Below are 144,179 nucleotides of genomic sequence, written 5' to 3' on the forward strand. Positions count from 1 at the left end.
TGGTTTTTACAAAAGCTGTAAAGTTAAGGTTTGTTTGTTATGTATACTGCATTTTTGTCACAGCTGATGGGGATAGCAAGGGGATGGAACCTGTAAAGGGGACAGGGAGTCCGATTAGGGAAAAGGATTCCCAGAAAATTATGCTGCCTCAGGAAAGAGGCGGCAACTTGTGCTGAGCCAACCTGGCTGGGTGGGTCAAGGGGCTCGATGAGTTGGGTGACCTGGGGTGGGCCTAGGGAAGCTTACACCTCCTCAGGCACCACAGGCATCCACTCACTGGGCTTGAAACCCCCGCAGCAAGGAGACCTGCTGGTCCAGTAGGATACTGGGTGGGTTCTCCGGGGTGCTATGAGAGGCCTAGGATACTTAAGGTCTATGGACTGGGTTAAGGCTCCCTCTCCCCTTGCTGGCCAACACAGTGTTTGGAATTGTAGAGTTAATAAAGCTATGGCCTGTTTTGCCAAGAAGTTATTAGAGTATGAATGTCTCCTTTCAGCCCAGAAATGCCCACCTGCAAGTCAAATTGTGGTTGCAATGCTGTACTCCCTTACTTGAGATTAAGCCCCAAGCAGTAGGCACTGCACTAGGAATGGGTCTTTATGTCACAGGTATGCCTTGAAAGAGCCACAATGGACAAAAGAATGGGTGACAAGTTCTGAATAACAGCAGGCTGTAGGCTAAAGCACTCTGCACGTGGTGTGTGTTATACATTCTTGAAGTTGATTCTCCTTCCTTTATTATACCTCTCCTGCTTCCCATTCAAAGTTCCCACTTTGTACAATTCATTAGTGATGTAGTCATTGGATCAATACTTATCCATTCTCTGTACAGAATTGCACCAGAATCTGGTGTGCAGTTTCTATTTGGGCTGCTCTACAGGGACTGTGATCCTGCAAGGCAAGCAGCATCAATAGAATCTGGCCTGTAGCAGGAGTAATGGTTGCAATGACTGGTAATCACCCAGAAATGTGCTTGTGTGTTTTGTTTTCTCCACTTGCATGTAGGGCACAGTTGCCAGACACTCCCCTTCCGGGTGAAGGCAGGGGGTGGGGGGGGGGGAAGCTTACCTGTAGAAAAAGAAAGGCTCAGGCCACATTACTGGTGTTGCACAGGCAATTAAGTTGTCATGCCAGTGACTTTCAGTTTGGGCATATGTGACAGTTTGGGCATATGCCAGTGACTTTCATTTGGGCATATGTGGTCAAAGCTGTTTTTACCATAGAGTTTTTGCCCAAATAACAGAATGTTGCCCCAGAAGTCTCTGGCATGATGATGTTACTTCTGGTCTGATGCCAATACTGTGGCTTGGGCATTTCTCCTGGTATGTCCCCTTCATCCCCTGCCAGTTGCTATCTGGTCACCCTAACCGTCATGCCAATATAGTGGTGGTATTCTTCCAGGTTCTCCCCATAATATTTCCTCTGTACATCATTACACTCTGCCCCTTATGTGGGAGACACTGCTAGCAATTATTGAGGAAAGAATTGTTGAACCAATACATGTAGGTATATGTTGCAGCATCAGTGGTGGACACATACATAAAAGTCAAAGTTTTGAGATTGGGATCCCTTCTTCTTCTTCTTACTTTTGACCAGAGGTGGGTTACGTAAACGGGATAGGTTCTGAACAGCACAGTGTTAATGCTGTGGTAACTAATTTTTCTGCTCTAATTTGTACAAAGTGCCCTCTTTTATGCAAAGTAATTTCTAGAGTTCTTCCACATGTATTTAAGTGTGCCTGATGTAGTCTCATGCTGAATGTCTTATCATCTGAGACATGGTGTCTTGGCTGTGGTTTATATAATTCTCGGAATAGTACTTGGCTGCAGTTTGCTTGGGAGTCAAGCAGCACCATGACTATGTAGGTGTGACACGAGTTAGCTGACGGGTTCTCTCCCATGAAGTTTGGTGGGTACTGACACTAATGTCAGACCTTTTGCCCCTGTAACATTATGAGGAAGAGGGGTTAATATACCAACCAGCCTCCAAGGAGATTTCCCAACTATAGCAATGAGTTCCTCTGGAGAAAATAGCTGTTTCAAAGGTGGACGCTATGACGTCTCAGAGCTCCCTCTCCTCCCCAAATGCCACAGTCACAGGCTCTACCTCCAAATCTCCAGGTGTCTCCAGATGTACCAGTGGAACTCTGTGTTACATCAGCATGGGGATTAGTTGCTACAAAAGCAGTTTACAAACTGGCCTTACCATTGTGCCCTCAGTTAGCCAATTGCTTAAAGGTTTTCCTTTCCCTTTTTGTTTTACACTACTTCATATGTGACCATTGCTTATTATCACTTCAAAAACACATACCGAAGATAAAGCCTACACAATTGCATGAACTGAGTACAGACATCTCTGGCAAGAAAATAAAAGTTAACACTATTAGCCATTGGGCCACAATGATATTATTAAAATTCAACTTCAGTTTAATAGAGAAGGATAGGGCCTAAACATGTATCAATGATCATCTCTGTATTGGATCTTAGCTTAGCAACAATTGCTGAATTAAGCAAGATTGTATCCAGTACATATATTCTGGGTGAAATATTGGCATTGCTCCTAATATTAATTGTTCTTTAATTACATTTTGTCTGTAATTGACAGCTTAATGCCATGTTTCCTTCTTGAAGTTACTGTCAAGGTATGTCAATTACATTCTGAAACACTACTCTATTGTCTCATAAGTCTCCCGTTGCCAACTTAAGCATGGTGGGTTATGTGTGACTGATCAGATACTATACTTCAGACTTCAACTTTAGTGGAGACCAGAGATTTAACTTGTCCAGACAATTATTTGAAAAAAGGTTAATTTAATCCTTGCAACGTCTGTGAACAATCATAAAGTATTAGAAACTTTTTCAAAAAGACATTGAGTGCTAAACAGTCTGTATCTGACAAAGTGTGCGTGTACGTGAAACCTGACTAAAACTTTATTGGTTTTAAAGGTGCCACTGGACTGAAACTTTGTTCAAGTGCTGAACAATGACTTTTGTGTTATTCTGAGTCAAACCATTTTGTGGTGCAAAGAAAATGTAATTCAAATCTTTATGGCTTATAGATAAAACATATAGTTTGTTGTTGAGTAAAACAAGTATTTAAAAAAATGCTTAAGTTTTCAAACAATATATTGTAATATGCAAATGGCTTCTCAATCCTCACCATATTTGCAGCTTGATCCTATCTGGTGCCCTGGTTGGGGAAATACTTGGAGATTCTGGGGGTGGAGACTGAGGAGGACAGGATTTGGAGTGAGGAGGGACGATGCCATTGAGTTCACCAAAGCAGCCATTTTCTGCAGGGGAATTGATCTCTGTCATCTGGAGATCAATTGTATTAGCAGGAAGTCTCTAGACCTCACATGGAAGATGGCTACCCAGTTGCACTGGGTATTCACAGACCACTGAAGGACAGAGATGACAGGTATGGAAACAAGAGAACAGATACTGGCTTATACCCAGCTACACAGTCCCAAAGACTTAAAGGGTGGTGATTTAGACAGAGAGAGAGAGAGAGAGAAAGAGAGAGAGAGAGAGAGAGAGAGAGAGAGAGAGAGAGAGAGAGAGAGAGAATCCTTCACTTCTGGTGCCTCAGTGGGGTATAGCAGAAGGGGTGAAATAAGCAGACCTCCCCCCCTGTCCCCCAACTCCTTAATTCTTGAGATCTGATGGGCTGGATGCCTCTGCATCAGTATCTTTGGAACTTGTATATAAGATCTTAAAACACAGTAATAGCAATGTCATTTCCCTTGTGATAGGTAGCCCTTACACATACCGTCTCCACCTCCCACAAGTTCTGGTGATACAAATATCAAAAATAATACAAAAAGTACAGGCCTCCTCACTCAGAAACAACTCTCAACAAAGCCTGCAAATATACAGTACCCTCTCATGAGTTTTCACCTCATGCATTCTTTCATTGCCAGGATTAAGAAAACATGAGGCGGGAAAGTTAACAACACTTTACTGTAGCTGCATCGAAGGTAGGTAAACAAGTAGGATATGAAATTGTCTCCAGGGCAAAGCAAACAGGATGAAGGCCAATATAAGTCACTTTGCATAAGTGGCAGAGGCAACCATTTACATGGAGCATAGGTTTGCTTTACTATCATCACAACAACCACATAAGAGACATAAATGGTAAAATTAAAAGTGAGAGGTAGCAACTTGTGCTAGGTTTCTGAGAAAGGTCCACTTCACACATTGGAACAATCTCTTTGTTAAGGAAAAACTGCATGCAACATTTTGCATACACACATATGGAAATCTTTAGGCCCTGTGTATCTACAAATGTGTATATATTACTACAAAATACACTAGAAGACCATTGCCCGATTACTACCTCGTAATGTTTCTATTCAAATTTGTGGGTAATGTCTTATTATCAAGACCTTACATATTTTCAATATCCACCCAAGTTTGTGGTATTACTATTATTTTTTTCAAAGGGTTGAGTGACAAGCACATTGATATAGAGGAATCATCATACTGCAGGCAAGAACTTTTATCAGATAGGTTTTCAAGTAGATTTATACATTGGAGAGTTCATCTGTCATAGCTGATTAGTCCGTAAAAGATAACATATTTGTTCTAGTAATGGGAGATTGAACTTCATAGTTTGGACTTATGCAAAAAGTAAATAATATGCTGACAAGTTAATTTTGTGCTGTTTTATAATCATATACATTGAAATAAATTCTGTTTAGGATAGTAATGTCATTATAGTAATTAATAACTTGTTTTATTATCTGATTACAAAATAAATATACAGATTTGCTTATCGGTTCCTCTTGACCCAGCCAGAGCCCTTGCAATATTTCTTCCTTTGGGAAAGTTCATTTGGATTCAGTAAGCACAAGGGCTTTTTTCATGTGTGTTTAAAATATTAACACTGGTAAGCTCCAAGTTGGGGTGTTCTCCTCTGTTCACCCCCACAATGAGCAGGACACAATGAAGGATGGGAGAACCACACATGCTGCTCCTGAGTTCTTTATTGGGTAACTGTCAGAAAGGGCTGAGAACTGAACAAAATAAAGGCTAGATTATTGTGAGTATGTGTAGTGGATCGAAAGCAACTGATTTACAAAAGCCCCCCCCCCCCATTTATTTAATCATGTGCAAGAGTACATTTTCTCCCAAAGGATACCATAAAAGGGAGGTGGTGATGTCTCTTCTCCATTCACAGAGTGCCTACCACCTACTACAACCTCTCAGGGACTTAAAAAAATATATACACTCCTGCAGGTACTTATCAAATTTCCTCCTAAAAGCATCCAATGAAGGAGAGTCCACCACTATCTGAGGCAGTATATTCCATCTATGAACAGCCGTCACCATCAGAAAATGATTTCCAACTTGTCAGTATCTTTCTTGAACTGTGGCGCTCTGAAATGGACAAGATATTCCAAATGCGGTCTAACCAATGCGCAATGCAGTGGCTTTCTAACTTCTCTTGCTCTAGAATCAATGCTCCTAGCAATGCAGTCTACTATCGCATTAGCTTTCTTAGCTTCCATATCACACTGTTGGCTCATATTCAACTTATTGTCTACCAGAACTCCTAAGTCCCTTTCACATGTACTACTATCAAGTCATGTCTTCCCCATCTTATATTTGTGCATCAGTTTTATTACCCAAATATAATACTTTATACTTATCCCTATTAAAATTCATTTTGTTTTCTTTGGTCCAATTTTCTAATCCACCTAAATCTCTTTGAATAGTAGTCCTTTCGTCTGGGGTATTAGCCAGCTTACCCAATGTAGTGTTATCTGCAAATTTCATTAATGTACCCTCTATTGCCTTATCCAAATCATTAAAATATTAAATAATACTAGCCCCAATGCAGAACCCTGCAGTATACTGCCGATCACCTCTCTCCAAGATGAAGATGAAACATTGAGAGCATCCTTTGGTTCTATCAACCAGCCAGTTACAAATCCATTTGACCTTATCCATTCCTGTTTTACTAATTTTCTCACAGGAATATTGTGGGGAACCTTATCAAAAGCCTTACTTAAAAATATACTATATAATTTAGTAGATGCAGGATATAGTATATCCATATACTAGTTACGCCATCAAAAAAGAAATAAGATTAATCTTATCCCTGAGAAATCCATCTTGACTTTTATTAAGCATGATGACATACAGCATCACATGGACTGCCAATATGCCCTCCAGAGGGGTCTTTAGGTCTGGTTGAACGCTACCTGTGGTCACTATGTCAATAAAAGCGGGGTCAGAGAAATCCAGGCTGTTCCCTCTTGGCTCCCAGACTTTAGCTAGCTAAGAAAAATATTTCTTGTGATACTTTGAATTTGTATAACAGGGGCTAGATCTGTGGGTTCAGAGGTGGACACAGACATCGGTAAGGATTTGAGCCCCAGCATAGTGCAAGTAGAACTGAGAACTGAATCAACAACCCCCCCAAAAACTCAACATATATACACAAGCAACACAATAGAGCTTCCCACCAGTGCACTCAATTGGTCAGTTTCCATTTAAACTGACTGGATCTGGCAGATAGGATCTCGCTGCACATTAGTCAATTAAGTGCTGGTGAGGATCCTGCCTTGGACCTCAAGTTCAGCCCTTGGTAGGGCTACAAACACAACAGGTGTTATAGTTTGCTGTTGTATCCAGTGCCTCCCTCTGTTGCCTTAAAGCTTTGATGCCTAAAAAAGTGCCTACGCCTAGAGCCAAACAAATGATGCTTAGGATGAACACTTTTAAACCGGCACTAAAGGGAACTCTTCTCTGGGGAAAACAATGAAGGTGGCACTTAAATAGTATTAACGTACTCTTAGTGCAAAGTGGGAACTGTGGGATCTGAAAAGCCAGCTTGACCAAAGTCAGTTCCCTTTACAATCATTGTTTGCACTGTGAGAAGTGTATACGCAGAAGATACAAGATTTGCACTATACAAGCCTGTCTGTCAGTTTCTTTGCTTCTTGGCTACATGCTCCACATACATGTCCCTCTCATTTTTCCCCAGTTTCCTAGTGGGGCCTTACATCTCCTGGAATTACAGTTCATCTCCAGTCTACAGGGTTCAACTCCCCTAGGGAAAAAAATGGTGCTTTGCAACATTATATGGCATTATATTCCAGAGCCCCCCAGCTCTGCCTTCAAAACCTGCAGGAATTCCACAACGCAGAGCTGCTGACCCTCTCAGGGGATTGGTGTGTAATGCATGGATTCGGCTTCACAGAATGAACAAAACTGTTTTGTTTCCATGATGATTTGCCAGCTGATTTGGTCAGTGTTGCAAGGAGGGTATCTTGACGACTGTGCTGCTGCGTTTTTATGGCCTGCAGAGAACTGTACAGAGAAGCAGGTCGTCCCCTCGCCAAGCGAAGAGGAAATACGCTTTGCCACTACTAGGACACCAATAATTCCTTGTGCGGAGGAGAACGGTAGCTGTGGGAGAAAGCACCACATTCTTCTGCGGCGAATCCCACTGGACTTCGGAGGACTTCAGCCGGAGGACGACGCGCACTCCTCGGGGCTACCACAGCACCCAAATGGCAAGCGTGGGAGGCGGTCCCCGAGCGAGAACAGGCGCCTGATGCGTCGCTTGATGCCGGGCAAGCGAGCGCGCTCTGACGCCCTCGGGCCGCCTGCAACAAACAAGGACGCGCCAGGCCAAGAGAGGGAGGGGCTTCGCCCTTCGTCAGTCTCTCCCGCCCCCGCCCCCGCCCCCGCCCGCCCCCGCCCCCGCCCCCGCCCCATCTACTGCGCGCGCCGTTTGCCGTTAGGACGTACTGGGGCGCAGCGCATGGGCACTGGCGAAAAAAGAGCACACCGTGCGGACTGGCGCATGCGCGAGAAGCCCGTCTGAAAGGCGGGCGGAGCGTGGCCCTGGTCAACAACATGGAGACTCGGGGGCGTTATAGGTGCCCCCTCCGAAGGGCGTAAGAGGCCTTCCTCTCCCCGCTTCTCATCTACAGCGCCGCGTTCACCATGGCCCGGCACAGGAACGTGCGCGGCTATAACTACGATGAAGGTAGAGAGCGGCGGAGGCTTAAACTAGGCAGGCGCCTCGACAAACTAGGCCTGGGGGGGGAGGGGAAGGGAGTGTTAGTGACGTCACCATCACCACCACGCCTGGTCGGGGGGGGGGGGTCGGTCCGTTCCCGAGGATCCAGGGGGCCCGTTTCTCGCGTTCGGTCTAGCGGCGCCCCTAGAGAGACCTCAGGCAGCCCAGCTGGCCTTGACAGGCGACTGTGTGTGCCGGACGTAGTGGAGCTTCAGATGGGTGGAGTTGATCCTCTCAGTGCGGGTTGCTGATCGGCCCACTAAGGGTACGGGGATTTAAACAAACGAGCCCAAACTACACAGTCTGCCCAAGGATGATCATCACCACAAGTGTAACTCGCTGCTTGGGGTGTGTGCAGAACAAATGGGGGTGTGGCGGTTCCTTCACGCCCTGGCGCTGGTAAGCTTTCCCAGAGGCCTTTGCTGGAAGGAAGGGGGTACATTCCTTTTTGTTTCACAGTAAAACCTTCACTGGAGTGTATAAAGTACTTTGCACATTCTGCTTGTGTAAAATGCTCCGTATGAAGAAGGCATTTAAAGATGGTGGTGGAAACTTAGCTACTTAAAGTCTGACAAGTTCGAAGGCAGCTGTTCTGGTTGGATTATGTTCCCTCCAGTTTTTAATTATGCCTTTTTTTGGTATGTGTCATTATCCATTCACCTCCTAAGCTCTGTACTTAATGAGTAGAAGAATAAATGATTCAAAAGCCTCCGGGGAGGGTGGTATATAAGTATGATAAATAAATAAATGATAAATAAAATGTGATAGTTTCTCTATTAAAACCCTAATATAGAAATTCTCTGTGTGTGACCATGCTAATAAGTAAGAGTGCTATACTGGGAAAAGTAACCTAAAACTTACTGGAAAGAAATGACTAAAAAGAAAACGTTTCCCACATAATATCAGTTCTATAAAATACTAACTTTCCCTTTAAAATTTGTATTGAGGAATCCAAGGTAGACATGTGGAGGGCAATTTGATTTCCAATTTCCCTTTTGCATACAAAAACATGATTGAACAATGGTTGCTGGTGATACGATAGCTCTCCAGTTGTATGCAGCTTTGTAGTTAAGTTCTAGGTTGTGTGTGTACTTCTACAAATAAGCACACCTAACCAAAATGATATAGAACCATCTCAGTAGAACAGCTCAGCAGCAAGCATATTAGTTAATATATATTGCAGTGCTAGTATATATATCATAATTTTTCAAGTGATTGCCTTAATTATGATTTATTTTCAAAATGTATATCCTGCCTTGTTGCCCTTACATGAGCTGCCAAGGCAGCTAATAAGTAAAATACTAAAATTATTAAAATCAACCTATGCTTTCTAACATATGTTATTAAAACAATCTTAAAAGAAGTTTAAAAAGAATTAAAATACATACGAAACATAAAACATTAGGTAGAAAAGAGGGATCATTGAGGGATTGCCAGAAGAAACAAGACAAACAAGACAGAGCCAGTTTGGTGTAATGGTTAGGAGTGCGGACTTCTAATCTGGCATGCCAGGTTCGATTCTGCGCTCCCCCACATGCAACCAGCTGTGTGACCTTGGGCTCGCCACAGCACTGATAAAACTGTTCTGACTGAGCAGTGATATCAGGGCTCTCAGCCTCACCCACCCACAGGGTATCTGTTGTGGGGAGAGGAATGGGAAGGCGACTGTAAGCCGCTTTGAGCCTCCTTCGGGTAGGGAAAAGCGGCATATAAGAACCAACTCTTCTTCTTTACCTTCTGATAGAAGATGGCAGCAGTAGAGGTATTTTATTCATTCAACTTCATATGAAGCTTCAGTATTCAGAATCAAAAACTGCATAGATTGAAAGGCATTCATCCACCGATAAGGTGATTTCCCCCCCCCCAGACTAAAATAAGGTTGCTACACAACAATCAAAAAGAAATGTAGGCAATATAGTGTGTTTTGAATTTGCCATAGCCCTAACACTAGGAAAGACGTGTGTGTTTGTATGGATCTGTATGTGTGTGGAGCGGGCACTAGGGATGTATTCTGGAAGCTAAGGTGGTGGCAGCCCCAAAACACTTGGAAACTACTGTTCTAAATCATTACATTGGATTTGGACTTATGAAGCAACTTTGGAGATGCATAGTTTCGTTGGATGACATGGTTTATGTAGGAATAGCAGCCAGTGTTACAAAATATGAAATATCTAATTGGATATTTTTCCAAGTATTGACATTGGTCTTATGAAACTAATTGTTTCAGGTGCCAAAAATGGTCAGTCATAGTTTTACAAAGTTCCTACAGTTTCAATTAGTAACTGCAGTTTGGAATATGCTGTAGCTGGTACCATTTTAGGGATTCAGCATGGACATCTGGAGAGCCACAGTTTGGCCACCCCTGATCTTGTGGATTGTTTAGCCTGATTAACATTCAGATCAGTCTCCAGGAGATGAATGATAAGTTTATTTTCAAATTATTGAGAAAATTATGGAATATAATATTCTGATCCCTACCTCTTTACAAGTATATTCATTTCAACTTTGATGGCCTTGAAGCATCATTGTTCCCTGTTGATATTATTGTTTTGTGACAGTCTTGTTTGATACTTCAGGACATTGTTTGAAATTAACTATGACATCACAGTCATTTTAAAAAGATACCATGAAGTTTCTATAACCAACACCCATGCATTGTTGTGTGATTGTAACCTTTTGAAGAAAAAGGAACAATTCGTGAAGAATAGGCTAATCCATAGAAAATCATTTTACAATATGGCTCTTGGTTTTATTTCTTCTAAGGATATAGTCAAGGGTGGCTAAACTGGCTCTTCAGATGTCCATGCTGGCAAGGAGCTCATGGGAATTGTAGTCCACCCCTGAATTAGTTCTATAAAGGCTGGCTTACTTAAAGTGTTCAAAGCTTGTGATCACCAGCCTAGCCTTTAGAGCTCACCCCCACTATTGAAATTCTATAGTATGCAATTTTACATTAATAAATCAGATAATGCAAATATGCATAATTTTCAATGGTTGAGTATTGGCGCTGACATCTCTGTATAAAATTAGAAAATTATCTTCACTGGACTATGGTAACAAAGTTCTGCACTCAAAGTTTAGGCTTTCTTATTTCTTATTATTATTTCTAATTAGCATACCTTAATTTTATTTTCTTGTGTAATGCCTGTACACTTTGGGAATGATTTTAGTTATCCATTGAAACCTGTAGTGAGAATTACTGGATCTGAAGAAGCTGGTTCTTATATGCTGCTTTTCTCTACCCGAAGGAGTCTCAAAGCAGCTTACAATTGCCTTCCCTTTCCTCTCCCCACAACAGTCACCCTGTAAGGTAAGAGAGACTGAGAGATCCCTGATATTACTGCTTGGTCAGAACAGCTTTATCAGTGGTGTGGCAAGCCCAAGGTCACCCAGCTGACTGCATGTGGGGGACCACGGAATCAAGCCTGGCTTGCCAGATTAGAAGTCCGCACTCCTAGCCATTACACCAAGCTGAAGGTAATAGATAGCTTAGTCATCAAGGATGAAGCCAAGAAAACAAAGTGGGAAGATGCAAGGAAGCTTGAAAATAAAGATATATAGTCAGAAATTAGAGTATCTCCAGAAATTAATTTATCTTATATCAGAGCTTGGAGGAAGAATTAAAGTAAAGATCTTTTTAGTTTAAGTCAGTATACTTTGTAATACATAATATAGATGTGAAAATTATATAACCAGTTATAATAAAGTTAATTTTGTGTTTGTTTCTTAGACTTCGAAGAAGATGATCTCTATGGACAGTCTGTAGAGGATGATTATTGTATTTCACCTTCAACAGGTTTGTTTTTGATGCTTGAACAGTATTTATTTACTGCATGTTTATCCCGTCCTTCCAGAGAGCTCAAGGCAACATATATGGCTCTCCTGTCCTCCATTTTATCCTGATAACAAACTTGAAAGGCTGTGAGAAAGTGGCTGATCTAGTGGGCATTTGTAAACCAGTGTCCCCATTACTAGTCCAAACCATACTCCACCCGTCATGTGAGATGGATGTTGTCCACTTTACTTTTGATGCTAGTAATAAATGTTGTGACATATCCTGCAGTGTAAAACCAACAAAAAGGGAATGTAGGCCTAAATAAATGACACATTACCTAAATTGTGAATACATTCTATTTCTATCATAGATTTCCCTTCTATAGTAATGTTCTGTGTAGATTGCTATTCTTAGTACCAGTAATCTTACTGCTTTATAAAATTACTAGCAATCAAGCCCGCTGCAGCTAAATGCAGCGGGCGCTAGACCACGGAGCTCCCGGCATTCGCGCGGAGCGCGGCTGCCGGGGCTCCGTTTGTCAGTGGGCTGATGCTGCGAGAGGCGCTTTGCGCCTCTCGCAGCATCAGGCTGTTGGGCAGGGAGCTCCCGGCAGCCGCGCTCCGTGTGGCTGCCAAGGATTCCCTTTGCGGGCGGGCTGAAGTGGCAAGAGGCGCTTTGCGCCTCTCGCAGCGTCAGCCCGCCGGGCAGGGAGCCCCCGGCAGCCGTGGTCCGCGCGGCTGCCGGGGGTTCCCTTTGCGGGCGGGCTGAAGCGGTGAGAGGCGCTTCGCGCCTCCCAACGCGTCATGCCGCCCTCAAGGAAGCAACTGCGAGCCGCACTCCGCGCGGCTCGCTGTTGCTTCCTTCAGCAGGTTAGGAATTGGCCCGGCCGATGGTCTGTCAGGAGGAAGGGGCCAATCCGGCCCCTTCCTCATCACGGACAAAGCCCTCCGCGTGAGGGCTTAGCGAATTATTTAGTCCGCGGTGCCCGCGGCGCCGCGGGCGTGTTAAGGATGGTTATATGAAAAACAGGTTTTCTTAATCATGACACTTAAGAAAAGTCCTTAAGCCTACCTTGTGGGTGCTTATAACTGAAAGCTGAATGTTCAGCAGTAATAAGATGCTATAACAAGACAAACTGAATTTGCAGGGGGGGGGGGAAGCTATTTTTGAGTTGTGGGCTGAAAGTTTCTAGCAATACAAACATTTACATTTTTTTATTTAGAACTCTTCTAAATGGCATAAAATCTGTAAGTACAAAATACACAGGTGATCTGACAATATAACAACTACTGAACACAAAGGAAACTACTGTACTGTTGGTTTATGTTATAGCTGCTCAGTTTATCTATTCACGGCGAGATAATCCTTCACCATTTGCTGAGAAAGAAGAACATGACTACAAAGATAATGAGCACAGCAATTTCAGTGTTTCTAGTCATCAGCTTACGGGAACTGAAAAAGGTTAGTATCCACAAATAATATTTAACGTCAATTCTTGTATTTTATTTTTGTCGGGCCCCAGGCCAGTGGTGGACATACCTTAATTAGGCAGCAGGCCCATCATGCCGATGGTGGCTGCGGCAGGCTTGGGGGGCCGGAGAGGGAGTGAAGTGGAGGCTGCGGGGTGGGATGCAACACGCACGGGCCTGCCTGCTCTTCGTCATGCTGGGTGCGTGGCGCATGGGTTGGCAGTGGTGCTCTCCGGGGTGTTGTTTTGGTGGGTGGAGTGGCCCACTTAGAGGTGGGTGCGGTGTGTGGCGGCTTGTGGGTGGGCTTGCCGCCATAGTGCGGCTGCAGTTGGCAGGCCCCCTTCGTCAGTGGTGGTGGCGGGCAGCTGGTGTGTAGCGGAATCGCAGGCTTTTCTGCGTGGCCTCATGAGTCGGCCCCTCGTTGGTGCAGCGGGTACTGCAGGCACACTTGCCTCCCTGGGCAAGCACTTCTGTGTGTAGGTTTGTGGAGCGGTGAGCGGCTGGGCACGGAGGGCAGGAGCTGTAGGGGCCGGGATTGGCCCTATTCCAACTTGGACATCCCCGACACACTCCACCCCCCAGCTGGTTTCACAAATATTAAGAGGAACCATGGATAAGATTTCTGTTCTTGGAATGGTCAATAAGTTGGCATCTGCAGAGCGTAAAGCCCTGCCAGGGATGTATGGCACCAGGTGGTCCCTCAAATATGTGGGTCCTAGACCGCTGAGGGTCTTAAAGGTCAACACCAAGACCTTGAACTTGACCCGGGCTATAACTGGTAGCCAATGCAGCTGCCTCAGCACTGGCTGAATATGGGTCCTCCATGATGTTTCAGTGAGGATCCTAGCAGCCGCATTCTGCACCAGCTGCAATTTCCAGATCAGGGACAAGGGCAGGCCTGCGTAGAGCGAGTATAGAAGTACAATAAATAATAAATACTGCTGAAGATGGGTAGCATATATAAAAGATAAGTTGGTTGTTGGGTGTGAAGGAGAAAAGTAAGCTGGAAAATACGAGGGCTGCCAGGAAGAGGAAATAGTCTGGGGATGAGGTAAGTGAGATACCTTCTGCAAGGTCTTCGCCAGGCGCGGCTACTAGCGCCCTACCTTTCTTCTGAACACCTAGCCACGGTGATTCAACAGGAAACTTCAATTTAGAGAAACAGTCTCTTAACAGAAAGTCTAAAACAAAAACAAAACATTAGAATTATTATGGTAACATGAATATGAATCTCTGCCTAGTATATAAACTTGTATATCATACAGAACCACTGTAAAATTAATTGAATAAACAGAGTTAAACAAAAAGAAGGACCACAAAGTCCGAAATGATTAAACTTGGGTTTAAAAAGAGGTTCATATTCATGTTACCATAATAATTCTAATGTTTTGTTTTTGTTTTAGACACTGTTACGATATTGTTTCTCTAAACTGAAGTTTCCTGTTGAAACCATTGAGCATGTATTCATGACATTAGTCAATTGTATCTTTTTAATGCATTTATTATTTTTTGAACAATCACTAATTGTACCTTTATATATTTTCCAAGAATTGATGTCCCTTGAAAAAGCCACACAGCAAAACGTGTTGGAATTTGTTTAATATTTTGGACATTACAGAACCACTGACATTTGAAGACTCCTTAGAAGTCTGTTTATTATACTGTAACATTTGATACACCATAACTCATTTTACCTTCCGAGGTCAGTAAAATGAGTACCCAGCTTGCTGGGGGGTAAAACAGTAATGACTGGGGAAGGCACTGGCAAGGCCACCCTGTATTGAGTCTGCCATGAAAATGCTGGAGGGCATCACCCTAAGGGTCAGACATGACTCGGTGCTTGCACAGGGTGTTACTTGCTTGGCATCACTATCTTGGCACATCTGTGCTAATCCTAATAATAGATTTGGCTTAACAGAGCACTGTTTTTTGTGTGGTTGTAATTCTAGGCATGCCTATTCTAGCATGTCTGTCACTGAAAAAGACATCAATCCTAGCGTGGTATTAGGCATCTATATTTAACTGAATCTGCCTTATTTCTCTCTGAGGATAGTGTTAGTTAACCTTATTTTTCCACTTGGTAGTTAATGGAATGCCTTCTAAAAGGATGTATATTTAAGATTCATCAACCCATTCACAATGCAGAGAATGTTAAAGGCTTGTAGTTAGCAGATTTTTATTTATGCTTCACTTTGTTTGTAGCTAGAGAATCCATCTGCTTAGTCCTGAAGCTTGAAAAGATACTGTTTATCTTAAAAGATAATTACGGTGCCTGTAAATGTTTAAAATGGACTGTTAAATGATGCTACATTGACATCAGTTATGTTGAATAATTTAAGCCTGAATATATCTGCATTATCTTTTTGGATTGAATGCTGGCTGCTCTTGTTGATAATATCTACATTGGTAAATATTCAGCCTTTTACAAACTCCTAAAAGGTGGTAAAGTTATTGTGCTATCAGTGGAATAAAGAACATTCTGGTTAGGGAATGGATAATAAGCCGTGTTCCTGGAAGAATATGGCAGTGGTTTGGCTAAGAGCAACAAGAGCTGCTCTCTTCAATTTTAAGCTCTGAATGATATGGAAGTTCTTGTCCTGCACAACTTAAAATTATTTTGTTTTAGCTCAGCTTGATTCATGCCTTGACCACATGAGGGAAGTTCTTGGGGAGTCTGTGCCAGAGAAGATGATGGTGGAAGCTGTACTGAATAGCAAATTTGATGTGCAGCAGGCTTTGGATTTTGTTCTTGCACAAGTTAACAAGCACGATATGAAGATCAAGGATGAAGATAATGTAATTTCTGGAAAGGCAACAAAAGGTATGCTTGTGTTTAAATTTCATGGAAGTTAGTGTGTGGCTCTTCTCAGCAGGGGGCAGGCTGTGTATTAGTAATATATGAATAACTAAAACAAAGCAATTTCAGGCAGCTTAAACAGTTTACTTATTTTTTTAATGAAAATGAGAGGCTAAATGGCATATGTAGAAAACACTTGTAAAGGATGACTGATACACAGTTAAGCCTTCATCTTAAATGGAGAATTTTAGGCAGGTACCATGCAGATGAGCCTTCATTTTGAAAGGATAGTTGTGTAAATATAATTAGCAGTATTAAGTTGCTTTTACGTAAAATATTATGTAATGGTGAAGTTTTAAATTAGTCCCTTCCAATTGTGTCATAGAAATAACAGCACTCATTTATGTGGAATGTAATATTTCTAGTTTAGTAGTTCTGAACTTCTACTGCAGGAAAACTGTAGTGTAATTAAATTGAATTTGTGAGCCTATGTTTTAAGACATCCAATACTTACATACAACTAAAAAATAGTTTAAATAATGTTTGTTAATTAAATGCCTTTTCATGTTTCTTTTTCTTGATTTTGCTGTTGTCCTTCCTGCGTTGTCACAAATTGAACTGTGTTTACTGTTGACCCTGCATCTGTCTGGAATTGTTGGCTCATGTAAGGTAAGGCTTATTCTGTTCAGAAGTGTTTTCTGAAGTTAACTTGACTAATTTGCTGCAAGAAAATTCAGACACTGCTAGTTATTGTTCAAGTGAAGAAACTTTCCTCAGACCAAAAAAAGTCAATATTCCTTCAGCCAGAAAGAAAACCTTAAAATGTTCCTGTAAGTCTTTGGGATCTCTTCTTGTCCCTCTTAGTGACATCCTTAATGACAGATCACTTTATGAATCAGTTAATAACAAGCAGACCAGCCTCCCGGTAGATGACAATATCAGTTCAAGCCAGAGACTTTGTACTAAATGTGATACATGTTTTCGTTCTGAAAGGAATCCATCAGGAAAGTCTCCTTGGGATCAGTCTGAATTAAAAGGTATTAAAGACTTGAAAGCCTTGATGAGAAATAAAGAAATAGGTGACTCATCAGATGTGCAAAATACTGCACTAGTTGTCCTTAAAAAAAGTTCAGATCTTGATAGCAAGGACAAATTTGATAATCCTTCTGTCTTAATAAGTGATTTTGGGAATTTGATGCTTGATAATAAGATAAGTCATCAGCTCAGTAAAAAGACTGACAGTTTCAGAAATAGCCCATCCTTTTTGGCAAAAAAGGGCAGTTCTCAAGAGTACAGTAGTTGTCCTTCAAGGGCTGGTGGCTCAACATTTTCAGTTTCTGGAAGCCCATCGCTGGTTGATCTCCTGCAGGAACACCAAGGGAATACCTCAGATAAAACTTACTCCTTAGCTGATCTTTGTAGTGAGTCGTTAGCTTGCTTCAGTGATACGGATTTACAACCTTCACAACGACTAACCAGCCATCCTCAAATTTCATCTGGGATGACAGACTTATCAGGATCCTTATCTTCTCTGGCTTTCTCTAGGGCTTCTCCAGTTAAAGAGCTTGAGAGTCTATCACTTTCAGATTTAATTGAAAAATCTATTGAACTCAATGATCATCACACAGCAACTAACTTGTCTAAGTTTCATGTAGCTAGAACAATGCCACTTGCAGTTGCAAATTCTGATATTGATCTAAGTGTTCTTATTAGAAAATCATCATTATCTCCAGAGCCCATGAAAGTACAATCGGATACCCTGCTTCCCAAAACTCAAGTTTTATTTTCAAAGGAAGGGCAGCAACTGATTGTACCTAAAGGAAACAAGAAAAGGAAAGCTAGGTCCCAATCATGCCTCTTAGGAGGTGCTGGTTCATGGACAAAAGTGCTGTCTGCTAGACCATCAGCTTTTGCAATAACTTTATGTCTTCATTACCCTCCAAAGAAGAAATACAAGCGTCAAATTGTTAGTTTTCATAAGGCTTTCTTGTACAGCAGCCAGATCCAGGAAATAAAAGTTAATGAAATTGGCCCCTTATCAGAAATTACTCCATTTGACTTCAAATCACCATCTCCTGATGACATTGTAAAATCAGGTCAAAAGAGAGCCTTCACCAGATGATGGTATTAAGAACCTATGCCAACTTTTATTTTTACATTTAAAAATATTTTATGTGTTTATGCATTTGAACTGTAAATTAGAATTGGTTTCTGAAAACAAGCTCAAGTCTTTATATTGGGTGAGAACTTTTGTAGTAAACATTTTAAACCAGTACACTGGATTTCAGATTTTTTAATTTTTTTACTCTTTGATTAGTAGAAGTAAATATTAATTTTTAATAACTGTGTTGGAGTAAGATATATGGGTATTGAATCTTTATCAAATAATTGAAACATTAAAACATTTTCAAGAAGAAATGGGCTAGCTGTAATAAAAATATGACTTTGGACCAACTTTTTAAAAGCTGTAATGGGGAACAAATCTTTAGAATTATATTACTCTGAATTAATTTGCTACAGATAATAGTTTTGTTTTATATAGCTATGCTGCGGCATCATATAGCTTTCTTTTGATCTCTCCCTTTCACGGAATATTGATAGATTATAAATACGTATATTTCTTCACATATTAAAACTCCTGTGACACAAGGAAGTTAGTGCTGAGTACAGTGTGGTAGACTGTAAACGTAGGTGGCCAGCTTTTTATTTTTTTGGAAACGTGTGAATAATTGGTTGTCATTATTTAGGATGACTTTCCCCCCCCCTCCCCCCAAGTAACAGGCTGTGTATTTGCCACATGCCAGTTGGACTCACTAATAAATACACTAATAAATACTAACCATATTAGAAACATATTTGCTGAATGCACAGTCTATTTTATAGGTACATTAATTGTTCACATTCACCTTAAAATATGTTATAAGTGATAAAGATATTGTTTAAAGAGAATCTTTTTCCAAATGTGGAAACATTAAATCAGTAACAAAAATATTCTTTATTATATGCTGTAAAATAGTCTTTGTTTGAACACCATTCCTTAGATTTAATTTAGGTAATCATTTTTATTTTTTGTCTTGTAACTTTCTGGTACTGTCCATCCTTTTCTTTTTATAAACTGTTAAGATTTTCACTGGGTGTTATGGTATTAGTATTCTGAATGAGTTATATGTATTACAATATCTTCAGTAAAATCCTAACTTTTATTAGGTTAACCCAAGCAGCTGGTTTGCTTCTGAACATGAGTGATCTTAATGCACTTTAATGCTACGTCAAAATATAGTCATTTTGATATATAACTTAAAATATAAAACATTGGCTACATTTGAGGGCATGTTTTATTTTGTCAATTTTGGTAGTTTGACACTGTCAGCATTCAGGGATTCATTCAGTACATCTATTTGAAATGTTTGCTACATCTTTTTTGTCACATCTGATACATTTTCTTATTGTCATCCTGTGTGGGATTCCAGTCCCCCACTCACCGCCCCCCCCCCCGTATAGATCTAAAGTTGGCTGCAGCTTTGTGAGTGTGATTTAGGAATGTTTGAGGTTATAAGGGTTTTATTGATCACCTATTTGACCGTACCTTTAATGTATGGTGTATTGAATATGTTTAGATCCTGAGAAGGCTATTAAATACATGTAAATGCACTGTATATTTAATTTAATTACTGGTATAATACTGTAATTCTTAATACAGGTGTATATATTTACCATATGAATACTTTTTGACCAAAGATAAAACTTCATTTTTTAAAATTTGTTGCCCAGCTTGCAAAATATTGCTGTTTGGTGATCAATATTCTTTAAATACTTGGGGCTTGATCCATTTCTTTTGATGGTGGTGCTGTGCTTAAGATAGAGGCATTGTCAGGGAGCTTCAGGGATCCAGCTTCTTCCTGGCCAGCCCTTGGATTTGTGCACTCACATATTGCAACCTGCTGGTTGTTGATTAGTGTGGGGGCTGATGAATGGTTTGCATATATAGATTCACCTGTCCTTCTCTTCCATAGGAGATAAAGGTCAAGGCTGATGGTGCAAAATTTTAAAAGATGTATTTTATTACGCTGTTAAAATTTCTAACATGTCCTATGTTTGGGGGGAATTTTAACTGAATTAATTATCTTATTTTGCACCTTTGGCCTTGGCCTTATTTTTAATCTCCCAGTACAGACCTCTTTTCTCCTCCTTCAGAGCACCTGTATGCAAAATAATTCCTACTTAGAGCTGTAATAACATGCATGCCAAGATTCTGTGAAAGAACAGGTCAGATGAATTGATTTAAAAATAACGACCAACAAACTGCACTGAGTGTGGACAAATAAGGACTGCCCAGGAGGGGAGGAAAATTTACACTGTTAGGATCAGAAGTGGATTATAACTGGGAAGGTGCTTTTGACTAATCTGAGCCAAAAAAACAAAACCCTGTCAGTATTTTGGGGGTATTAAATCAGCTGTATATATATTTGGGGGGTATTAAATCAGCTCTCTCTCTCTATATATATATATATATTTGCTACCGAAATGAAAATCTTCAAGATTTTCTGGGACTACTGGATAACTGGATTTAAAGCATTTCAAGGAATCAAGATCCTTTTAAATGACTCAAACTTCACTGTCCAAGTCATTTAAAGAGATATTGGTCCCTTTAACTCCTGCATCTAACTCCTGAAACCAAAAAAAAGGGGGACAAAAGAAAGAAATTCCTGAATATTTACCGGATCGGAATACCGTACCAGTACTGGGGTTTGGGATATCAGGATATACCTGAACCCGAAAAATACCAGAAATTTTGTACATTCCTATTTATAACTATGGTTAACTGATACTTGTTTTACTTCACTAAAGCCAGCCTGTGGTTTGCATGTATATAGGGTTTGTAGGGTTTTTTTTCAGAACTCTGAATGACATTTGGTAGACTTGTTACATAAATGGTAAAATATATTAATCAAAATGCTTAAGATCAAGATTATTGTGTAGTCACCACCTTTGGTACACTGAATTAATTTTGTTTGCATTTAGAATTAAATATTTTAACAATAAAACTGGCCTTTATGTTGTTGTTATTTGTAAAATATGTTCTTAATAAAATTCAGGATTAATTAATTGTTGCATATCATTGTGTTCCATCTTGCCATGAGGCTCTTATTTGCCTTGTTCTAATAGGTGCTCCATCAACAAGAATTGTGATATAGTGGAGATTTGGGTAATAGAATTGTGTGCCTGCAGTGGTAAAAGTTCTACAATAGTTCTAATTTTCTAGTAATGAGAAATGAGAATAATATCTAATGAGAATAATGTCTAATGACTACTAGACTTTGACTACTAAACATGATAGCCCTCTTTAAGTATTTGAAAGGTTGTCATTTGGAGGAGGGCAGGATGCTGTTCCCATTGGGTGCAGAGGAAAGGACACGCAGTAATGGATTTAAACTACAAGTACAACGATATAGGCTAAACAGGAAAAACATTTTCACAGTCAGAGTAGTTCAGCAGTGGAATAGGCTGCCTAAGGAGGTGGTGAGCTCCCCCTCACTGGCAGTCTTCAAGCAAAGGTTGGATACACACTTTTCTTGGATGCTTTAGGATGCTTAGGCCTGATCCTGCGTTGAGCAGGGGGTTGGACTAGATGGCCTGTATGGCCCCTTCCAACTCTATGATTCTATTATTCTATGATTTTTATTGGAAGGGCATTTAAGCCATTATCAGATCATGATCTGTTGCCATTTCTTGCACTGTCATGGGAGGTACAGTGGAATTCTATCATGTTAAAACAACAACTGTGCAGAATATTATTCTAAGACCGCCTTTTTTGATTTTCTTGCTATATACTCTTTTGAAGGCAAAAGTTGTGGTGAAATATTTTCTATGGCAGTGGGGATGAAATATTGATTGCAGTAGACACTTGCAGGACAAAACTAGTAAACAGCCCTTTGCATAATAAAATATGCTTTAAAAATTGTCCCTGTCCACAGGGATTCAGTATCTAAGTCCCTCCCTTCTGTAATAATCACAAGTTATACAAACACTATTCATATGATTTAGAATTTGAATGCAGGTAACATTAATATGCTTTATTTCTATCTGGTCAGATATACCTCCAGTATATGTGTTCTCAGTCCAGTATGTTTTTCTGCTTTGTGATAACTCTAGAAACGTGCCGGTTCTTTTATCTTCATAGTGCATATCTGATATCAAATAATTTTAAATGAGAAAAACTGCATTTAGAATCATAGAGTTGGAAGGGGCCATACAGGCCATCTAGTCCAACTCGCTACTCAATACAGGATCAGTCTAAAGCATCCAGGATAAATATCTGTCCATCCTCTGCTTGAAGGCTGTCAATGAAGGGGAGCTCATTAACTCCTTAGGCAGTCGATTCCACCTCTATTTATATATTTATTTATTTTTATATTTACATACCGCCACTCTCAAATATCTCGTGGCAGTTTACAGAAATTCATTAAAACAATAAAATCCCATAAAAACCTATTAAAACATAATTAAAACACAATGTCACTATGGTGGATCATAAATATATAACCCAGTCCCCTCCCCCCGTCCTGCAAAGGTCTATTACTCTCTATCTGGGGGAGTGGGACTTAGTTTGTTTCAGCTGAGATCCACAGCTTACAGTGCCGAGAGCCCCCCTGGCCTCAACCACATGCCTGACGGAAGACCCTCAGCCTTTCCTCATAGGGCTTGGTCCCGGGCCCCCTGATAAATGTCTCACTCTCACTCTGTCTTTGAATTTGTTTAGATTCCTCCTCTACCCTTTGTGCTACTTCCATCTCTTCTGCAAAGGCTTGAAGTCTGTTCTTGAGCTTCAGCCTTTGGGCTCATGCTGCAGCAGTGAAGGGAGACTTCCTAAGGAACTCAATACTCCCATTTTCCTTTGGACTGTTCTCCTCCTCTGTATGCAGGTTTTCACTGCTCCTATCAATGAAAAACTCCTGGCTTTATTTCATGCACACACTTGCTCTGTCAGGCATAGGCACAGCCGAAAGCTCTTAAGAGTACTTAACACAACAAAGCACACTCTAGCAGGCTACAAAACCCTCCATTCACTGACAGATACTGTCTTCTCTTCCTCACACATGGACACAAAGCTGCCTCAGAGGAGACAAAAGAAGAAGGGGGGAAAGCCCCTTGCCTTGCTACAACTCTTTACGTGCCCCTTGCATTCTCCCCAGCCGCTCAGTTCTGCCTGTGGCCACCAAAATAATTTTTATTCTTAATGGAAAACTTAAATAGGAACATCAAAAAAGTTGTTTGAACTGCTGCTTGGAAGCCAAATAAAAATTTAAGTGATTATCATGTTTCAGGAAGATATCTATGTAAAGCATACCTATTTGTACTACATCTGCTGTCTCTTAAAGTTCCTGTCATGCATTGTGGTGATGTCAGTATGGTGCCTTAGGATGTCCTCATCCTAAGAGTTGTTTAATGAGAAATCTAAGGATTTGATCTTAAAGTGCAGTATAATTGGAAGTGGCTTATTTGTGACGAGTTCTCAACCTTCCTGCTGTAGTGGCTACATAACATGGTGAATATATTCAACTTACCCAACAGCTTCCCGGGGTAAGTTTGGGTTTGTTACGTGATGGTGGCCATTGTAAACAATATAAGAGGAGTATTTGACCTTGGGAAGTAAAAAAAAAAGTCAGTGTAATACTAATTTCTGCCCTTATGGGCCTTGTCTTTATTTAAGAATTCCTGCACTGCTATTCCCATAATTGTAAAGTGGTTAACAAAAACACAACGTCAACAAATATGCAATAGGCCTTTAACATGCTGGGCTGGTCCTGATTCTATTGATCCAACTCACTGAAGACCACAGGCAGGAAGCTGTGGGTTCTTGGCTCCTGCCAGTAAGTTGTGCTTCTAGATCTTTCTGGGTTTAAATACCTGGAGGGAAGAAAACAAATCCCAGATCTTGCTCAGCGGGCAGAGATATTCCCAGAGCTCCCCTGTCCCTTCTAAACATCTGGTTCAGTATATTGTCTATTGGAGTATAATGGTGTTGATCATATCAATATAATAGACATACCTGTGTGTGTGTTTTAATTCAGCAAGTGCAGAGAAAACCTTTATAGCTGCAAAGATAAGATTGAAAGAGTAAAGACAATACTTACAGAATTGTCAAAAGCTGATACAGATTTCTACTAGTTGGTGTATCTTTCCTATGTAGTTTCTTCCCCATCCCTGTAGCCAGTAAAGCCAAAATAAATTATGCAAATATTAAACATTGCGAAACAAATTATGCAAAATAAAAGACATTGTGCAGATCTATTCAGTTTGAATAACTGGTCAAATCTGGCATTCTTGATGAAGAATTTAGATTCATGGTGTACCCGAATATATATTTTTCTTGAGCACAGAATATGTATACTGCTTTTATTATAGTGCCCAAATGACAGTATATACTTGTCCCATTCATCTGTTTATCTGCTGTAGGTGAAAAATTATTTTTCTTGAAATACCCATATTATGGAACTTTCCAGTCAAAACTGAACCATGCACTATAACTGTTTATAAATGTGTTCAGGTAGTAATAAAGGAGAGTAGTATTCTGTATAAGACTCTCTATTGGAAAACATTTGGCAAGATGCACAGATTCTCAGTGATATAGCTTCATGTAGGCTTTGGAGAGGAAGTGGCTCATGTGAAAAACAGTGAGAAACATACGTTTTTGAGATTTTTGTGTACACCTACACTGGAAAAAATGACACTCCTGATACTATTTCCCTGTGACGTTCTGTTTTGAAGATGGCATAGGGTATTTTCAGACACTGCTTTAAAAAAAGCTAGGACAGGCTTCCTGTGCGTGCCTATCAACCAAAGTGTCCTGTTGTGTGTAGCTGAATAAGAGAAAGATATTTACTTAGATAATAGTCTAATTTTAAAAATATTATCTGTTGAGATATATATAAACAGGTCATTTGATTTTATGTCCTGTGCTGGACATTGATGATCTGTGGGTGGGAGAATGTCTATTCTTCCTTTATCATGGACAGATTACTATCTAGTGAATCTTAGTCCTGTGAGTGTATCAACCCTTCTATAGGGGTAGGAACATGACATGATTGGTAGTCCTGTCAGTCTTACGCAATCTCTGAAATAGGGGGGTGACAAACAGTTGGCACAATCATTCATTGGTACTCTTATCAATGAATAGCATTCTTTTAGCTCCCTAGTTATTCAGAGAAGCTTGGGGTGATAAAGCTGCAAGAATGGCTACAGCACCAGATTTGTTTAACAGTTTTGGAGTCCTCAGTTGATGTGACATGTTTAAATAGCACTTTGCATATTAAATTATTTGTGTCTGCTCTAAACTTTACACTGGTATTTACATGTTATCAGAGCTCTCACTGTTGTTATTATAGTTATTGTTGTTGTTGTTGTTGTTCTTATTAGATTTATGTCCCGCCACTCCCGTAGGCTCATGGCGGGTCACAATAGTTTTAATCCCATTAAAATTCCCATTAAAAGACTTTAAAAATCCCAAAAAGGTGGAAAAACAATATTATTCCCACCCCCGCTATCTGAGCGGCAGGAAGAAAGGAGGGAGTGGTGTAACTTCTAGTCCCGGGGGGGGGGGGAGTGGCTCTCATACGCTGACCCCAGCCTCAACTGAAAGCCTGGTGGAAGAGCTCTGTTTTGCAGGCCCTGAGGAAAGCTGACAAATCCCACAGGGCCCGCAGCTCACCTGGGAGCTCACCAGGTAGGGGCCAGGACCGAAATGACCCTGGCCCTGGTTGAGGCTAGATGCACTTCCTTAAGGCTGGGAATGACCAGTAAGTCATGTAAGGCCCTGCGTGTAAGGTCCTGCGAGGGGCATAGGGCCACAGGCGGTCCTTCAGGTATGTGGATCCCAACCCGTGTAAGGTCTTAAAGGTTAAAACCAAAACCTTGAACCGGATCTGGGCAGCAATTGGCAACCAATGCAGCTGCCTCAGTACAGGCTGGATATGGGCCCTCCAAGGTGTGCTAGTGAGGACCCTAGCAGCTGCATGTTGCACTAGCTGAAGTTTCCGGATCAAGGACAAGGGTAGGCCCGCGTAGAACGAGTTACAGATATCTATTATGGAGGTGACTGTCGCATGGATCACTGTGGCCATGAGATCAGGGGACAGGTATGGCGCTAGTAGCCAGGCCTGGCAAAGATGGAAGATTGCCTGGCTCGCTGCTCTCTTGACCTGTGTCTCCATAGTCAGGGAGGCATCAACGGTGATACTCAGATTCCTGGCCTGGGGTGAGATGATGAGTTGCGCTCCCGACAGGGTGGGTAAACGCGCTGCCTGATCCCAGCATGGCTGGGATCCAACTGGCGATGGAGGTCATCGAAAAGGGTGACCAACACCGCCTCCACCCCGTGGCCAGGACGGAAGCCCGACTGATATGGATTGAGTGCTGAAGTTATGGAACACAAGTGAAGAGAGATTATTTGAAGAAACGTGGCCTATTACTTGTCTGCTCCATGCTTGCCTTTCTTGGGAAATTATTTCTTTTGGGAGAGGAGTGATGAACTGGGTCCTGGTGGCTATGAATGCCTTGGCTGTCTTGAAAGAAATGGTCATTATAGTGCTTCTGAAGAGAACAGGATAAAGGGGAAGTATTATCTATTAGCCATTCACAAGCCTAGCAGTTGGGGCATGTTATGATGGCATGGTTCCTAAGTATTTCAGGCCTGGATTTGACACTAAAACAGCTGTGATAGTTACATGGGAAAGAGATGGGTATAGTCCAATGTGTTAGTTTCCCTGTATATTTTTGTGGCAGTGATTAGCCACAGTGTCCTCCTGGAAGACATATCTAGGGTAGCAACCATGATCTAAGAGAGCCTTGAAGAGCTTCATACCAAGCTGTCAGAAACTTTGTCCCCAATATCACCTTAAAAATCTAACCGAAAAAACACACAAGTAGATCATGGTTGCCATTCTACATGCATATTGTTTCATACATTCAGTAGGTTAGTTGTCCTGGTATCTAACAGAATGAATTAGAATGATCCTTTCTGTTGAATGCATTTTGTTTTGTTTTTTCCAGCATGGCCTTTCAAGCTAAAGTTTCAAATTGTGAAGTGATTAACTGCTGTGTAAAAGATATAGAGTAAATCAAACTTACAGGTTGGCAACCAAAGTTCTCTTCTTAGGGAACAATTACCCATAATTTACTTCTAATGACAAATTTCTTTGTGTTTCGTATGTATGTGGACAACATATGATCACACACTTTGTAGAATGCTTTGGGATCGTTGTAACGCTATGACCTTTTCATATAATGCATACTTTTCCAATTCATTCCAGTGGGTGTTAATCGTTCCCTAGTCTTGTAGTAGTCACCTTGTTTTAAAAGTAGATTGACCCTGCCCCCCGCAGCACCTGCCCCAAAACACGGCCGTGAGGGCATGCCACCTCGCGTCTACACACTGCCTGCCAGCCACCAAGCCCAGCACATGCAGCTTCTTCACCCAGCAGAGGCTGCTGGCAGGGGCTGTGAGGTGCCGCTGCTGGCCCCGAGGAGGTGGCAGCAGTGCCACCAGGAGACGCTGGCGGTGCCCATGGGGAGGCACCGACTGTGGCCCCAACAAACTAGCAGGTGCCCAGAGCCACTGTGGCCACACGCTAGGAGCCATTGCCCGCACCCAGTATAGACGCCCCCCAACAGCCGCTGGGTCAGAGACCCGGCTGGAACTGGGGGTGGATGCCAGGAGGAGCCAACGGCCCCTATGACATGCCCCCGAGGACCAGCCACCTCCTGCATCTCTGGCCCACCGGCGGCCCCAAGCTGCCGTTGCCAGCTGGCCAGATGACCGCCCTCCACAGCCCTGCAGCGCCCTCCCCAAGCCGCATTACACACATACGGTTCGGGAGGCTGCATGAGCCCGCTATCCCTTTCTCCTACCCGCCCCTGCCTCCCTCCGCCTCCCCTCCCCCATACAATGCCCTGCTAGGCATTGAGGCATGCAGCGGGCTTTTTTTACTAGTTGTATATTAACTTTTGGAGCCTCTTGTGGCGCAGAGTGGTAAGGCAGCCGTCTGAAAGCTTTGCCCATAAGGCTGGGAGTTCAATCCCAGCAGCCGGCTCAAGGTTGACTCAGCCTTCCATCCTTCCGAGGTCGGTAAAATGAGTACCCAGCTTGCTGGGGGGTAAACGGTAACGACTGGGGAAGGCACTGGCAAACCACCCCGTATTGAGTCTGCCATGAAAACGCTAGAGGGCGTCACGCCAAGGGTCAGACATGACTCGGTGCTTGCACAGGGGATACCTTTACCTTTACCTTTATATTAACTTTGTGCTTTGAAACTGATGGGATCTGTCCTGAGCTGCCAGAGGAAGGTGTAATGCAAGAATACAAATAAATCAAATAAATTGATAGGGAAAAGGGATACTAGATTTGTGCCTGGGAGCAGTTGCTGACAGATGCCTTTTTCACTCTCTGGTTACAGTGTCACCAAGGACAAGGTAAGTAGAAACACCTGCCTGAGTCATTTAGTGAACTAATGCCAATCAGAAGAAGGGGGCCAATGGTCTAAGTCACTACAATTGGCTCCTTATTTATAATCTAGACATTCAGATTTTTACATTTTGTAATGTGAGAATAGATATGGGGCTCTCTTTTGGTATCAGTCCATGGATGTGTAGGTACATTGTCTTTCAGGGATTGGATTGCAGGTGTGTATAATTTGGGGTCAGTTTCATTTTGGCTTACTTTCCCATCCTGGCTTACTTTCCCATCCCACCCTCCAACATTTCACAGATGAGAAAACAAGGCCTTGCTTGGAGCACATAGCTGCTTCTCTGGTGAAGTAGTTTCTAGCAAATACATGCCTCTGATGAAGACTATGGAACCAATCCATGAGCTCAGGTACCTGGTACCCTTTAAGAATGCTGGCACCAGACTTCACAAGATGCTGCTTGAGTCTGGTGTATTTTTCACTCCAACCCTATCAGTCCCATTACCTCCATTGAAATATCTCCATCGTCCTATTGCTTGTAGCAGGAGTGAAAAGCAGCTGGTGAAGCAGGATGAGGGTAGGGATGTAGGGCAGACTCATGGGAGAAGGAAAGATATAGAAAAGCAATGTGAAAACTGTCACAGTAAGAAAAGGGATGTGTGAATAGGAAGAAGGGGATTTAAAAAGGTGTAAGAAAACAGTTTGGGGTTAGGGAATGATATGGTGAGTGGGTACCAGAAAACAGGAGGTGCTGTGTTGGGGGATCACCATTTTAGACACTGAGGAAGAAGTGTATAAAGGCTGAAAACTCTCATTAACAGAAGATATCCCCAAAAGAAAAAAAATAGACAGAATTAAACTAGGGCAGTTTCTACAAACGAAGGTCTGTGCCTAGTAAAAAGTTATTTAGAGCATATGCTACTGAGTCACATGATTTAGTCCAAATTTCTCAAAGTGCCATTGCTTCTGTTTAGCACAGGATGATCTTGTGTTTTCTCAGGTGCTGGCCATGACTGATTCGAGCATAATCCCCAAACATTGCTAACTGATTGCAATCAGGAGGGCATTTCTGCTTCTAGAATGTTCAGACTGCTCAGCCCTGTGAATGTTTACTCAGTGCTAAGTCCCACTGATATCTGTGGAATGTAATGATAAACTGTGGAATGTAATGATTTTTTTAAAACTAGGTATATGGAAACTACTGCAGGGCTGTAGCTAAAATCACATGAACACTGCAGTAAAAGTGAGAGGAGTTATAAACAATTAATCAATCTCAGTAGCTTGGTACAAGTGGTTTTAAAATTTATTGTTTTCTCTCCTGTGTGTTGAGAAGAATTGGAAATGTTTTTGGCTGCATTTTTAAACAAAATTTAATGAGGCTTGTTGCAGATATCAGTAAATATTCATCAGCGCTATCCATAGTCCTGAGTAAATTTTGTGATGTAAATGTGCCTTATATTTGTCTAGTTGCTCTAACTCAAGCATCTAAGTTGCTTTTGATGTGCATTATATAATGCGATCCAACTCAGTGGAGAAAGCAGTTATGCTAGGATTGGTCTGTAGAAAAAGGAAACCAGGCCAAAAAAGGGCACAGTGGTTGGATGCGATTGGGATGGACGCCGGCCAGAACGTTGCATGGCTGAGGGAGGCGGTGCGGGATCGTGGTGACAACTGTGCCATGGGATCGCCAAGTGTCAGACTCGACTGAATGTCTAACAACAACAGAATATATAAAAATGTATAATGTACTATGTGCTGTTAGGAATATGCAAACTTTTATTATCACTGTGTGTTAAATTGCCAATATTGCTTAATACCACAAAGGTTGAGTGCTGATAAGTTTGGTTTGCTTAATCAGCCCACTGCATTGATACAGCTTAGTATTATGTTTTGCAAATTAGATTCAAAGCAGTTTTAGCAGTTTCACACTCTGATTTCAAAGGTTCTTTTCTGTAAATGTGTTGGTACTAACACATTTAGATAGCAAAGAAGGCAAAAGCATCTATTCAGTATTTTTAATGACCTCTAACTCAACACTGTTGTTAATGAATTTTTTGCATATAAACTTAGGCATACAATAGAGAACTGCAAACCAGGTAGCAGGCTGTCTACCTCTGGAATCCAGTAAGAAAATAAAATTTCAGAGGCATATTTTAAAGTGTATCTTTATTACTTGAACTAGAATTAAAGCCCGTTGTAGCTTATACAGTGGGCACTCGAATGGGGGGAGTGGGTTGGGAAGCGAGGCGGCTGAAGGGCTTCCCATCCCAAGGGGGAAGGGAAAGATGGCCCCCCTCCCCCCCCGGGCTTCTCCTTAGGTAAGGAAGCCATCTAGAGCAAGCATTGTGGGTTTGGTTGGGTAGGTGGTTAATTTGATTAGGGGTCAGAACTGGTTGGGTGAGGGAGCAAGCAATTTTGGATTGGTTGGGTGGGTGAGTAAGGTAATTGCTGTGTCCTTGGGTAGGTGGATAAATTAATTAGAGGTCAGATACAGATGGGTAGGAGAGCAGTTTATTTGGAGCAGGATAAATTGATTGGGGGTGTTGTATTTGAATAATCAAGTGTTGATTGCCTATCCCTCCCTCCAGTTCCCTCCCTTTTTCTTCTGTATCCTGTCTCCATTCTCTCCCACCACTCATTCATACCCCTCCCTTGCCTGTTTTTCCCACCTTTACTGCCGTCCCCTGGTGGTTTCCCCTCCCCCTGATTTGTTGTAGTTCCCATCTTTTCTCTGTTGGAGGGTTTTTCTTTCTGTCTCCTGACTCCCCCCCCCCCGTTATGTTACCTCATTCCCCCCTTCTCCTAGCTTCACTGTGATTCATGGTGGTTTTTCCTGCCTCTGAGTTGTCGCAGTTCCTGCCGTTTTCTCTGGTGCAGTGTTTTTCCTTTAGTCCCCCGTCTCCTTCCTCCCCACCTCACTCTACCCCTCCCTTCCCCCTGTTTTCCAGGCTTTAGTGCCCTTCCCTGGTGGATTCCTCTCCCTCGTATTTGTTGCATTGCTGGCCCTTTTCTCTGTTGGAGGGTTCCTAGCTGATAATCTGTGTGTGGATGAGGTCACGTAAATTCCCCGGCTGGCGGAAGGCAGCCTCCTCTCCCCCCATTCCCGGCAAGGGGCAAACTGGCGGCGATACTGGTTGGTTGTGTAATGCCGCTGCCACTTGGATTGGGTTGGGTTAGGTTGGGTTTGCTGGTTTTAGGTGGGATTTTATTGTATTAAGGATTTTATGGGGGTTTTATTGAATGTGACCCGCCACAAGCCACATGGGAGTGGTGGACTATAAGTCAAATAAATAAAAAATAAATAAATAGCCTTTGGCCAGGCTGGGGGAGCAGCCCAATATCCAGGTGGGGTTGGGCCTCCCGATTGGCACAGAGTATGGACTGTCTCCACCCACTTACCCCTTAACTTTTTATTTAATAGCGCAAGCTGTTCCAGATATAAGAAGAATCTCTGTTCCATGCTTCTACAAATATGTACATTTTTTTTGCTGAAAATTTTACCCCCCCCCCAAGTTAGTTAAACAGGATTTGATAAGCAATCTACTTGCATATGAATTTTAATTGTTCATATCATGTTCTCCATGTCCTAATAAACTTAATATAAATCCACTTGTGCAATAAAACTTTCCCACTGTGTGTGGAGTGGAATGTTTCTACCTTCCCACTAGTCAACAACTACCAACAGCTGATCTTTTGATTTGGAAAAATCAGTCTTGTGTATTTGCAGCGCAACTTAACTTTTATATTTAAAACACTGCAGACTAATTATTCGAAGCATACTACTATACACTGTGCTTGTATTAGATGAAATGTAATAATGTAATTTTTTGCTTCTGTTACAAACTGAGAAGGGTATATTTCTTTACTCCGTAAACAATTAAGCTGTGTAATTCACTGCCACTGAAGATAATGATGGCCATGAGCATAGATAGTTTTAAGAAACAGTAAGACAGATTCATGGAGCTGAAGTCGATCAATAACTACTAGATGTGGTGACTGAAGGGAGTCTCCATCTTACACAGGCAGCAAGCCTATGAATACCAGTGCTGGAAGAGAGCAATAGAGGAGGGCCTTGAACTCTGTGCCTGTTCCCCCACTCCCAAGCAACTGGTTGGCCTTTGTGTGAAACAGTGTACTGGACTAGATAGATCTAATCTAGCAGGCACATAATATGTTCTAATGTGCTACTTGCACTTAACTAGACAAGTTCTATTAGCAGAATCTTTGATATTTAATCAGAAGAGTGATACCTGTAGATGTATATTGAAATTCCACTTAATTAGCCTCCCCAAATATCCTGTTTTCTACTCCCTGCTATAGTACCAAAAAGCTGCCTGTACCCATGTGTGGAACTTTCAGTCTATAAGGGCTATACAAAGGACGGGTAGTGTGCTTGGGGATCTTTCCCCCCCAAAAATGGTGGTGGTGATTTCTGACCAGTCTGGGATTGGTCTATAGTAGGCTTGGAGCACCTTTCTTAACATTCTGTACCACCCCTATCCAACAGGGAAGGGTTTTAGAACTTTGAGACCTCCCAACTGAGGTTTCAGGAAAGATTGGCTTATGAATAGAATCTCTTGGTATAAGAGCATAGAGATCCCCATGGGGGAGGCAAGGTTATGTTTTGTAGTATTTTATCTAGTATATGATATGATATAACCTTGTCACATTGAAGGAGAGCAAGTTAAGTGAGCCTCTTGAGGTAGATTTGAATAACTTCTCTAACATGACAATCCCTGAGTCAGGTGTAAACAAAGGCCTTGTAGTTAGGAGAACTCATTGCATCATCACTTAAGATATTTTGGAGAGCAGCTGTCAAACTTGTAATCTCCAATCAAACTGATTGTATCTTACCACAGTATATACTTTAACTTGCTTTGTAATGATGTAATAACATTAATATTAACACACCCAATTTGCTGGGTTACAGTAATAGATTTGACAAAAATTGAAATTTATGTGTGTCCTTTAACCATCACTAAAGGGATATTTTAAAACTCCTGCCACAAGAATGGTTGTTACTAATTCCTGATACTTTCAAGGATTAATTAAGGACGTTACCGCATAGGATTGAGTTCATGGAAGGTAATATCACCAAGATAGTAGCACTGTATGGTATGGTTTTTCATATATGATAGTGATAACAAACTATTATTTTATTGAGAAACCACTGTTTCTGTAGAAATAGTTGCTCCCACCTTTTTGATCTGGAAATTAGCAGGTTTTCTAAATAGGCTATAATTTTTAAAATGCTGGCTCAGTGCTCTTTTTGGGCCTTAAGTCAATGCAAACATGGGGCTAAAGTAATTTTATAAAAGAACTAGTTCACTATTTTAAGTTTTGTATCTGCAAGTCTATGGTGCCTTTTTGTGTGTGTGTGCAGTTAAAAGGTGTGTGTAATCTCAGCAGATTTCATTTTGAGCAGATCTGTGTGAAATCTTTAACTTTAACTCATTTACATGTGCAAAGGAAAGCAATGTGTTCTTAATTTCCTTAAATTTCCCATGAGCTTTGCGTGTTTTTTAATCAGCAATATACCAAATGGCATTGTGTTTGCCAATTAAACTTAAATTAGTCTTACTATGAGGTAAATAAAATTGAAAATCTGTCTTACTCAAGGATGAGTATATTATTTAAGAATTTAAAAACTTCATTTCAGTTGCACAATTCAGTTGTGCAAAATTTGTTTGGATCTCTCAGAGGATTTCCACAAATGCAAGGAGGGACAGTTTTTGCCAGTTACCTTGTGCTGCAGCAAACCTTTGCCGCCCCCCCCCCCCCGGCTGCTCCTCTCGTCTCCCCTGTAAGCAGCGTTTTCGGGAACATTTGGGCAGTAACAGGAGTGGGGAGGTGAGGAAGTTGTGCTTCCACAGAAATTACTGTAATTCATAGAATCATAGAATAATAGAGTTGGAAGGGACCTCATGGGTCATCTAGTCCAACTCCCTGCACTATGCAGGACACTCACATCCCTATCGCTCATCTACTGTAACCTGCCACTAGGTTCAAAACATTCAAATCATAATTTGAAGGGCATGAGATGATGCTCAAAAGATTTAAAGCTGGTTACTTTGAGCTGTGTCTCAGATCTTTTTTCATTGGCTTTTATAAGGCTTTCACAGAACGTATTCATGATGGCTTCCTTACAGAGCACTATAGTTTGCCAAGGAGGAAAAGATGAACTGTATTTTACAGAGACATGCTGTATATGCAAATTCACTGTGTTTGGAAAAAGTCTGAAAAAAATAAATGCAGTTATGAGATAAATGGGCAGCTGCCAGATCTGACAGCTCAGGGCTGTCCATAGTAACATATAGCACAGCTTTATTTGGAACTTGGAGCACAATATATGGCATACCTATCATCACATTTCTATGGCCATTGCTGGTCATGGAGTGCATAGAAATGTTCATCATGATAGTGTCAAGCCATGGTACGTGGGACTGACGCTACAGATCGAAATACTGCATGTACTGCAATTTTTGGTGACTCTCATGTTTCCTGTATAATTGGTTGCTGGGCCTGGACTTAGCATTAGATAGCTAATACCAAGAACAGCATTTCAAGTATCTTATTATTGCAGTACCATTAGCACAAAATTATCGTTAGCAGTTTATTTTAAAGAATAAGAAACGTTAACTAGAAGTAATCTCCATAGTGAATCCTTTTGATATTGTTGTTTTATGACGTTTTATACTGTGTAAACCGCCTCGAGGTGGGTAACTGAGAGGGACGGTATATAAATCTTGAAATAAATACAATTTTATTTTATTTGAGCCTGTCTGAAGAATAGTTGATCATTATTCTTAAGAGCCTCTTGTGGCGCAGGGTGGTAGGGCAGCCAGCATGCTGTCTGAAGCTCTGACCATGAGGCTGGGAGTTCAATCCCAGCAGCTGGCTCAAGGTTGACTCAGCCTTCCATCCTTCTGAGGTCGTTAAAAGGAGTACCCATCTTGCTGGGGGGTGAACGGTCATGACTGGGGAAGGGAATGGCAAACCACCCTGTAATGAGTCTGCCAAGAAAATGCTAGAGGACGTCACCCCATGGGTCAGACATGACTCAGTGCTTGTACAGGGGATACCTTTACCTTTATTAGATTCTTAGTTAATATTTCTTCCAAAGTGGTTAGGAAAGCCATTTTCTCTCCCCCCCCTTTTATCCTGTTTATTTAATATTTAATATCTATCTGTCCATTCTGTCTTCCCAATAGCTCAGCAATCTCTTGATAGTGACAGACCTAAGCTCATCCAGGGAACTTCATGGCAGAGTTGCAATCTGAGCAGAGGGGTACTAGTCAAACACTCTTAGCTACTATACCACAGTAATTTTCATTAATTCAAAGAGGGTGTGATGTCGACTCTAAATTGTTTAGTTTAATTCAGTACATATAAAATATATATAATTTACTTAAAAAAAAACCACAGTGGCAATTGGCCAGTTAATAGCACCATCCTCTGGTACGCCATCAGGCAGCAAACCTAACATTACTGCTTCGTTTCTGGAAACATGACTGAATTGCTGTAAAAGTACCTACTTGTTACATGTTGTACTTTCAGTTTTACATACTCATAACGAGCCATGTCCTCAACAGAAATTCTATTAATTGTGTTGAACGTTACCTCAGACTTTATAAACTTTCAGTTTAGGCTAACTGGTTAAGGGAGAAATGTTGTTAGGGCTATCCCACATTTAGTGCTGACTATGCTTTTTGCATGCCTATTTATGGTCAGGAAAGGTACCGTATCATCACAGAACATTTTCCATCATTGTCAATGAAACATACGTTGGAGTCATTTAGTAAGATACGTTGAATGAAAGAACACCACAAACAGTTGGTGGTTATCGCAGAAGGTGAGAGAATCAAATGAGAAGAAACCTTCTGCCAAACATATCAAACACAAACTTGGTTCCTAACCAACTGTTGCTTTAAAGAATTTGAAGTCAACAGTTTGCTTGTGAGTGAGTTATATTGAGCATATTAGACTGTGTGCTCACAGGTCAAGATGGATAACTGTGTTAGTTGATCTGTAGTAGAAAAGCGCACCTAACTAAATTTGTGAGTCACTGCTGACTTCTTAGTTTTTAAGGTGCTACTGCACTGCTGCTCTTTTCTACTGTGTGTACTCACCGTGGCATATTCCAGCTATACTACTATACAGCTTTGAATCTCATTCCTCTGTTTGCATTTTGCCCTGTGTTGTCTTCCTATGCTTTTGCAGTAACTACGCTGTCTTTCCCCTGATTCCTTATGACAGGTAGTTTGTGAAGTTGTTTTTCATATGTTTTACATATTATGCAAAATGTCCGATTTCATAGTTACGAGGTTAGTGTAATGATGCATTCATATTGTGTAAAGCAAGATACAGGCAGCTGTATATCTGGCTTTGTATGGCAGGTTTTCGATCATCTGTACTGCTAAGCAGTTACCTTTTAGTACAAATGAGAAAAGTATTGTCAAAATACTTGTTCTTAGAGAACATTGGACAACTTCTATAAGAATTTATATTTGATTTATTTTACTTGGGCTCTCCGCAGAAACTGATCTAGCTTGATTCTCCTTAGTGTATCTCAAAAGCTGGTACACTTTTCTTGGTATCCATGTCACATTAATGGGTGTGTTCTTACATGGGTAGTGTTCTGCCTTTAAATATTTTTAAGCCAACACACTTCCCTGTCCCCCAAAGTACACTTAAATTCATATGAAGCAATCTTTTGATTGCACAGACTGTACTGGGGTAGACCCTTGCAAGACAGATGTATACAACCCATGTAGTCATGATTATTATATAGTCAGTGAAGGTGGAAGTTAATGCAATCTGTAACTTTAATGCTTTGTTCTTATAGTATGCAAATCACGTTCATAAGAACTTATAGTGTGGGAAGTGGCCATTAAGTTTTATGAAGAAATAGTTGTTGAAAGCAACACAGATTTTACTTGGAAAACCCCTTGGGTAATTTCTGTTTAGGAAATAACCTTTTTCTAAATATTGTTCTTACTTAAGTAACTTAAAAGCAGTGCACAAATAACACCATCTGTTATATTAATAACATAACCTTAAATAAGACCACATTTAGTTAGGTACAGGAGTGATTAACCATGATTCACTGAGCAAGGAAGTCTGCAACAACGTTGATGAGAAGGAAAAGAAATTTCTTGCTATTCTATGCATTCTTTTAACTTCTTGTTCCTTTGGTAATTGTTAAATGTATCATTTGTATAACGCAATGCAAGTAGCAGAACCAAGTGCAACACTATATATGTGTGTAGATCAAGATGGGTAGCCACGTTTGCCTGTACACCACCCTGAGATGGCTAGACTGAGGCGGTGACTGACTGACAGTCAGTCAGTCAGTTGTGGCAGGGTATGAGCTTTTGTGAATGTGACATAATAAGCAATGACTCACAAAAACTCTGCCACAAATTCTGTTAGTCTTTAAGGTGCTACAGAACTCTTGATCTTTTCTACTATGTCTGTCTGTATGTGTGTGTTGGGGGGAAGGTAGGATATTAAATATTGCAAAGGCTGTTGTGCTCTATGCCATCTAAAATTAGTAGGGAATCTGAAAATTTGCCGTTGAAAAACTATGCAAATGAGACAAATATTATGTTTTGAGTATGATTTTTAGATTGTAGTATGTTTTAAAATGAACTATATTTTCAAGCCCTGGACAAATTGGAAAATACGAGTTAGGCACAAGGAACTGAATTTGGCCAGATGTCCATAGGTTTCCAAATAGATAGCCTTAAAAGATTATTTACATTAAGAAATTATTGACCAGTAATAAGAGAATGTGTATGTCCTAACACTTAAAGTGGTAGATGCAAGAGGCCTGAGACACTACATCAGAAACTTACAAGGTAAGATATCTGTAAAAAAGAAATTTGTGGAAAGTTGGGACCCATTTCTAGAGACTACATATAACTGATAGGGATGGGCACAAACTGGTTCATGAGCTTAAATTTGCCAGAAACATGGCCTGGTTTGGAGCCCCTGAATTAGTATATGAAGAAAGCACCTTCCCTGGACATTTACTAGTCTAATTTGTCTATTCAGGCCATTTAAACCTAACAATTGAACAGTACAGGTCTACAACTGACCAGTTATGTTTCAATGGCTGTGACCCATTTCACCTGTTTATTTTGTTTCCAAACGGGGGGAAGCAGAATGGATCAGTGAAATGATTTGAACCATTTCAGCCAAAGATCTGACGGGCTCACGTATCCTGCTGCTGTTAAACTGAAATGGATAGCAGCCATTTAAACCTAACAGCAGGGTGGGTCTGCCTGTTAGGTTTAAAGGGCTACAAACAGAGAAGAAGGGGACATCCAATCTGGCTGGTTTGGTTTGGGGCTGCTCTGAACTGAATTGGAATGTTTAGGTTCGTAGAATCATAGAGTTGGAAGAGCCATACAGGCCATCTATTCCAACCTCCTGCTCAACGCAGGATCAATCTAAAGCATTCAGGATAAGTATCGGTCCAGCTGCTGCTTGAAGGCTGTCAGTGAGGGGGAGCTCTCCAGTTCCTTAGGCGGTCGATTCCACTGCTGAAATAATCTGACTGAAATTTTTTCCCTGATATCATTCTCCATGTAGTTTAAACCCATTACTGTGGGTCCTATCCCCTGCTGCCAACAGGAACCTTTCCCTGCCCTTCTCTAAGTGACAGTCTTTCAAATACTTAAAGACAGCAGTCATGTCCCCTCTCAACCTCCTCCAGGCTGAACATTCCCAAATCCTTTCCTCATAGGCTTGGTCACCAGGCTCTGGATCATTCTTGTCTCTCTGCCCTGTCTCTCTCTAAATTTTTTCCTCATCCTTTTTGAAGTGAGGCCTTCAGAATTGTACATAGTACTTCTGGTGGGTTCTGACCAATGCAGTATACAATGAGACAATGACATAATGTGATTTTGATATGATGCCTCTGTTGATATTGCCCAAGGCTGCATTTGCCTTCTTTACTGCTGCATCACACTGTCTGCTCATATTTAGCTTACAGTCCACAAGTACCCCAAGATCCCATTTACACACATTGCTACCCAGAAGTGTATCCCCCATCCAGTATGCATGCTTCTCATTTTTATGACCCAAATGTTGAACTCTGCACTTCTCCTTATTGCATTGCATCTCATTTTCATTTGCCCAGTTTACCAGCATGTTTGGATCTTGTTGAACACTATTCCTATCTTCTGGAGCGTTCACTACTCCTCCCATTTCGGTGTCATGTGCAGATTTAATTAGGAGTCCTCCACCCCCTTATCTGGATAATTGATTAAAATCATAGAATCATAGAGTTGGAAGGGGCCACACAGGCCATCTAGTCCATCCCCGTGCTCAATGCAGGATTAAAATATTGAAAAGTACCAGACCAAGTATTGAGCTCAGTGGCACTCCACAGCTCAACTCCCTCCACTCTGATGAAATACTATTGACAAACACGCTTTGGATGTGATTTCTAGCCAGTTTCCTATCTACCTAGCCATCCAAAAATCCAGTCTACAGTCCTCCATTTTACCCATCAGAACATCATGAGGAACCTTGTCAAAAGCCTTACTGAAATCCAGGTAAGCAACATTCACTGAGTTTCCACAATCTAATAAGCATGTCACTTGGTTGAAGAAGGAAACCAGGTTGGTCTGGCATGACCTGTTGGAGACAAATCTGTGCTGATTTCCCCAAATCAACAAATTGCTCTTCAGATGATTGCATCTACTCCATTATTTTAAAATGCACCATTATCTTCCCTGCAATTGAGTCCAGTAGCACCTTTAAGACCAACAAAGATTTATTCAAGGTGTGAGCTTTTGAGTGCAAGCACCCTTCATCAGACTATGATCTTCTTACATGACATGGAATATATAATAAAAATCAATTCTGTTACATCTGTGTCACAACCAAATACAGCCAATGATATTTGCAATTTGCAATTGAGGTCAGACTCACTGGCCTGTAGTTTTCCAGGTCATCTCCCTTTTTTGAAGCTTGGAATAACATTTGCTCTCCTGCAGTCTTCTGGCACCTCTCTAGTCCTCCAAGAGGTCTTAAAGATTAGGGACAAGGGTGCTGCAAGCTCTCCAGAAAGTTCTTTGAGCACTCTCGGGTGCACACTATCTGGACCATTATAGCAGGAGACCTAGTAACTCTAGCCTTTGTTACTTAGACACCCTCTTGGGTGCATACCATCCATTCCAGGGGATTTTAACTCACCCAGGTCCTTCTCGACAACCTCTCTGACCCTTTCATCCTGCCACCAAGACAGTATACCTTGCCCACTATCATCCCTAGATGTGTACATATTCTTCTGAGAAAACTCAGAGGGAAAATAGGTACTGAGCATTTCTACTTTCTCTCTGACCTCAGTCAGAGTCTCTCCATCTTCACCCAATAGCAGGCTTATTGTCTCGTCTGCCTTACGTTTGCTGCTCACATATCTGAAAAAGATTCTCTTGTTATAGTGGGCTTTCCTGGCCAGTCTCAGCTCACTCCCAGTTTTGGCCTTTCTGTTGGCTGGCTTGCAGTGTTTGGTAACATGCAGATAGTCTTCTTTAGAGATCTGTCCTTCCCTCCATTTCTTGAACATTTCCTTTTTCTTTCTTTGCTCCTTCTGAAGTTCGCTGTTCATCCAAATAGACTTTCATAATTCAGAAGAAATCAAGTACCGAAGGAACAGGCTAAGCTGGCTAGTTTTCATAATTTAGTGGATGATCTCCTTCCTCCAAGGTCATGGACAGAGGGTCGCTGTCAGGGAGGAACAGTCATGCTGGAATGAGCTCCAATGTGGGGTTTCACAAGGCATGATCCTCTCCCTGATACTTTTCAACATCTTTATGCACCTTCTTGGCCAGCTTGTCTGGGGGTTTGGGCTGAATTGTCACCAGTATGCAGATGCCATCCAGCTCTGTTGATGAGTAGCCAGCCGTCTGCTCCCCAATATGTTAGTCAGATGTTATGTTAGTCAGATGTTAGTCAGATATTTTAAAAAATAACACCTCCTGTTTAGAGACATGGGAGAGACTTTCAAAAGCATTGCAGTCCTTTTTAAAAATGAAATCATTGGATACTAAATTTCATACTGGAAATGAAGATTCTAGTCTATCTGTACCAAAGTATTTGGAAATGAGTTTTCAAAGATGCAGCCTACATTACAGAAATAGAACCTTGCACAGTTAATTATGTTAGTGATGTGACTTACGACCAGACTTTTTGTTTTTGATGCTATAACACAGAATTCTACACTGGAAATGCTCCCAATTAGTCTGTTCTTCTGCTACAATATATTCTTCTGCTTCTTCTCTCCCCCCCCCCCCCAAATCAGGAATAAACAGAGATTCCCAGACAACCAGAACTGAATCTGATGTTGTACCAAAAGTTACCAAAATGACTGTCTCTGGAAAGAAACAATCTACTGGCTTTGAAGTTCCAGGGTAAGCCTTGATTCCTCTCCAAACTCACTTCTAGATCTTCCTTGACCATGATGCACCTGTAGCACGGTTTCTTTTTTCTATTTTTACAGAAAGTTAGTAGTGTATGCCACAAAACGAAGCAGCATGGCCTTGTTTGACTCATAATTACTTTCAGAAGAAGGCATTTTTGCATTACAAGTTTTAAAAATCCTTTCACTCTGAGTAGCACAGAGAGAACAGCTATGAAGCTTACTTTAAAACCATCCGCTTCAGAGTCCTACAATTTCTGGATGTTAGTTTAAAATATAGCAAGATAAGCTTTTAGAAACATCAAGGAAGGGTGTCTGGCGTTGGCTGAAGGCTGCCGTGCTGCCTGCTGTTGATTGTTGGTATGCCTCCCCAGGTGAGAGCAGGTATGGTGTAGTGGTTAAGGTGCCAGACTGTGATTGTGGAGACCTTGGTTTAAAATGGCAACCATTCTGCCATGAAGGCACACAATGTGAGGTAGTCAAGTATGTACAAAACCCTTTGGAACCAGCTTAAAAAATGGGAAAGAGCTGTTTTTGTACCACACTTTTTACTACCTGAAAGGAATCTCAAAGCGACTTACAATCGCCTACCTTTCCTCTCCCCACAACAGATACCCTGCGAGGTAGCTGAGGCGGAGAGAACTCTGAGACAGAACCGTGACTAGCCCAAAGTCACCCAGCTGGCTGCACATGAAGGAGTGGGAAATCAAATACAGTTCTTCAGATTAGAGGTCACTGGTCTTAAATACTACACCAAGCTGGCTCTGCTGAAAAGAAATTATCAGAGAGAAGTAAGACAAGTAGTTGATTTATATCTCTCTGTGTTACATCTTATTCTATATCCCACTGTGCACCAACTGTGATAATCAGGCAGCCATTAGTTAGCTATCACGATTTAGGATGGCCTGTCCAGAATTGATTAGAGCCCAGCCCATTGTAGCTTCATCTCTGTGAAATGGGCTGCCTGAAGAAGTGAGGGGGCTCCCCTCCATGAAGATCTTCAGGAACACCCCCCATACACAAACTGGACATTTACAGCCTGACACTGTAACTCACCTTCGGTTATGACTAACATTTAGCTAACATGTTGGTCTCATCTCCCAGATTTTGCTAGCAGGCAGTTGAAATAACCATTCTTTTTTCTTATGGACATCCAATAAATGGATTTGGAAGTACCATTATTAATAGGTTGGCAGCTACTTCAGAGAGATCAAGTCTGTCGAAGACCGAGCCTCAGAGAAGTTACATGTAATAACTTTGGCTATTTTTGAACTAGCCCTAGGCTACTATTACTCTCCCCAGTCAGTCAGCATTTCAGACACAAGGGAGATGACATGTTTTAGGCAACTTCTTGTCCTTGCTGCCTTTCATCTTGAACTAATGTTTCTGCAAAGGGAGAGAACCTGCGTTGCTGCTTTATGGCCCATATATATATGCCTCAATGCAGTGGTCCCCAACCCGCGGACCGCGGCCCGGTGCCGGGCTGCGAAGGCCTTAGCGCCGGGCCGCGGCTTCTTCTTCCCTCCCCCCCCGAAGCGAGAAGCTCGCCAGGCCGTGAGCAAATCGGCCGCCAAAGCGGCCAATTAGCTCGCAGCCCGGCAAGCTTCTGGTTTTGGGAGGGGGGGGAAGAGAAGCTTGCCGAGCCGCAAGCTAATCGGCTGCTTTGGTGGCCGATTTGCTGGCAGCCCGGAGGAGCCAGGAGGGGGAGCCGCGGCCGCCGGCATGCCGGCGGCACAAATGCGCATGCACGGCAGTCCGCGCATGCGCATTTGTGCTGGGGCTGCCGCGCGTGCGCGGGCCCCTGGGCCGCCCTCTCGCCCCACTCCGGAGCAGCAGTCCACGGCAGCCGAAAGGTTGTGGACCGCTGCCTCAGTGCACACAAAAATTAGAGCCACTTGAAAGTGCAATAAGCAGTCAGGTTATGAAAATAAGATTAAAAAACAGTTTGGATAAACAAAAGTCAGTGATATAAAAGACCAACTCAAATGCTCTCCCACAGTACAGTACAGGTCTCATAAATGCAAGTATCTTCTGTACAGTTCAAGATAAATAATTATTCAGCTGAATACATTATTTGGCTACCCATTAGTTTAGAACTTCAAAATGGTGGGAGAAGTACAGGAAATGTGTCAGTCGGAAATGTCTTTTGTTCTATGAACTTTGTTCTCACAAATATTATTTCCGCCTTTTGTAGTGTGAATGCTGAGGAGAATGGGCATAATGCTCTCATGCCACAAAAAGGAATCTCAGCTGGAGATGGCAACAGCAATTTGGGAATAACTGAGGTTCCTTCCAAACCAGCACTTTCGTCTCAGACTGTTCAAGCATTAGAAGAACAGAATGCAGCTCCAACTCCAGTGAAAAAGTCTGGAAAAGCAAAGCAACAAATAGATGTGAAAGCAGAGTTGGAAAAGAGACAAGGAGGAAAGCACTTGCTTAACCTGGTGGTAATAGGTACAGTCTTTAGAGGCAAAAGGAACACAAAAATATATTTTTTCTTTCAAATAAAATGCAAACATAGCATGGCTTCTTAAATATAATATGGCCCCTAACATGCCTCCTCACCAGCAGGCCAGGAGCAGTTGCCTAAAATGTACAATTTTAAATAAATATAAATAATTAAGAAATAAAAATAAAATGCATGCATCTGTGATAATTCAGTTTTCATCATCTTAGGACACGTTGATGCAGGAAAGAGCACTCTAATGGGTCACTTACTCTATCTTCTGGGGAATGTCAACAAGCGAACTATGCACAAATATGAGCAGGAATCCAAGAAAGCTGGAAAGGCATCATTTGCTTATGCTTGGGTTTTAGATGAGACTGGGGAAGAGAGAGAAAGGTGAGCAATATTCCCATTTTAGTTTGATTTTTTTTAATATAAAGCTAAATGTGATGTTACCTCACTGCCTGTGAAATACAAGGCAGTAGTTCCTAAGAATTTTTGTCCTTAGCTGTGAAACCATCACTTATTGTAGGACAATGATCAGTTTCCTCTGATTTGTCTCTTGCTATAGAACTTGATATATCAGGTGGCAGGCTAAGAAATGTTATAGGACAATCTATTCAGTTTCATTTTTTCAAATGTAGGATTCATACTGTTGCCACATGTGAACTGACAACTTGTTGGGCTTCTCCACTGCTCATTGTGAGTTAACCGTGCTCTATAACAGTGGTTCTCACTGGTGAGATGCAGAAATAGTCTAGGTAGGACACAGTATAAGTAGGACCCCTGTCCACCTTCCAGAGTGATATGCTGTCTGCTGCTGACCTTATTGGCATGCTAGTAGTAGTAACGGAATGCCCATGAACTTATACATATCCTCCTTGGAAAATGTGGGTTCTTTAGTTCTATCGCAGTGGGACCCAGGTTCTTTGATAGAATGATTTGTATGACATAAGATACAAAAGGCCAAGGACTACTGTTCTAGAACATAACTGCCAGTGTCCTGAAGTATAATGCAGGAGAAGACCGTGGGGAACTGGCATGAGCATGAACCAGAAAATTCCAGTTTGGGGTGTTCCTGAGCTCAAATGACCCAACTACCTGAAACGAACTGGTGCAGGCCATTCCAATTCACTTTTGCCTGCTTAGAAGGGCGGGGGCGGAGACGGAACAGGGTGACAGCAGAGATGGTTACAAGCAACTGATTTTGCTCCCTCCTGTGTGGAAGCCGAATCAATGATTGAGTGGCTTATAGTAATTTCAGGCTGATAGTGGGGCATGTGCAAGCCATTTCAGCATACTGATTCACTTCCCTCCCTTTGGAAGTGGGGGGAAAGAAAATCAGCATGTTGAAATATGTTTCAACCATTTTGGTCTGACAGGAGTGTGTGCCCATCTCAGCCCAAAATGGCTGCATGTCATTTCAGTTCATCAATTTGCTTCCCTCCCTTTGGAAGGTGGGGAGGAGACAAGCCAGTGTGTTGAAATCTCTTGTAGCCATTTCAGGATGATAGTGAAGAGGTACACGCAGCCTGTTGTCAGCATGAAATGCCTGTAAGGCATTTCTGTGATGGATTTCACTTCTTCCCACTTGGAAGTTTCATTTCTGCCTTTCAGTGTGTGTGTGCCTTGCCCGTCTGCTGTCAACCTGAAATGTCTGGGAGACTTGACATCCATTTTAGTGGACGGTTCCCCCCCTCAGCAATTTAAAACTAACAGCTCAGCTGCTAGATTTAAATGGCCCAAACCCAACCAGTCAAAAAGTCCAGGACATGTTGGGGGGAGGTTGCTTCCTTCAAACCTAGATTTGGGAGACATGAACCAATCATATTTGTGTCAAATGTGAGGTCATGAACCAGTTTACGCCCATCCCTAGTGCAGAAGCTTCCTTTCAGTGATAGGTGATTTCACAGAGGAGTTCCCTGACATGCTTCTAAGAAATTTTAGGGTGCTCTGGACATAGTTTAACATAACACTGTTGTATCCTGTTGGCATCAATACCAAAAGTGTGTTCATCATTGTGTTTCAGATGATTGTAACATCTGCGATATATACCAATATTAAGACTAAATTATAGTAGTTTTACTTAATTAAGTTGTTGTGAGAATAGTTATTTGGTGTGATGAACAATATGGGAATTGCTCTAACATACACTAAACATGTAACTAATGTAAGAAATGATCATCCAATGAGGCTCAACTGTCAACTAGCATGCACCCATAAAAGGTATAGCATACACATATAATTTTGGTCCAATCTACTGCTTATCCCAAATAATTCTTTGATGATTTTTAGCACTGGTACAACAAGTAGGATAATCAGTGAGTACATGTAATCATGGTAAATTTCAGAAACCACTGAGAATTATGCATTTCATTTTATTTCAAGGGGGGTGACAATGGATGTTGGTATGACCAAATTTGAGACAAAAACAAAAGTAATTACATTGATGGATGCTCCTGGCCATAAGGACTTCATTCCAAACATGATCACAGGAGCTGCACAGGTAAACAGACTCCTTTCTTGGCACCTTTTGAATATGTGGTACAATTCTAAATTATTACAAAAAACGGAGTTTTGAAGTGCTTTCAACCATCAAGACTTTTTTCCTGCTGTTTTTGAATACACTGCTCTGACACCTCTTTGGCGGGGTGGTGGTAGTGGTGGTGGTGGTGGTGCAATTGAGCCTTTTGTTCAGAAACTCCTTCCAGTATGATTGGTGGAGTAGAGTGAAGCTATCTCCGGCATGCTCTCTGGACAGATGGCATATATTTGTTTAGAATAATGTAAAATGCATAAATTTTAAGATGAAGATAAGCAGCTTCAAACCACTCTTGATACTAGTAACTACAATCTCTCTTTTTAAATACTACCCTTTCCCCACGGTGCTAAGGGTTGCAGACAGAGTTTCCCCTGATTTTTAGCCTCCTCACAACTTTGAGTGAATTGGAATCTCGTCCTGGCCACATACAGCACACAAACCGCTATCCCACCTTCATTCCCTGATTCTTTTATTTTCTTAGGCTGATGTGGCTATACTGGTTGTGGATGCCAGCAGAGGAGAGTTTGAAGCAGGGTTTGAAACCGGTGGACAGACAAGAGAACATGGGTTATTAGTTCGATCACTTGGGGTAACACAGCTGGCAGTTGCAGTCAATAAAATGGATCAGGTACTTTATTTCTTTCATTAAGTATTCTATCTTACAGAGAATTTAATACAGTTTATTAATATTATCCTCTTGAAAGGAAATGTTTAAGTTTGATGTCTTGACCTTAATGGATATTTAAAAAATTATTAATCAGAACAACAGTAAGACTTGCAACATAAGATGCATTCAGTTGTTATGATAAGTCATACTGCTCACTCTGAGAATGAAGATATTGAAAGTTGGGGTCCACTGGGTCAGGAGTTAGAGCCCACCTTTAACCCCCTGCCCTATTCAGTCTTGGTATGTCTAAATGCAGTTTTACTCAGACTGTGACTTAGTGGTAGGTGTTAAAAGTGGATTCTAATTTGTACTGGCAGCAAAGAAATTAAAAGACGCTTGCTCCTGGGGAGGAAAGCTATGGCAAATCTAGACAGCATCCTAAAAAGCAGAGACATCACCCTGCCAATAAAAGTACATCTAGTCAAGGCTATGGTATTCCCAATGTATGGCTGTGAAAGTTGGACCATAAGGAAGGCCGAGTGTCAAAGAATTGAGGCTTTTGAACTCTGGTGCTGGAGAAGACTCTTGCGAGTCCCTTGGACTGCAAGGTGAACAAACCGGTCAGTCCTAGAGGAAATCAGCCCTGCCTGCTCCTTAGAAGGCCAGATCCTGAAGATGAAACTCAAATACTTTGGCCACCTCATGAGAAGGAAGGACTCCCTGGAGAAGAGCCTAATGCTGGGAGCGATTGAGGGGAAAAGAAGAAGGGGAAGACAGAAAATGAGGTGGCTGGATGGAGTCACTGAAGCAGTAGGTGCAAACTTAAATGGACCTCGGGGAATGGTAGAGGACAGGAAAGGAGCGCCAGTGGGAAAGCAAGTGGAGCAGGGGCTCAGCCAGTGGCGGCGACGTCCCTCGTCAAAAGACTACCCCCCCCCCCAGGCCTCAGTAAAATTATCAAGCGTTGATCGGTCCCCAGTGATAAAAGGTTCGGGACCACTGCCCTAGGTTGTCCACCAGTCCTTTTAAAGGCCAGAAGGTGAGCTTTTCTTCTGGTTAATATGGCAGTGGACCATCTTAGTTTTCTAGGCATGGGGACAAGGAATCAGTAGCTCAGCTCTAGGAATTCTAATTGAGGTATAGTCCTAATGCCGTTCCTTCTGGTATAAAATTAACGGCTTATGATATGAATGCTGAACTTTTTTCTGTCTATTTCAGCAGTTCAGTACAGTTTTTCCAAGCCCCAAACTACTGCTGTTCAGTTTACCTCTATTTATAAATTATTAATCAATAAAGAAGTTTCTTGCTGTCTTAGATGCCAAATGGTTTCCGTTTAGGAACAAGAGTGGTACATAAGTCAAGGCATTTTGTGTTGTGGCTCTATAGAACAGACTTCAAAATGTGCTTTCTTAAACTGTAGCTGATTAGGGTCTCACTGAGTTTTGAGGGTACTAGAAGATGGTAGACGCAGTGGGGGTAGTCTTTTGCTGAGGGATGTCACCACTGCCGCCTGAGCCCCTGCTCCGCTTGCTTTCCCACCGGCACCCCGACTTCCCACTGCCCACTGGGGGGTGTTGCCAGCAGCCACACCAAGGGGGAGCCCCATGGCGGCTACGGGAGAACGCCAAAGGTGAGCCAGCGGCAGAGTGGCAGGGCAGCAGCTGGGGAGGAGGAGGAGCTGCGGCCCAGTACCGACTGATCCATGGACCGGTACCAGTCACTGAACCGGGGGTTGGGGACCACTGCTCTACATCACACCCAGTTGTTTTGTTGTGTCCCACCAAGGTCAATCTTATTTTTAAGTATTTCATCATCTTTTAAAGGCTGATAGTGTAATCACTCAGTATAACCTAGTTACCAGTTGGTCTGATTTTCATCTTCTAGAGCAAAACACAGTTTCATATGCTGTATTTTAGTATATTAGTCCTTTCTTCAAAGTGTTTTCATGGTTGAGCTGCTGCTTAAATGAAAAACTTCCAGATCTTAATCCTATGCATGTCCTTGCTTTTGTTTTTGGTCTGGGAGAAAACTGGGGGTGACTGGAGTGGGGCAGAGCACCTGAGGAGCCCTGTCCTTTCGTAACACACTGTCCTGCCTGCTTTCCACCTGTCCTGATTAACCTCTGGAAGAGTGGAATTTGGTAAACTACTGCCATTGACCTCATCTTGGACTTCATCGTTAACTAAAGAAGGGTCTAGTTCAAGTATTGATTTCCTGTTATATTCAGCCAATTTGACTCACATTTTCCATGACCTTCATGGCTTCCATGACCAACTGTACACTGTTACTGAATCATTTACAGATTTCCCAAATTCCTTGCACTAAATGCATGCACCTGGTGATCTGGATTGACAAGGAGTCAACTTAAATGGCTTTAATGTTACCTGGGAGATTAAGTTAGGAAGACAACAGTTAGTACCCAATTTGGATTGGCAAAGAAAATGTCGCTTGGAGGCCAGGAAATTCAGCAAAAATTATAATCAATCTGCAACTTCTTTCTACAATTCATAACAGTAGAATGTAACACTGCCACTAGTTTTTGCTGTATATCAGGGGTAATCAACCTGTGGTCCTCCAGATGTTCATGGACTACAATTCCCATGAGCCCCTGCCAGAAAACTATTTCCAAACTATTTGCTTTTCTGAAATGGTTTATATTTGTTTATTACAGGTGAACTGGAAACAGGAGAGATTTCTAGAAATTGTTGTTAAACTTGGGCAGTTCCTTAAGCAAGCTGGCTTTAAGGTATAAATAATATAAAATTGAAATGATTAAAATCCAAACTGCCTTTGGATGCCATGACAATATCCTCTGCTTAAAGTTCAGGAGTTTTTGTATGTACTCCTTTTTGTGTTTTGAGACAGTGATGAGTATCTGTCTGAGCATACCACCCCCAGCAGAACTGTGGTATAAATGTAGATATTTGGTGACTAAAATATATGAAGGCTTCCAGCAGTTATGAAAATCGTTTCCAGATCTGCAAAGGATTGAGGCTTACTGCGCACCAGAAACCTGAAATATTTTGTCTTCATTCGTACAGGGGTATTGATGTGCTCTTCAGCATATACTATATAGGCATAATCATTATCTGAAAATGTGTGTTTGCACACAAAAGTTTATATCCTGAATAAAATTTTGTTGGTCTTAAAGATGCTACTGGACTCAAACTTTATTCCATATTTAGCAATTTCATGGACTTTGAAGGGAGATAGTAATAGATAGTTTTGCCCTTTAAAAATGTATGTAGAACTGCTTAAATAGCTTTAGCCTTTTCTTCCTTGAGAAAGCAGAGAATTTTGGCTTGCATTTTCAAAAACTTAGAAATATATTGTGCTAGTAAAAATTTGTGTGCCATTTTCCATCATAAATTCAACTTCTCTCTCAACTAGGAGTCAGATGTAGCTTACATCCCTACCAGTGGGCTAGGTGGTGAAAATCTAGTCACAAGAAGTCTGTCAAGTGAGCTGACCAAATGGTATGAAGGAAAATGCCTGCTGGAACAGATTGGTGAGTTTCACACTGCTAAGATTTATTAGTAATTTAAAATTACAACTGGGGGATCATAGCAGGTGTAAATAAGTGCAATCTTATAACTGCTCGGTGTGAAAGACAGGACTGTTAACAAGCTGTGTTGGGTTATTTGCAGATTCTTTCAAGCCACCCCAGAGATCAGTGGATAAACCATTCAGATTATGTGTATCAGATGTTTTTAAAGGTCAGTAGTAAAGTCTGATAAATATTGTTAATGAAAATTGTTTCGTATGTCTTCATGTTCATAAATTTTTAAAATTAAATATTAATGGTTAGGTCCATGGCATTATCATGGAAGGGTGCATCCTTTTTATTTAAAAAGTGACATCTTTGATCCATACCCTTGTGCTATTTCAGCTTCTCAGCCCCAGGTGGGATAATTCTTCAGGAGATCTAAAGGAACTGTCCCAACGGAGATGGGAACAGCAGGCAAATTCACATCCACTCTGGTGCCTTCTGCTGGTAGTTGGTTGGATCCAGGCCATGACAATTAGCCTTTTTTCTGGCACTTTCTATGCTGATATAAGTGATATGACTAGGGAATCCCACAGCCTTGGTGCAGCACTTCATATGTGCTATTATAAACACCTGTTTGCTGGATCAGAAATGCTTAGGTTTAGGCCAGCAGAGACATGCTTATTGAATTAGTAAAAGTTGCTAGACATGTACTAGCATGTTTCCGTACTTACCCCGATAGTCCTTGAAATCCTGCCACCTGAATTTTCATGCCAGGTTTCCCCCCTAGATTCTTTCAGCATTTGCCAAAGGAGAAAAGTGAAAGGATCTCAGTAGATAACTTGCTTCCAAGAGCCTCAATCCAACAAGGGCTATGCACACACAGAAACAGGCTTGTGTATGTGCGTTCCTTGCTTTCTTGGGAATCGTACTTGCAGCAAAGGCACAACATAAATGAAACTGTTTTGCTGGCTCCCCCAAATCATGCTTGGTATGTTACTTGACACAGCCTTTCCCTCCTTGAGACAAAGGCAGAGGGTAGCTGCAGTGTCACTAAGCAACTGAGGCTGGGTTGTTACCGGATTAGGCAGTAAGCAGGCAGCATTCCAAAGCAGCGTGGTCAGCGTTCTTCAGTCAGAGCAGGCAGAGTTCATACAACGGTGAGTAGCAGTCCAGAATGTTGAGACGGGCAGAGATCCAGCACCATCATGTAGCAGTCCAGGAAGTTTAGGCAGACAGAAATCCAGAGGAGTCAAAGCAAACTGTTCCGATGCTTGGCAAGGTAGCTGGGCAGGAATCTAGGTGTTCTGGTGCGTGTGATGGCAGTCTCACCTGTTGCACCTAAGCTGAGCTCAGGGTGCCTTTGATTCAAATAGGTGCCTCTGAGCAATATGCACTGATCCTGCAAAGCCTTGACTCAGAGAGTCCTTGTTTCTCAATCATCCTGTAAATACTCAGCTGCTTCTTCCAGTCTCCTGCCACAACAGATGGGTAGCTGGGCACTCCCCGTGCAACTTAGATTTTGCCTTTGCTTCAATCTTCTTTGCTCAAGAAGCTCACTGATCTCCTGTGTCTCTAATCTCTGTGTGGCCTCTCTGCTAGTTCCTGGCTGTTCTTCGTTGTTTTGCCCTGTCACTTCAAATGGCTGGTCTACCTCTCTTGGCTCCTCTTAAGCTCACTCTGTCCCATTTTCAGACCCTATGGGCTGACATGACAGCTGTCTTATACTGAATCAGGTCCATCAGAATCAGTGCTGTCTACTCACACGAGGGCTTTAGGTGCTCTCCAGGGCTTTAGGTGAAGGTCTTTCATAATGCCTGCTACCTGATCCTTAGCTAGAGATACTGAGGACTGAATCTGAGAACCTTCTGCATACCAAGCAGATGCTCTTCCATTGAACACAGCCCCTTTCTACTCTATCTGCAGTTCCCAACTCCTAGATTAGGTGACCATCATGTTCAGTCAGTGGCCACTGTTTTGAATTCACCGATAACTTGCTTGTGGAAGTGGTGAGCAGTTGTTTTGAAATAGCCAATGCATATTGAGGAGAGAAAAATTCTGTGGTTAAGTGTAGGGATTCATTATCCATCTTGTGATGCAGTCCCACATTGGGACCATGCAAGCGCAGGCTGGCCATGGAAAACGTTTATCAGCTAAGCTCCTATAGGGGGCTCTCCCGCCCCTAGAACTGTGCATGTGCTTGGTTTCCTGCCGAGCGTACACATGACCAGGACAGTGCGCCTCCAATCCGCTCAGTCCCTTTTTCACCACTGCAATAAGACACATTTAGTAAGTGTTCCTGTTAATATGGCCTCTAAGGCCATATTTAAAAAATGTTCACACTGTGGTGTGAAAATGCCGCACATGGATGAGCATATTATGTTTGGGCAAGGCACTAATGTTGGCTTTAAGTGTAAGCATTATAATGTAAAACTTAATTGTACAGTTGTTGACTTTCTTCTTACTAAATATCTGCACAAATGACGGCACACTCTCAAATTCATCATGTTTGTTCTAGATCAAGGATCAGGATTTTGTGTGACTGGTAAAATAGAAGCAGGCTATGTCCAGGTTGGAGATCGACTGCTAGCAATGCCTCCTAATGAAACATGCAGCGTGAAAGGTACAGACAACGTGCAGTGTATTTTGTAGTCTTGGGTATATACTGGAAATAGTTTTGCTCTGACTGTATGTGAGAACTGAAATGAACCTCTGGCTTCTGTCATTGATTTGACTCATTACTTCAGATATACACTTTATTAGCATGATTGAAAAATTGTGAAATAGGAACTATTATGGTGTTTGGTATTTATTAATACTTAGTTTAACAAGAAAGCCAAAGCAAAATGTAAAAATAGAGCTTGATCTAAAGATTCTTAAACAGTTTTTATAGGCTGATAATTATTACTTTACCGAGTTTTGCCCATAAGAGCATTTCTGACAGAAGCAATAGTAAATCTTATTGATAGAATACCGAACCAGGAATATAATGAGGGAGCAAATGTAGCTTACAGAAAAAGAAAAATAATGCAGTTTAGTTGATTTGTTCAGTGCTTTGGTTTATACTACTTTGAAACTGGCAGCAATCTGGGGCTCCACTTTCTGGCATTTGCAGAGGGAGAAGAGGATAGTGCAGATCTCATTGCTAAGGATTTCACTTTGTTTAAAATCATGATGAACATTTCCAGATCAACAAAACCTTCAAGACATCTCAATATGATAATTAAGAGAAAATGATTATAGACCCCATTTATGCAAGATCATCTGCATGCATGCAGTGCCTCAAACACTGAAGCATATGAGAAAGATGCTGCTCATGAGATTTGTGTGCAAAAGCTCCAGTGTACATCAGGACTGCTCTGTGAGCAAAGGAACTCCTGCATTACTACTAATTGTACTCACCTCCCTTGGTCTCCTCATTGATGGTAGCCGGTGCTGGTCCCGTTCATTTTAATGTTACTGATCTGCATGTTCAGAGCTTAATGTGAACAGGGGAAGAGCTTGCTGATGAAGGATTTGTGTCTGTGTGTTGCCCTGTTATGAACCTTAGTGGCAGACTTGCTAGGCATTGGGAGGGAATCTTAAGGTAACACACAAATATAGAAATAAGAAAGATGATTAGGGGAGAGTAGTACAGTCATCTGTGTCATGTTGTCTGAAATAAAGATTGCCCTCATTCACCTGATCAGCTTCAAAGGACATGGCCTTGACTATGGAGCATTTCACTTTTCGCATAGTGAGATGGACCTTTCAATTTGAGAACCATTTGTCTCTTTGGTAAAGGGCATATAGTTGTTGGATAACAACATTCCAAACTGGACCATTATGAACTGAAGTAGACAGGCTTGGTGGAGGGTCCTGAGTTACATACCTAAATGTTTACATGTGCTTATAAAATGCCCTATTCTGCTTTGAAGCTGAACTAAAGAAAAATGTTCTCAGAAGTTTTTTTGTATGCCTATTATGAGAGGGGATGATTTGAAATGTTTGTGAAGGCAACACCTAGGAGGTTTTTTTTCTTTTTTCCTTTTAGAAGACAGCTTTTCTCCTTGACAATTTTCATATTCCAAAGCAAGCTAACCATGTTTAACCTCCATTAATATCTAGTGGATGGCTTTGTGAAAATATTTAAAACGGCTAAAATGCTGCAGGTGGAAGATGGGAGGCTTGTGGCTTTTGTCCATGTTTCTACTACGTTAATTCTAATTAATAACTGGATAGTTTATGCAAGTCTGTAATATCAGTACTGTTTTAATGGACGAGGCTTAATTGTCATTCTGAGATGACAGTCGTGAGTTTGAAATACATGCTGTTTTTTTCCCAAACCGTAAGAAAGACTTGAGGGAGCCTCTTGTGGCACAGAGTGGTAAGGCAGCCGTCTGAAAGCTCTGCCCATGAGGCTGGGAGTTCAATCCCAGCAGCTGGCTCAAGGTTGACTCAGCCTTCCATCCTTCTGAGGTCGGTAAAATGAGTACCCAGCTTGCTGGGGGGTAAACGGTAATGACTGGGGAAGGCACTGGCAAACCACCCCGTATTGAGTCTGACATGAAAACGCTAGAGGGCGTCACCCCAAGGGTCAGACATGACCCGGTGCTTGCACAGGGGATACCTTTACCTTTAAGAAAGACTTGAAACGTTAAACACTATATTAATTTGGCCATGTTGCTCTGTAGCAGATAAAATTATTCTACAGTGAAGCATTATTAGTACTTTTTAGATCTTTTTAGATATAATCGTTGTTGAATACCTTTTCTGTATATGATCTCCTATTATTGATTCCAACAAACATAAATGCTTCAGAGGCTTTGTGTATATACACAGTCACTTATGTATTACAGGATTTCTTTAGTAAACTTTGTATAAGATGTTGATGATTAGTACACATTTTAGTGTGCCATGTAGCGTACTTGTTTGTTTCGCCATTACATAGAAAGAAAGCATGAACTCATTTGTTGAAAAATGAAAGCAGGTACCACCAAAATATTTAAAATAGCTAAAATACTGTGGGCAGTGTGCCTATACATAAAGAGCGGAAGATGGGAGGCTTGACAAATTCTTGTGCGGTCATACTTTCAAAATTGTGATAACTACAAGGTGACGTGCTTAGAGTCCGAAGTTGTGACTTGCCAAAAACTTTCTGAATATCCAAAGTAATGATGGTTCCAGAAAACAAAAACGTTGTTCGTCTGAGGTTTTAGTCAACAGCTTTTACTATCACCTCATTCATACTGAAAACTGATGAGCAGTGGTTTGTGCAGCAGAATTGGCACAAACAGAAATGCTTGTAGCTGTTAAACCAAGGTAGTTTACTGTTCAGTTCTGGTTTTACTCATTTCTAGGAATTGCCCTGCACAGTGAACCAGTGGATTGGGCTGCAGCAGGAGATCACGTTAGTCTCACTTTGACTGGCATGGATATCATCAAAATCAAGTGAGTGCAGAAAAGAGTTGTATTCTAAGCAATGATTTGTTTACCCAGAAACTTTGTAACCGTTATGCTGGATAATCAGTGGTTTACCAGTTTTTTTGGGGTTTTTTTGGGGGGGGGGGAGAATTTGGCTACCTGAATCTTTCAAGCAATAGTGAGGCAGGCCATAGGCAATGAAAAACTGGCAGCAAATCAGACAGCTTTGTTAAAAATTTAATGCTGCATCAGGTAGCGTACAAAGTATAGTCTCTGACATGCATAGTTCCATTTTTTGAAAGTTACACTAAAGCCCAAATGAGTATCCATTTGGTAAAGACCCAGTTCTAGCCACTGAATTTAGTTTCACAAAGACCCAGTGGAACAGTTTGCAGCCTTATGAATATGTCCCTCTGCCTTCCCTTGCTGAAATGGATTTCTTCCCCATCGTTCTCCCAAGTTAACTGTAGTTTTATGTTGCTGATGGAAAGCAATTTCCCTTGTATCCTTGGCTCACAAAACATGTTTCTGGTTTACAAGGGAACCATGTTTTGTCCATGCACATGTCACTCTAAGCTGTACTCCTTCTTTAGGTTAATGTTAAGAGGGAAGGAATGAGCTCATTTGCAACTTGCAAAGCATGGTTTCAGAAAACAGGTTTTAAACCAGTATGTTAAACTGAAGTGGGCACAGTAGTAGGATAAGAGAACATATCCTCTATTAAATTTTGGCTCCATGTATGGAATGGTGGATTAATTTGGTTAATTCCATGTGTATAGCTTCAGTTATTCCCGGTATCAAGTTCTTGCTGTCCAACTGTTTTTCCATGCCAGTTTGTTGTTGTTGTTGTTATTATTAATTACCCGCCGCCCCCCGAAAGCTTGAGGTGGGTTACAACATTCAATAAAACCCCCAGTACAATATAAAACCCAGTACATACAAAACAACCCCCCATCAAAACCAAGATATAACCATAAAAACTCTTCCTGATCTAAAAACCTCCAAATCTTCATCATCTGGAGGGGGTGGTACAAGAGGGTACTGATTGACCTCGCTACTGCCCCTATAGGGGGCCCTCAGATCTTCCTTGCCGCCCGACCTCAGCCATAGACCTGGCGGAAGAGCTCCATTTTGCAGGCCATTTTCTGTCAAGGCAAACAAAGTTTTGAGTGTTTGTGGATATTGGTTTCACAAATTTAACCATAAGTTAAAACCATGTTATTGCTTTATGTCTGGAATACAGCCATACATTAGGAATGTTCCTGTAATGGGTTGGGAATGGTATGAAACACAGAACTGGATTCCAAGCATTGTGCAAAGGGTCTTGCTGAGGTCATTTGTCTTGTTGCTTGATGTATCTGGATTGTGTTTTTTTACAAGAGAATATGGTCTGGCAATCCAGTGACTCTAGACACTCTATTTACTTCATTTATATGCTTCCTCCCTCCCCAGTGGGGACCCAAGCACCTTCCATAATTCTCTTCTCCTCCATTTGTCCTCTCAATAATGGGAGGAGGGGTAGGTGAGGCTGAGAGTGTGTGACAAGCTCAGAGTCCCCCATTAAGCTTCCATGGCAGAGCGGAGCCTGGGTATCCCAGTTCTTAATTAGACACTCTAACCACTACAGCACAACTTTGTCCTGTTTGTTGCCACTCAGTAAGATGAATTACTGGATGCTACATTAGCTGTAAGGCAGAAGTGCAAAGGGGAGAAGAACTTTGCGCCTAGTGGCCATGACTACATCACAGCTAGGGACAAGGGAAAGGAATAGCAAAATATTAGGTTCCCCCTTTTTAAATCACCAGTCTGATTATCAAAAGCTTGGGGAGGGTGATGAAATTCTCTTGCCAGATTTTTATGACAGTTTTGTGAACTGCTTTGTCAACACAGAAGTTACTCAGGGAATAATAAAATGAACTGTCTGCATGGAAAGTGCATATTTTATGTACTTGTAATTTAGCACTAGTTTGATACAGTAAATACTATCATGGGTGTCCCAAGATATATAAAAGAACTATTTCCAATGCAGTGTTCCTTCTTGTCTTTTGTGACTGAAAGAACCAACAAATACCAGCTGGATAGAAATGAGGCAGAAAACCAGCAGCCCTTAGCCAACATTTGAATAGGAGGCTTTCGTCTTCCCTTTATTGCAGCTGACCAATAACTACAAGGTTTGTAAGTAGTGAGGCCTTGCCAGCAGCCAGCTCAGGGTGTTAGTGGAGGTTGTGCTTGGAAAAAGAAAAGGAAGCAAAGTAACAGACTTACTGGGATGCACAAATGGTGACCGCGTTATGTACATCAGGCAGACTAACCAGCAGTTGTGGTTTAAACAGGTTACGGTTTCCTGTTACGTCTAATTGAAGTTAGTGTGTGATGACATTAAAAAATATGAAAAGCTATTGTCTGTAAATAGTCTGATTGGTTTCTACATTTTCCTCTTTTGCAGGGTTGGCTGTATATTTTGTTGTCCCAAGGAACCTATCAAAGTCTGTACACGCTTCAGAGCACGACTCCTCATCTTCAATATTGAGATTCCCATCACCAAAGGATTCCCTGTGAGTCTGGACACTGAGTGTTTCCAGTAGTTCTTAACATTTTTTAAACACTAAAATATATATAATGCTCACCTTATTAGTAGAGTATTGTCTATTGATGCTTCCTTGTCACCCTGAGAAATAGAGCACAGTCTACATCTTGATATTGTGTTTGACAAGATGACTTTATTCAGTAATTCTTGGAAGACACAAAGTCATGGAAGAAGGTATTGGACAAGAGACTAGACAAAATCTTCAGACAAGATTGCACGGCTTTTGTGCCCAATGGGTTGCATGATTAAATGAGAATATTGGACAATATAATAGAGGGTGGGTTTTATGCAAAAAGCAAAATCTCATCCTGTCTTCTGGGAAATGAATTTTCTGGAATTGTATTCAGCTACTGAATAAGCTTCAGGAGCATTATCAATTAAAACAAAACTATTGTTCTAGGTGCTTTTACATTATCAAACTGTGAGTGAGCCTGCCACTATTAGAAGGTTATTGAGTGTGCTTCACAAGAATACAGGAGAAGTCACAAAGAAAAAACCTAAGTAAGTATTTTAGGAGATAGTTTACTCATGAAAAATTAAGTCTGAATGAATATCATATAATAGAAGTCCTGCTTGACTGTGTTTTAAAGTTAGACACTGACTGGCATTATAGTAATGTAATAGCAAATAATAATCTGTGTAGGTCTCAAAATACTGTGAAATATATTTTTATCCTGTTGAGGGATAGGGAGTTTTATGAGCATGTCTACCGCCATATATATGATCTTTTATGGCTGCAGTTCTGTATTTGCTTGCTTGAAAGCAAGCCTCCTTGACATTTTGAAGAAGACATGCATACAACTGAAAGCCATTTGGAGTGAGGCGGGAGGGAGCAGTCAATAAGATACCAAGGATCTTCTCCCCTTCTCTGGAGCTCTCTGGAACTAAAGAAGCAGAGGATGGAGAAGGATAGCGTATTTTAAAGAAAGAGGGAAATCTAGTGCATTTTCTTCTATATAGCTGGGAATCCATTTCTGTGTGTGTTTGTTTTGCTTCAGAACTTAATGAAGACAGAATATGAAAGACTTTAAAATTATTATGTGAGCAGAATTTTGGAACATTTTACCTGAGGAAATTGGGAGTAATTATAGAATTTATAGAAAAATAAGGAAATCCGTGTCCCAGATAGGGACTACTTCAATTAGAGCTGAGATTTTGAGTGGCTTTTACTGTCTTTCAATGTAATTCTCTTTGGGAACTCTTAGAGAATGAATTTTATTTGTGATCAGGTACTGTCTGCTGCACTGGAGGCTTGTCCCAGGTTTTGGGGTGAAGGTGTTCAACATACAACGTAGATATTGTTCAAGCAGAGGAGGAAAATATTTGCTGAATAAGTGCTCTACAGAGCTGTTTGTGATGTCTGCTTGTGGCAGAAACATCCAGACGGCATGGTTTGGATGTGTCTCTCCTTTGACTTCTTCCATTTCTTTAATTTTATGTACTACATTATTGTATGCATGCAAACGAAGTTGCCATCTGCTTTAATAGATTTCTGTTCTTGGCAAAAGGACATGGAAAGTGAGTCATAGAAAGGAGCATCCAAAACTAAATTTGATTGCATTAATGCAAAAATGTATGGCTCTTAAAAGAGCAGTTTCCTTGAAAATATGTTCTAGAAAAGAAATTGTCTCTGCACTTGATCTGGAAATTAAATTAGCTTCAGGTTTAACTTCAGCCTAGAGATTGGAAACACACTTTTTCACAATAGTACAGTTGATGAGAAAGTTCTGTTTTTCTTTTTAGGTGTCTGGCGAAAGGACAGAATGCTATAATAGAATTGCAGACACAAAGACCTATAGCTTTAGAACTTTATAAAGACTTTAAAGAACTTGGAAGATTTATGTTACGCTACAGTGGATCTACTATAGCAGCAGGAGTTGTCACAGAGGTAGAGTATGATTTATACATTATTTTATTAATATTAATAGTAATTATAAAATCAGTGGTGTTCTAATAACTGTTTTTGAAAGTATCCACATATACCAGGTTACTGGTATATGTGGATACTAGTATATGGTTACTGGTATATGTAGATACTAGAAAATGCTACCAGTTTACTCCATAAAGATACTTTACTTTGTGTAAAGACACTCTCCAGGGTTTCAGGCCGGCTACCTAAGGTCATTTAAGTGCGAGGCTAGGGATTTTCTTGAGAATATATAAAACAGATGCTCTTTTGTTTAAACTATGACCTCTATACCTTTGAGAAAGTTTCAGAATTAGGACTGTATATAGTAAGTCACTATTCAGAAGTTTTGGATTCAAACTGGTAAATGTTCACTTGAAACTCTGATGCATAAACTCATACTCTAATTATTTGCAGTGTCTTTAATATTTCCTCTTTGTGTTTTTTCACTTCATATTCTTGGGTTTGTTTAGATTAAAGAATGATCATGGTACCAGAACTTTAGCAATTCAACCAAATGGAGGAATCTGGCTGAATAACCTTGTTTGAAGAATCTTGCATCCGTTGAAGGAACAAAGGCAATTGGATTGTTGAGAAGAGGGAAGACAGTATTGGGAATTCTGCAAGCATTTGTAGGCCATCATTGCTGCAAAACAATATGCCAACAGGGGAAATAATGAAAATTGCACTACTTCATTGCACAGTTTCCGGTGTATTTCCAGACTGAAACCTTACCCCATCAGGTGGACCCGTTTATGAAAAGTTGATCAGAATAATGTATTAAAGGATGGTGACTCATCATGAAAAAAGCTTGTTACTTCCGGCCTTAAACTTTGTTTACAATTTTTTTTGAGCTGCTTATTTGCTGCACACTTTTTCATAAATTACTTTAATTGGGCTGAAACATTTAGGGTTTTTATACAAACACACTTTCCAAGAATCTTGTTTCCTTCTGTTTCAGAAAACAGAACATAATGCTGCACCCAGAAATAAATTTATTCCTATCCTAATTTTATTTAAAAACTTATTTGTGTAGATGTAGTTTGTCCAATAATGGCTAATCTTATTTTTTAAATTGTAGAAGTATAATAAACTACTTGGTCTGAGCATAATGCTGGTTTCTGTGTAGTATTTTATAAATAGTATTTTATAAATAAAAGCCATGAGAATAGTCTTTTCTGAACAGTTGTGTATCATAGGATACTTTTAATAATTTAAACACACAGGCGCATACCAGCATAGAACATTGATGTCTAGTGATTTGTAAGCAGTTATTGTACTTTTCATGTTTTGGAAGTCTTGGGAGCTCTAGAGCTATGTCTAGATAATGTATGCATCATCTTTAAAGGATGGGTAGGCATGCACATAAAGATATATACTTATCTTCAGATATTTCTTAGATACTTCTTTAAAAATGTAACTGGTGTGCTCCTGCCATTTGAAGCTGTAGTCACTATCCAGTGAAATCAAGCCCAACCTGCAAGTGGAGCTTTTTGCATTTCATGGATGATATTGAAATTTTGCTATATGAGTTAAAGTTGTTATATGAGTTAAAGTAGCCATTCCCTCCAATTAATATATCTGTAATGGGGGAAAATTTTCCAGCGAAACGCTCCTTCTTGTTGCCATAGAATGGCAGATACTCATTTTTTCCTTTACTGTGCTCCTCTGACCAAAGGTCTTGAGCAAAATGATATATATGCTCCACCCTCCATTAATGCCTCAATGAGGCCGATTCTGCATGGTGGCAGCTGCTCCAGGCTGTTACCAATGTGGTGCTGCAGAGTTTTGTGCTCTGCAGCTTTCTATGTCCCCATGGGGGAAACATTTCATTGCTGGATCTGCTGTGGTGCTGAAATATGTCCCTTCGGGGAATGCAGCGGTGGCAGACAGATTCTGCCATGGGGGGGGGGGGGAGGTTTTTTTTTATTTTGCAGGAAGGGTGGCATTGTGAAGCCAACTGGGCCAATTTGTGTCCTCTTTGGGCCACCGTAGGCCGGGGAGGAGCTGGGCCTTCTGCATGGGCTGCTGCTGGACAGGCCCTTTGGCCCCTACTTTTAGAAAGGGACAGCGGACACCGTATACCCTGTCCTTATGGAGCATAGTTTTTGCATGACATAAATCTCAAGGCCTGTTCCTTTGGCATAGTTTTGAGTGTTAACCACTCATTTTTGTGCAGCATTAGTGCAACGTGTGGTTGTTTTGGAGCCATATATCACGCAAAGCACACTGCCGTATTGGGGAGACTTCACATACTTGTTAGCAGAGGTAGCAAACCACAGAAAAGGTGGGATGACACTTAGGAAACCGAGTGCCTACATCCCTATAGTTGCACTGACAGGACAAGATGCATACCTGGAAATCCACTCAGGTCACAACAAAAACTGCAGAAGAATGGCAGCATTCAGAGTTGCGGTGTAAGGAAATACACAGACATATCCTGCAAGTACCACTCATAGCTGTTCCACACTAGACCATGAGAACTGGGCCTTAAAAACATCCGAAGTATGTTTCAGCCAACAACAGTCCCTCTGTAGAATGCATTTTTAGTGTCTGGAGTTGTAAATAGCCAGTTATGGATGCAGTAAAAGAAGTACAAGAAGTACAATAAGAATTAGCGATATACTGACACTCCCAATATTTATTTTTAAAATAACCCAGAAATTGTATGTGTGGAATGGGTGTGAACTTACAAGTATTGCTAGATGTTTCACTTGCCTGAAACACACTCCCATTTTTAAAATTTATACATCACTTTTGTCCCCTGTTGGGACTCAAAGTGGCTTACAGTAGCGATCCCCAACCTGTGGGCTTCGGACCACATGTGGTCCTTCGACTAATTGGAGGTGGGCCCCGAAGGACGCCTTCTCCCCCCCGCCCTTTACTTCATCCCCCCCGGCCCTTTACAACACACTTCGGGTGTCATTGTCTCCCATCACACCCAGATGGGACTATCTCGTTGCAGAGAAACAAGCTCAGGGTTCCCATTGATTTGTCATTGTCATGAGTTAAAATTTCCATGAAAATAAAATGTTCCTTATGTTCATTGTTGTGGCGTGTCTGTATCTTATTTTGAAGGGATGTTTAAACATTACCATAGCGATCAGAGAGCGTTAGGGCAGTGGTTGAGAGTGGAAGAGTAAACTACCCCCCCACCCCCCTCAGTAAAAGGCGTTGAGTGGTCCCTGGTGACAAAAAGGTTGGGGACCACTGGCTTACAGCATTCTCCTTATTTTATCCTCACAACAGCCTTGCAAGATTGGTTGAGTGTGTATGACTAGCCCAAGGTCATACATGACAGAACCTACTTCAGTGGTGTAACCACCACACCATGCTGGCTTTGTCCTGCCTTGCATTATGAGCTAGATTGAGCTTCATTAGCTTGAGGAAGCGAGCCCACGCAAGTTATTTGATGGAAAGTTGCAATGCAACATAAGTAAAACATTTTCCCCTGACAGTTTTGGAGATGCTATAATAAGGGCCTAAGAGATTCTTCTGTTGCTGTGTATACTGCTTTGTGAGTGAAATAATCCTATAGTTTGTTGGAGAGGGGCATGCAGTTGTGAGAAATTGAATGACAAAAATATGGCATAGGGACTTTAAATCAATTTAGGCTGTACTGATTCATTAAAACAAGAATCCTGTTTCTGTTAAAGAATATTGCATTTTGATTGCAAGAAATGTTCCATTAGGAATGCAACTTTACTTGGAAAGGAATTATGACATCCTGATGCTGATTTATGAATCAATGAAATAACTATGGACAAGAAATTGGAAACCATTATTTTGTGTCTGGTAAAAGCATGAAGTCCAAGTGAGCCACATGGAAGGGCGATATAAAATTCTAATAAAAAATAAAATAGAATATACAAATGTACCAATGTTCCTCTTTTCCTTCCCCATTTTTTTTGGGGGGGGGTTGCCTTTTTGCTGCTTCTAACTCATATTAAACCAGCCCCCAGCCAAAGACTGTAATCAAAAGCATTCTGCCAAAAGACATAGAAGAGGGGGGTTGCAGAATAAACAGACTCCATCATGGAAATGAAGCCCCCACCCAGACACTGATGAAGGGCAGGGGGAGTCCTGAAAATGCCAACATTAGGTCAGCCCTAATTGCCACTTTTATTGCAGATAAAAAGTCCCGTGATCAGTTTTATTAAAGGCATTTTACATAGCCTGTTTGCATTGAGTACTGTAAAGCTTCCCATACTTGGCTCTACAACAAAACAATCAGAGTCCAGTGGCACCTTTAAAGGACTCTGATTTTGTTTTGTTGTGCTGCTTCAGACCAACACGGCTACCCACTTGAATCTATACTTGGCTCTAGTTCATGAAATTTCACAAGGAGGGAGGAGTCCAAACTGACCCGGGTCAATCAGAGAGGTCTGCAGTAAGCCCTGAAGGTGCCACGATAACACTTGGAGGACGCAAACTGCTCACAATGGCCAGCTCAAAAGCTGATCTGGTTCTGGAGAACTATATAGGCGGCCAGTTTGTTCCTTGTGCTTCTTATTTAGATTCCTATGACCCCTCCGTAGGAGAAGTATATTGTAAGATACCAGACAGTGGCAAAGCAGAGGTGAGTTGCTGCACTGATTAAATTCTGCTGCCTGTTACATGATACCAAGGTGACGGTCTGTTGGAAATAGCCACATAGCGTGCAAATTATTGTTAGAAGACTTTAGATTAGCATCAGTTTCCTTTTAACACATTTCAGTTTATCAAAAGCAATATTTCAATGGTTTTGATGTTTTGATATTAGTCTGGTAAATTTTGTATGTCATAGTAAATAGTGACAGTTCTTGCAGCTCCTGTTCTGTAGTAAGACACTGAAACCAAAGTTAGCTGTGACTTTTGTCAGCGGAAGTCCTCGACCTGCAGCAATATTCCAGATCTCTAGACCCCAGGTGAACACGCTCTTGATATGCAAGTTATTCATACAATTTTTATTAACATCCTGCTGAATTGGTGGTGAGGATTGTATGTTCCCAGTTGGGGTATCCCAGCTGTATCTTGATTATTCTAGCAGAGTATTGAGCATTTAATCCCATATCAAAAGCAATAAATCCTGTGTGGGGAATATGTATTTTCTGAAATACTGGCAGCATTTTTTTGTCTAATTACTTTTTTAAAATTTGATTTTTAATTTTGATTTAATCTTCTGAAGGTAAGTAAGGATGTTCCAAAAGCTAGCAGTTAATTTTTACAGCTTCCTCAGCAACCTTTAGTATGGGCTGATCAAATATTTACCAAACATAGATAAGTGATAGTTGAAATATAACTTGTTTTACTGTGGTTGAACTTGTAACCTGAAACTTGCATTTTAGAGGAACAGATGTAAGAAAAATAGCAAGTCTAAAGCCGTTTTGTTATAAAGTAAAAGGTATTTAAAATGAAACATAGCTCTTTAACTATAATTCAGTTGACCCAGATGATTTGTCTAGTCATAGCAAGACCAATTCCGCATGAGGAATCTGCCCCTGAACAGCCTCTGGTTGCTGGTAGTTTTTAGGGCTGCTTCCACATGACATCATCAGCAACCCAAGGTTGTCCGGGGACTGGCTTGAGTTTTGGCTAGATTTGCCTCGAAATGAGAAAAATCACCAAAATTGGATTTGCCACCTAGTATCATATTTCACATCAAGGAGTGTACAGGGGGCAAACCCTGTGTGGAGGTAAAAATGTGCAACAGTCCCTGCAGCCCCCTTCTCATACCCACTCTCCCCTCTACATTTCTTGCTTGAAGGTAAAGGTAAAGGTATCCCCCGTGCAAGTACTGAGTCATGTCTGACCCTTGGGGTGATGCCCTCTAGCATTTTCATGGCAGACTCAATACAGGATGGTTTGCCAGTGCCTTCGCCAGTCATTACCATTTACCCCCCAGCAAGCTGGGTACTCATTTTACCGACCTTGGAAGGATGGAAGGTTGAGTCAACCTTGAGCCGGCTGCTGGGATTGAACTCCAGCCTCATGGGCAGAGCTTTCAGACTGCATGTCTGCTGCCTTACCACTCTGCACCACAAGAGGCTCTGTATTTCTTGCTTAAGAATTTTTTTTAAAGGCGCAGTCCGCATTGCTGTGGGACCACAAAGCTACTTTGCCTAAGTTAAAATAAAATGTTCCCTTAAGTGCCCATGGTCTTTTTGGGATTGGGCAGGCAGAACAGTCCTGCTTGTGTTCTCTGGCTGTGGGGAATGAATGGGGAAAGGGGGGGGCATGATGAAGCAGCCCTCTCCCAATCAGCTAGGCATCCATGCTCTTTGTTTTTAAACCTTACTGTTTACACACAGTCACTCTCAGGGGCTCAGTCACCATGTCCAACCTCTCACAAATCTACCAGAACATAAATAGAGATCAAAATAACACGAATCCCCCCTCAAAAGGGGGGAATGCTTTATTGTTGTGGCATTTCTCCATAGCAATGCAAAAGTGTTAATTTTTTTTAATTAAAAAGGCTTTAACATTGTTGTGTTATCCCATAGCAACGTGGAAGTGCACTTAAAATAATAATTTTGGGGTTTGGGGGGGATGGAAGTTTGAGTCCTCAAGACAGCTGCTGTCCTGTGATTGGTAGAAAGGTTCAAAACATATACAGAGAAAAACAGAACCTTTCCAAGGCAATTGGTTCAATAAATTTTATATATCAATAATTTTTTAAGGACCAACCAAAACGGTTTCTAGATATACTCCGTTTTCACAATTTTTCTTCAGTGGTTGATTCCTTATACTCTCATCAACCAATTTTTATATATAGATAGGCCACCGGCTCTGTAAAGTATTGTGGAGAATGTCAGGGGAATGTATTTTGACTGGCATTCCTCTCTTTCCACTAGTGGTGGATCCAGCCCTGTGCTTACAACTACTGTTCCTTTTTCAAAAGATTCTGGCCCAAAGCAGCTTGCCATTCAAAATATCAAGTGGCGTGGGGAAATTAAAGTTTGTGTTTAGGAATGGGTCTCAGTTGCATCATTGTTGGTCTTGGTGCATTGTTGCAATCTCTGTTCAAATTAAACAAGGTCCATCCATCCAGCTCATCCTGGTGGCTCCGATAAAGATCTCTCTGGCTTCCAAGGAAACGTCTCACATGCTGGAGAAGATCTAAAGGGCTGGTATGCCCTGTTTATTGAAGCTCTGCCCTGTGTTATTTGCTACAAGAGTTACCTTCACAAACATGGAGACAACTTTTCTAGATGAAAAAGGGACAGTGGCTAGCCCCTCCCACCACCTCCTCTGCTTGTCTCTCTGTTTTTTTTTTTAACGACTTTTTGCACTAAGCTTCAGTTTGATTTCAAGAATGTGCGATTCTAATGAGGAGAGTGCACCCCTCCTATTGAAACGAATGTTTCTAAGCCTGGATCACAAGCCAGCAAGAGCCCCTGCCTACATGAATGAAGTTCCAAGCTCAGGTTGTGAGCCCTTCATGGTAGCATAAGGGAGGAATTCCCTAGGGGAATACCATTCTTGGTTCTAATTATTTGGGGGGGGGGAGGGGAGGCTTTATAGGTAACTGGCAAGATACAAGTACTTTTTTTAAAAAAATTCTGGCACTTGGGAATGCTTTCTAGAAAGAGCACTCTAGAGAGTTGTGTTCCTTATCACCAGTCATTCTCACACAGGGATACTAATAACTCCAGGGTTACTCCAGAGCCCCAGGGGGATTTCTCCAGTTTGGGGGGGGGGTAGTTTTTTTAACTAGCCTGGAGAGGAGCCAGGCATTCTGTTCATCTGTGTGGGCTGTAGCAGCCTTGTTGAGTTCACACACAAAGGAAAAGGAATGGGAGGGAAGAGCTGAATCTGCTGCATTCCCCCCTTAGCTCCTCCCATTTCCCCCCTCTCAGAATTTCTTCTCAGAAAAATGGGTGGAAGAAGGCTGTTGCAAGCAAAGGGATCCAGATATTCAAGCAGGAGAGGACTGTGCCCAATGCCAAAAGAATCTACCCTCCAGAGCAGCCATTTTCTCCAAGGAAACTAATCTCTGTAGTCTGGAGATGAGCTGTAATTCCAGGGGATCCCCAGGTCTCACCAGGAGGTTGGCATCCCTATCCAAGAGCTACTACATCTGGACCCAGTGCAAGGACTGTGCACAGCCTGTACAAGGATTCCTTTTCTCCCAGGTTTCCCCTTGCCCTGGCAGCCATTTCTGGCCCGGGAAAAAATATATTCTCAGGTTTGCCAGGATTGCCAGTCTCCTGGCTGTGCCTGGAGATCTCCTAAAGTTACAAGTGATCTTGAAATCACACATATCATTTCCCTTGAGGAGAATTGCTGCTGTGCGTGGTGGGCTTTATGAGTGCTGAAATGAATGCTTCCTTGTTTTGCTCAGGCAACACACAACAATGAAACTAGCTTATTTCACAAACACTTTATTGTTTGAGTGATGCCACAGGCACTGTAAACGTGTGACTTCCGAGGGCATGGCCGGGAGCTGTGGCCAGCTGGCATAACTTCTGGGGTTGAAAACAGAAAAGGGAAGGGAAAAGAAACAAACCCAACTTGTAAAAAAGCTAGGAACCAAAGAGATTGAGAAGTCTAAAAAGTATTATCATACAAATATATTAAATGCACATTTTATTGCACGGTGCTAAGGGTCATTAAAAAAGCAATGTATTAAAATCTCAGTAGCAAATATACAAGAATGCTATGACACAAAATATGCCCAGATAACAAAATGAATTAAAACAAAATGACCTGACATGTTTTCATCCAAAATGGATCTTTTTCTGAGGCCAATTACAGAACCACACATCCATAAACAATAAAAAACCCTTTTTACAGCTAGGAAGACCGAATACACGTCTGTACTACACAGAGGTGCCAATAAATATCCTGGGTCTATATTGTGATGGACAGAATTCATAGTCACCAGGTAGACACCTTTCTGTAAAACTTTCTTGGACCGCTCTGGGTAATTCCTGCAGAATTTCCTCTGGAAGTGCTGAAATGAAATATGTAAACAAGCCTTAGCAATTTGCATTTCATGTATTCCTAGTGACAGCACACGCACACACATCCCCCAACAGTGCTCTTGGGTCTGCCAGTGGGTGGGCCTCCTTGGTTCTGAGGTTTGTTCTGTTCTCCCATAAGCCTCTCAATGTTTCTTGCTCTCCATTCTCATAGACTCTGTTCCTCTACATCTTGCATCTGAGGCCACTGGCCGTCTCATTTGTCCCACCCCCTCCTCTTGCCCATCACCTCTTTGCTGCTTTCCTGCATCAGGGTCTCTTGGCCTGTCTTGGATGTTAACAGGGAAAGCCATTGCCTCAGGACAATACAGTCCTTTCCCCTGTAACAATGTTAGGCAGTGCTAGGTGCGCACCTGGCATAAGGCTGGGCCTGGCATACAAGCGTCTCTCCTGTAGGAAACCTGTGTTTTCCTTTCCAGGTGGCTTCTGAACCATTCTGAATTATTATAAAACCTGAGATAAAATAGCAATTTAAGTTGTTCTGAGCAGAAAGCGAAAAACAGTACTACTGTTTCTTAAGATACTGCATTGTCTTGAATCCACAGGGTTTGGCCAGTTATCTCTTGGTGTTTACCTTAATGTTCCAAAATAAAGAGATGCCCTTTAATGTCATTCTGCAGGTATTATTATTATTATTGAAATAAAGATTTTGCAGTCCTGCATGGAGAGGAGGGAAAGTAGCTCAACACTGCCACCTAATGTTAGAAAGATGAATGATACATTTGAAGGAGGGCTAGAAGGCAAGAGCCCTCTTCAGTCACTACCCATGATGACTTCTCAACTTCTCTGTTGGCTGAGGGTGACAGAGATATACTTTGGGCCATTCCGCACTCATTCAAAATTGCACAATAGTTGCAAATTGAAATCGCTACTGATTTGCTGTCATGCACAACGTCGTTGACAATCTGCAACACTCCTGAAATTGATCCGCAAAAAGTGCTTTGTTTTAGCACTTTCAGGGAAATCCCAAAAAGTGGATTCACCCTCCGGAAAGCACTACACTCTTGCAGCCAATCTGCAACACTAGCGGGAAAGTTCTGTGCGTTACCATTGTTGCGGTTTCTGCAAAGTCCCTCCCCCTGGCTCTCTCATCTGATCTTCCAGCGAAGCAATCACCATTTTTTTTTCTCGGAGCGAGCAGAGATCAACGCACCGGCGAACCTTCGTTTACCCAGCGAGGCTTCCCCGGCTGCAGTCCCTCCCCAGAGCTGTTTAAAGTCATCAAGCACCAAGCAACACGCAGCCCCGTTTGCTGGTTAATTTTCCCTTTATTTTTCACTCTATTTTTGGCCGAAAATCGCGCCTGTACAGGGGGGGGTATTTTTTTTTCACTCGGGGGGAGCGTGGCAACGATGAAACGGCAGCTCAAACACCACCTGCTAGCTAGATGGGTCTCTCCGTTGCAACAAATCAACGCAAATTCGTTGCAACATGTGTGTGTTGTTGTTGTTTTTTTTTAAAAAAAAACCTTCCTTAAAGGGAAAGGGGCTTTTTGGGATCATGATAACGGCCACCCATTGGCTGCTTGTTTGATTGATGGCCAGGGGCAGGACAAAGCTCGGCAATATCGCTTCCTGGGTAGTGATTTTTGCCGAGACCTGAAACCTGTGGGAAACAATAGAAACGCAACTGGATTCCACTACAAAGGCAGGTATGCATAACGATGAATTCCACTATTTAAAATGGTGTTTTTTTCATTCCACAACCAATTTGCTACATAGATCCTGGTGCGGAATGGCCCTTTGTATTTACTCCAGAGCTCTCTTGTTTTCTGAATAATGGGCTGAAATGTGGTCCAGATGAATCTGTGCAGAAAAGATACAATACGTACTAATATCTTTTTCTGTCTCATAATGTTCATATCCTGTATTTCCTGTATTACTTTAGCAAGATGTGAAATGTGTCTTTTCAAGGTGGAGGCTGCAGTCGAAGCTGCCCAAAATGCTTTCCCAGGGTGGTCTGCCAAAAGCCCTCAAGAAAGATCAAAAATAATGAGCAAGCTGGCGGACCTCATAGAAGAAGATCTGGAATCCTTTGCAGAAGCAGAGTCAAAAGATCAAGGTAAAGGCAAAAGGTGCCATATTGGACAGGGTTTTCAAGTGGTGACTGGCAAAATGAATAGATCTGAACACTTTGGCTTGGATGTTGGCAGTGGGGTCCAGGACACATAACAAATTGTTGAAGTATTGAAGTTCAAGAGAACAATTGCTCTCCTTGAATTCTCAGGCAAGGGCTGATTCTTGCATCCAGATCAAAGACCTATCACATGTCTCTAGAGAGAAATGTGGCCCAGTATAGAAGCCTAACTCAAGGTGGATTGGGAGGTTATAGAATAATCAGTAAGTGAAAGGAATGGCTGGCAAGGCTTTTAGGGAGCTAAAGTATTTCTTAGAGATGCTTAAAGAATGGGAAATTGTTTTCACTTCTAATTAGAGGAGCCCTGATAGTCCCTCTACTGAAGAGTGTTTAAGGAAATTGTTGGACTTTGCTGAAGTTGCCAAATTGTCTGTCGTTTACAAAGACCTGGATCTTGAAAAATATGTTAAGCAATAAGCATCGTTTTGCAATGATATGAAAAAAAACTATCCAGACTTTGTGAAGATCTGTACATTTTTATATAGGAGGAGCAGGTTTTAAGTAAAATGTTATGTCACAGATCTATGTTTCTTATGGATAGGAGAGAAGTCTTGAATATATATTTGTCTTGATTTATGTTTGAGTTTTAGGTTAGTGAATTGATGTATTAGTAAACACACACACACATACACGCATACACGTATACAGGCATACATACATACATACATACATACATACATACATACATACATACATACATACATACATACATACATACATACATACATACATACATATATACACCGCCCTCCATAAAGGCTCAGGGCAGTTTATATAGAACGTAGAAACTATACAAGAAACAATCCATACACATATATATTTGATATCTCAATAAAATATTTGAATTGCAAAAAAAAAAAAAAAAGAATGGGAAATTGCAAAGATAAATAGTTGCCAATAATCTAATGTAAGTGACTCACTGATTTATGCTATTGTGCTGAGAGCTCCTAGTTCTTACATCCATTGTCTTGGGCAGGTGATACTTTCTATTGCTCTTTAACATGGTTGTTGAATATTTTTGATCTTCTCTTCCCCCTTTTCTGTGTAACATCTGTAAGAACAGTGCATTTGTAAGAAAACCTTGAAATGTAGTTCAGGAGTTAGAACTGCTGACAACTCGTTATCTACCGAAAGGATTGTAATAGCCATTGCAAGAGCTGAGTGATGCTTGCCAAATGTCTGTTTCAGGGAAAACGATTACATTTGCGAGAACGGTGGACATCCCCCGAGCAATATACAACTTCCGTTTTTTTTCCTCTTCCATTCTTCACCAGACAACAGAAAGTACACAGATGGACCCTATGGGGTGTATGCATTATACTGTGAGAACACCAGTGGGAATTGGTAAGGTCTTTCAAGATAAAGTTACTTTTTAGGGGACAGAATTAATATTTGCTTTAGATAGACTGAAGTTTTCTTTTTATTGCTATTGAATTGAATTTCAGTTTAGGATTGTAAAGCCCTACAATATTGTTGTTATTTATATACTTTTTGCCATCATGTTGAAACTGATGTATGGCAACCCCACAGGGTTTTCAAGGCAAGGGATGTTCAGGCGGTTTGCATTGCCTCTGTGTAGCCATCATAATATTTCTTGGTGGAATCCTACCCAAACTGTAGCTGGGGTTGACCCCGCTTAGGTTCTGAGATCTGATGTGCTCAAGTTGGTCTGGGCTATCCAGGTTACAACAGTTTAAAATAGCAAAATTTAAAGACACCACAGCAATAACTCTACAGTAATGGCTGTAAGATACTAAAAAAAGCCCCTAAAATGTTCATTAACCTGGTATTGACAATGTTTCATTCTGCCATTGCTGCTAAACCTCATCATTTTTCAAATTGCTCTTGTTTAGACCACAACTCAAAATGTCCATTGTCTGTCCAGAATATTTCTAAACTAGAGTATTAAATTTCTGGTGCCAAGACACACCTTACCATCTGAGTTGCAAAGTATAATTATGTTCCAGTCACTATTAAAATATTGAATTAAATAGCTAGCCATTTGCAGGCCTTCAATAATGCCCCCAAATTACTCCTTGGAGTAATTCCTTTGCCTGAGGAAGGATCTGTCTATTATTATAATAACATCATTTCCAGTCTTTACTAAATAAGTAAGGTAACCTCACAAAATAGCCAGTAAACAGTGCTCCAAAACATAGCTAGCCATCTCACAGAATGTTGGTGGAAAGTGCTTATGGCATAATCACCATTTTCCTTCTCTGATGATTTTATTTTGCAGCTACAACCCAAAACCCTGTTTTTCTCAATTGGGGTGGGAAAGTCACGCGTGATGTGTGAGGGATGATGTCCCTCACATATGTGTAATAGTGCTAAGTAAGTGCCTTTCTTTTAAATCCTTGTGGAATGAAAAGGAAGGCAGGCAAAGGTTAAAAACAAATCTTGAAATTGAGGAAACTATTTTTGAAACTGACCAGAGCAGCTGCAAAGCTCCCTTTTCTTATTGCCAAGCTGTAGTGGATTCTCTGTTGTGTTACCAGCCACTGTGAAAAATGGAAAAGAGTCACCACCCTGTGCCATCCCCTTCTTCCATTGCCGCCCAAAGGCCAGATCTACATGCACTCATGGGCAGGAGGCTAGAGTCAGAGAAGGGAGAAGAGGGGAGATGGATGGGAGGGGGGTGGGCAGGAGACACAAGCCCTCCAGCAAGACAGCCCAACTAATTTCCAAAAAGAAGCTTGGAGGCATTTTCTCACTTGATGGATTCAAATTCTGTAGATTAACTCCCCCCCCCCCGCCCAGTGTGATCACTTTCTGAAAGAAGCAGTTGCGGCAGCATGCAGACTGTCACCAATCTCACTAACACCAAGGCTAATGTTGAAGCTTAAGGAAACAAGAGAGGGAAGGTGGTGACCAAGTGTGGCAGTGGGTAGGTGGGGGGGCGGGTCTTTCATTACATTGAAATCATGCTGTAATACAACCAGCCATTGTTTTTTAAAGGGCAAGGAGGTTGGGGGAGTTGAGAACAGAAGAGATGCTACAGGGAGGTGGGAAACAAAGTTGGACAAAGACTGGAAAAACCTGAATGCCTGTGTTTCCACATTGGTCAGCCCTGATTTAGATTTTATTAGCCCCCACTTCAAAAGGTGAAAACCGGATTTCTAAGTATTACCTTGCTGTGGGGCAAGTGAGGGAGCAATTTGAGACTGTGCCCAAAAAGGCGAATTTCAGTGCAGAAATGTATGAAAAATTCAACCCTATACAAATGCATAAACAGAAATGGATTAAAAACTAGACCCTATACAGAGCCAAAACCCTAGTGCAGAAACAGTCTCAGCCTCATCTTTTTCTTGTCTAGAGGCCAAACTGCAGAAGTTCTCATGCTGATGGAAAGGTATGATGTAGTAGGCATCACAGAAACTTGGTGGAATGATTCTCATGACTGGAATGTAATGGTGGATGGATATGAACTGTTCAGAAAAAACAGAATAGATCGAAGAGGTGGAGGAGTGGCACTGTATGTGAGGAAAGGGCTTACCTGTCAGGAAATGCTAGTGAAGGAGAGCATATCTGCAGTGGAAAGCATCTGGGTGAAAATAAGCGAGGGGAAAACAAACAGTGTGGTGGTTGGTGTCTGCTACCGACTGCCTGACCAACGAGAGGATGTGGATGCTGCACTTTGTGAGCAGCTTGAGAAAATATCCAAACGGCAGGACCTTGTCATCATGGGTGACTTCAATTTCACAGATGTGTGCTGGGAAACTAACTCTGCAAAGCGTCCTCAGTCATGCAAGTTTCTGACCTGCCTGGCTGACAATTTCATTTATCAAATGGTAGATGAACCCACAAGAGGTTCAGCCATACTGGACTTAATACTGACCAACAGGCAAGAGTTGGTGGATGAGGTGAAGGAGATGGGGACCCTAGGGGGAAGTGACCATGTCCTCATAGAATTCCTTTTGAGATGGGGAGCCAAGGAAGCTTGTAGCCAGACGCGGATGTTGGATTTTCGTAGGGCAAACTTTAATAAACTCAGAGACATGATGAGTGTCATACCATGGACGAGAATGCTGGAAGGGAAGGGAGCATGTGAAGGGTGGGCGCTACTCAAACAAGAGCTATTGCATGCTCAATCAATGACTATTCCAGAAATACGGAAACACTGCAGGAGCTCTAAGAAGCCTATTTGGATGAACAGAGAACTTCAAGAGGAACTAAGAAAGAAAAGGAAAATGTTCAGGAAATGGAAGGAAGGACAGAGCTCTAAAGAAGAGTACCTACAGGTTACTAGGCACTGTAGATCAATCATCAGAAAGGCCAAAGCTGAGAGTGAGCTAAGATTGGCCAGGGAAGCCCATTGTAACAAGAAAAGATTTTTCAGTTATGTGAGGAGCAAACGTAAAGTCAAGGAGGCAATAGGCCCACTGTTGGGTGCAGATGGACAAACTCTAATGAAAGATGCAGAGAAAGCAGAAAGGCTTAGTGCCTATTTTACATCAGTTTTTTCCCACAGGTCAAAGTGTTTAGGCACATCTAGAGATGGCTGTAGCCAAAGGATAGTGTCTGGGTGGCAGGTTAACATGGATAGAGAGGTTGTCGAGAGGCATTTAGCTGCACTGGATGAGTTCAAATCCCCTGGTCCAGATGAAATGCACCCGAGAGTACTCAAAGAACTTTCCAGAGAACTTGCACAGCCCTTGTCCATCATCTTCGGAACCTCTTTAAGGACTGGAGATGTCCCGGAGGACTGGAAAAGAGCAAATGTTATTCCGATCTTCAAAAAAGGGAGGAAGGATGACCCGGGAAACTACAGACCAGTGAGTCTGACCTCTGTTGTGGGGAAGATAATGGAGCAGATATTAAAGGGAGTGATCTGCAAACATCTGGAGAACAATTTGGTGATCCAAGGAAGTCAGCATGGATTTGTCTCCAACAGGTCCTGCCAGACCAACCTAGTTTCTTTTTTTGACCAAGTAACAGGTTTGCTGGATGGGGGAAATTCGGTTGATGTCATTTACTTGGATTTTAGTAAAGCTTTTGACAAGGTTCCCCATGATGTTCTGATGGATAAGTTGAAGGACTGCAATCTGGATTTTCAAATAGTTAGGTGGATAGGGAATTGGTTAGAGAACCGCACTCAAAGAGTTGTTGTCAATGGTGTTTCATCAGACTGGAGAGAGGTGAGTAGCGGGGTACCTCAGGGCTCGGTGCTCGGCCCGGTACTTTTTAACATATTTATTAATGATCTAGATGAGGGGGTGGAGGGACTACTCATCAAGTTTGCAGATGACACCAAATTGGGAGGACTGGCAAATACTCCGGAAGATAGAGACAGAGTTCAACGAGATCTGAACACAATGGAAAAATGCGCAAATGAGAACAAGATGCAATTTAATAAAGATAAGTGTAAAGTTCTGCATCTGGGTCAGAAAAATGAAAAGCATGCCTACTGGATGGGGGATACGCTTCTAGGTAGCACTGTGTGTGAACGAGACCTTGGGGTACTTGTGGATTGTAAACTAAACATGAGCAGGCAGTGTGATGCAGCGGTAAAAAAGGCAAATGCCATTTTGGGCTGTATCAACAGAGGCATCACATCAAAATCACAAGATGTCATAGTCCCATTGTATACGGCACTGGTCAGACCACACCTGGAGTATTGTGTGCAGTTCTGGAGGCCTCACTTCAAGAAGGACGTAGATAAAATTGAAAGGGTACAGAGGAGAGCGACGAAGATGATCTGGGGCCAAGGGACCAAGCCCTATGAAGATAGGTTGAGGGACTTGGGAATGTTCAGCCTGGAGAAAAGGAGGTTGAGAGGGGACATGATATCCCTCTTTAAGTATTTGAAAGGTTGTCACTTGGAGGAGGGCAGGATGCTGTTTCTGCTGGCTGCAGAGGAGAGGACACGCAGTAATGGGTTTAAACTTCAAGTACAACGATATAGGCTAGATATCAGGAAAAAGTTTTTCACAGTCAGAGTAGTTCAGCAGTGGAATAGGCTGCCTAAGGAGGTGGTGAGCTCCCCCTCACTGGAAGTCTTCAAGCAAAGGTTGGATACACACTTTTCTTGGATGCTTTAGGATGCTAGGGCTAATCCTGCGTTGAGCAGGGGGCTGGACTAGATGGCCTGTATGGCCCCTTCCAACTCTATGATTCTATGATTCTAAGTTCCTTTTGAACAAATTGGGTCTCGTTTCCCCAGTGGCTTGGGTAAATGGTGTGTGGTGGTAGGGGAGGAACCTGTCCTTCTCAGTGCCACAGTCCCTCACTGATCTCTGTCCCTGCAGATTTTTAAAGTTATGTTCCTCACAGGGGGCATGTGGCTGTAAGGAAAGTGAGACAGGCCTGGACCTAACTTATTATTATTGTTGCTGTTGTTGTTATTGTTATTATTAAAACATTGTGTAGAGGGGATGTGGGGAAGATGGCAGTGAAGTAAAGTTGCTTTTTGCAAGCTCCCATACCTAGAATGGGTCGATCGTGGCTATGACTGGCAGAAATGATGTATGTATGCTAACCTCCTCCCATCTATTCTCTGGCAGCCTCTCTGGGGGTACCAGAGGCCTTCAACTGATCCATGGAGGTTTGTTCCTCCTGATTTGAAGTCTCTTGTGTGAGGGGTCCTGATGCCGCTGTCCGCCATTTCTACAATCTCTACTCCTCTTCTCTTTTTTTCCTATTCTTTTGAACCACCATCTGGACTAATCATCTCCATGAAATTTGACCAATATCTATCTAAAATACCACTTTAGCACAAAGTTCTAAACTGTAAGTTTTTATTGCCAAATTTTCCTTCTCCAGAAGCCAGAATTTTGGTGAATGGAATGCTTACATGAGATAAAATTCAGATGATGAAAGGTACAAGACAAGGGTGTCCATTATCCCTTTTATATTCAATCTAGTTTTAGAAACAATTGCAACAAAAACCAGACTTTCAACAGAACTCTCTGGGCTCTTCATTAAAGGTGAGGAGCTATGCTGATGATATGATCTTCATATTGACTAATCGTGAAATAACAATTCCACCATTGTTAGACACTGAAAACTTTTGGCCAATATGCAGGGTATAAAATAAACAAAGAAAAAACTAATGTTATAGGGGCTTCAGAACTATTGTCAATGGATCTAAAGATGAAAACTGGATGTGAAGTCAATCCAGAACATTTTTTAATATTTGGGAGTAATCTTAGATAATCTTAGAGGAGAGGACACGCAGTAATGGGTTTAAACTTCAAGTACAACCATATAGGCTAGATATCAGGAAAAAATTTTTCACAGTCAGAGTAGTTCAGCAGTGGAATAGGCTGCCTAAGGAGGTGGTGAGCTCCCCCTCGCTGGCAGTCTTCAAGCAACGGTTGGATACACACTTTTCTTGGATGCTTTAGGATGCTAGGGCTAATCCTGCGTTGAGCAGGGGGTTGGACTAGATGGCCTGTATGGCCCCTTCCAACTCTATGGTTCTATGATTCTATTTAAAACAAAATATTTCATTAAAGGAATGGGAACTTGTTGTTGTTGTTGTTAGGTGCGAAATCGTGTCCGACCCATCGCGACCCCATGGACAATGATCCTCCAAGCCTTCCTGTCCTCTACCATTCCCCGGAGTCCATTTAAGTTTGCACCGACTGCTTCAGTTACTCCATCCAGCCACCTCATTCTCTGTCGTCCCCTTCTTCTTTTGCCCTCGATCGCTCTCAGCATTAGGCTCTTCTCCAGGGAGTCCTTCCTTCTCATGAGGAGGCCAAAGTATTTGAGTTTCATCTTTAGGAGATTTCTTTTCTATGCAACTACAGCAGCAAGAATAATCATAGACAAGAACCGGAAACAACAGGACCTATCAAAATAACAGACTGGTTCGACAAGCTAGGAGATCTAAAATGGCAAAGCTAGCCAATCTAGTCAATGGCAGACCAGAAGAAGAATTTAAAGAACTTTTGCATTATTATACAGAATATATACATAGATAGTTAACATTTATATTAGTTGAATATGGGCTCACCATAACTTTATGGAGGTTTAATATTTCTGCATCTTATTCTTTTTTTTTCTTTCTATTTTATGCTTTAAAACTAATAATTGCTGGTTCTTCCAGCAATGATAAAAAAAAACATTGTGTAGTTTGATCTGAAGGATTCAGTAAAATCTGTGTCTAAGCGTCAAAGAAGGAACAACACATATGAGACATGATTGCATTTTCTGACTTTTCCTTTAATGTTAAGAAGCAGCTACAGGGAGAGTCACCTGGGTAAGCATTTCTCTTCCCTTCCATTTTCTTGATAGAAATTGAAGGGCCCAGCCTCTTGTTAATCACACAAGGGAAAGAAGTTGAGTACATTGCATATATGTTTATTTGCTTCTGGCTTCTGCAAATGGTAACTCTAAAGGGGGGAGGGTATACCTTTCAAGCAAATCACACAAGCTCTCCCCACCCCCCAACTGCATTGCAGTCCCATATTATTTGCAGCTTCAGCCTGCAGGCTACGAGCAGGAAATGTCATACTTACAAAGGTTTTAAAAATATTTTGTTTAATTTTATTCAGAAACAATGACCCAGTTTCATTATTTTCATGTTTATATTTCTAATACTGCCAATATTGCCAGCAATATTCAGATTTTGACATGTTGTTTTTACTAATGCACTAGCTGAAATCTATCCAGAATATACCTTCCTACACTAGTTCCAAAACTAGATTAAACTTTTGCAAGCAAAACTCAGCAATAAGCTCCCTAAAATGCAGCCTTCCCACATCCCCAGCAGAAAGGACTCGGGGAATGTGTGTGCAAGCCTGAAATATATCACGGTTGACTGCTTTGTTAACAAAATGAAAGGGGGCCAAGGAGAGAAGGAGAAGAGTAAAGGATTGCCTTATTTCTGGATAGCCCAGACTAGCCCACTCTTGTCAGATCTCGGAAGCTAAGCATGGTCATCTGTGACTAGCATTTTACTGGGAGACCTTCGTGAAGGCAGGCAATGGCAAACAAATTCTGAGCATCTCTTGCCCTGAAAACCCTACAGGATCACTGTAGGTCAGCTGTGACTTGAAGGCCAGAAGAAGAAGAAGAAGAAAAGGTACTGACATAGTAAAATCTTCAGGTTAAAGTACTGGGCTTGAATTGGGTTCAGACCCCTCAGAGTCATATGACAAGGCAAATTAGTGATTATTTTGTTTCCCTTTTAACAATTAGAGGCCCAGGTGGCTCCAATTTGGGTTAGGACACAGTCTTGGTGACTGCCTGTGTGTGTTTAATTCTCCTCTCAAGCTCTTTCTATGATCTAAGTTATAGCCCCCCAGAGAAAGAATTCTTCCATCATTTGATATCTAAGTGTGATTTTTCCGCATAAAATAAACCATGCTGTAAGTCAGTGGTCCCCAACCTTTTTATCATCGGGGACCGGTCAACGCTTGACAATTTTACTGAGGCCCCGGGGGAGGGGGGTAGTCTTTTGCCGAGGAACGTCGCTGCTGCTGCCTAAGACCCTGCTCCACTTGCTTTCCCGCCAGCGCCCCTGACTTCTCACCGCCCACTGGGGGGCGCTGCCAGCAGCAGCTGCGCAGTGCCACGCTGAGGGGGAGCCCCAGCCATGGGAGCCGCCGGAGAGCACCAAAGGTGAGCCAGCGGCAGAGTGGCAGGGCAGCCCCCAAGGCAGCAGCCAAGGAGGAGGACTAGGAGCGACAGCCCAGTACCAACTGATCCACGGACCGGTCCTGGTCTCCGGACCGGGGGTTGGGTACCACTGCTGTAAGTGATTGAGGAAATAAATTATGCCCAAATTATGTGCATGGGAAGTTCATATAAACGAATATTTCCTAGGTAAAGTCGCAGTTTAGCCAGGTTCCTTCCTGTCCTGACTACAGAGTAAAGGGACAACAACTGAAGTGCTTCTTCCAGAGGGCAGGACACCCTTTTGGCTGGATGTCAGGGGAGTCTGAGCTTTGTGCCAAGTGCCAAGGCTTCTTGTCTCAACAAACTTGCTGAACATTTTGGGCTTGCTTCATTTCCTTCCTCCTTCAGCTGGCTTAATTAGCCCTTGGAATTTGCCGCTTTACTTGCTGACTTGGAAAATTGCCCCAGCTGTCGTGTGTGGAAACACGGTCATTGCCAAGCCCAGTGAAATGACATCGCTCACTGCTTGGATGATGTGCAAGCTTCTAGACAAAGCAGGTAACCCTGGAATGGAAAGGCAGGCAAAGCATGACATGGGGGTCTTGTATCTTTTAATGCAAAGCTATATGTTAAAATGCAACAATGGAGCAGAGTTTATATTGCTGGCACCTGTATTTTCTAAGGCCTCAGATAACATGATCATTTTTGATGGTAGTCATGTGCCTAGCAGAAATCACCAATAGGTGTATGGAAAGAGGTCATGTATGAGGCAGGGGGAATAGTATCATACAAATGAGGACCCGTGGTACTTGCGGGGGGATCCCTCTCCCTGCTTTACTTATTCCCCTCTCAGTGCTGTATCCTCAGGACCACTGTGGCTCCCCATCCTCGACCAGCAAAAACTCCAGCTACTGGCTTTGCCCCCCATTGCCAATGCCAATGTTGGGGCTGCTGGGGCTCCCCTCCCTCCTGTTACAGCACCCCTTTCTCAGTCTGAGAGCCTCCACTGATGGGCCCACTGTCATCTCCAGGGCCACGAAGGCCATTGCCAGGAACTCTGGTGACCTGAGTGCAGGTCTGACTTTGTCCCAACATAACTTCTTTCCCCCATTCCGATTCCTCCCATTACAGCTTTTAGCATCTGCTGCTGGGCAAGCTCTCCCCCCCCCATCACTGCAGTTGTTCTGGGCCTGCTGTGGCTTCTCCCCATCAGTGTTTCTGCTCTTGCTTATGGACCTCGTTTCCTCTCCCGCTCATCAGTGCTACTGCTGCCAGGTGTAATCATAGTCAGGGGAAGGGGATCCTTGACACCATTTAGCTTATTTCCACCCCACTCCCCATTGCTGCCGTTGTGCCCAGTTCATCTCCCCCATCAGTGACCATGCTGGAGAGTGTTGCTCAGCTCCCAGTTTCCAGGCCCTGCAAGGCTCCCTCCCTCTTTAAGGGTAGCAAGCCCGGCATGACTCTGGACTGCTAACACCACTAAGGCTCCCCTGATCAGTATCAGTGAGCTTCATGTAGCTTGCTAAGACTTCCCACCACAGTTGATGGTAGTGGTGAACCCTATGTGGCTCCCATCTGCCAAGATTTCTCCCCCCAATAATGATGCTGGTGAGTCCTGTGTGGTTCCCAGCCTCTGAAGGATTCTCTCGCCCCCCCCCCCCTCCTACTAGCAACTACAGGGGCTACCCTGTGACTGATGGTGATGTGTTCAGCAGAGGAAACAAGTGCATTGTCTACACATGTTCAAGACCATGATACTTGACTCTGGTGGGGATTTAACCCCCCTGTTTGTTTGTTTGTTTTAATTAAGATTTTTCTGCAAACCTAGGGGGTCCTAGGCAGGAATATCTGTTTAGCTTCCACATGGCCCCAATAAACAGATCAAGCTATCCACAGAGGGAGAACCCAGGTGGCTATTGTATAGATACAGCCAGTATTCATTACAGTTAGTTGAGCTTTGGCATTAATTACTTTACAGGAAGACATTGCCCTACTTAGAGAAAGTACCTTAAGAGTGTCTGTACCTCACTTTTCAACAAATCTAAAGAAACAATGCAACAGATTTGTGATTTAAAATGTCTCATCCTTGGTCAGTCCCCAACATGACTGCCCCATTTGCCTCATCACTGCATGGCATTCCTGAAATAAATCTCTCCTACTCCAGATTTAGGCCATTCAACAATGGGATGGTGGTCAGCCTCTGAGGAGGTGGCCCTTCTTCCTTTGCGCTGCTGTCACTCTGCCATGGAATCAAACTGCTACCCCTTTCCTAGGACCAAATGCTGTTTCCTTAACATTTTGTATATTTGTGATGCTAAGGATTCCCCCCAGGCGTTGTGAACATCATATTTGGGTGTGGCTCCAAAGCTGGGGAAGCTCTAGTCTCTCATCCGAAGGTGCCATTGATTTCCTTCACTGGAAGCACGCTCACTGGCCAGCGGATCATTGAAAGGAGTGCTCCATTTTGCAAGAAGCTCTCGTTGGAGCTTGGAGGCAAGAACCCGGCCATCATCTTTGAGGATGCCAGTTTGGATGAATGCATTCCTGCCACTGTAAGATCCAGCTTTGCTAATCAGGTATATTTTCAATCAGGTGCTATACTAACACTGTGCATCTGAGGTTCTTGTTGACTCCTCTAGAAACTTTCATGAGGCACTATGAGGTTGTCCTATTTGCCAGAGATTTTAATGTGGCATAGACCACAGGTCTAAATTGTGTTTTGTAGGTCTCCATGAGGAATGGTGAGACATAAATATATTAATAAATAGAAGCCATTCCCAATATCTTGTCTCCTAGTTTGGTTATTTAAAAGTTTACTTATTTTCAATGTAGAAATGGTCTTTAGACAACTTAGCTATCCTCCATGAATTCATCTAATACCTCTTTCAAGCCAGTCTGATTTCACACCTAAATTACTCTGAGGAAGTACTCTGAACTGCAAATCAAATAGGGCCTTGTATCTTGAACTTTGTTTCTCTTTGTGCTCCTCTTGTCCAGAGTGGAGGCAGTCCTCTATTCTGGAGCACATTTCCTCCAGCACTTGGCTTCTTTCAGCCCTTTGAAAGCCATTGGTCATCCATAGGTAGAAGCATATACTATCAGAGAGAGGCATTTTGGCAGCCAAGGACTGTCTCTGTAATGTATGAAAAAGAACACAACTGAAACTAAGGCACAGGATCCAAATTAAGGTTTCACAGCTACAAGATTTTGAATTTGTCATGGCTGAAGAACTGATTACTTTATTTCAGCGGTATGAACAAGATTTTTGTGAACCGTCTGAAAGCTGCAGACATGCAGTTTTTGGATCAGGGAATGTCACAGTGGTGTTCTGTAAATTGCACTGTGAATTCACACAGCTCATGTGAGGTTTATGAAACTAACAAGAATAACCCTTCCGTACATGTGCCTAGCAGCTTCCTGTAGCCACCTGGCCTCCTGAGTATAGGCACAGAAGTTAGTCATTCTGAGTCTTTAAAGAACTCTAAGGGCAGTAATGGCATTCATTCATTCACCGGCCAAATATTATGAGCTGGTTCCAAACTGACCAACAGGGGCATTGCTCTTCAGTGGGTCATGCAGCAAATGCATTTCACAAGAACAATCGGGTGACAAACAGGTGTAGGTGACCAGACCCCATTTCTGAAGAGCAACAGTTGTCATAACTCTTCAACACTGAATCTTTGTTTTAGGAGCTCCACCACTACAGCCTTCAACCTGTCAGTCTCCAAGAATGTTCCGTCTCATCAATGTAGGGTTACACCTTTTCCGGCAGCCTGTCTTTGGGCTGTGTTTCAAACATATGCTGCATTCACTTTATACATCATCACCACACTATGATTTCCCATTCATTGCCTTGCAAGTGGCTGCTTCAACTGCACTTGTTGAACATGTTGTGTTTGTGGTGATGGGATGTTCAGTCTGCGGTGCCTGTTTCATGTGAGATGGCAGGCATTGCATGATGAACTTCCTTGTGTTGAGTAGTGGATGGGGGCTGAACTTAGTGAGAGAAATGAGGAGACATGGTGGAGTAATTTTTTATCTTATCCTTGTTGTTACTTGTTCACTTTCTCCCAGCTCTCAATCCTTGCCTTTCTGCTCATGAAGTTTGAGAGGAATTCTTCACTCTGTGAGATAATCAATAAAGCTTTCCATCAAGTTATGCTTTCACACTACTGTGTTCCATGAGTTGGGAGGAATCATTTGGGCAATTTTCAGTAATAATTGTCCTTGCTTCTTTCTCTCTCAGGGTGAAATATGTCTTTGTACAAGCAGAATCTTTGTTGAGCAGAGTATTTACCCAGAGTTTTTGAAAAGGTTTGTGAAGGCTGTCAAAAAATGGAAGGTTGGAAGCCCTTCAAATTCCATGACTGATGTGGGAGCACTGATAAGTAAAGACCATTTAGCAAAGGTAAAAACAAACCACTTGTGCATAATTATTACCTGGAACACTGATTCCAGAGGAGTAGCCATGTTAGCCTGTCACAGCTGAAATGTAAGAAAAAGGGTATTTTGACAAAGAAGGGTGGATTTATTTTGATGTACATTTTTATGCCTTAGAGCAGGGATAGTCAACCTGTGGTCCTCCAGATGTCCATGGACTACAATTCCCATGAGCCCCTGCCAGCAAATGCTGGCAGGGGCTCATGGGAATTGTAGTCCATGGACATCTGGAGGACCACAGGTTGACTACCCTTGCCCTAGGGAACCCACTTCATCAGGAACCTGCAATATCTCCTCAGTTCATGGAAATATACACATGGGTGCAACAAAATAAAATGGATCCATACAGCAGTGTGCTAAAGATGGCTGTGCCATAACAAATGATGCTCCATAATAATTTCTTGAAAGCTTGTACAATAATCATACTACCATAGGACTCTTTTTTATTCAGGTAGAACTGTTACTCATTGGACCTCTTTGCCAGTAGTTAAAACAAACAATCATAACTTTAGAACACTGGTAAGTTGCCATTTCACATCATCATATAGCCATAGTTTGCTTGGAAGAGGATTGGTAGGACTTTATAAGTCCTAGCAGAAATATTAGAACATAAGGAGAGCCTGCTAGATCATACCAGTGGTCCCTCCAGTCTAACATCTTGTCTCACACAGCAGACAAGCAGCTTTCCTGGTTTAGACCATCAAGGACCAAGGGTCATTTCCTCACATTGCATCCTACTCTAGGATACTTACACAGATTTGAACTCTGGAGTATCTGCTAAAACTGGGCACTGCATGTAAATTCTCCACAAGTAACAAAAAGCTTAAATTAGAATTGCTGTTTGTTTGTTTTTTCTTGCCTTTCAAATGAATTATCAGCTGGGTCGGAAACAGAGTTCAAATTCTCAAGTTCTAGCAACACATTTTTAGGTGATTAAGATTTGTCCTGCAATGATTAATATTCATTCTCAAGATTTATTAAGTATCTGTAAACTTTAAAGCCACTGCTACTAGAAAATAGTCCCATGTTTTCTATATCTGGTATGACAATAAGAAATTACAGGCATTCTAAAAATACATTTTTGTTCCCTTTAGGTAAAGAGTTATATCCAAAAAGCTCAGGAAGAAGGAGCTAAGATACTGTGTGGGGAGGGAAAGGACCCCTTGGTTCTTCCTCCTAGAAACCAGAATGGCTACTTCATGCTTCCCACAGTCATTGCTGAAGTTGAAGACAACTCAAGTTGCATGCAAGATGAGATCTTTGGTCCTGTGACTTGCATCACAGCATTTGACACTGAAGAGGAAGTAATTACAAGAGCTAATGGGGTCAAATATGGCTTGGCAGCCACTGTCTGGTCAAGCAACGTGGGCCGGGTTCATCGTGTTGCTAAGAGACTCCAGTGTGGATTGGTGTGGACCAACTGTTGGCTTATCAGGGATTTAAATTTGCCCTTTGGTGGCACAAAAGCCTCAGGTATAGGCAGAGAGGGGGCAAAGGACTCCTACGAATTTTTCACTGAGTCAAAAACAATCACTATAAAACACTGAAAAATATCAATGGAAATGCTTCACATCATAATAAATAGGCATAATAAATAGGCACCTGTAGATAGGACATAACACTATTAAATGTTATCTGAAAAGCATTGTTTTTTAGGAGAATTTGTATGATACTTTTCATGGTGACTAAATTGAAAATAAAGCAGAGAGTTTAATAACATGCACACATGAGAGGTGATGGTTGGCAAGGAAGAGATGTTGAGGAGCTGGATCTTGTTCAGCTCTTGATGACAGCTGGTCTTTTCTTGGCTGAGTCTTGGCCAGTTGGTTGCCTGTTTTGCTTCTTATGGAAAAGAGATACTTGGCTGATAACAGCAGTGCTTTCAAACAGTGGATCCTATGGCTAATGCTCAGGGATGTGAATGGCAATTTCAATTGCTTCCACACAACACTGTGCTTCCCTATGCAGCTTCTACTCCCCTGAACTGTGCATGTAGCTGGGCTGCTCCCTGAAATGTGTTTTAAAGCTAAGTGCATGGCCCATTATGCACGGCCGCCGAAACGGCGATTTCGGGTCACATGGAAAACGCAGAGGGGGAAGACGCGACGCACATCATCTTCAAGCCACTTCCCTTTTTCCCCATTGAAGAGAAATGGTTTCTTTTAAAAGGTGTTTTTAAACAGCACTAAATACCAATATGCAGACATACTATTGTATCAATATGTTGAGCAGGTTCTGTAAATTCCTGGCTTAACACCCCCCCCTCCCCAGTCCCTAGCCCTTTCCCTCTTGGAGATTATTGAATAGTGGGTTCAATAAGGCGCAGGGTGGCTCATGAAATGAAACATCAGCTCTTTATTAAGATCATACCAAAGAAAGGAACTGAACAACCCACCACCCAGACTTATATACAGTCCAGGGGTCCTGCCAAAGCCTGTGATTGGCTTGTTTGAGTTTGATGATACCTGCGAGTTTTCTAAATCCAAATCCAGCATTGAGAAAACAGCCTCCTGGCTGTTGCCTTCCTGCCACAGGAAGAATTAAGCCCACCTTCTCTACATTACTTTTATATTTACATGTTCATTTTCAGCAGGAGTCATTTTGTGAAACAAAGTAGTAAAAATTGCCTGACAAAATTGAAAAGGATAAACAACAAAATGGAAATGCGGCCATGTTTCCAAAGCGGAGCAGAGAAAAGCTTTGTTAGGGGTTTCTATTTCAGATGCACCTGTGAATTATTTCCAGAAGAGGGCACTGGAGTGCCTTCATATTTGTTAGCCTTTAGGATTCCCACTCCTGCTTTGTTTAGAATAGATTAGAGCTGTTTCAAAAATATATTTATGCTGCGGTTTTGGTTTTCTTAATTACTGGATTAAAAAAAAGGTATGAATGTTATTCAGAGCCACCGATTCTTGTGTCTGAGTGTCCAAAGGTACAAAAATGGGAATGCTTTCCAATTTCATTACTTATTACTACTCTTCATTACTCTACTCTTTTACACAGCAGTGAGTTAAGAAATTTAGCTTGAATCGAGGAATAAAATAGACAATGGAAGAAAATGTGTGTAATTGATTCTATACAGCATTGTCCACAGGGGCACAACCTAGCTGAATGCGGAATCTGGTGAAATCTCCCATATAGCACAGCAGAAGGTAGACCATTAGTTCTAGCTAACATGCATGTTCTACGCTGTTGTGGGATGATTAGATGATAGAAATACGCAGCTAGGGGCTGAGAGCTTGGTGAGATCCCCAAACTCAATGGCGAGCCAATATTTCTAGCTTTACTGCTAAGAACCTGCAGTTCTTTGTCTAACAGTCTGCATTTAATTGAATCAAATGCAGTCTTTTCAGATACCAGGTACAAGGAGTCTAAAGAGATTCCTATAGATTTAATTTTTCCCTCAATGTGTCTTAACCAAGTAGATGACTCATGTTCAGATAGCATAAGGGAAATTAGACTATTGGGGTCAGATCTAAAATGAATGTGAAGCCAGAACTTGATTGTTAGCAACCATGCTCTGGTTTCCAGTAGTCTTTGGCTGGTTTCTAGACATAGGACTGCGTAAGAGACACAATTCGGGGTCCCAAGGATTTTATGAAGGAAGACAGAGACTTTCAACTGCTTGGTTAAAAGTGTTGATCCAAATAGGGATGCCATAGAGCAGTTGGGCACTTAGTTTCCCATTGAATACTTTGAGGGCTGCTGGCATGTACTGGTTAACACTGGTATAGAAGAAACGTGTAATTGCCAGTTTTTGCAGATGTGATTGCATATTTCCTCTGTGTCGCTTTTAACTTGTTCAATGTTGTTACTTCTTACATTCCATTTAAGAGGCTTCCGAGGCTTTCCAAAAACCACAATTTTTAACTTCTCAAAGTTCAGAGAAAGTTTGTTTACTTCACAGAAGTCCAGGAATTGAACCAGTAAGCGTTTTAAGCCAATTTGTGAATGGGGCAGCACTACAGCATCATCTGCATATAAAAGCAGTAGGATATGAAGGGAACCAATTTTTGGGCTATGGCCAGCATTGGGGGATAGGGACAGAGCAAGGTCATTCATAAAAAGGTTAAATAGGAGGGGAGCCAAAATTCACCCCTGTTTTATCCTTTTGTTGATTGGTATTTTAGGAGTAAGACTGCCAAGGGGGGTGAGTTTGACTTGGCAACAGGTAGAAGAACAGAGTTTCCTTATAAGATATAGGAGCCTTTTATCTATCTCCATGTTTAACAGCTTATCCCAGAGACGATCTCTAGGGGTAGAATCAAAGGCCCCCTTAAGGTCCAGAAAAGCTGCAAAGAGCTTTGGACCCTCTTTCTTACTATATTTGTTGACAAGGTGGGCAAGGATGGTGCAATGATCAAGGGAGGATTTTTCTTGACAGAATCCAACCTGCTCAGGGCCTAAAATCTTTTTCTCACTTTTGCCATAATCAGGCAAGCCTTAAATGTTTGGTTATCAGCATAGCTTTTGCCCAGGTGTCCATGGCTTCAACAGAAATTTGGTATCTCTGATCTTGCACAACTGGTGGGCAAATTGTGTTTTTACATGTCAGAGATAGAATCATAGAGTCATAGAGTTGGAAGGGGCCATACAGGCTATCTAGTCCAACCCCCTGCTCAACGCAGGATCAGCCCTAAGCATCCTAAAGTAGCGATCCCCAACCTGTGGGCTGCGGACCACATGTGGTCCTTCGACTAATTGGAAGTGGGCCCTGAAGGACGCCTTCTCCCCCCCCAGCCCTTTACTTCACCCCCCCCAGCCCTTTACAACACACTTCATTGTTGTGGCGTGTCTGTATCTTATTTTGAAGGGATGTTTAAACATTACCATAGCAGTCAGAGAGTGCTAGGGCAGTGGTTGAGAGTAGAGGAGTAAACTACCCCCCCCCACCGGGCCTCAGTAAAAGGCATTGAGTGGTCCCCGGTGAGTTGTCCCCGGCATTGAGTGGTCCCTGGTGAGTGGTCCCTGGTATTGAGTGGTCCCCGGTGATAAAAAGGTTGGGGACCACTGTCCTAAAGCATCCAAGAAAAGTGTGTATCCAACCTTTGCTTGAAGACTGCCAGTGAGGGGGAGCTCACCACCTCCTTAGGCAGCCTATTCCACTGCTGAACTACTCTGACTGTGAAAAATATTTTCCTGATATCTAGCCTATATCGTTGTACTTGTAGTTTAAACCCATTACTGCGTGTCCTCTCCTCTGCAGCCAATGGGAACAGCATCCTGCCCTTCTCCAAGTGACAACCTTTCAAATACTTAAAGAGGGCTATCATGTCCCCTCTCAACCTCTTTTTCTCCAGGCTGAACATTCCCAAGTCCCTCAACCTATCTTCATAGGGCTTGGTCCCTTGGCCCCAGATCATCCTCGTTGCTCTCCTCTGTACCCTTTCAATTTTATCTACGTCCTTCTTGAAGTGAGGCCTCCAGAACTGCACACAGTACTCCAGGTATGGTCTGACCAGTGCCGTATACCAGTGGTCCCCAACCTTTTTATCACCGGGGACCACTCAATGCCAGGGACAACTCACCGGGGACCACTCAACGCCTTTTACTGAGGCCCGGTGAAGGGGGGGTAGTTTACCCCTCTACTCTCAACCACTGCCCTAATGCTCTCTGATCGCTATGGTAATGTTTAAACAGCCTTTCAAAATAAGATACAGACATGCCACAACAATGAATATAAGGAACATTTTATTTTCATGGAAATTTTAACTCATGACAGTGACAATCAATGGGAACCCTGAGCTTGTTTCTCTGCAACGAGATAGTTCCATCTGGGAGTGATGGGAGACAATGACACCCGAAGTGTGTTGTAAAGGGCCGAGGGGGGGAGGAGGCATCCTACGGGGCCCACCTCCAATTAGTTGAAGGACCACATGTGGTCCATGGCCCACAGGTTGGGGATCGCTACCGTATACAATGGGACTATGACATCTTGTGATTTTAATGTGATGCCCCTGTTGATACAGCCCAAAATGGCATTTGCCTTTTTTACCGCTGCATCACACTGCCTGCTCATGTTTAGCTTACAATCCACAAGTACCCCAAGGTCTCGTTCACACACTGTGTTACCTAGAGGCGTATCCCCCATCCAGTAGGCATGCTTTTCATTTTTCTGACCCAGATGCAGCACTTTACATCTTTATTAAATTGCATCTTGTTCTCATTTGCCCATTTTTCATTGTGTTCAGATCTCGTTGAACTCTCTCTATCTTCTGGAGTATTTGCCAGTCCTCCCAATTTGGTGTCGTCTGCAAACTTGATGAGTAGTCCTTCCTCCCCCTCATCTAGATCATTAATAAATATGTTAAAAAGTACCAGATCGAGAACCGAGCCCTGAGGTACACCACTACTCACCTCCCTCCAGTCTGATGAAACACCATTGACAACAACTCTTTGAGTGCGGTTCTCTAACCAATTTCCTATCCACCTAACTATCTGAAAATCCAGATTGCAGTCCTTCAATTTATCCAGCAGAACATCATGGGGAACCTTATCAAAAGCTTTACTAAAATCCAAGTAAACGACATCAACCGAATTTCCATGATCCAGCCAACCTGTCACTTGGTCAAAAAAGGAAACCAGGTTGGTCTGACAGGACCTGTTGGAGACAAATCGATGCTCACTTCCTTGGATCACCAAATTGTCCTCCAGATGTTTGCAGATCGCTCCCTTTAATATTTGCTCCATTATCTTCCCCACAACAGAGGTCAGACTCACTGGTCTATAGTTTCCCGGGTCATCCTTTCTCCCTTTTTTGAAGATCGGAATAACCTTTGCTCTCTTCCAGTCTTCCGGGACATCTCCAGTTCTTAAAGAGGTCCCGAAGATGATGGACAAGGGTTCTGCAAGTTCTTTGGAAAGTTCTTTGAGCACTCTCGGGTGCATTTCATCCGGCCCAGGGAATTTGAACTCATCCAGTGCAGCTAAATGCCTCTCCACAACCTCTCTGTCCATGTCGACCCGCCACCCAGACACTATCTCTTGGCTACTGCCATCTCTAGATGTGCCTAAACCCTTTGACCTGTGGGAAAAAAACAGATGTAAAATAGGCGCTGAGCCTTTCTGCTTTCTCTGCATCCTCTGTTAGAGTTTGTCCATTCGTACCCAACAGTGGGCCTATTGCCTCCTTTACGTTACGTTTGCTCCTCATATAACTGAAAAATCTCTTCTTGTTACAGTGGGCTTCCCTGGCCAATCTTAGATTTTTTTTTTCTAATGGAAGGCCTGCAAGTGCCACAAGTTATTGTTATATGGAATTTGAAGAAGTGGGCAAATGACTGAAGGAGGCAGACGCGGCAGTGATGTGCACTGCAAGTAACCCCTTAGTTAAGTTCTTTTATTGTTCTTTTATTGTTTTAAACATGTTTCATTTTATTTTATTAACTACTGCACTCAGCTTTTAAACCAAGTAGCCTACACAAATTGTGATAAGCTGCCGCAAATTAACAATTGGCAGCTACACCTGCTTATATCACCTGACCTTGGACTTCCACAGCTTCTTACATAAGAAATTCATAGTTTGAAAAAAGAGACAAAATATACTTTCTTAGTGGGGTTATATTTGGGGCAAGGGTGATAGAAGCTCATGGTATAGTTTTCCAATTTCCATTGTATAGACTGGGGTCTCCAACAGGAAGTTTGCAAGCTGCTGAAAAAAATAGTTCATGCAGCCCTTGTATATGTTTCTTCAGGGTTTCCTGCAGGACAGAGAATTTCCATGGAACATTTTGATCAATGACACCTATATTAATATCAGGTGCAGTGACTGATCCTGCTGTGGGTGTGAAATCACTCTGGATACCTTGCATGCACTCTTTAAAGATACTTGTGTGTGTTAATTCCCAGTCCCAAAAGCAGCAATCCGGTATCTGAATACAGGATTTGATGTGCAAACTGGCCATTGTTGCATGGAGCAGGCTGCTGTGTGGAATGGGAGGGGATGGGTGGACAAACTATGTCCAGCAATCTGATACATGGATGCTGGGAAGGGGAGGGAAAGGGGAATCTCGGTATCTTGAACCATAGTGCTGCTTGGTATGTAGCAGGGATAGGGTGCCTGGACTCAGACCCGAAAACCCTGCTCCTCCTCCATCTTGTAAGGAATCGTTTTCAGAAAATGCTTTTAAAAATAAAATGTTATTGAGTGATATCTGCAAGCTTAAATTGACTCAGGGAATGGTAGAGGACAGGAAGGCCTGGAGAATCATTGTCCATGGGGTTGCAATGGGTCAGACATGACTTCACAACTAACAACAATTGAGGGATATTAGTTTCAAATTTTGGGCAGAGGATTTTGCACAACTTTGGTCTTGTCTGAAAGGCTCTGACCGCAGCCAGGATTTTAGAACTGTAAGGTGCCATCTAGGTCACTCTCACTTTACTACATTGATCCATGTGCCTGTACCTCCCAGGCTTGACTGCTGTAGCATTTAGTGTATGGGTCTGCCTTTGGAGACTACCCAGTGACCTCAGCTAATTCAGCACACAACCTCCCATTTATTGTATGGTACCAGGAGGCGTGTCTATACTATATATAGCCTGTTTTATGTCAGCATCATTTTCCAGGGTCAGTTCAAAAGAGGTTTTTAAATTGGGAATCCCTTCACAGTCCATCTGCTTGAAGACTCTCTGTGTTTCCTCATCATCTTAGATCAGAAAGGCAGGGCCAGTAAAATGCTGTGCTGGTTTCTGTGGCAGCACCTTTTTAATGACGTGGTGAAGACTTCTTTTCTTTTGTCTTTCCTGGAAGAGCTGGAAGACTATTTCCCCTACCAAAGTACTTTTTGACAAGAAAGAGACTTTAAAATGTGTTAGCACGTTTAAATTGTCTTAACTGAATATTTTCTTCGTTCGCTGTGAGTTTAGAACATTTTCAGACTGATTTGAACTGTGTGGAAATTACATTTAAATTGTGAGCATGAAGCGCCCTGTGAAATCCTGGGTTCTATGCATGCCAGCCAACTGGATGCAAGAAAACAGAATATTCCTGAGTGCTGAAACAGAGAAGGCGTCCATGGCTCCTTTTTGAAGGTGCATTTGGGCTGTTGGAAGAGGCAATGTCTGGTGTATAAAGAAGACCCTGCAGGGGGCAGCAAGAGGGCTGTTAGAGAGGATAGTAAGGTTAACATTCTCCTGCTAAGTGTCATTCCTTGTCTGTCTCCAATTTGCTACTCTCAGAGGCCGTTTCAGTGCTTCTTCTCGCAAGCCACATATTCTCTCTCTCACTCTCTCTCAGTTAGACATGTAGTCAGCTCCTACCTCTTTCTCTCCTCTGCAGTATCATATATACTGATTCCTGAATAAACCTTTTATCTACTCTTTAATCAGGTTGTGCAACCTCGCTGTGTTATTTACTCTGCTAACAAGGGCAACCACCTCTTAGGCTGGACCCAAAGCCCCACCAATGGAGGGAGTTTGCAGATGTGTCCCTTTCCAGCCTCCCTCTTCCCACAGGCACTTTGAGGCCACCCTTGATTATCTGGAACTGCTGGGGAAGGCCGTCTGTGTCGTACCGCTAGGTTTGAGTCCAGTAGCCCCTTAGAGACCAACAAGATTTTCAGGGGATGAGCTTTTCTGTTTCAATGGGGGGATAGAGAAAGACCCAAGTTCAAATCGATCTGAATTCAGCAGGATCCACAATGGAATAAACAAAGTAAGTGCAGAATCAGTCCAGGTAACACTCATTGTTTTCTGGTTTTGTTCCTCTCCTGTTGCACATTCTGGAAAATTCTTATTTTGCACAGCAAAATTTGTTCCCTGAAACTAAGAAAATGCTAGTTCATAAGTGTTGGGATGAGAGATTCAGACACACACGCAGGTATCTGAGTGTAAGGGAAGTCTGCCGACTTTCAGCCGAGCTCCCCCCGAAGAACAGCATCTTTTATTCACGTCACTTGCACATAACATGTATCCATGTATCTCTTTTGGCCTTCAGGCCTGTACTCAAACCCAGAAGCTTCTTGCATGTAAGCGTACAAGCAGCTATTGTTCTTTGTACTTTCTACTTGCATTGAGATAACAGCATGTTCAGCAGTTCACTTTAGCAATACACACACACACTAGGCCTGCACCACACATAAGTGATTCAGTAATGTACTTTCCATCTCTAACATTTTCTTCTGCCAGCCACAATTTGTAGAAGTGAGGTTTTTGCCACAGCTAGAATGTTCGAGATCCAAGTTGTTTGCAAACTCCTCTGCAGGTGATTTCCTTCAATTTTTCATAAATTAGTAATTTTTTTTTAATTTGGAAATTCCGGGGGGGGGGGGGATGCTATGAAGTTCCATCTTCGCGTGACTATAGTACTCAGAAGGAACAGTGTAGGTGCATAGACTTCAACGCACAGTGTGCAGCCATTGCTGGGAATGTGAACACCTCCCTTGTCCCATCCAGTTCTCCTGCCTACTTAAATGAAGTAACTTGACCCCAGGCAAGGGCAGAGTCTGGATGGTGTTTAGGAGGTACACGTGAATCTGATGTCATGGTTAATTAGTTATCAGGGAGGTTTACATGCTGTGTCTCATTTGGCAACCAACCACCTCCCGATTCTTCTTGTTTTGCAGTCATGCTATAATAGTATGGTCATAAAATAACACAAATATAATGAACAGTGGCTTTGGCCTCATGCAGAATAAAACAACAACCCCAGTACTATAAACTTTCTCAAAGGAGCAAGAACTGATTGTTTTCATAAATGTTCAAGAAAACTAGCTCACCTAGAGAGAAAAGAAATCAATCACAAGACTGGAACAGAAAAAAGGGGGGATATTAAAGGGACAGTAGCCTTGAGAAATCTCAAGAGTCCTTTGACCATTCACACTGGAAAGCCTCAGGCTGCAACTGTCATTTAAAAAATTCCACAAAATTGAACAGAAAAAATTCCAGAATAATTCCAGATAATTCCAGAATAAATAGATATTTTGGCTATGGAAGAACCATAGGATGGCCTATGGATTTTGCTAAACATCTGCAGGAACCTTGTTTTCTGTCTTGTGAAGATGCCATGAAAAGGGAAAGAGGCAAATGAAGGGTCCTTTTCTCACCTGTTTTTTAAATTGGGTCTTAAAAATGATGCAAAGCAAAAATACTCTCCAAAATGCAGAGGAAAAAACTCATGTTTAAATCGAAGTCACTAAGCTTCATCATCATCATTGCACATAAAAGTTTAAGAAGTCATGCCGCATAAAGAAAAGAGAAGACAGGTCATTTCAAGTCTTGGTAAAAGACAAATGTAAGCTCAGTTTCAGAGTCCGTATTAAATAACTGCTTATGGAATGTATTTGCATCATTTTTGATAACTGGCCAATTCAGAGTGGCTTGCGGGGTATATGGCAGAGAGAACAATTTTGCAATCTGAAGTTAAATTTCTCCAGCTAATAATTCCTCTCACTGCTTTGACTCCATGTAGATGTTAGGGAGTGTCAGCATTGCTTGCTGACCACAGACAGACCCCATTCAAATGCAGCTGCTTATGGTAGGAAAGGCTATCCAAGCTGAAATGAAAAACACAGCTGCAGCATTTTCAGCATTGCATGAATGACCGAATGTACACCTGGGGTGCTGTCAACTGTGAAAGATTCATGCAAAAAATGATGCTGGTGAGATTTCTTTGACAGGCAGTGAGATTCCTTTGCATTCGACCTTTTGATAAAATACAACCACATTTTTTAGTTTAGTTTCTTTTCTCCACCCCCATGCAAAGTCATCTCTAAAGCGGCCATTCTATGAGCTGAAGACTTCTTCAGTGTATAGTAAGGCATCTTTTAGTCCTAAAAACATTTATGTGCCTGTTTTGTTAAAACTGAAGAACAAGAGACAAGCTGATTAGAACCCCAGGCAGACTTAGCCATAAAAATACTTCTGTGGAAAAGGATTAGAATCATAGAAACATAGAGTAGGAAGGTACCTCCAGGGTCATCTAGTCCAGTGTCCTGCACAATGCAGGAACTCACAACTACCTGCCCACCCACAGTGATCTCATGCCCAAGTAATACTGTCACCAAAAATCTCCAGAATTCAGCCTGGCCTGGAGGCTTATATGAATCAGGGTTGTGGTACTGTCTAAGGAAGATTGACAGATACACATATTATGCTAGAGTCCCCCCCCCCCAAAAAAAAAAAAAAAAAAACTGGGCTCAAAGCAGCCGGGGGTGGGTGGGTAGGAAGAAAGCTTCAATTGAAGAGGAAGAGTTAAAGTCTAGCCAGTCACTGGTTCCATGACCTCTGCTCCATGAGAGTTCTGTGGCAGCTTAGTGGGAACTGAGGGAAGATGTGATACTATCGGCAGGAAACAGGTGCATGCATGCTAGGTGGGACGTCCCTCTTTGGAGCTTTTAAACTAGGAAAATGTTTTCTGCAGCCAGCCTGTGTAAGTGCAGTCCCAGTGTGTGTCTGCACAGAAGACATTGATGAATAACAATTACAGGGAATTGCAACCCTGGTTAACTAATAATTAAACATTTTTCCAAAGGTGTAAAATGCTAAGCACATGTATTATTTCTTTCACCTAAGCTACAAAAAGGATTTTTTCAATTATAATTGCAGTTCCTAGGGTGGTATGATTGCTGAGCTAAACTGAGATGCTAATATATCTATCTGTGAAAAATTTAAAAGCTTGGGACATTGCAGCTGGCTTGCTTCCAAATTCAAGCTGGCTACTGCTGCTTTGAAGGAAAGGGTTGGGGTGGGGGTGGGGGGGTGAATCCAAAACAACATTTAGCACTGAATGCATGTGACGCTATTCACACTAGATTATTTCAGGTCATATGGTAGTCCAACAGAACTGTAGAGTAGCGATCCCCAACCTGTGGGCGGTGGACCACATGTGGTTCTTCGACTAATTGGAGGTGGGCCCCGAAGGACACCTTCTCCCCCCCGGCCCTTTACTTTATCCCCCCCCCCGGTCCTTTACAACACACTTCACGTATCATTGTCTCCCATCACTCCCAGATGGGACTATCTCGTTGCAGAGAAACAAGCTCAGGGTTCCCATTGATTTGTCATTGTCATGAGTTAAAATTTCCATGAAAATAAAATGTTCCTTATGTTCATTGTTGTGGCGTGTCTGTATCTTATTTTGAAGGGATGTTTAAACATTACCATAGCGATCAGAGAGCGTTAGGGCAGTGGTTGAGAGTAGAGGAGTAAACTACCTCCCCCCCACCAGGCCTCAGTAAAAGGCATTGAGTGGTCCCCTGTGAGTGGTCCCCGGCGTTGAGTGGTCTCCAGTGATAAAAAGGTTGGGGACCACTGCTGTAGAGTATTGTATTCGTTTTTTACTGGCAGATACAAATCCCTTTATAAAATTTAAGGCTGCCTCTTTTATGTTATTACTAGACTAAAAGCCCATTTTATACTGTAATAAAATGGGCACTAGACAGCTTCCCCCCCCCCCCCAAGCACACCCCATTCTGGCCCCGGACAAATCAAAACCGACTCTTTAAACTGGAAGCAGAAGATCTGAGAAGCACAGGAGAACAGGGTTTGTTTTCAAGCACACATTGATAGAATTGTTTTTTTTTCAGAAAGGAAAGAGACGATTCGACATGTTAGAGAAAGAGAGAGGAGATCTATATACCTTAAAGTGACACCAACCCTTGCCAGCTGCAGCACAGGAGGCCGCACAGCACTCGGAAGCTATGCAGAGACGGTTGCTGTTCTGGGGTTGAGGCTGGGTCTTACCTCGCGGCTCCTGAGGGCACGGTGGGAGCGGGGATGGCGGAGTTCGGCCGTCTTGGGGGTCGGGCGTGGTCGGCAGGCGGCCATGTAGCACGGTGCGGTTGTGGGCGCGGCGGGACAGGCTCGGACCTGAGGGCGGAGGCACTCGGCGGCGGCGTGTCTCTTCGCAGCCGCATCATTGGGCCAGTTGGGCATGGCCTTGCCGGTGGTGGCGAAGGCTGGAGACATATGTGAAAGCAGTCAGTGGGAAGTCGGGCGCTGGGGCTTGGGGTCGGGCTGGGAAGGGGGCTGGCGGCGGCAGGCGGTGGCGGACCGTCGTGGTGGGGGTGGGAAGGTCGCAGGAGGGCCTTGTTGTGGCCGCGGCAGCAGGCCTGGGGGGAGTCGTAACGTGGAGGGAAGGGCGATGGTCTGTGGGTGGGAAAGGAGCAGGGTGGCCGCCCTGTTCCTTTCCCGGCTGCGAACCATGTGGGGATGGAGTGTGGGCAGGGAGTCTGGGGCGGGCCAAGTGGCCAATAGGGAGGCGCGCTACGCACACCTCCCAATTGGCCACTTGGCCCCTGAGTGGCACTCGGAGGGGCCCAAACAGAACCTGCTTCTGCGTAGCCCTCTCTGAGTTTTTATCCCGGACAGGTCCCGTCCTAACTCCTCCCCAACAGCCCTTACTCCTTTATTTAATCTGCTCCGCAGATTAACTTGCTAATCTAACTTGCTTGTAACTTGCTAGGTTTCTGTGGCTCTGATCTGACAAGAGGTCTGATCAGTGAGCATTATATATGTTTATGTAAATATGAGCAAGTAAACTTTATTTTACTTTTACTTTTAAAGCCTAATCATGTTTCAGTGTCTCATTGAAGCCTCCTTCAGGAGTTAAGGTAAAGGCTTAAAACTGCACTCTCTCAAGGCATGCTAGAGGTGGCATCTTATGCAGTGGGGCAAAGTCCCTTTTTAGTTCTCTTTTTCTGTTTTGTTCCTCCACCACAATAAGTGGCAAGGGGTTCAACAAGACTGGTAGCAGCGATTCCGACAAATGGTAGCAGAGATCCGTTCACCATTCCAACAAGTGGAAACCAGAGGATGTTTCCCAACATTTTCCCTGTCACTGTGCTGTTTTCTTTCCAGGAACAGTCAGGCCTGTTTTCTAGGCTGAAAAAAAAAGATTATAAAGCTGTCCACTGCCTGTCAGTGCACTCAGTTTCAGTCTTCTTTGTGTGACTTTTAAAAAATACTCATTTTAATATGGCACACTTTAATCTGTTATTTCTGCTCTTTTCAATCTCTGCTGCATAAAACATGGGCGGGTCAATGTAAGTTCTCAATGCATAATTTGAAAAGACAAAACCAGCATAGCTGCCTTAGGGGCATATGGCAATTCTTGCTTAGTGAAAGCTCGAAGGAGGTTTCATAGTGATAGAGGCACAAACAGCTAATTTGCGTGGAATGTTTTTTCAAAACAGGAGGAATTGTAAAATCTGTTCTACAGTTAGAATGCTTTCCTCATAGATCCTCCATGTGTGTCTCCAATAATAATAACTATTAAAAAAATAACCGTGGGCAAGTTAAATGCTACTGAGATATTATTCGTTCTCTTACCTTAGAGTCAAAATTATATGCAGAAAATGACCTATTTTTCTTCCCTACTTCTTAGTGCATTATAATACATTGTGCTGCCTAAGCAAGAAAGCTTCACTGTTAAACTCAGTTGAGGAGACAATGGAGTTTGACAAATAAATGCCAATCCTTGCTTCTGTCCTTCACAGAGAGCAAGAGCACACCGATTATTTTATGACAACAGCTCATCTAAATCCTTTCTTGCCTATTTGTGCCATGAGGTGCTATTTTAGAGGAGGGTTATTAGAAATGCTCTAGTATGGGATAAGTCTCTTAGCCACAGTCCAGTAAATATTTCTCTTTCATCACTTGAGAATTCTCAGCCTCTCTGAACCTGATATTTTGATCTTGGCTTAGGGGTTGCAGACTTGGCCAGAATTTTAGGATTTAAATTACTCTCTCAGCATCTACAAAGGAACAGAATTATTAAGATGAGGGTCAGGTCAAGAGATTCTGTAATTCATTCTTTCCCACAATATGGATCAAGCTGCACAGGCAGTATTCTAATCTAATCTACCAGGTCCCACTTTCTGCTTTCTATGCTACCCCTTAGTTCCCAATTCCCTACCCATGTATTTTGGGATCCAAACCTCAAGACACTGGCACTCAAGCTGCATTGTCAGCTAGGAATCTACCAAGTTACAAGCCTAACTCTGGGATTGAGATTTGCTCTAGAATGTCATGTCCATCGGGCATTTAAATACTATTATGCAGCGATGGGTCGGACACGACTTCGCACATAACAACAACAACAATGCAGAGATATCCGAACAATAGGTTTGCCAAGCTTCCTGCTATGCAGGAAACCTCCTATTAATTGTTCCTATTGCCTGTCACAGTTTAGAGTGTTGGGAAATTAAAAAAAAAAAAAAAGCACTAGGCACTGTCTCTATAAATCACTATGGGATACAACCCAGAAGACACAATAGTTACTTCTAGGATTGCTGGAATCTCAATGGTTTTGCCATAGAGCTTCTGGAAATTCCTAGAGCTGCCCATTAATCATGTTGCGATATTCATGATGTTGCTTGTATCACATGCCCCCTCCCCCACCAGCTCCCCCACCAGCTCCCAACTCTCCCTCTGGTTGTTTAACGTGGCAATAATGAATATTCAGAATAATGTTCTCAGCATAGACTATGTTAACTAAGTTTTTACATAGGATCAATGAATGACCTTGTTTCCACAATGCTTTTATTGGGCTGCCATACAGTAGGTATAGGGTTGCTATCTTTGGCTCCAGGTTTTCAAAGGAATCAGCCTTAAAAAAATGGGTATGAATATGAACCACCTTTCTCTCCCCCTTTGAAGTATGGAGGCCAGGAGGCCAGAAATTAATAGTTCCCCTAATAGAAAGTCCCACTTCAGGGCATTCCCTCCACTGATAGAAGCTGTGACCAACCATAGGATTTCTGCCTTCTATATTTATGAATGAATGAATCCTGTTAAACTGGCCTTAATTGTTTCAGAATACTCCCCGCACACACATACTTCTATAACTGATTAACATTATTACCATTGTGGTGCCTTATGTTGTTTACGGTGGTGGAGCAAACAAGCATGTTGCTTTCTCTGTTTCTTGCCCTCTAGTCCCTCACTTTCCTAGAACAGTCCCTGTATGATTGACATTATACTCTGTGACTTTTGGACAGTGGTCAGATGAAGAGAGCTGCACCCTTTCCTCAGGATGTATTCTTTTCTACTGCAGTGTTATCTTCAGAATAACCAAATCCTGAGCAATGAGATTTTTAGGCTGATGTGAAAAGAGAAACATAATACCAGACTTTGTTCATCTTCTTGTAAATCAATAAGTATAACCAAAATATTCTGGAGACAGGATTGTCTTCCTGTTGTCCATGGACTCGCAGTATTGTACTGTGCTGATAGTATAAATGACAATCATGTTCTAATGTGCAAGTATAATCACTTGTCAACCTTCTAACCAAGATCAAGTGTGTGTTGTGTAGATTGCAAGGGTCATGATTGTGTTTTGTACCAAGGCTTGTTTTGTACCAAGGCTAGAGCCTCTTGTGGCGCAGAGTGGTAAGGCAGCCACCTGAAAGCTTTGCCCATGAGGTTGGGAGTTCGATCCCAGCAGCCGGCTCAAGGTTGACTCAGCCTTCCATCCTTCCGAGGTCGGTAAAATGAGTACCCAGCTTGCTGCTGGGGGGTAAACGGTCATGACTGGGGAAGGCACTGGCAAACCACCCCGTATTGAGTCTGCCATGAAAACGCTAGAGGGCGTCACCCCAAGGGTCAGACATGACTCGGTGCTTGCACAGGGGATACCTTTACCTTTACCTTACCAAGGCTTGGATGAGAATACCCGGAAATAAATGATCAAAGGAGGGTGGGAGTGGAAGATGATGCAGCCCCATCAAAGGTTGTTAAAATATCTACAGCTTTAGGAAATTTTATCCTGGAAATTTTCGTTTTGAATACATCACTTTTAACTGTTGTTAATGCAGTTGTTTAAAAGTAAAAATATATGTCTGGCAAAACTCAATACCAATCCCAGGGTGTGCTCTAAATATACATCCTGTAGCTACTGCATTGGTCATAACACACTTGGAATATTGTGTGCAGTTCTGGAGACCTCACTTCAGAAAGGACATGAACAAAGTTGAGAGGGTTCAGAGGAGAGTCTGGGGACCAAGCCCTATGAGGAAAGGCTGAGGGATTTGGGATCTTTCACCAAAGTTTATCAGGTGATGGCACTCTTCTAGGAACCCAAGGCATACAAGAAATATTAAAAATAAAGAATGTAGTTTTATTAAAGACAAATCATAGATGGTATGCAATTACACTCATACATGTATGCAGAGAGAAATAAGGTAGGAAATAGCTAAGTTTCAAGGAACAGTATGTGGCAATCTGGACGTGGGGAGCACAGAAAAAAGGAGCAGAGCAGTAGTGTTCATGTTGGGCCTCTGGCAGGATCCATACTAGGGAAGCTGGTCAACAGAGAGGCTCTTTGGGATGCCCAGGTAAAGGGATTTATACCCTTTCCTAGCCAGGTATGTTGTGAAAAGTCACATAGGCTGAGGTGGGCTTTGGACAAAAGGTGTGATTGTTCTTTGATTGGTATGGCAAAATATTTCATCACTCTAGGATGGCAAAAATCATAGTGAACAAAGAGGGTTATTTTGGGAAGAACTGGAACCTTCAGGAAGGTTCTACACCTAGGCTGAAATTTTAATATCTAGTAGATGAGAGTAATAAAACTCTTGGCAGGCTGGCATGATGATGGGGACAGGAAGGGGGATTTTGGGAGGAACAAAGCATTTCGAAGGAGTCTGCTGGTTACCACTTTAGCACTACAATGGTTGGGATGGGGAGGAAAGTCAGGATTGATTGACAATGTGTACATGCTTCCTAGCTAGTGCAGGGATGCAGAGTTCATGATCAACTTAGGTTGGTCATAACATGGCTATTAGTAAATCATAGAATCATAGAGTTGGAAGGGGCCATACAGGCCATCTAGTCCAACCCCCTGCTCAACGCAGGATCAGCCCAGAGCATCCTAAAGCATCCAAGAATGAGTATGTATGTATGTATGTATGTATGTATGTATGTATGTATGTATGTATGTATGTATGTATGTATGTATGTATGTATGTATGTATGTATGTCATGAAACTTAAAAGAAAATAACATGCATTTAAAACAACCCCCCCTTTCTAAATCTAACATTACATTTATGACATGATTAAGCATAGGGGAAACATGGGGAAGGAGGAGGGTTACCAGTGTAATAAGTAGGCATGAATGGCATAGTATGGTTAAAGAGAAGCAAGGCTTAGGAAGGTAGCAGTTAGCTTTCCTAACAATTGTACTTCTTTTTTTAAAAAAAATATTTGTTTTATTTTTATACTAAAAGAAAGTAAAGAAAAACACAGGGATAGAATGTCAGGTACAGAAGGGGAAAGGTAGGGGGAAGTTCATGATTTTCCCTTTACAGACTCATCCTTAAGTTACAACACATTGTTCAACAATTGTACTTCTTTTGATACAGCCCCAAATCCCATTGCCTTTTAGACACCAAGTCATACTGCTGAGTCATGTTCAGTGTATGGTCTCTTAAGAACCCTAGATCCATTTTGCAATTACTGCCCTCCTCCACTGATGTGGAGGAATTCATGGATAACATGTTGACAGGCAAACATGCCATTTGACAGTAGCTTCTGATATCCTTGTCTCTTGGCCAATCAACTCCATGAACAATTGCACAGTTATCTGTAGTGATGGGGCAAGTTTTACCCTCGTGCAGTAGCTGAAACTGAGTTTTCCCCAAGGTCATGGATGGCTAGGTCATGTAATTAAATGACACCGTGGTATGTGTGGAAAGCCATGATTCAGATGGGGGTGAGAATGTAAATGTACAGCTACAGATCCAAATGTACTAGCAGTCATTAATGTTGTTCAGTCTGACAAACATCAAGCAGTAAGACTTAATTTTTTTATATGGTTCTTGTTCATTCATGAGAACAACCCTGCTTAATCACACCAGTGTTCCATCCAGTACAGCATCCTGTCTCACTTAGTAGTCAACCAATTCTTCTGGAGGGCCAACAGTATGCACCTCTTCCCCTGGCGTTGCTTCCTGGCTCTGGGATTCAGAGGCTTAATGTTTCTGAATACGAAAGTTCCTCTCAGTGACCATGGTGAGTAGCCATTGACAGACTTATCTTCCATGAGTCTATCTAATGCCCTTTTAAAGCTGCCTATGCCTATGGCCATCACTGTATCCTCTGGCAGTGAACACCACATTTTAATCCCTCTCTGTGAAAAAATGTATTTTCAAATGTCTGTCCTGAATTTAATGCCTGTTAACTTCAAGCTCTAGTATTTTAGGAGAAAAGTGGGAGGAAAGTTCTCCAGTACACTCTATCTCAGGCATAGTTTTGTAAACCTCTACGATGTTCCTCAGTCATCTCTTTTCTAAACTAAAAAGTTCAAACTCCTCAGCCTTTCTCAAAAGAAAGGAGCTTCAACCGCTTTGTTGCCCTCTCCTGTACTTGTTTCTGCTCTGCATTATCATTTTTGAGGGTGACCAGAACCTGAACTGCACACATATCAAAAACCTCTAGTTTTGCTTTTCAGTGCTAAAGAAAATGCCTGTAGGTCCAATTTAGTAATCCCGTCCCTCACCCACAAAAACTATTAGTTTGTCCTTGACAGTATGAGGCAAATTATAGCATTGCAATAAAGAGCATATTCATTTCTGGTATAACCCAGTCAATAAATGTACACATACTCATTCCTGTACAGAAACTTACTTAGTGCATTTTGTCACTGCTTTTCTCCAAAGGAAGAAACATCACTATGTTTAAATTGTGTGACTAAATAAAGATGCAGTCCGCTGACACTGTCTAATTTCAGGTAACATACTCATGTGATATTTTTATGGAGAACATTTTATAACAATACTTCAAGCCCAAAGGAGTGGTGCTATGAATCAGAGGCTGATGTTTACATAAAAAGGGAAGCTGTTCCCATATAAATGTTGAAGTGAACTGTTTCCACCTTTGTTTTCTCATCTTTTTAACTGGAATAATGTTGGTTTGGCTAAGCATTTCCCTACTTATTTTGTACCTGTTGGGTAATGTCTTTAGTGATGAGTGATACAACTCCCCACTCCCTGTAAGCCATACGGTCACTGTGCATGGTCAGGAATTAAAAGGAATGACTCCTATGGGAACTGTAAGCTTGACTTTCAGATCACTGATGGATTCACTGCTGAACTGATGTAAAAGTTCTTATCTGGAGCATGTCTTAAGACTAGTCAATTTTAACTCTTGTGATAGTTCTTAATTGCAAGTTGTACACTCATTTTTTATACCAGACAGTAAAAAATCTAATTGTTGCACCCCACCTGCCTCTTGCAGATACTGCCACCTTCAGCCATCACACCCTCTTTCCTTGGAGTTCTTTGGAGGTCTCAGAAATAGAGAGGAAAGGGTTGACTCACCCTGGTCTTCCTCCTCTCAGCTGGAACACCCTGACATCCAGTGAGAATCCTCTTCAACCTTCATTTATGGGCCTCCTTTTATCTCCTTTTCCTGTGCCTAAGTCTTGCTTCCCTCTCCTCCCCAGGCTTCCTGTCCCTGGCCATCAGAGCTTCCCCACCCCTCCCTGCTGTGCTCCTCCTGGGCGGGCTCGAGAGGCCTACCCTTGAACCTGTGGTATGCACTGTGGTATGCAGTGTGTCCATCTTAGCTACATCTGAGCTGGGGATGGGCTTGTAGAGGTGACTGCTACCTGGGTGACTTGGATGAAAGACCACGACATCCATGTGGTTGAGATGATAACTATCTCTGCTTCCTTTGGTGTAGTGGTTAGGAGTGCGGACTTCTAATCTGGCATGCTGGGTTCGATTCTGCCCTCCCCTCATGCAGCCAGCTGGGTGACCTTGGGCTTGCCACAGCACTGATAAAACTGTTCTGACCGAGCAGTGATATCAGGGCTCTCTCAGCCTCACCCACCTCACAGGGTGTCTGTTGTGGGGAGAGGAAAGGGAAGGCGACTGTAAGCCGCTTTGAGCCTCCTTTGGGTAGAGAAAAGCGGCATATAAGAACCAACTCTTCTTCTTCTTTTAGTCTCAAAATCCAACATCAACCAGGCGGAGCACATCTCAGCACAGATTGCCTCTGGCACATGATACACTACCAATGTAAAGGGGTTGCTTCCTAAATAATACTGGAGGGCTCTAATGGCCTACCTGTAGGCTAAGGCTTCCTTATCTATGATTGCATATCGCTGTTCTGACAGATGCAGCGTGTGACTCTTAAAGAGTATTGGTTGTTCTCTTCCAGCAATTGTTTGGGCCCAAACTGCACCTAGTTTGGTACCTGAAGTATCAGTCTGAAACAGGATGAGCTGATCAAAGTCTGGGTTTCAGAGTTCTGACCGATGCTCTGGTTCGGCCTCACCTGGAGTACTGTGTTCAGTTTTGGGCACCACAGTTGAAGAGGGATGTAGACAAACTGGAGCATGTCACGAGGAGGGCAACAAAGATGGTGAGGGGTTTGGAGACCAAGACGTATGGGGAAAGGTTGGGGGAGCTTTATCTGTTTAGCCTGGAGAGGAGACGATTGAGAGGGAATCTGATAACCATCTTCAAGAATTTAAAAGGCTGTCACATAGAGGATGGAGCAGAGTTGTTCTCTCTTGCCCCGAAGGGATGGACCAGAACCAATGGGATGAAATTAATTCAAAAGAAATTCCATCTCAACATCTGGAAGAAGTTCCTGACAGAGCAGTTTCTCAGTGGAACAGGCTTCCTCGGGAGGTGGTGGGTTCTCCATCTATGGAAATTTTTAAACAGAGGCTAGATAGCCATCTGACGGAGAGGCTGATTCTGTGAAGGCAAAGGGGTGGCAGGTGACAGTGGATGAGCGATAGGGTTGTGAGTGTCCTGCATAGTGCAGGGGGTTGGACTAGATGACCCATGAGGTCCCTTCCAACTCTATGATACTATCATTCTATTTCCTGCTTGTCATATTCAGACAGGGTAGGGCTCCAGGCAGGGAACTGCAGGAGAAGGTGAGAGTAGTAATTCTTCATTTGGGACACAGTCCCCAAATGAAGATATTAATAAACTTCACTTGAATTCTGATGAGTATTTCACAAACTCCAGCCACCGGATGTGGAACTTCACTGTGTGGCAGTGGGAATTATTTATATCTTCCTCTGACTAGCACATTCATTTCCTTGGAACTGAGTGGGTGTGGTACTGGCCGTTTTTCAAAATTTCTGTAGAAAGCTCTAAATATAACAATTAGGAAGGGAGGTTCAAATAGTAATGCTGATTGACTGACAGAAGATGAGGCTGTGGGATTCCTTTGGCTTTTTTTTGCTGTCCTCTAAATAAAAACACATAGAGCATGTTCATGGCACAAAGTCAAACTATCAGCCCAGGAGGGCTGTAAAATGGATAACTGAAATGCACCTCTTCACAATCAAGGTTGAAAGAGTGACTGGAGGGCTTGTGGCCAAGAAAGAATTTGAAGCTAGATAGACCTCCAAATATGAGTTTACTTGATCACAGTGATTCAATGTGGTGTAGTGGTTGGCATGTTAGACTGAGATTCAGGTCCAGATACCCAATTGTAAAATTAACCTCAGTGGGTAACCTTGGGCTAGACACTTTTCCTGAGCCTAAACTACCTCACAAGGTTATTGGGAGGATAAATAGCCACCGCTGCCCCCATTGGCACGTGGCAGTCGTTGCTGGTCGGGGGGGGGGGGGTCAGAGAACAACGTGTACGCTGCCATGTGCATGTGCAGGGCCCATTAAGGCCCTGGGCCGCATGCACAGGAAAACTGCATGTGCCTTGGGGGGCATGGTCAGGCAGCTTTAAAAAGAGGCCACGTAACCAGGATCTCCCTGTGTTAATACTACACAGTATTAGGAAAAACAGAAAAACAGTGTTGCACTGTTAAGATTTTCCTTTATTGACATAAGAGCAGTGCAAGAAATTTATAGAACAGAGGCAGGGACAATATTATCATTCCAACACATTGAGAAAATCTTTGTATAGGGGACTAGAAAATCCAGCAAAGTATTGGGGCTATTTCCAGTTCTTCAATGTGTCTCTCATCCGTACCACATGAGGTGGATGGAATATACTCTCTTTTTGTATGGTGGGCTTAATTCTTGCATCTTAAAAATATTGTCATCTCACTCTAGGTTAAAATTCAGGGTCGTAGCTCTGTTAATTGTTTATAGCAAAAAAGCAAAATAGAGTCTTGTGGCACTGGCTTTCACTGACTACTGCCTGTCAAATGCAAGTGAGTTTTGCAGGAGATGAGTACATGTATTTGCAATTTGTTGCACCCGTGTGGCATGGTAAGTAAAGCTTTCCCTATATGTTATTCAGCAAGAAAGTATCCTCCATGCAAAATGGATATTAACATCACATTGCCAACTTTCTTATACGCTCCCCAGAAAGCAATATACCGTCTTAATGTGTAACATTTCAGTTGAATGCCTTAAATCTCTTATTCCTGTGAACAAAAGGAACCTGTACATTGTAGTTTTGCAAAAGTGTTGTCATGAATATGTTTGTTTTCTATGCAGCCATTGCTTTTGAGCCATGATGCTATCTGGAAATTTCTGCTTTCATTTTTTGCTTTTATAGAGCCCTTAGACAAGCTGTGATAGACACAGGCCAGCTAGGAAGAACAGGCCCAATGCAGTTGACTGATGAACTCCCTCACAAGTCCACATTGATCTTAATCGTGTAGGTGGCAGAACTGCTCAACACGGACTGACACTCTTTTTTGATGCATGGAAATGGTCCCCTTGATGTACTTCTGTGATTCCACTTGCATATCTTGCTCTGAGATGTGATTGGGCCCAAATACTGAGATGCGTGTCCTTTTTGGCAGGAGGCTCTCCTAAAATAAACGATTGCTGTTAAGATGAGATTTAACTTAGAAATACATATTTGAGAGGAAAATATACCATCAGTTTAGGGAAACCCTTCTTCTACAAAGCCTCATAATGTGAGTGGTCCACACAGAATGAAGTGATTCCAATAAAAAAGCTTTTATTTGATGCCGATGGGGAACAGGGAATGGTCCCATATTCAGTGTGCTTGATGTTATGTGCTATTCATTTGCCCTTGCGTAGTGCAGTTTGTTTTGACTGCCATAAAGAAGCAGCCAAAAGCTATGCACAACCCCCCACAGAATGCAGCTTGACTACTGGAAGTGCTGGACAGTCTCCTCACCCCATTTCTGGCAGTTCACCTTATATTGTCCATATTTGTTAACATTTGATTTTGTTTTTACATGATAAGTTAATAATTTAATGGGCTGGAGTTTATAGGTGTTCCACTGGCAGAGGCCCACCTTTTCCTGCCCCCCTTCCCCTAGTAGCCCCCTGTGATGCTCTAAAAAGGCATTCTTGAGGAGCCAGGAGATCCTTGCAGATAAGAAATACTTGGGAGCAGTGAGTTGTAGTGAGGCTGGGAACTGTCAACTATTCCCCTCTGCCTTCTTCTGTTAGGAGAAGCTCAACTGGGGTTTTTGACAATTAGCCTGACGTAATGGTTAAGAATGATGGACTTTAATCTGGAGAACCAGGTTTGATTCCCCACTCCTCTACATGAAGCCCGCTGGGTGACTTGGGCCAGTCATAATTCTTTCTGACCTCTCTCAGCTTCACCTACCTCAAAAGGTGACTGCTGTGGGGAGAGGAAGGGAAGGCAATTGTAAGGAGCTTTGAGACTCACGGTGGAGAAAAATTGAGTATGAAAACCAATTATTCTTATTTTTATAGACATAAGTGTCTTTCACAATTACATCCACATGGACATGCAGGTAAGAGAAAGATAAGGCACTGCCTGTGACACAAAGTAAAGCCTATTCTAACCTATAGTTATCTTTAGAGGTGTTCATACTATCCCCACCAAAAAGTGGAGTTCTGCATTAGATGGACATCCAAACGATAGCACCAAGAATTGCAAACAGTACTTCTAATACATATGCAAATATGATTTTTCTATCTGAAGTTTCTTCTTCTTCTTCTTCTTCTTCTTCTTCTTCTTCTTCTTCTTCTTCTTCTTCTTCTTCTTCTTCTTCTTCTTCTTCTTATTATTATTATTATTATTATTATTATTATTATTATTAGAGTTGGTTCTTATATGCCGCTTTTCCCTACCCGAAGGAGGCTCAAAGTGGCTTACAGTCACCTTCCCATTCCTCTCCCCACAGCAGACACCCTGTGAGATAAGTGAGGCTGAGAGAGCCCTGACATTCCTGCTCGGTCAGAACAGCTTCATCAGTGCCGTGGGGAGCCCAAGGTCACCCAGCTGGCTGCATGTGGGGGAGCACAGAATCGAACCTGGCATGCCAGATTAGAAGTCCGCACTCCTAACCACTACACCAAACTGGCTCTCTCAATTATTATTATTATTATTATTATTATTATTATTATTATTATTATTATTATTATTATTATTATTATTATTATTATTATTTCAATTTTTATATCCCGCCACTCCCGATCAGAATAGGCAGGTTACAATCATCCACAATTAAAACCCCCAATAAACCCCCATTAAAAATTAAAAAGGGACATAAAAATTACAATACATAGATCAACAAACATTGCAGTATAAATCCACTACATCCCTCCATAAATATCCAATAGGGAAGTGGCAATAGGGGAGCCATAACCCCTCCGTAGGTAACCCTGGCTTACCGCTGTCCCTGATCAGATCTTCTACTCAGAATGTACTTCTGCTTCTGAATGTAATGTTGGTAGAAGACTTTTTGGATAGTCTCTGGGACTGAAAAAATACTTAAATACCTTTAGGGAGAGATAAGAAACTGTGCAGACCACAACAGCTTTGTCCTCCAACTATTGGTGGAATGTTCTATAGATGATCCATGCATATCCAGAACCATGTCAGAATAATAAATGTTTCTCATTTTCAGATTCTGGAATGCAAATATTTATTTTATGCATTTATTAGGTGATAGAACACTGCATCCTTTCTACTTTCTCAAACCTACTAATGTTCAAAAGCACTCCCAAGAGTTGCTGCTGTGTTGCATTGTCCAGCTACTGAAATGAGTCACTAGATGGCTCTACTTTACCAGGGTATATTATTTCTATCCCATTGTTATCAATGGGATTGTAGCTCAAAGGAGGTAGACAATAATGACATTTCAGTTCTTTCCCCCCTCACAAAGGACAATTTTCTTTCTCCTAGTAAAGTTTCTGTTGAGCTAGAGATGAAGAAGAGAGCATCTGGCCTTGCTTCCGGCTACGATGCCTTCTCTTCAGCAAGATTTCAAGACCCCTTCACGTGGCGGGTGTCTATTAACTCTAGAACAGTCCTCAGCTGGTTGTACTATAAGATAATAAGAAAAAAAATCCTTAGCAGATCTACGCAGGTTTCTGTAAAATACGCTGAGCTGTGAGAGCAGGTCAGTATTTAAATATAATAAATAAATAAATCCAATTTTATTCGTTGAGGCTTACTCCAAGAAAAGGATTCTTAGGATTACAGGCCAAGGTCTATCTAACTCCTCACAAAAGGGAGGTGAGATGGTAAACTAGAGTATTGGCTGTACTCCTTCAGTCCAGGATCCAGGTATCAATGAACTCTCAATTAAACAACATTACTGATAAAAGAACATGAAACAAAGGGTTGCAACAAACTAAAATTATATGACAGACCCCCTGCAAGTTCTATTTCAGACCCCTGTATGTCAGATACTTCCATTAAATTTAATGGTGGTGAGGAGAGTAAATTGGTGACAGGGGTGGGTGACCAGGAAGAACCAGTGTTTGATTGGCTGGTAAACCTCCTTATCAGTTCTATAGTGAAATGGCAAATAAGTCGTTGAAGTATATTCCATAAGTGCTCTTTTAATGTTATAGCTGCCTTCACTCACAGGTGGGGTCAATACATAAGAATGGAAAAATTACTGAGAAAGCCCCTCCAAATGCTTACCTTCCAAAGAGTTATTCCTTCTTTCATATTTAGGGTGGCAACTTCACCAACCACAATGGCCCTGGGGGCAAGATGATCTACAGCACCTGATTTCCTGATGAAAATTTTGAGCTGAAGCACGTTGGGACAGGTGTTTTCTCAATGGCCAATGCAGGACCCAACACCAATGGATTTCAGTTCTTCATTTGCATGGCCAAAACTGACTGGCTAGATGGGAAGCATGTTGACTTTGGCCACATGAAGGAAGGGATGGATGTTGTGAAAAAATTGAGGGCTTTGGCTCCAAGAGTGGGAAGCCATCAAAGAAGATAGTCATCACCGACTGTGGTCACCTGTCCTAACAGCAGCTTGGCCCCTCCTCTCTGGAGAATTGTCGCTGGTGTCCAACGGGATCCATACTTAGGCATTTCTCTCCTGGATTTTGTACTGATGAGAAGATGAACTTTTGCTGAGCCATCATTTGTTAGAGTTGAAACATTTGGGAAGGTTCCACTTTGACAGATCTGATCATGTGTCTGGTTTTGTGCTTTCAACTTAACTTAGTTGTACTATTTTTATATAAAATTGAAAACTGAAGGTTTGATAATTTGGGGGGGGGGGTACAAGAACAAAGGCTGCTAGCAGGAATTTGTTAGAAAGCCACCAAATACCTCAGTCTTCCACACTGTGAATCTAATAAACGTGCAAACTCTGAATTGCGAGACTCCTAACCAGCATATTCCCATCTAACTACCTTGAAGGTTCTTGAATTCTATTTGAAATGAATGTTGTTGACTCCTATTGACTGACACGTCTACAGTAACTGGATCAGGATTTCAAAGAAGGGTAGTCAGGTAGTTAACTGTGTTGCTGAGTTCTAAAAGTCTTGACCTCTTATCTCCAGAAGCTCAGTCGAGATGAATTAATGGGTAGCTCTGCTTCCCTCAGATTCATTTTCATCTGTATTTGACAGCAGCTCATTGCCTAAGGGACAAGCCTGGAGTTATGTTCTGTAGGGGATCTTTACAATCTGAAAAGATCTCCGACCTCCTGCAGCAGCAACCAAAGTGCAAGCAGCAGCACTGATGGATCTCCTACAACACTCTGGGTTCTTTCTTTCCTGGATCACCAATAAGTGAAGAAGGTTAAATTTTTGCACCCCTTGCTTGAAACAAACGTGTGTTGCAGACCTGCAGTTAGGGCTTGACTCTGGAAACAAAACAGAGCTGTAGGATACTTCCTTAATTTTCATAGGGAGAGAAGGGAGATAGCCGAATCTGTTCAGTTTGTTCCATTGTTATTGCCATTGTTGTATTTCTATTTGACACAAAAATCGAGTCTGATGTATTGTTCTTTTACATTCCATGTGAACTGCCCTGAGCCTCAGGGGAGGACGGTATACAAATGTAATAAGTCAATAATAAGTAAATAAGCCAGGATGCTTGTCCACAACCATTATGAAGAAGGATATAGGACAAATGAAGAACCAACAACGATTCTCAAGAGAACCTTGGTATCGAAATGGTTTGATCTACTAATTTCACCCATCATAGGAAGTTGTGATCATCTTAGTGATGTTGCAGGTCATTGCCTTCCCCCATATCCTACTCCAAACTGGTCTTTGCATTTCTAAATATTTAATAACATTGAAGAGAAGGGTTGAGAGGGTAGTTAATTCTCCTTTGTGGGCCTTAATCTTACTGTCCATTAATCTTTGCAGCAGTTACAGGAAATCCAAAAAGAATTTGAAGGGAAAATGTATAAATTCTTCAGATATGAACTTAATAGTGCTTATTCATTTCAGAGATAACACTGCTATTTAGGAAGTCCCAAAGCACATTTTGTCTTTGCAGATTAAATTTCCTGTGCTAGCAAGCAGCTTATAAATGTTATGTAACTCAATTTTTAATACTATTTGTTGGCAGCAAATAGCAGTAGGAAATCCTAAGGGCATTTCCTTTTTTTTTCTTTTAAAGAAACAAAATGAACAAAACTAGAGAAGAGTAATCAAGATTTCTCCAGCAATTTTGTGAACTATTCTATAATACATTTGTTCATTTCTCCTTTCCTTTGCACTCATCCTTTTCATATCACCCTGTGACTGACATAAGGCTTGATTATAGGGTTGGGAAATACCTGGAGATTTTGGTGGTGGAACCTGAGGAGGGTGCAGTTTAGGGAGGGGAAGGACTTCAAAGGGATATAGCGTCATAGAGTTCACCTTCCAAAGTGTCCATTTTCTCCAAGACCTTTTCCGCATTTCAGTGTTGCCCAGCAAATTGAATCCCCAGCTGATGCTCTGATTTGCAGCACCCTTTCTGCAAAACAGCATTTATTTGGGGGATTTCCCCCTCCTGAATTTGGATTCAGCCCTCTCCACTTCCTTTAAAAACGTGTTGTGTAGCTGTACCATCATGTACTTTATCAATGATGGAACCTCCTTTTTTGCACATATGCTGTAATGTTATAACATTATAACATTGTTTAAAATGCTGTATGTATTGTGGGGAACAGCATGGTTGCCATATCAAAAGGATATCATCAAACTGGATACAGTGTTATTCAATGATTATGAAGAATGCTAAACATGTTGCCATGTGTTTTGTTTGTGACAGAATCTCCTTTTTTGAATATGCATAAGATCGTAACAAGCTATATTGTCAAAGATAAAATCTTTTTTAAAGTGTCCACGGTCTTTTTGGGATCAGGCAGGCCAAACACAGACCCTTTTCTATTTTCTGGAGATGGGGAATGAACTGGGAAAGAGAGGTGGGTGGGTGATCAAGCAGCCTTCTCCTGATCATACAGGGGTCTGAGCACCTTGTTTTAAAGCCAACCATTAACACAAAATGACTCTTTAGGCTCCAGGGACCATGTTCAGTGTCTCAGAAATCCACCCAGACAGAAATAAAGTAAAAAAAAAAAATCCCCAAGGGAGGAGGGAATGCTGTATTGTTCTGGTGTTTCTCCATAGCAATGGGGCAGTGTGGTGGAGGGTGGTCAGTGATGACATGGAGGCAACATGCAAGGCCACGCAGAGCTGAGAGTCCATGGGGAATGTGGTGCCACATAAGGCACCTTGCTAAAGGTACTCATTCATGTGCCGCCAGCTGTCCCGGGGCCCACCAGCCCCAGGGCTGACCCATGCTCCCCCCTTGTGAGGGGGAGGTGGGCAGGGGAGCGGCAGCCCTCTCCACCCCTCGCCATTGCTGCCTTTCCCCTCAACTGCCATCCTGCTAGTGCCTGCTGCTTTTCAGCTTGCAGCGGGCTTTCTACAAGTATATATAATAGTAACCTAAAAACAGTTCCCCAAAGATATAAATCTGTAATATGGCTGTAAAATACTAAAACCTCCTCTCCTCGCAGTGGAGCCATTGGTGTTGGTCCAGGTTACAACACTGGAGGTGGTAGAAATCAGGTAGATCGTCCGGCAGCTCCGGGCACATTCTAGCACTGTGCCCAGGAACCTTAAATGGGGGGGAGGGCACCTAGCCACAACCGAATGAACTAGAGTTTCTCACAAATATGCAACTGCACTTAGCATTAAAAAGCTTGAATCCATTAGATAATTTCTTTCTGTCTGTAGAGTATGCCTTTCATACCTCCCCCTCTCACTGCAGACCAAAATACTCCCTGAAATCCCCAGGAACACTATTTGGGGCTGCAGGAGGAGGGGAAGGTGAGAAAGTCATGCTCGGTGGATGGAATATGTGCTGGCTAGCTGCTGGTTCTTAGATGATTAAGACCCTGAGACCTGGGCTGAGTCTCCGGGCTGCCTCCTAGCAACTCTAAGCAAGATCTACAGTGCAAATTAGGTGTCAAGCTTCTAACTGCATAGTACAAAAAGTTCAATCTGATTTGAATTAAACCAGAAATAAGCATTCAAAAAGGTCTGGGTCTGAGCCATGTGCAATGCGATCCAATTTGGCTCCACTGGTGGCTAGCACTGCCATAAAGTGTATTGACCTGACTTAGTGAACTATCCTTATTGCTGATTATCATAATGGAACCTTGGCCCTGATGTTAGCTTGGTCATGGCCTTCAGTTTTATCAGCTGACTCAGACTGGCTTATTCCCAGCACACCCCTTGTCACTCCCCCAAACCGCATGATAGAAATGAGCTGGAAAATGCTAAAAACTGCTCCTAGCAGCAGCAACAGCCAGGGCTCTGAGCTTGCTTGTGCCCATGACCGATAGTTACTCATTTTCCATGCACCCTTTTCTATTCTGCCTGTCAGGAAAAAGGGCCAACTGGCTTTCAAAAGCAAAGCCAGGTTATGAACCCCTTGCTGTCTGTGGACTTTTTGTGTCCAGCTTCAATATTCCTTCTCCCCCCATGGTATAGGTTGTACAAACGTATTTTGGGGTTTTCTCTGTCTACATTTGGAGGGACTCAGACTGGACTTGCATTTAATCTGAACTATTAACAGAGGCTCCATTTCAGAATTAAAAGATGAGGAAACAGAAATAAATATCTAGCAAAGTTCAAATATGAGATCTTAGACAAGATTAAACTGCAAAACCCCCAAACCATTCCAAATAAACCATAAGCAGAATATTGGTTGTAAATAATGTACATTATGGGGTGCCCTGAAATACAACTCAAGTGGTACAATTAGTGCAGAATGTGGTTATCTGGTGCTAGAAATGCCAATCACATCTCTAGACTACATAGATCAATTCCTGTTGTAATTGCAATCAGCAACTAATTGGGTGAAGTCAGCCTTGAAGGGCTGTTGTTAAGCTGTTTAAACTGCTAGGCTGTACCTATGGGCTTACCAGTGACACCTAATGGTCACTCTGAAGTTGCAATGGAAAAATTCCAAGCACATGGCTGGGGATCCCTTTGTTTAAGGTGGGCTCACACCCACTTCCTGCTTCCTCAGGATGAGCAGATCAGTGTGATTTTGCTGACACAAGGGGCAGCCATTAAGGTTCTCTGCCATCTCCATCTGCTGCTGTGTGCGATGTAGTCTGCTTGGAGCCCAGCCATAGAGGTTTGTAGTATGCTGCTTTTGTAACTACTCTTTAAACTTTTGTACTCTGCTTCAGTAAAGAGGTTGAAACAGATGAATATGATATCAGTTTGTAAATGATTTTTCCTAGTAAAGATTCTCTCCTTTAAACCTAAGCTGACCAGGCGTCCCGAATCTAGCGGGACACGCCCACTTTTCTGGGAAAAGCCCTGCATCCTGCCCGACTCTTGAAAAGTCCCGCGGCTTCCCCGTCCTCCCTTCTCATTACGGATCTGCCTGGGTCTGTGATGCCTCCCTCGTCTCCCTCTTCCTGCGGCCACAATTCTTCCCACTCTCCAAGTCTGGGTGGGTAGGGACGATTTAAGTGGCTTGGCGCCAAGCCTGGGGAATGAGCAGGTCCCCTCTCAGCTTTCCCCTCGGCGTCATGCTTTCCTCGCCTGCCCCGCCCAGACAGATGGCAGGCCTTGGAGTGGTTCTTCGACGGTGAGTCCAGTTGGAGGGAGGGAGGGCCGCTGCTGTCCCCGCCTCTGCCCCAGTCAGAGGGAGGGCCGCCTCCACTGCCGTCCCCGCCCCAACTGGAGGAAGGGAAGGCCACCGCTGCTGCCCCCACCACTGCTGCCGCCGCCCCTGGTGTCCCACTTTACCTCCGGCAAACCTGGTCACCTTATTTAAACCTCAAAGTGCCTCATCTGTGCCTCATCCATATAGGTAACTATTTCTTTGGAGGGACTCAGGACCAAATCAAGTCTCCAAGTCTTCCTTACCAGAAAATGGATGCAGTGGAGGGGAGATTCTATGACATTGATCTCCACTATGGTCCCAGTCCTCACCAGGCTCCACCCCCAAATCCCCAGAAATTTCCCAGCCTGGAGCTGGCAATTCCTAACCAACTCTAACCAACTAAGAATTTTAAAAAAAATTACCCTAATCTGTTCCCAGCGTAGTTCAGGTATAACCATGGTTGTGGGATCTGTTAGTGGTAGAAAGTGATGTCACAGCTGACTTATGGCATACCTGTGGGATTTCAAGTAGGGATGTGCAATGAAAAAAAAGAGGATTGTTTCAGATTCAGTCCAAATCTGATTCATCTGACTCACCAATAGTTTTTTCTTTAATTAGGCTGAATCAATTTGTTGCCATTAAAGCCTATGGAGATTTCCCCCTTTTCATCTTTTCCTGGCTCTGGGGGTGCAGTGTGGGTTTGAGGTAGAGGTGCCAAACTTGTAGCATGGCTGCAGGAACCTCTCCTCAAAAGAACCCACAACTTAAAAAAAAATTTGGACCAGGGAACCCTATTCTAGGGCATTCAAACAGGGTGCCTCCATCTTACCTTCATTATTTCCTTTGATGAGAAAAAAATAGATTCTCTGGTCTGTTCATACATTCCCATCATTGGAAATAGTGGGGGTCAGATGGAGGCACCCTCTGGATGCCCTAGAATTGGATCCCCTGGCCCAATTTATTTGAAACATGGGTTCTTTTGAAGAGAGGGTTGGTGCCTCACTGCAAGTTTGGTGCTTCTACCTCAAACCCACCCCAGAGCCCGGAAAATATGAAAAGGGGAACTCCGCCCTTCTTTTTCCCTTTAAAGTTTAAACAGCCACTTGTTCAAATCAATGAATCATGATTTGGCAAATTGGACACAGTTGATTCAGCCATTTAAACTTACAGGGGAATGGTGATTCGGCCCATTCATACTCATTCAGGTACTTTTCAGTCAATCCAGATTGAATTGCACACTCCTGTTTTTAAGGCAAGAGATGTTCAGAGGTGGTTTGCCATTGCCTGCCTCCCTATTAAGCTCTTGGTTTTCCTTGGAGATCCCCCATCCAAGGCTGACTAACCAGGGGAGTTGGCTTCCAAGATCTGAGGAGATGGGGCTTTAATGGGCTATCCAGGCCAGGTGGTTTAGCCTGTTAGCTACTTGAAAATAAGTATGGAAGTTCTTGCTGAGTTCTTTCTGGGATTGTTAGGCTGACGGTTCTATATTATTACGGTTAGATCCTGTCACTGAATAAAGGCTCTAGCCTTTTTCAAATCTGGCTGTTACGGAGATCCAAAAGGTAAGTGAAGTGATGTATTGAATAGCCTGAGCAAAGGACTAATTGCCACTTGTGGTCATTCGGCCTGTTATCTGTCAGCCACAGATTGCCATGCCCTGCTGTACACTGTAAGGCTGTGAAGCAATTATAAGCAGAGAGACCTATTCTGTGTTCCGCTGCCAGTAATCTCCACACAGGCTGTGACCTTCTGATGGCAAATGCTTCATTTCTGACCCCATCATATGTCATCATACAGCTGAACTCTTGCAAAGCAAACAGACCTCTTTGAAATTGACTTTTTGTGTGTGTGCAAAATTGCATCAGCTAATTTCAAACAGCAGTCATTCCAATGGCTCATGACCAAAAGACAAAGTGGCTTAAACCAAAACCAGCTTCAGTGTTCCCTGGAGCCGGCTTCTTTGATCAGGCAATGGATGGTTCATACGGGCTCCAGTCCTCTAGAAAAGGTCTACTGGGCATGCAGCTAAATCAACTGTTTACTGAAGGCTGTGATACTTGTTTGTTTGTTTGTTTCTTAGATTTCTTACCTGCTACTCCCATCAAGCTGCCAGTTACAAAGAGTAAAATCCCACAATAAAGCACTAATACAATCCCCACCTTAAAACCTTAGCCCCTCCCCATGACAAACACTAAATGTATCAATGGCTGCAGTGATAAGACTATAGCTCAAGTATTTCTTATATCTGGTATGCTATCCTGACCTTGCCTGATCTCAGAAACTAAGCAGGGTATTCCCTGGTCAGCATTCAGATGGTCCAAGGTTAAAGTCAGGTGGGAAATGGCAAACCACTTTGGTATGTCTTTTCCTTTAAAGCTGCTGTAAGTCTGCTGTGACTTGAGAGTTCTTGACATACATGTTATTTGTCTTGTATTTGTATACCAACAAGTTATAGCTGCTGCTGGTAATCAAGATTCATTGCAAGGTATTAACACTCTACAGGCTGCCAGGGAAGAAACTTGCTGATCATGCCTGTCCCCTTTAAGTAGTGAGAAAGGATTCAGGTAAACAACATGAACTGAGTTTCCACAATCTAATAAATTTGTCACTCAGTCAAAGAAGGAAACCACATTGGTCTAGCAAGACTCGTTAGAGACAAAGCCTTGCTGATTTCCCTGGATCAACAGTGAATCTGATCTCAACTACAGGGAAGATAATGGAACAGATGATCTGTAATAATTTGAAGAACAATTTGTTGAGAAAATATCCTCAACCCCTCCCCCCCATTATATATACATGCATAGATCAAAGGATCACCCTCACCGGCAGGTGATTGGATATTCAAAAGTTTGAATGTATTGGATCCTTGGAGGATCCTGCTGCAAGCTGACCAACCAGGTTGCAGCTTGGCTTTTTGAATCCATTGACTCCCATGGGGAAGCCAGCTGGCTCTTGAGTGAATCAGCATCTGTGAATCTTGACCCTGCCTCGGACCCAGTACGCAGTCAGGGCTGCATACACGAGAAATATATCTTGCCTCTGAATCAACTTATACCCTTTCTTCAAAGCTCAGGTGAGTCTGCAATTGCCTTCACTGCTTGGGTCTGGGTTTTTAATATCTACTTGCTAGCAATTTACGATAATCTCTGAAGAAGCAATGGCCCTACATAATCCAGGGGTCAGTTTACAGCCCAGGGGATGGGGGCAGGACAAAAAGGAAGGCAGTGAGTGGCATGCCCAGCTCGAAGGCAGAATGCCATCTTTAACTACTAGGTGGCAAGGGAACCAATCAGTGGCTGGCACCCTGGTGGATCCCAGGGCATGCCATGCCATGGTTTACGCTCAGAAGGCAGGCAGCAGGAATGGGTATATATTGGGCAGCAGTCATCTCCATGCTGTACCAGTGCTCCTGCTGTTGTATTCAATAAAACTGTGGCCAGATTTTCTGAAACATGTTTGTGTGACTGATTCCTTTATCACTCTTACCCCCCACATCTTCCTGGGCCTACAAAGTATGCAGGGTTTATCCCTTGAAACTGAAGGGTAATGCATTTTCCAGACCTTTCTCCTTGCAGATGATAAATATAAGACTTTATTCCCTAAAATAATATTTTTGTGCCCAAAGTGAATGTGGTAGCTAGTTGTTGCAAATTCCAGCAGTGTGAACAGAAACCTAAGAAAGCAACACTATGGTATACTCCTGCCCTCAGAGACCTGATTGTCTCCTGTGACTTTGGTAATATGACAGATGATTTGAGATAAGTTTATTGAGAAAACAAATACGTCTTGCATAAGAGAATGGTTGCTTCTAGGATAAGACCACTCAGTGGAAAAAACCATTACTACTTCTAACTAAATCAATACAACCCTGGCAGAAGACAAATCAGTGAGCTTGGATACAGGAGGCAAAGCACAAAGTGCAAGTCCTCCACAGAAACCCTTAATGCACACCCAAAGCTGCAGCAAGAAAGTGAGTGAGCAACAGCATACCTTTGCAGTGTGTCCATTTTTTTTGACAATAATGACTATGGGCTGGTAGAACCACAACAAAATAATATATTGGCAAGGCCTTAAGTCTGCAATGTGTGGATAGAGTTGACTTATGGTGATTCCAGCAAGGGGCTTTCAAGGCAAGTGAGAAGCAGAGGTGGTTTGCTGTTGCTTTCCCCTGCAGAGTCTTCCTTGGTGGTCCCCAATGCCAACTACTGAATCTGCTTAGCTTCCAGGATCTGATGAGAAATGGCTATACCATGCTGCCTAATCTGTTGGTGGTCCCTGGCCCCAGAGAGATACCCCCGGCCTCAACAAGGCCTTTCTGGTCCTGGCCCCAACCTGGTGGAATGAGCTCCCAGGAGAACTGAGGGCCCTGATGGAGCTGGCAAAGTTCCACAGGGCCTGTACAATGGAGCTCTTCTGCCAGGTCTTTGGTTGAGGCTGGGTTAGCAAAATCAATGCCCCCCCCCCAGTCCCGCTATAATATCTAGCCCACCCTTGTTAGTTGACTACAGGAGGTAGGAGGGATCTCAATATATTTTAGATGTGCGTTGTTTTGTGGGATGGGGTTTTATGGGGATTTTATATGTAACCTGCCTTGAGTCCAAGGAGGAAGGTAGGCTAGAAATTTAATAAATAAATACAATTAATTAATAGATTCAGATGGGTAAGAAGAAGTTGGTAAGAAGCAGCAGAACAAAGTTTGAGTCCAGTGGGACCTTTAAGACAAAGTTTTATTCAAGGTCTAAGCTTTCATGTCTACACACACTTGTTCACATGCTATAGGCCTTGGAGGTACCCACTGGACTCAAACTTTGTCCAGAAGCTTAATAGTTTGCAGACAGCTAAATTGGAAGGGAAAACATGGAAGATCTTTACTACTGGTCTGTTACAAACTTACTGGGCTTCACAACATGCTATATGTCAGTTCAGAACTATTTGTTGGAATGGAATCAGCAAGTTATTTGGTCCAGGCCTACAGTGCAGGGCTGGTCAGTCTATATTGCAAGGTCCTGGACTCAGGAGAGATGTCTGGCTACAGGTCAGGAATTGCAGACTTTACACTCATAGGCCTTTGTTCCAGGTGGGACCACCCACTTCCTCTTCATACTAGGAGAGAAACTGAGCCTTTGTGCTCAGTCACACATCTTGCTTTGCTTTGTCTTGTTGTCTCCATTGCAGTTTACAATGCCTTTGTTCTAGCACTATGAAAGAACTGTGTTGTTCTGAAATTTGTAAGCTCATGGCCCTGATGTGGTGAAAAACCAGAGTATAGTATACTGATGTAAATATAAGCAAATAAACTTTATTCTTTTATCCTCTTATCAAATGTTCCTGCTTCTCATTGAAGCTGCCTTTGGGATTCTGAGGTAATGTAATAAGCCTGATATTTATGTTGTTTCTGTATCACTCCATGAGGTCTTGAAAGCACCAGCCCAATTACTGCTCTCTTGCACAGGCTGTTTGATTGGGAATTGTGCAATCCAAGTATATGAGCGGTTAGCTCCCCCCGCCACCCATGTCTTTCTCCTGTTCTCCCATTGGTCACTAGCCCCAGACAGATATGTGCACAATTGATATATGTAGCTGCCTGTTGGTTGGATTATTAGATATGTGTTATAAATATGACAGTTGCTTAAGAATGGGGAAAATGTGATGTTCATAGATACAGCAGTGGCTGTAAACAGCAGAGCCTGCTAGGAGACCTATTAGTGTAGAGCAGGGATAGAGTTGTCAGCCTCCAGGTGGAGACTGCAGATCTCTTGGAATCACAAGTGATCTCCATATGACTGGACTCGGTTCCCTTGGAAAACAGGGCTGCTTTGGAGGGTGGACTGCACAGTGTTATGGGCTGCTGGGGTCCCTCCCCTTCCCAAACCCTCCCTCCCCCATTTATCCAACACCAGATCTCCAGGAATTTCCCAACCCTGGGCTGGCAACCCTAGCCACAGGGAGCAGGAAGTAGAATGGCGGGGCTTTGGTTTGGGCCTAGGTTGCATCACGGAATGATGCCTCTTTAGGTTTCACAATAAACCTTGTGTGGGATCAACATTGTACTCTGTTGCTTGATATGATAATTCCATATTAATTGCAATAAAAATTGCTTGTGGAAAAATACGACAAGGCTAATATTTTTACTTTTATCTAGCCAAGTGTTAAGCACATTGCAACAGCAAGGTGTAAAGAGCAAATCTAAAGCAAATGTAAAATTCCCAAAGAACAGAATGTTTTTTAAAGGAATTTTAACAGCTGATGGAAAAGAATGAGGGGATTCCCATATAGTAGCGGTCCCCAACCTGTGGGCTGCGGACCACATGTGGTCCTTCGACTAATTGGAGGTGGGCCCCGAAGGACGCCTTCTCCCCCCCCTGGCCCTTTACTTCATCCCCCCCAGCCCTTTACAACACACTTCATTGTTGTGGCGTTTCTGTATCTTATTTTGAAGGGATGTTTAAACATTACCATAGAGATCAGAGAGTGTTAGGGCAGTGGTTGAGAGTAGAGGAGTAAACTACCCCCCCCCCCACCGGGCCTCAGTAAAAGGCGTTGAGTGGTCCCCGGAGAGTGGTCCCCGGCGTTGAGTGGTCCCCAGTGATAAAAAGGTTGGGGACCACTGCCATATAGTATTTACTCCCCTGTCCTTTCTTAGCTAATATTTAACCAGAATCCATTGATTTTTAACAGAAAAAAATGTGTGTACAGAAAAAACTGCATCTTGAGTTACAGCTGACATCTAAGCTCAAGAAAAGAGAAAATCAATAATTCATAAAATCAGTACTTGTATGAGAATCATCTGTCAACGGTCCACTGGCTTTGATCAACTATCTATTTAAGCTCTGTCCATTCCTTACTTTCTCAACACTTTAAAACAGAGTGACAAATTTATTTCTCTGGTACATGGTTTTATGTTAATAAATCTGGCTTTCTGATATCTGATATCTTTTGGACTACTTACCTGATGCAGGAAAGAATATGCTGTGAGTAAGGATACATTACTGTGTATATTTGAGAAAACACATGCATGCTAAAACAAGCATCTATCAGAATGCAGTTCTCTTTTTACTTGGCTCCAAATTCAGTCTTGGGAAATCCAACATAAGACAGAAATTTCTCTTCTGCTACCTTTTTACTTTTTACATTAGAAGATGAGATTTTATTGGAATAATCAAGGAAATTTTAATTGAGCAAAAGATTGTAAAAACATGCTTATGGACTCAGAATGCTATCAAAATGCTTGTGAAATCAAATGCATTTTTTTTTGTCAGGAGATATTCCTATGTATGCACACACTTGTGCCTCTGTGACTCAAGGAAGAGGTTGGGAAGAGAGAGATCCTCGTTTGATTCTCTGTGGGCAAGTTGCCCAGGGTAAAGGTAAAGGTATCCCCTGTGCAAGCACTGGGTCATGTCTGACGCTTGGGGTGACGCCCTCTAGCGTTTTCATGGCAGACTCAATACAGGGTGGCCTTGCCAGTGTCTTCCCCAGTCATTACCGTTTACCCCCCAGCAAGCTGGGTACTCATTTTACCAACCTCGGAAGGATGGAAGGCTGAGTCAACCTTGACCCGGCTGCTGGGATCGAACTCCCAGCCTCATGGACAGACAGCTTCAGACAGCATGTCAGCTGCCTTACCACTGCCCAGGGTACCGTAGTTTATAACCATGTGGACAGCTGACAGTCTTCAGAATTACCTGGGAGGACTGTAACTCCAGAAGGGATGCTGGCCAAGGCCATGAAGAAACATAAGCAAGCAAATTCATGAGAATACCCAAGGGATAGATCCAAGGAAATAAACGAAAGTAACCATGGAAGGGTAGCATTACAATACGAAAAAGGAAGATAGGTTCAAAACATAAACAATTGGTGCAATAAATTTTATATATCAATAAATTTTTAAGGACCAGCATAGCAAGTGAGCTCAGGATACATAGCAGAGCAGGGCTTTATGATCAGATCACTAAGGACAAGTTGGCATGACAAAGAGAACTCAGTTTGCAACTGAGGGGAGGTTGCAACATTTTGTTTCCTTTCTCTAAACAAGCATATGAATGTTTTCACTATGGATTTGAATAGTGTATAAATGGCATTAACCCCTCCAAGAACCAGCAAAGACAGTGAGGTGGACTTAAACCAGTGACAACATATGAAATAAAAAAGTTATAAAAGTGACCATATCAGCTCATCCCTAATTGTAGGGAAATCTGTTTCAGGTCCCTCAGACAAGTGAATCAAGCTGTACTCTACAGAGGAAGGTCATGGCTACCCTCTCTCCTTTTCATGGGCTGCTAAGCAGTGTATCCTAAAAGAAATTCCGTCCCAGTCAGGTGCATGGGGATTTGGTTTTGTTAATGTGTTACCTGGGCAGCATAGTTGGTGGTACTTCATGAATGCTTTGCCTCCACAGGTCATTGGTAACATGAAATGAATTTTTCACCTACCTGCCCCCCAAAATCCGTGGTATTCTGTTGTTCAAATTTTATCAAAGTGGTATAGGATGGAGATGGAATTAGCTGTGAAAAATATAGCATGTGTGTCTTTCTCCCAACATGTATCCCATGTCCTGAACATTAGGAACAACTGAATCTTCCTAGTTGTGATGTATTTATGTGAAGTAGGCATTCAAGATAACATTGTAATGACATTGACAACAGATCACTGCATCTATTGTGAAATGTTTAATTTAAGGAATCTGATAAGTGGTTGCATCCTAGGATGACATTATATCCTTCATATGCAAAGGTCTGGGCCTATTATGCATGTCTCAGTGTTCAACGCAGTCAGATCACCAACTCTTTTAAATCGTGCTTTTAAAAAATGTTTTTAAAACATTCCCATTTATGCATGAGCTGTGATATTACATTGGTTTGTTTTCTCAGCGATTATGCACCTTAAAAATTTTCTACAGTAACTCTGCGGAGAGATGAGAGTTTGAGGAGGGAATTCCATTGCTAGGTAATGTCATTCAGATTCAATTGCAGCCAGTATCTTTAAGACAGAGAGCCTTGGTCTGAGGAAATCAAGCTATGAAGGACTGATTTCTGGGGGAAATCACTCTAAACTGGCTATCAGAGAGCCACCCAGAGTTAAGGCAAAGCCCCTTCCTTCCTAAGAAAAAGCCGCGTGGAACACCCAGGCTGTCCTTGCGCTATTATAAGCAATGGGAGAATGAATCAAACTGCATGTTCACCTGATCACTGGCACTGAGAAAGCAGAAATTAGGAGCAGGTGTCTCGAGCCCCCCCCCCCCCCCCCGTCACTGATCAGAGGTAGAGCTTTGTAGTCTCAGGAGTGTTTGTGGAAGGCTGTGGAGGAAATGCATAATTTTTACTAATTTATATGGCAATAAAGTTGACTGGGTTGCCAGGGCAAATGGCATGCTCATGTGATCGCTGACAAAGGTAGAGCATCAGCAGCAGACGCTCAAGCTCCCATTGGTAGATGAGGGACTATGAGCAGATAACAGGAGGAGACCAAAACCATGCTGACATTTATGCATTTAAAGAGATCATTTTCAGTGCCACAACAAAAGAAAAATCACTGTAAAGCTAATTTCAGAAGCCTTACTGATAAAATGCTGCCACAATAAACTGTGGCCAGCATTTGCAATGCAAAAGTGAAAATAACATAATGGGTTTTGTACCGCGAAAACTTTGCCATGTTAAGAATTTAAAAGTAAGGTGCCATTTTTGGCAGTCTTTTTGCGAGTTTTCCATGATGCATAACACACCCTGTTCTTGCCAGTTTATGAAAGCTATTCCTTACATACCCATGTCTAATTCTAAACTTATGAAGGCAACAGAAATACATATTAGGCTGAGTTATCTAACCCAATGGGCCACATTGGGTTAGAAGGCTTTCAGAATCAATCTCCAGAAGATTCCTATATCAGTCTCATATTCATGGGATTGCAGAATTTTTATATTACTATTTAGTTCACATAATTCACTAAAAGTACAGTTTGATAATGGCTATGGTAGAAGGAAATAAATAATTTCCCTCCTGTTCTTATACGACTTTCAAAGGGCTGTTCAGCAGACCTGTTCTAAGTAGTTAATAGATCTGAACTATGCTTTATGGTTCTGCTGTCTAACCACTGTGATGAATGTGCTGCTTGTAGACAAAATATCCCTTTGCATCCTCAAAGGCATAGAACATGGATCCAAACCTTGTCTAGCCTCTGACTATTATTTGAATTTTAAGAAACAGTGGTGTTCACTGCCACAGAATATTTGCCATGCTGAGTTCAGTTCAGTTTTATTTAAATACAGCATAATGCTGGACAATGTAGAGTAGTTCTATCATCATCATCATCATCAAACTTTTATACCGCTGTTCCCTTAGGCTCACAGCGGTTTACACAATAAAAATTACAATAAAACCCATAGTTAAAACCATTAAAATCAATTCACACTATCAATGTTAGGCTAAAAGATATATAACATATATAACATAAAACATATACAACATATAGAATAAGAACATTTAAAAACAAAATGGCTGCTATGGGGGGGGAGTAAAACATTGGGAGATTCCACAAAATGTCTTTCAACAGAGACAGCAGTTTCTGAATGGGCACTCCCTGCAGAAACATAGGAACCTTCTGGGCTCTTTTGATGCACCTCTTGAATAAAGGAGGAAAATGATGACTGGAATCAGCTGTTTGCTTTGGGAAAGAGTTGCACTTCTGCTTTCTGTTTTGGAGGAAAGGTGTGGGTTTGCTTCTTGCTTGGTCAGAGGAAGGAGACATGAGAAAGTCTGTGTTTCTGGCCAACGAAAGACTGGGATGCACTTGCCTTGCATGAACTAAATGGTTTGCTATTCAGTCAGCTGGTGGGGAGAGATCTGAAGCCCTCTTTTCTATTTCATTCAAAACCCTTCTGATACCCCCCCCCCCAGGAAGCAAGTGGGTACCACGAAACACATTGACATGAATCATGGCACTCACGGATGTTATACTAGGGATTTGTGGCACCGAGTGAATACATGTATGTGTATGGAGGGGAGGGGGGCTGGGTTTCGGCCAAACCCAGGGTTACCAGCCTTCAGCTGGGACCTGGAGACCTCCCACTTTTACAATCCAGATTGCAGACATCTGTTCCCCAGGCAGCTCCACCACCAAAATCTTAAGGTACTTCCTAATCCAGAACTGACAACTACAGGCAAACCCATGTCTGAGAACACTACTTTAACTAGATTACTTTTAATACATTATCCTGCATTGATGGAGAAAAGGTGCTTAGAGGGTGATGAGCAGCCATTGTTGAGTTGCTGGAGACTTTGCCTATCCAAGGTCAAAACCATCCAGAAGAGATTAACTTATCTCTCCTACAAATGACAGGCCATTTGTCATCAAATTTGACTTACCAGAATTGGAGTTAAATTTGTTAAACCGTATTCCACAGGAAATGTTTTTTCTTATTATTCAAAAGTATAAATTCAAAGTGCAGTTTCGGTGTGTCTCTTCTCCTCTGCTTACCATCTGGAAAGGTGGCATTTAAAGGATAATCCCAAACATGCCTAATGGTGTATTACAAGGCATACCTTGTAATACATATTGCATCATCAAATTGAATTTGTGCTAGTTTCCAGGAATGAACCCATGCCAATGGCACGAGAGCTGGAAGAGTGGTATGAAAGAGTAAGAAGAATGGTATGTAGCAGTTACAATGTATGTTGTAACACAGATGTATGTTCCAGTATAGCCATATCTGCTCATCTTGAAGTAATTGCCAGATGATATAAATCATGTTCTGTTCACCTTTAAAAATCTGTTTTTTCTTCCTCTGCACTCCTTTGTCCTCCTCCTTTGTAGTAGGAATAGGCAGTGGTCAAAGAGAGTAGCCCTGCAGTTTTCCATAGATCATCTGCTGTTCTATTAGATGCTCACTATACCGTGTCTCACGTCTTCATGATGTTTTTGAACCTCAAATTCAAGAGAGCAAACACCTCATACAAAAATCGAAAGAAACTCCGACATGGCCTGTGAAATATACCTGGGAACAAAGAAAGATTAAAAGAATGAGGAATGGTTTTATCCAATTATGTGGGAATGTAGTTCTGACCTCAAATCCATTTTGCTGATAATGTGTTTTTTTTACATCTTCTTCAGATACTTCAGTGTATCCTGTAAAGCTTTTTAAGCAGGTGGGGTGAGACAATTGAGAAGTAGTTGTAGTAGTTTGTGTGAATAAGGCAATACTTCACTGAAGACTGAAGTATCCTAATTTACCACATTTCAGAAACAGCATCAAGCACCGGTATGGATGTCATTTTTCCTTACTTTTTCCCGCTGTACTCTGCTACTCTATGTTCCTTGTCTTCTTTAGTACAGATCTCTGTGGTTTCTACTGTCGCTTTGTGCCCTCATGTGATATGTGTTTAAATAAAACAGGCATTCTGGCAACCATGGAATCATACAGGCCACCTAGTTCAACCCTCTACTCAATGCAGGATCAGCCTAAAGTATCCATGATAAGTATCTGCTCAGCTGCTGCTTGAAGATGGCCAGTGAGGAGACCTCCTTAGGCAGCTGATTCCACTACTGAACTACTCTTTTTTGTGATATCTAGCTAGTACGATTCTACACATAGTTTAAACTCATATTGAGATTTTGATGTGAAATCCTGTTGATACAGCCCAAGACTGCATTTGCCTGCTTTACTGTTGCATCACACAGTCTGCTCATATTTAGCTTGCAATTCACAAGTATCCAATATCTTGTTCACACACACTTCTCCCATCCAGTATGCATACTTCTAATTTTTGTGAATCAGGTGTACAAATATGCACTTATCCTTATTTTTTTATCATTGAAATGCATTTTGATACCCACTTGTGCCTCCAAACGCCTCAACAAGATGGTATAATCTATTGTATCAAAGGCTGAAGGAAAGGCCAATAGCAAGAAATAGACCACACACACATAGTACACCCATGTACTCATTTACACATACTACAAATGTAATTTTTTAATATTTTGGGGTAGAAGAATTATATTACCTTCAGCTAGATACAATAATGTGCAAGGCTATGCTATATTTGTCCCTCATATTTGTTTGCTTGTGGCAATGAATTATCTCACTGATGACTTCATTTGTGACAAAGAAACTGTGAGAGTGACTAGAGATACCATTTACTAATGGCCAATATTTCTGGCAAGCTAAGAGGCTCTCAGGCTATTTTAGGAGCTATTTACCTTAATTCTGAGCGTCATTTCCACAGGATACATCACTGCTGCTAATCCTGTAGCATCATAGTTGAAAGTGTGACACAGCACATGGACGCCTGGGTCTTGAAGAATGAAGGACGTGGCCTCAGGCCATAGAGTGATTAAGCCTGGCACTATATAACAATAGATGTTACTGGGTTTTCACAAATACCATATGCAAGAATATTGGATTTTCATAAATGGCATGGTCATTGATGTCCTGAATCCTAAACATTATTGATTCTTGCTATTTGGCACCCCCCCCCCAAACCCAAACAACAAAACCTTGTTAATTGGTGCAGTGGGACGTTGTTGAATATAGTTTCCATAGGGTTCGGAGTAAATAAACTGAATTCACAGAATTATTCATCATCTACCTCTTCTGTTTTTATCAGATGAAATATCAGAAAAATAAAATAAAATTAACCAATCAGGTGGACAAGAAAAGATTTAATACTGATTTTTGTTTGCATAATCTGCAGCAACAAACAGATGATAATTTTTTTCTCAGCGCTAATGAACGTAGGGGTGAAATTTCTGTAGGAGGTTCTTGTAAACAAAAAAAGGAAGATTTTTATTGTCCCAATTTTGACATCCTCTCCCACCTCAAAGCCACATTTGTATATACTATAGTTTTAAGAAACACTGTTGAAGTGTTAAATATTATTATCATCATTATCCCTTCCTGCTGCAGACACCTGTTTTATCTCTCATGCAATTTCTTGAGCCTATCACCATGCCTCCCCAACATGATTTTGGGGAGCACAGCAGAGAGATGAGGAAAGTTTCCATAAGCACTAGGCTACTATGCTCATGCTAGATAGGAACTACCACATACAAGTTATGCAATTATATCATAACAAAATTGTTCCTATATGTAATGCATACAAAATCAACAAGACAGGCTGTGAAACTAATCTCTAAAGGTCTGGTAGAATCAGAAGGTTCTCACTTGCTTTTGAAAAATCAAGACCCAAACTAGATATTTATTTATATGTATATTCTGCCCTCCCTTTCAGCTCTGGGTGGTTTACATTAAAACACTGATAACAATACAGTACCGTGAAACATTCAGATGTGAAAACTCATTTAAGTGAAAAAATATGTATCAACAGTGTAATAACAACATTTCCCAATAAATAACAGTTTTTTCTAACTGTACTGTGATTCCATTTTGTACAGTTTATGGGGCTTCTGTATGATGGTTGGAGGCTTATTCAACTGTCTTGACCAAACATCTGGTGGAAGAGGTCCTTTTTGCAGGCCCTGCAGAATTACTTCAGTTTCTGCAGGGCCATGATGACCTCTGGGAGCTGATTCCACCAGGTGGGGGTGTTTTCAAGTGTAACCACACAGCAATTGTGAGAAACTGCTGCTCAAACAAGTAAAGAACAAAGGAGGAGGAGAAGAAAACTGTCCTGCTCCCCCTCCATCCCAGCAGCAATTTTCTTCTATGAAAAGCACTGGGGGGGGGGGGACAACGGGTTTTTTTGCTGTTCCAAATGGTGTATGTGTGCATGTGGAACAGCAAAATCAAGAAAGTAACTCCACCCAGCATGGTTTTGTGTGAGAAAACTGCTGGGAGGGGGGGTCAGGAGTCCTCCCCACTCTGCCACACCAATATGAACCTGTTTGGGCTCTCCTTTTTATTTATTTAGTTTTTAGACGCAGCTCACAACAACTGTTGTGTGGCTGTGGGGAATACTTGGAAACCTTGAACTTGATCCAAGCTGGCAACCAATGCAGCTGCCTCAGTACATGTTGGATATGGGTCTTCCATGATTTCTTTGAGCATTGGCATTATATAGTTTATGTCTGTGACTGTGTAGCTGCATTTGGACTAACTGATGTTTTGAACAAGGGCAGCCATATGACAAGACCCTTACAAAAAGTCAATTATATGGTTAGGTATTTGAAAAATTGATTCACCAAACAACATAGTACAAAAAGGTGATCTGGACATGAAAACAAGTTTCTAATCAGCACATACATCCCTCCATGAATTTTTAAGTTAATATGATACTCACAAGCCATCCTCTTATCATCAACCCTTTAGATGGGTAGCTCTTGTCCACTACCATATATTCAAAAGTGATCTTCAGTGGAAGGCACATGGGCACACCAATGCTAGGACCCAGAAGACCTTTTCTTCCACACATCTGTGTCCTGAACATGTCTCTAGCAAAAGTATTCCGGATCAGAGTACTGTGGCACAAGTATTTCCCATTGTATTTAACAGCTAAGTATGTTACAATGTACTGGGATCTGTGGATGTCCCTGGATAATGGCCAACAGGCAGGAAAGTGTTAATAGTGTTAATAGCACTATTGAGACTTATAGGGGATAGTTTCTTAAGCAGCCTTCTTGAGCTTTGAAAGTAGTACGCTTGGGTATGCTGTATCCTTATTACCTCCTCAGGCCTGAGAATCTGAATCAGAACAACAACAATATCATAACCAATGCAAGAAAAATAGCCTTGTTAAGGGGTGGCAGCAGGGGATCAGAAAGTATTATGGAACCATAGGGATTTAACTGGTTTAGAGCAGAATGTACTTTTGCAAGCAACAGCTTGTTTCACCAGATTAGGAACTCTGAGACAATTCAGCAACACAGCTGAAATTCTCATCAGCATGAATGATAGGATGGAGTGAACAGAAGTTGAACATGAACAGAAGTTGCCAGCTTGGCCAGCCTTCACCTACCACTTCAATGGATCTTCATGACAGCAACCATAACTCGAAGCGTCTGTTTGTGGCAAATGATTGTGTTAGAATATTTCTACTTCAGCAGTAATATAAGTAACAAGCAGAGGATCTGCCGAATAACACCATCATATCACCATGGCCAGCACCCCAACAGAGCCTGCAAGGAGTCAGTCCTGCTCAGAGAACTCTTCCTGCAAGATTGGCTCCTAGGTGAGCGATTGAGTAGAACTGGCAGGAACCCCCCCTGAAGTGCTAGATAAATGCTGAGGAGATCTGGGGGGAAGAGCAGCTGGAGAGTGCGGTCTGCGGCTGCTCAGTACATTTTGTATCCCAATTATTGCTCTCAGCAAACTGGCTTGGCTTCTGTTTTGCTTATGTGATGATTACAACAGTGGCTATCTTTAAGCAGCTCTTGCTTTCTGCCCCACACACCGTACCCTGTCCCCTCTGGCACAGACAATGAATCCTCCTTGTCTTCTGGTATTTGCTGTTTAGGGTTTCAAGTGCAAGTTGGGGGCCATCTGCTACTGAATGGAAGACTCCAAGACTAATTTCCCTCTGCTCATTCGCTTGGGGGGGGGGGGATAAATAAGACTTCCACAAAACAATCCTTAAAAAACACACACACAATAGAAGAGCATTGGACCTTTTATGGACTGGAGCTCTTTAAGGACTGCAGATGTCCCGGAGGAAAGAGAGCAAACATTATTCCGATCTTCAAAAAAGGGGGGAAGGATGAACTGGGAAACTACAAACCAGTGAGTCTGACCTCTGTTGTGGGGAAGATAATGGAGCAGATATTAAAGGGAGCGATCTGCAAACATCTGGAGGACAATTTGGTGATCCAAGGAAGTCAGCATGGATTTGTCTCCAACAGGTCCTGTCAGGCCAACCTGGTTTCCTTTTTTGACCAAGTAACAGGTTTGCTGGATCATGGAAATTCGGTTGATGTCGTTTACTTGGATTTTAGTAAAGCTTTTGATAAGGTTCCCCATGATGTTCTGATGGATAAATTGAAGGACTGCAATCTGGATTTTCAGATAGTTAGGTGGATAGGGCATTGGTTAGAGAACCGCACTCAAAGAGTTGTTGTCAATGGTGTTTCATCAGACTAGAGGGAGATGAGTAGCAGGGTACCTCAGGGTTTGGTGCTCAGCCCGGTACTTTTTAACATATTTATTAATGATGAGGGGTGGAGGAACTACTCATCAAGTTTGCAGATGACACCAAATTTGGAGGACTGGCAAATATTCCGGAAAATAGAGACAGTACAACGAGATCTTAACACAATGAAAAAATGGGCAAATGAGAACAATATGCAATTTAATAAAGATAAGTGTAAAGTTCTGCATCTGGGTCAGAAAAATGAAAAGCATGCCTACTGGATGGGAGATGCAGTGTGATGCAGCGGTAAAAAAGGCAAATGCCATTTTGGGCTGTATCAACAGGGGCACCACATCAAAATCACAAGATGTCATAGTCCCATTGTATATGGCACTGGTCAGACCACACCTGGAGTACTGTGTGCAGTTCTGGAGGCCTCACTTCAAGAAGGACGTAGATAAAATTGAAAGGGTACAGAAGAGAGTGACAAAAATGATCTGGGGCCAAGGGACCAAGCCCTATGAAGATAGGTTGAGGGACTTGGGAATGTTCAGCCTGGAGAAAAGGAGGTTGAGAGGGAACATGATAGCCCTCTTTAAGGGCCATTTTGCACGGCTTCAAAATAGCACAATGGTTGCTATTTGGAAACGCTACTAATTTGCCATAACCCACGATGTCGTAGACAATCTGCAACAATCCTGAAACCGACCCGCAAAAAGCGCTTCGTTGTAGCGCTTTCAGGGGAATCCAGAAAAGTGGATTCACCCTCCGGATAGCGATACACTCCTGCAACCAATCTGCAACAGTAGCGCTAAAGACCTGTGCGTTACCATTGTTGCTGGTTCTTCAAAGTCCCTCCCCCTGGCTCTCTCCTCCAAACTTCCGGCGAAGCGATCGCCATTTTTTTTTCTCCGAGCGAGCGGGGATAAACGCACCAGCGAGCCTCTTTCTGTTTAGAGGCTTCCCTGGCTTCAGTCCTTCACCTTTAGTCACTAAGCACAAACCACTGAAAAGCCCGTTTGCTGAAATAAAGTCCCTTTATTTTTTACAAATAAATTCAGCCGAAAATCGGGCCCGTGAGAGGGGGGGGGGATTTTTTTTTTATCACTCGAGGCAGCGTGCAAACGATCATACAATCAAACGACAGCTCACATTAGGCAGCTGGATGGGTCTCTCCGTAGCAACGAATCTACCTAGATTCGTTGCTATGGGTCGGTTTTTTTTTAAAAAAAACCTTTCTTAAAGGGAAAGGGGCTGTTTGGGAGCATGCTAACGGCTGCCCATTGGCTGCTTGACGGCCAGGGGCGGGACGAGCTTGGCAATAGCGCTTCCTTTCTAGCGATTTCTGCCGAGACCGGAAGCCTGTGGGAAACGCTAAAAAACGCAACTGATTCCACTACAAAGGCAGGTATGCATAACGACGAATTCCACTATTTTAAATGGCGATTTTTCATTCCGCAAACAATTTGCAACAAAGATCCCCGTGCGAAAAGGCCCTAAGTATTTGAAAGGTTGTCATTTGGAGGAGAGCAGGATGCTATTCCCATTGGCTGCAGAGGAAAGAACATGCAGTAATGGGTTTAAACTACAAGTACAACGATATAGGCTAGAAACCGGGAAAATATTTTTCACAGTCAGAGTAGTTCAGCAGTGGAATAGGCTGCCTAAGGAGGTGGTGAGCTCCCCCTCACTGGCAGTCTTCAAGCAAATGTTGGATACACACTTTTCTTGGATGCTTTAGGATGCTTAGGGCTGATCCTGCGTTGAGTAGGGGCTTGGCCTGTATGGCCCCTTCCAACTCTATGATTCTATGATTCTATGACTCTATGATTCATTGCTGTGTAGCTGCTTACGTGGGGAGAAAAATCACACACACGAATGAGCCAAGTCATTGGAGGGGGGGGGGCGGCTGATTTTAGGAATGTTGTGTGAATGTTTACCTAATGAAAATGTAGTTTCACTGATGTTCCCTATTCCACAGTGGGCATCCATGTTTTTCAATGTAAATATGTTACATTACTGAACAGGCACACATAAAAAAATTAAGATGAAGTGCAATATGGATGCAACATGGACTACTTCTGAAGTAAGCTGTGGAACATGTGCTACGAATTCAAAGCATCAAATGGGGCTTCAACTTGCCCTTAAAATGAGATTAGATTGTCTTGCAGAAATGGTCAGAGACTCACTGAATCCCTACATGGAGTTTTTGTTGACAGACTGGGCCACCCACTGTCAATGATGGCAGCCAATTTTTCCAGCACCATCTTCTTCTTCCACCACTGAATGAAGAGACGTTATCTCATGGACAGTCTCTGACTGGCCCATTATCTGCAAGTGTCTGTTTCTCCCCATAGGATTGCTTTGGGCATCGGGAAGGGATCTGGGTGAGATCATTCAGATTTCCCTTTTTCTGCAGAGAAGAACTGGCATGTTCAGACTGCATGCAGCACTGGGTGCTTCAAGAACATCACCAGAGTTCTAAACATACCCCAACAAAAATTGAGTCCAACAAAGATTTATTCAAGGCGTGAGCTTTCATGTACATGCACACTTCCTCAGATAAAATGGAACAAGAATAGTGAGAGTGCAGGTATAGAGAAAAAGATAAATCAGTGAATGGTGTCATACTATCCAAATTATGTCACATTATGCCATATGATAATTCTTTGTTAAAACAGCTAATCAGTCCTTTTGAGTTCAGTTGCTGTTCAGAAAAACATTAGAGAAATAAAACTGTCCATGTTAGTGATTAACGGCAGACACTTTCCCAGTTGTGAAAAGAAATAATTAAAAGAGACGAGTTGCTTGCCCCATCCGTCTCCACCCAAGTGTGGAAGCATCCCTGCAAGTGACAAGCTGTGCTGGCAAGTTATCTTGTCCTGAGAGACCAGAGAGTTACAGTCTGAATTACTTCAAACCAACACAGCTACTCACTTGAATCTATCTAAACATACCCTGTTTATTTGAATTTTGAAACCTTTTTTTATATGGAGATGCTCACAGTAACTCAGGTTCTACCCTATCATTTTCTGTTTAATACCTGATCCCAGAACTACATTAACAGCTTCCTTCTTGCTAAAACAACCTTTATTACAACAAGACAGCTCTATAAAGCAGACGGCTCTCATGCTGAAAAGCAAAAGAGCTGACGAAGGACACACGTGGAATGAGTACTGAGCCTGGGGAATAAACTGCCGACTACACAGGCGAACCTGCTAGCATGTAGCCGTATGCCCCAAGCAATTCTCCTCTAAATATCCTGGCCACCTGGGTGTGCCATATGGTTGTGGATTGTTTTGATTTGCCCCTGAAGACTGACTACAAGCTGTGTAAATGATTTATTTTACCTCTGATTGTTCTTTTCTGTTTTTCTCCCAGCATGCATCATCCCCACCCTTATGGAGGGAGTGGGGGGGGGGAGTGGTGAAACACAGGTGGTTTAGTTCTTCATTGTTAACCACCATTCCTCTAAAGCTTTGCTTGAGCCCAGATACCATCAGGCCCAGTTATTTCATGCCAACGTATTCAAGTTTACATAAAGCTCTTACCACCATGTATACACCCCTTTCAGATGGCAGGTGGCCAGTACACAGAATCAAAATGTAGAAGGAGAAGCAGCAGAGGATAGGCACGCAAAACCCCTTTTCATTTCCTGGGTACTTGCAAACCATTAGGGTGTGTTCCTCACCATTGTTATTATTCCAGTGAAAAGACAGTACTGGAATGTATAGCTACATTTTTCCTCTGACAATTTCCTTACCCAGATGGATTTTGCTGATATAACCAGCTAACAGTTTCTATTTTATTTCATGACACTGTATGGTTTCAAATCATCTCAAGCCATTCCTGCCACTTTAAAAGCTAGCTATTTGTAAAGACCATTTGGATAACTCTTATTAAATACTAGGGGCCAAACCCATTGCATTCAGGAATACAACGGGCACTAAATTGGTATGTGTGTGAGAAAACTATTCAGATGCCACCCCCTCCCCCCAGGACCTGGAAAGGCTGCAGGCAGCTGTTGGGGAACTCACTGGCAGGGGCAGCTCTCACATGGCAGGGATCTGCAGCCTCCAAGCCTCACAGGGAAGTGGAAAGAGGAGGGGGTGGTCAGGGGTGGGGGACAGAAGGTGATTGGCTGGCCACTGGACAGACAGGCAAGTGGGTTGGAGGAGGAGGCACTAATCTGGAACAGATTAGGGCTCGAGACAGGGCTGAAGCAGGATGGAAACAGATCACCATATGGTCAATGTCACAGAAGCAAAATACAGGGCAGCAGCATGGGAACATCTGCACCCAGATTTATTTTTAAAAACTCATCAGTATTACTCAGCACAAATTAAAGTAACTGTTGCTCCCCCTCCCCCAATATAAACACAGCTGAAACAGCAGTTCTGCTGCAAATCGCATGTTGGATTTTTAAACTCTTGTAATTGCCAGACACCCCTTCAAAAGTCCCAGAAGGCAAACCAAATATCATAACAAAAGAAATCACAGTGAGGATAAAATAAGAAATCTAGATGACTAAATGATGCACTTTCACAAGCAGTGATTCCAAGCTAGATATTATTTTGGGCAAGACCGAGTCCAAACAAACAAGTTCCCGGCAGCACAGTGCAGTGCTTAAGACCAGCAGACTCGAATATGGAGAACTGGGTTAGATTCCCCACTCCTCCTCCACATGCAGCCAGCTAGGTGACCGTGGGCTATGCACTAGCTGGCAAGATATCACTAGCTGGCACAGACTACTTTTTGCATATACAACACTTTCCATTAGAACTTACTCTGGCTGAGAGAAACAGGGCTTTAAAGGCAGAAGCCACAGGAAAAGTGAAGATTCTGCTTTTCTCCTCTATGCCCTTCCCCATATTTTTCAAACAGTTCCAGATGAGATGTGCAACTGTCACGTTTAATTCTAGCTCTCACCAGATAGCAACTCTTTCTTAGCCTTTTTATCTGTACAAAGGGAAACAATAATCTACCTCCCATGTCTGTTGGCTGGAATAATAGAAACAAGGCTTTAAAAAGACTAGGACCACTTAAAAGCAAAATGATTTCTTATGCTGTATCAATGCATAACATCTGATGCAGTACCTCTTACAAAACTAAAGATTAACCTTGTTGTCCAATTTCACTCTGAGTGACACACACTGAATACCAAATGACAGAAACAACGTTGCTGTGGGTTTTTGGTTTGTGTGTGTGTGTTGAAGTAATCCTGTGGTGCACCAAAAATGTAGCTATTTAGAAAAACCACCTTGTTTGCCCTAGTTCAATTTTCCGTATCACTGTTCCTCTCTCCTCTGAACAGCTTGCAAAAGCTGCCATGTTGGCAGGCCGTGTCAAGAACAACAGCTGCTGAGCCCGTCACACATGGATCAGCCACACATGGATGGTCTGCCTGAAGCTCCTTTGCTCCTTCCCCTTGGATGATGTTTTCCCATCGACCCATTTCTTTTGATTCAGAAAACCTGCTCATTCTTCAGTTATCTGTGAAAGCACTTAACTTATGTAAATCCAGTGATGGGTCTGGGCTCAGGCTCTTTCACTCATGGCACATTTATAGCAGTTGCCGCTCCAAGGAAAGAAGCTGGGGAACAGGCCTTTACGGCTCCCGGTAGGACGAGTTCCACTTCAGATCCACAGAGAGCAAACTGATCAGCATGGCTGAGTTGTTTGTAAATACCTGCCCTCCTATTCAATCATGCCACAGTTGTGAACATTTGAAAGCAAGCACATGTAGTACAGTGAATCCAGGGGAAAGACAGACGTCCGCCTCCAAAACAAAGGTCCTTCTGATTACAGATTCTGCTTTCCACCATTCCAGCTCTGCCTGAAATGAGACCTCTCATACCAAGAGTGCAGACTCTGCAGACCATTCCCTGTAATGTACCAAATGGAAACAATATTTTCTGATTCTTGTGTTGGTGAGGAAGGAACATGAATATCCCAAATATCCGAAGTTAAGTGAAAGACAAGACTACCTACTCAAATGAAGGCAGGAAAACCATCTTAGTCAACACAGAAAGTTTGAGGGGACCCAGGAGAGAGTGAGATTAGAAAGTAGCTTGATTTCCGATTCCACAGTTCCTAAAAGAGTTCTGGCCAGGGTGGCCAGAGGTTCAGCCTATTTCATGGAATCTTGTTCAAAATTCAAACAATGGTTCAAGCTGATGTCTAGAAGTAAAATGGAAGATTTCTGTTCCCTAGAAAATCAAGGTCAAGCTCAGAGGGAAAGATAAGGAGGATTTGAGGTTCTCACAAGTTCTGGGTACACCATACACCCTGTTGCAAGGCTGTTTATGTGGGCTTACACATTCCATCTTATTATTGCAAAGATTCAGGTTGTTTAACGGGATCTGATGCATCTGCAGAATGTCAGAAATAAACTGGAAAATTCACCTAATCAGATGAATCATAGAATCATAGAATCATAGACTCATAGAGTTGGAAGGGGCCATACAGACCATCTAGTCCAACCCCCTGCTCTACGCAGGATCAGCCCTAAGCATCCTAAAGCATCCAAGAAAAGTGTGTATCCAACCTTTGCTTGAAGACTGCCAGTGAGGGGGAGTTCACCACCTCCTTAGGCAGCCTATTCCACTGCTGAACTACTCTGACTGTGAAATTTTTTTCCTGATATCTAGCCTATATCATTGTACTTGAAGTTTAAACCCATTACTGCGTGTCCTTTCCTCTGCAGCCAACGGAAACAGCATCCTGCCCTCCTCCAAGTGACAACCTTTCAAATACTTAAAGAGGGCTATCATGTCCCCTCTCAACCTCCTTTTCTCCAGGCTGAACATTCCCAAGTCCCTCAACCTATCTTCATAGGGCTTGGTCCCTTGGCCCCAGATCATCTTCGTCGCTCTCCTCTGTACCCTTTCAATTTTATCTACGTCCTTCTTGAAGTGAGGCCTCCAGAACTGCACACAGTACTCCAGGTGTGGTCTGACCAGTGCCGTATACAATGGGACTATGACATCTTGTGATTTTGATGTGATGCCCCTGTTGATACAGCCCAAAATGGCATTTGCCTTTTTTACCGCTGCATCACACTGCCTGCTCATGTTTAGTTTACAATCCACAAGTACCCCAAGGTCTCGTTCACACACAGTGCTACCTAGAAGTGTATCCCCCATCCAGTAGGCATGCTTTTCATTTTTCTGACCCAGATGCAGAACTTTACACTTATCTTTATTAAATTGCATCTTGTATTTGCCCATTTTTCCATCACCGGTCAGTAACAAGGAATGCCAGCCTTGAGGTGGCACCTGGAGATCCCCTGGAATTACAGCTCATCTCCAGGCAACAGAGTTCCCCTGGATAAAATGGCTGCTTAGAACAGGTTTTCTTAACCAGGGTTTCATGAGACCCTTGGGTTTCTTGAGGTTCCTGTAAAGCACACATACACACACACACACATATTGTGTTAAACATTTATAGGGTGATATGCCCATATATGGTCTTGTTGACCTGCCTTTCCCATGGCCAATGATGGGCCTGGAGAAGGTGGGAAGGGAAGGGCCTCAGGTGGGTGTGTACACAGCCATGCTTCCCAACCATATTCTGCATGAGCCTCCGGGGAGGGCGGTATATAAGTATGATAAATAAATAAATAAATAAATAAATGGTTGTGCCACTTCTGGCTTTTCTTGAAGCCTGAAGAATGTTTCAGGGGTTAATCAACTATAAAAGGGTTGAGAAAGGCTGGCTTAGATGGCGAACTGTATAGCATTTATCCACATTGAAACCACTCTCCAAACCCTACCCTCTGCAGGCTCCAACTACAAAGTCTCCTTACCAAAAATCAAGACCCAACTCCTTTATTGCAACAATGAAACAGCTCATTTGGAGACCTTCCTGTGTTCAAGGCATTACTCTTAACTTAA

The 144,179-nt window shown here is 42.3% G+C and overlaps 3 protein-coding genes, 2 long non-coding RNA genes and 1 pseudogene across 6 annotated transcripts; 4 read left to right on the forward strand and 2 right to left on the reverse strand.

Annotated features, from left to right (window-relative positions):
- The first annotated feature begins 7,747 nt into the window (after positions 1 to 7,747).
- On the forward strand, positions 7,748 to 62,060 carry HBS1L (HBS1 like translational GTPase). Of its 2 annotated transcripts, XM_077352165.1 has the most exons (18): positions 7,748 to 8,003; positions 11,767 to 11,832; positions 13,144 to 13,272; positions 15,907 to 16,101; positions 41,854 to 41,962; positions 44,165 to 44,424; positions 44,647 to 44,812; positions 46,805 to 46,922; positions 47,440 to 47,586; positions 50,237 to 50,311; positions 50,956 to 51,073; positions 51,213 to 51,281; positions 53,571 to 53,675; positions 56,392 to 56,482; positions 58,902 to 59,010; positions 59,443 to 59,543; positions 60,786 to 60,930; positions 61,422 to 62,060. In XM_077352165.1, the coding sequence occupies exons 1-18, from the start codon at positions 7,961 to 7,963 to the stop codon at positions 61,431 to 61,433; spliced, it is 2,058 nt and encodes a 685-aa protein (XP_077208280.1). In that variant the 5' UTR covers positions 7,748 to 7,960; the 3' UTR covers positions 61,434 to 62,060. The 2 variants fall into 2 exon arrangements, with proteins under 2 accessions (XP_077208280.1, XP_077208291.1); XM_077352176.1 differs by lacking the exons at positions 7,748 to 8,003; positions 11,767 to 11,832; positions 13,144 to 13,272; positions 15,907 to 16,101 and adding an exon at positions 16,784 to 16,907.
- Positions 16,914 to 21,122, forward strand: LOC143844695 (uncharacterized). The gene has a single exon (XM_077352190.1). It carries the CDS (start codon positions 17,138 to 17,140, stop codon positions 18,197 to 18,199), a length of 1,062 nt encoding a protein of 353 aa, XP_077208305.1. The 5' UTR covers positions 16,914 to 17,137; the 3' UTR covers positions 18,200 to 21,122.
- LOC143844699 (uncharacterized) lies at positions 23,642 to 52,083 on the reverse strand. Its single transcript, XR_013234099.1, has 3 exons — positions 51,787 to 52,083; positions 24,128 to 24,173; positions 23,642 to 23,719 (listed from the first exon to the last, which is right to left on the reverse strand). It is a non-coding gene; the product is annotated as an uncharacterized LOC143844699 (long non-coding RNA).
- A 3,282-nt stretch (positions 62,061 to 65,342) lies between the features above and the next one.
- On the forward strand, positions 65,343 to 88,952 carry ALDH8A1 (aldehyde dehydrogenase 8 family member A1). The gene is made up of 7 exons (XM_077352210.1): positions 65,343 to 65,527; positions 71,825 to 71,972; positions 73,236 to 73,391; positions 82,023 to 82,172; positions 83,937 to 84,193; positions 85,864 to 86,025; positions 87,152 to 88,952. Exons 1-7 carry the CDS (start codon positions 65,390 to 65,392, stop codon positions 87,602 to 87,604), a joined length of 1,464 nt encoding a protein of 487 aa, XP_077208325.1. The 5' UTR covers positions 65,343 to 65,389; the 3' UTR covers positions 87,605 to 88,952.
- On the reverse strand, positions 69,608 to 107,351 carry LOC143844707 (uncharacterized). The gene is made up of 3 exons (XR_013234107.1): positions 107,221 to 107,351; positions 72,968 to 73,098; positions 69,608 to 69,883 (listed from the first exon to the last, which is right to left on the reverse strand). It is a non-coding gene; the product is annotated as an uncharacterized LOC143844707 (long non-coding RNA).
- A 2,781-nt stretch (positions 107,352 to 110,132) lies between these two features.
- On the forward strand, positions 110,133 to 114,159 carry LOC143824352 (peptidyl-prolyl cis-trans isomerase F, mitochondrial-like; annotated as a pseudogene).
- Positions 114,160 to 144,179: the final 30,020 nt, after the last annotated feature.

The sequence above is a fragment of the Paroedura picta genome, chromosome 1 (genome assembly GCF_049243985.1).
Source record: "Paroedura picta isolate Pp20150507F chromosome 1, Ppicta_v3.0, whole genome shotgun sequence".
NCBI lineage: Eukaryota > Metazoa > Chordata > Lepidosauria > Squamata > Gekkonidae > Paroedura > Paroedura picta.

What these genes read in the sequence shown, in the direction of transcription:
- ALDH8A1 (XM_077352210.1), top strand. Translation starts at nt 65,390, where the DNA reads ATGGCCAGCTCAAAAGCTGATCTGGTTCTGGAGAACTATATAGGCGGC. An exon ending in AGCAGAGTCAAAAGATCAAG is followed by an intron (nt 71,973 to 73,235) that starts GTAAAGGCAAAA and finishes TGTCTGTTTCAG; the next exon opens with GGAAAACGATTACATTTGCG. An exon ending in GAGAACACCAGTGGGAATTG is followed by an intron (nt 73,392 to 82,022) that starts GTAAGGTCTTTC and finishes TTCCTCCTTCAG; the next exon opens with CTGGCTTAATTAGCCCTTGG.
- LOC143844695 (XM_077352190.1), top strand. Translation starts at nt 17,138, where the DNA reads ATGAGAAATAAAGAAATAGGTGACTCATCAGATGTGCAAAATACTGCA.
- HBS1L (XM_077352165.1), top strand. Translation starts at nt 7,961, where the DNA reads ATGGCCCGGCACAGGAACGTGCGCGGCTATAACTACGATGAAG. An exon ending in TGATCACAGGAGCTGCACAG is followed by an intron (nt 46,923 to 47,439) that starts GTAAACAGACTC and finishes TTATTTTCTTAG; the next exon opens with GCTGATGTGGCTATACTGGT. An exon ending in CAGTCAATAAAATGGATCAG is followed by an intron (nt 47,587 to 50,236) that starts GTACTTTATTTC and finishes TGTTTATTACAG; the next exon opens with GTGAACTGGAAACAGGAGAG.